At 44.3% G+C, this 144,179-nt stretch overlaps 2 protein-coding genes and 1 long non-coding RNA gene across 3 annotated transcripts; all 3 read right to left on the bottom strand.

Moving 5' to 3' along the window:
• Nucleotides 1–16,577: 16,577 nt before the first annotated feature.
• LOC122943211 (40-kDa huntingtin-associated protein-like) lies at nucleotides 16,578–76,315 on the bottom strand. Its single transcript, XM_044300781.1, has 12 exons — nucleotides 76,203–76,315; nucleotides 72,739–72,785; nucleotides 66,517–66,589; nucleotides 65,802–65,961; nucleotides 43,271–43,339; nucleotides 35,165–35,285; nucleotides 32,719–32,811; nucleotides 30,710–30,774; nucleotides 25,933–26,014; nucleotides 24,523–24,569; nucleotides 19,515–19,570; nucleotides 16,578–17,080 (listed from the first exon to the last, which is right to left on the bottom strand). The coding sequence occupies exons 1-12, from the start codon at nucleotides 76,262–76,264 to the stop codon at nucleotides 16,999–17,001; spliced, it is 957 nt and encodes a 318-aa protein (XP_044156716.1). The 5' UTR covers nucleotides 76,265–76,315; the 3' UTR covers nucleotides 16,578–16,998.
• LOC122943212 lies at nucleotides 47,187–51,612 on the bottom strand. Its single transcript, XR_006390843.1, has 2 exons — nucleotides 49,398–51,612; nucleotides 47,187–49,308 (listed from the first exon to the last, which is right to left on the bottom strand). It is a non-coding gene; the product is annotated as an uncharacterized LOC122943212 (long non-coding RNA).
• Nucleotides 76,316–98,368: 22,053 nt separating the features above from the next.
• On the bottom strand, nucleotides 98,369–132,339 carry FAM234B (family with sequence similarity 234 member B). The gene is made up of 13 exons (XM_044302064.1): nucleotides 132,211–132,339; nucleotides 120,195–120,590; nucleotides 117,075–117,170; nucleotides 116,635–116,823; nucleotides 112,548–112,678; nucleotides 111,246–111,393; nucleotides 109,448–109,589; nucleotides 106,011–106,154; nucleotides 100,674–100,755; nucleotides 99,607–99,765; nucleotides 99,368–99,488; nucleotides 99,048–99,277; nucleotides 98,369–98,549 (listed from the first exon to the last, which is right to left on the bottom strand). The coding sequence occupies exons 1-13, from the start codon at nucleotides 132,245–132,247 to the stop codon at nucleotides 98,541–98,543; spliced, it is 1,884 nt and encodes a 627-aa protein (XP_044157999.1). The 5' UTR covers nucleotides 132,248–132,339; the 3' UTR covers nucleotides 98,369–98,540.
• Between the last annotated feature and the right edge of the window lie 11,840 nt (nucleotides 132,340–144,179).

Genomic DNA, 144,179 nt, shown 5'->3' on the forward strand with positions numbered 1-144,179 from the left:
CAAGTGAAGTCGCGGAGTAATCTCTGTCATCAAATCGGAAGAGACCGCAGCCACAATGATACCTGCCAGCAAAATAGGTTCTGGTGGAGTATCAGAAGTCTGAATGGCACAAAAAGCTTTGATATTTTTACTTCCTGGCCTGAAAGTAATGCAAAAGTTAACGTGAGTAAAGAGCAATGCCCACCTAGCCTGTCTGGGATTCACACATTTAACAGATTCCAAAAACATTAAGTTCTTATGATCAGTAAGCACCATCACACAATATTGAGCCCCCTCCAAAAAATGACGCCATTCCTCAAAGGCCCGTTTAATACCAAGTATCTCTCGATAACCAATATCATAATTTCTCTCAGTAGAAGAAAACTTACAAGAAAAAAAAAAGCACAAGGCCTCAGGTTCGTGAGAGTTGTTGACCCTTGGGATAGTAATGCCCCTACCCCATCCACAGAGGCATCAATCTCAAGCACAAAAGGCCTCTTTTGATCTGGTTGAACCAACACTGGGGCGTTAACGAAACACCTCTTGAATGTTTCAAACGCTTCTATGGCCTCAGGCAACCAATTGACTAGATCTGCCCCCTTCTTGGTTAGGTCAGTGAGAGGCTTTGCAATAATATAATTTTTTAAAATAAACTTCCGGTAATAATTAGAAAAACCCAGAAAGTGTTGTAACACTTTAAGAGAGGAGGGTCTCACCCATTCCAAAATAGCCTGCATCTTCTCCGGATCCATTTTAAATGATTGGGGTGTGAGAATATATCCCAAAAATGACATTTCCTGTGCTCCAAATATACACTTCTCACCTTTCACGAATAATCGGTTCTCTCAAAGAACCTCCAGTACATGTCTAGTGTGAATAACGTGAGAATCCCAGTCAGATGAATAAATCAGAATATCATCTAAATAAACAATCATGAATTTTCCAATAAATTGCCTAAAAATGTCATTGGCAAAATTTGGGAAAACACCGGAGCATTACTTAAATACAAACTGCATCACCAAATATTCATAATGACTCTTAGGGGTATTAAAGGCAGTTTTCCACTCATTCCCCTCCTTAATTCGAATAAGATTATAGGCCCCCCTGAGATCAAGTTTAGTGAACCAGTGAGCTCCAAGAACTTGATTAAACAGGTCTGGGATTAGAGGCAAAGAGTACTGGTTCTTAACAGTAATCTTATTTAACGCTCTATAATCAATACATGGTCTCAGTCCATCATCCTTTTTTCCAACAAAGAAAAACCCTGCCCCATAGGAGACACAGAGGGTCTAATATGTCCTTTTTGTAAGCTCTCCTTCAAGTAATCCCTCATAGACTTCCGTTCCGGACCGGACAAATTATAAATACGACCCCTAGAGTACTTAGACCCCGGAACAAGATTGATGGCACAATCATATGGTCTATGAGGGGGAAGGGAATCAGCATCGGACATGGAAAAAACATCAGCAAAGATATTGATATACCTGGGAAGGGTTTTCGACTCCGTAGTGACTCCTGCTTCGATAATAGGTAGACAGCATGAATTACATTTTAACCCCCATTTCTCTAATTCACCCGTGGACCAGTTGATGACTGGGTTATGAGCCTGGAGCCAAGGCATGCCAAGAACGATCTCCACGGATAAATTCTTTAAAATCAAAAAAAGAACAACACTCCATATGAAGGGCCCCCACAGTCAAGGTCACCTCAGGGGTACACTACTCTACTGTTCCACCCACCAAGGGAGTGGAGGCAATAGCAATAATATCAATGGGGTTAGCAAGAGACAAAATGGGCACACCAAGGGACAGAGCAAAATTGTGGTCAATAAAATTAGAGGCGGACCCAGAATCAATAAATGCCTTCCCAGAACCCTTACAAGTGCAAAAATAAATAACCACAGGTAACAATACTTTCTCTTTAACCACCTTGGGGAGTACCTTAGTCTTCTGGACATCAGGACACGGAGATCTCCTGGAGGGAGGGATTTTAGGACATTGCCGTAACCATTGATCCGATTCGCCTCACTAAAAGCAGGCACCCCTATGACGTCTTTGATGCTTTGCAGCGTCCCACATATGTGTGTAAAGGGGACACGTCAAACATCTGTAATTGAATTGTATGGTATTCTTCATTATCTGTCTGGCAATGTAATTTACATCCATTCGCCCCCAGGTATATATATAATGGGGTGTGTCAAGCTTAGAGCAGAAGAGATTAGAATGCAGTGTGAGCAAGGAGAAGCAAGTACATGGAGGAGAGAGACAGACCTAAGCCACCATGTAGCTGCTGTACTTCACTCTGGGCCCTGATCAAGGCTGGAGAAGACCAGCACCAGACAGTGAGTCTATACACTGAGATGCAAGGAGACTAGTGAGGGTAACAGCTAAGGGTCCATTCACACATCCATGTGTGTTTTGCGGATCCACAGATTCGCAAAACACAGACAGCGGCAATGCGTGTTCCGCGAGAATATGCCTATTCTTGTCCGCTGTTGCGGACAAAAATAGGACATGTTCTATTTTTTCACATCGTGTGGCCTCATAGAAATGAATGGGTCCGCAATTTTGTTCCGCAAAATGCGGATCGGAATTGCGGATGTGTGAATGGGGCCTAAGGCTTATGGACCTCATTAGCACCATGTGACCAAGAGTAGCTTTCAGAGTGCCTGAACACAACCAAATAATTTAGGCCAAATTGTCATTATCACTAACTTAACCTTCCGGGTGGTAGTGAAAAAACATAAAATCTGTTTCTAGATAAGTTTCCTGCCATATAATGAAGCAGATGTGTTTGCCTGCCGTGAGGGGGACGCCCTTAAAGGAAAACTCCTAGATAAATAATTATTATCATCTTTAGTGCCAGTGTGCTGTGAAGTTAACATAAGATTTCTACCAGGATCCTTTCCTGCCAAGAGACTACTCCAAAAAGGACCATTCCTCATAGACATTTGCCACTACCAAATAAGATTACCAGTGAACTTATTACTTTTACCATATAAAACGCTTCTTATTGATGAACTGTACCAACTGTCCAGAAACTATTGATCTTCAGTAAATGTTCAACTGGTTTACAATTACTGACTCCTCATTCTTACAACTACTACTCTCAACATTTGCACCTAACAGTGCTGGCGTCACGGACACAGGGGCCCAACCACAAGCACAAAAAACATCACCACCATCAACGGCACCTCAACCAACATCTGGCTGGTGTTCCCTGCAACAGAGAGTGCCCCAGAAGATCTCGTGCTGCCTTCCCATCCACTGTACGCCGGCGCAGGGAGGCATCTGCTAACCGTGAGTACATAAACTATTGCACCCATCAGCCCACCGTGAGCCTTGTATGTTTTCCCCTGTGTTTGGTAGTGTTACACCCTCATGGTCATTCTGAGCTGCATGGGCTCTCCTAGATGATCCTCCAATTTGACTCTCAAGGGTGAGGAGTCTGGTTTAGCTACCACCTGTGGAAACGTCAGTTGTTCTCTTTGTCTTTCCCTTATTCGTTGGTCCAGTCTAACAGCTAAAATCATAGTCTGTTCTAAGGTGTCGGGGACGGGATAACTGATCAATATATCCTTCAAGTCTTCAGAGAGCCCTACCCTGACATTTAAGCGCTGGATCGTTCCAGCCAGAGGAAACGCAAGGACTCACATAGGGCCCATGGTTTAGGTAAGGTCTGTGATTCTGTCACGAAAAGGTAGGGATAAGTGCAGCCCTAAACTCCACCCACTCTTCTATCCCTACCTACTTGCACGGTCCGTCCTAACCAACGAGATTTAACCGGACGGCAGTCCCTAGCTTACGTATGTGCAGGGGCCTAAAGGAAGGGAATAAAGAGGGAAGAAAACAAAACACAAAGACAGAAAAAACAGAAGCGCAAAGTTTCCTAGGCTAAGAAAGTAGCACAACAGGAACAACTGGAAGCCGAGGTCAAGAGCCAGGAGGTAACAAAGGCACAAAGGGTTAATACAAAATTGAAGTCAATACAAGCCGAGGTAAGGAGCCAAGAGATCGAGTCAGTACAAGGGATAACACCAGGTCAAGGTCAAATACAAGCCAAAGTCAAACAAAAGAAGTCACACATGCAGAGAACGCTAGTGAGGTAATAAGACCAATCACAGGCTACCTGTGGCCAGCAGGTTGCCTGTTTAAATAGGTCTAATTGATGGGTCACGTGACGTGGCCAGTGTCACGTGACCCATGTCCATCATATTTAAACACCTGAGCGCCGACTCATTGCGGCGCTCAGTTCCCCCCCTGCTCGTTGTCTAGGGGATGAAGGATGCCGGCCACACCGAGGTGGCGTGGCTCCCAGCCCTCTTGTTACTATGAAGACGAGGATGCCGGCCGCGTCCTCGCTCATCCTCAGGGATAGGATGCCGGCAGCGCTGCAGGAAGCGAGGGAGTCGCTGACTCCCCATTACACTCTGCTAATTTATTGCAAAGGAAAAACTTAAATCTTGCATTGACAGAAGTATTCATACTTTTACTCAAGACGTAGTTGAAGCAACCTTGGCAGTGATTACAGCATCCATACTTCTTGGGTATGATGCCACACGGTTTGCACACATGGATTTGTGGATTTACTGCCATTCTTCTTTGGAGAGCCTCTCAAGCTTAGTCTGGTTGGATAGGTGGACAGCTATTTTCAGATCTCTCCAGAGATGTTTGTTTGGATTTAGGTCAGGGATCTGACTGTGCACACAGAGTTGTCTCTAAAAGCCCCTTTACATGGGCCAATTTTCCAGGCGATAGAAGCATTCCTTCCTGACGAGTGTCTGCTCGCCAGCAGAAGAGACCGCTGCATTTACATTTAGCGATCTCCTCCACAGTATAGGGAGGCGCAAACACTAATGCCATCACTCGTCCCCATATAGACTCGTTGTTTGCTGGCAGCAGAAACTGTTTACACAGAATTATCTCCTGCCAGCAAACGATGATTTTTGTGACCACCTGAATAATGTAGTTACCAGATGAACAAGCATTTCACTCATTCATCGGGTAATTAGTGGCACTTTTATACTGCCAGATAATCACTAACGAGCGTTCCTATGAACGCTCGTTAGCGATCATCTGACTGAGAATTGGCCCATCCAAAGGGCCCTTAAGCCACTCCTTTTATTGAAAGGTGAAACTTTGGCGCAGTCTGAGGTCCAGATCACTCTGGATCAGGTTTTAGTTAAGAATATCTCTGTTCTTTGCTCCATTCAGCTTTTTCTTAACACTGACCAGTCTCCCTGTCCCAGCCGCTGAAAAACACCCTCACAGCATGATACTGCCACAACCATACTTCACTATAGGCATGGTACTGGGCAGGTAATGAGCAGTGCCTGGTTTCCTCCAAACATGAGGCTTAGAATTGAGACCAAAAAGTTCAATCTTAGGTTCATTAGATCAGAGAATCCCTTTAGGTGCTTTCTTTGCAAACTCCAAGTGGGCTTTCATGCGTCTTTTACTGAGTAAAGGCCATAAATGCCAGATTAGTGGAGTGCTGCAGTGATAGTTGACCTTCTGGAAGTTTCTCCCATCTGCACACAGGATCTTTGGAGCTCACAAAAGCCCTTCTCCCCTAATTAATTAGTTTGCTGGGGCGGCCAGTTCTAGGAAGAGTCCTGGTTGTTCCTAACATATTCCATTTAAGAATTATGGAGACCACTGTGCTCTTGGGAGCTAAATGTCAAGTGTAATAGCAAATTTCAAGTGTCAATACATTTTAGAAATGTCTTAAATTCTGTTTTCACTTAGGGAAATTGAGTACAGGTTGATGAGGAAAAATGTGAATTTTTTCAAGCTTGAAAAAGGCTCCAGATGGGAGCTGAAACATTGCATTTTTATGGATACAGAGGACTAAATCTACTATATTTTTCACATCCCTGGAGTGCTGTGATCCCTTCTATCTGTTATTTGTGACTATTTGATAAAGGTTTGGATTGCGTCTACCCCATACTTTGAATACTTTGCCAAGTGCTGTGTCTCCTTCTTTTATATTATTATTTAAAAACGCCATTAATTCCATGGAGCTGTACATCCGGATGGTGTTATACAAAAAATTATATACAGTATCTCATAACTGTATATAAAAATAAATAAAAATCACTGGTACATAAAATCACCACAATATATATAGCCACAATGTCAATCAAAGCAATTAAAAGCAAAAATGAGGGGGATGGTCAGGACCCTGCACTAATGTTATATGTCAATTAAACAGATAACATGCTGGTGTAAGAAGATAAGATGAATTAATACCCATCTAGTAACAAAGTTTAAATACGTACAGTAGGAGAAATTACAATGCATGCCAGGCAGACAAAAAAATACATATTACCAACGCTGTTTCTGCACCAAGGAAAATAACCTCTACCTTAAAGCCTGCAGACGTTGTATTGCAAAAGTCACATGAAGGTTTGGTGGTCATTTTAGTTTTTTTTTCGTTTTTATTTACAGTATAATATACATATTATTATTTACATATATAATAAAATAAAAATTATATATATATATATATATATATATATATATATATATATATAATGGTAACCCAGATGAGTATGGTAGAGTGTTCAGTATATATAAAAGCAGTATTCTGATTTCAGCTAATACATGTATAATGAATTAGGTATTCAATTTGTCCATGCATATGTGAAGGATATAATCTCCGAGAACTACAGTACCTCAATTCTCAAACAAGCCGAACATCCGTGTGTCCATCCTATCAGTGGATCAGAATATTCCACTTCCGAACAGGATTCTGCACCAGATGTGAACTTTGGAACTGGAATAGCTTTGAATCAGGTTGCATAATATATAAAAGATGCCTTACTCAAATGACTACGCTCTATGCTCTTTCTAGACATAATGATTAGTTAATATACGCAAATGCAATGTAAAGTATGTCACCATAGTGTAATATTAAGCACTCACAGATGTAGTCTTCTGCAGAAATCTTGCAGACGATGCCACTTCTGACGAAAGGTGCATGGCGCAGATGTATGAGGACACATGCAACAGTTTTTATGGACTGCAAAGAAAAGATAAAACAAGCTGTGCACAAAGCCTTGAAAACAAGAAACTGCTGGTAATACTCTTCTGTTCCCATCTAATCGCAATACCCAGAGACCAACCCGAATCATTGCTGTGAAATCATCAACATCTGCTGCACAGAAATGGAGGTTCCTAATCCACAAAACAATCAAGCCCCAGCTGTTCCATGTAAACCCTTCTCATTCCTTCTGATCTCAGATGCTGTTCATAGTGATAACTGAACTACTCGTATTTTGCTATAATAACTCGAGGAAATGGTAATGGTGTCTGCAATTAGTGTCAGCATCTGAGCTAAGGAAGCTAGAGAGAAAATTATTTAGATTATTTTCATGTTCAAGCAATGTTCTAATATCAGGAACAAAACAACAATTGCCTGAAATAAAAAGTACCTGAATTGCCTTCTTCTGTCTAGCCATTGTCTACTTACAGTCTAGCTTTCTGAGAACGCTATGAGAAGACTACTACTCTACTTCCTTCAGACATTCTTTTCTGTCTTTTAAAAACGTGGAAATGTAAAAAAAAAAGATTTGAAAAAATTACAGGCATTTTCTGGCCATGATTTTTAAAATCCTATAGAAAAGACTTATCTACAGCAGTAATGGCTAACCTCTGGCACTCCAGCTGTGGTAAAACTACAACTCCCAGCATTCGCCATTATTTCTATGGGGTTCTGAGAACAGCCAAGCTACTGTACAACTTGGGAGTCGTAGTTTTACCACAGCTGGGGTGCCAGAGGTTAGCCATGACAGATCTAGAGCATATTGGTTAATAAAAACACTACAAATATGCCAAAAACAAAACTTGTGTGTGTGAAATTGTCCTCACAGCTATCACGGGGATTCACATATATAACAAATACTATAAGATGTCATATCTGAAGTCATAAATCACTGACATAGTGGTGGGCATTTATTAAAGCTTGTCTTGCGCACAAATAGTCGCAAAAAGGGAATTTTTGCGATTATGTTAACACTCTTGTGTTCTCAGAACCCCATAGAAATAAATGGAGCATGCTGGGAGTCATAGTTTTACCTGGAGTGCCAGAGGTTAGCCATTACTGCTGTACATAGTCTTTTCTATAGGATTTTAAAAATCACCGCCAGAAAACACAGAAAAGAATGAGGAGTCTGAAGGAAGTAGTAGTTGTCTTATGGGTGGACGACAGATGGACGGAATAGGGGCAGCGCGGGGTCATGCTGGGCCACAACTCCGGCCTCGGCAAATTGCTACTTTTTCGCCTGGAAACAGGTAAAAAAAAAATTGAGTAGATGAAATATCACCTGGTGTAGTTTTTCAGACAGACGCACGGACTGTCACATACAGTACAGACCAAAGTTTGGACACACACCTCATTCAAAGAGTTTTCTTTATTTTCATGACTATGAAGGCATCAAAACTATGAATTAACACATGTGGAATTATATACATAACAAAAAAGTGTGAAACAACTGAAAATATGTCACATTCTTAGTTCTTCAAAGTAGCCACCTTTTGCTTTGATTACTGCTTTGCACACTCTAGGCATTCTCTTGATGAGCTTCAAGAGGTAGTCACCTGAAATGGTCTTCCAAAAGTCTTGAAGGAGTTCCCAGAGATGCTTAGCACTTGTTGGCCCTTTTGCCTTCACTCTGCGGTCCACCTCACCCCAAACCATCTCGATTGGGTTCAGGTCCGGTGACTGTGGAGGCCAGGTCATCTGGCGCAGCACCCCATCACTCTCCTTCATGGTCAAATAGCCCTTACATAGCCTGGAGGTGTGTTTGGGTTCATTGTCCTGTTGAAAAATAAATGATGGTCCAACTAAACGCAAACGAGATGGAATAGCATGCCTCTGCAAGATGCTGTGGTAGCCATGCTGGTTCAGTATGCCTTCAATTTTGAATAAATCCCCAACAGTGTCACCAGCAAAGCACCCCCACACCATCACACCTCCTCCTCCATGCTTCACGGTGGGAACCAGGCATGTAGAGTCCATCCGTTCACCTTTTCTGCGTCGCACAAAGATCTCAAATTTGGACTCATCAGACCAAAGCACAGATTTCCACTGGTCTAATGTCCATTCCTTGTGTTCTTTAGCCCAAACAAGTCTCTTCTGCTTGTTGCCTGTCCTTAGCAGTGGTTTCCTAGCAGACATTCTACCATGAAGGCCTGATTCACACAGTCTCCTCTTAACAGTTGTTCTAGAGATGTGTCTGCTGCTAGAACTCTGTGTGGCATTGACCTGGTCTCTAATCTGAGCTGCTGTTAACCTGCGATTTCTGAGGCTGGTGACTCATATGAACTTATCCTCCACAGCAGAGGTGACTCTTGGTCTTCCTTTACTGGGGCGGTCCGCATGTGAGCCAGTTTCTTTGTAGCGCTTGATGGTTTTTGTGACTGCACTTGGGAACACTTTCAAAGTTTTTCTAATTTTTCGGACTGACTGCCCTTCATTTCTTAAAGTAATGATGGCCACTCATTTTTCTTTACTTAGCTGCTTTTTTCTTGCAATAATACAAATTCTAACAGTCTATTCAGTAGGACTATCAGCTGTGTATCCACCTGACTTCTGCTCAATGCAACTGATGGTCCCAACCCCATTTATAAGGCAAGAAATCTCACTTATTAAACCTGACAGGGCACACCTGTGAAGTGAAAACCATTTCAGGTGACTACCTCTTGAAGCTCATCAAGAGAATGCCAAGAGTGTGCAAAGCAGTAATCAAAGCAAAAGGTGGCTACTTTGGAGAACCTAGAATATGACATATTTTCAGTTGTTTCACACTTTTTTGTTATGTATATGATTCCACATGTGTTAATTCATAGTTTTGATGCCTTCAGTGTGAATTTACAATTTTCATAGTCATGAAAATAAAGAAAACTCTTTGAATGAGAAGGTGTGTCCAAACTTTTGGTCTGTACTGTATGTGCACAAGGCTACTTTCACACCAGTGTATTTGCTGGATCGGTCATGGATCAGCAAAAACGCTTCCATCATGATATAACCATTTGCATCCGTTATGAACGGATCCGGGTGTACTATCTTCGGATCCATCATGAACTCCATTGAAAGTCAATGGGGGACGGATCTGTTTTCTATTGAGATCCATCTTGTTCCACATTCCAGGACGCACTCAAAAAAGCTGCTTGCTGCGCTTTTGTGTGCGTCATGGGAACGCAACCAAATGGAACGGAATGCATTCTGATGTATTCTGTTTTGTTTAGTTCAGTTATGTCCCCATTGACAATGAATAGGGACAAAACTGACATATGTCAATAGCAGAATAAAAGTGACGGATGTCAATAGTGGAAATTGAAAACGCTGGTGTGAAAGTAACCTAATGCGTGTGCCTCAACATAAATTAGCCGTATACTACTGCAGAGTAGGGGGACAACTAAGACCGGAGTAAAAAGCCCCCTCAGTTAATGTCCTGCAGTGGGCTATCTGCAACATTGACAGTCTAAAAAACAGAATGTAGGTAAGCCTACTGTGCGATTTACGGTTCCTTCACACACACTTTCTTGAGCGTTTTTAAATGCTTGTATCCAGGGGTACTATTTCCTCTTGCACATAGCGAATAGTAGGTGTAAGGATAGGTCTCAAGGCCAATTTTAATCCCTTAACAACACACCGATTTTCTGCCTTCCTAGGGCCATAACTATGGTGGACCTCGGTGCCATCAGAAGTCCTGAGGTTGCCATTGCAAGCAAACGGCTCTCTTGATCTCGGTGCGGGCACAGGACAGAGCAGCGCTCCCGGGATTTGAATGCTCAGATGCCGTGGTAACAATTGATTGCGCCATTGGAGGCATTAGAAGTCTGTGATCACAGTCATCACCAGGTGTCTGCTGTGAAAAACAGAAGGCGCCCAGAGCTACATCGCCCACTCCGCTCCAGAGTGGGCGACATATATGTACTGAGTAAGTCATGAACATTGACTTATAGGATATCTACCTTTCAACTGGTGAAACAGCTTTTTTCCTGGTATTTTTCAAGTCCTATAGAAGAGCTTATGCTGTGTTTTAAAAGGAAAAGACATGAACTACTGAAATATTACAAGAACACTGAATAGAGAGACAGATTTGGCATTCCAAAGTTATGTCTGGGGTCCCTGTCACACCATTAAGTTCCACTCTCAGCTTAGCAGAACAGCCTGGGCACTAAGCTCAACAGGATGCACAGGCGATATTGTCCACCCCTTTAGGAGCTGACTGCTTGTGGCCTGTAGGGGGCTTTCTGATCTTTGGGGCCCTAAGCATTTGATTGGTTTGTCTTGGGTAAAGTCTGCTTCTGCGTGTATGTAGAGGTTTCAATGAATCCAGCTATGGTCAAACGACTTGCTGCGCGTATCTTTTCCACCAACACATAGTAAACATACACCGATCAATCATAATGTTAAACTCACAGAAGGTGATGTGAATAAAACTGAATATGTTGCTTCTTCTCATGAAGGGGTCAGATACATTAGTCAACAAGTTAACAATAAGTTCTAGATGTGTTAGGCCGAATGCACACGGCCGTTGTTCACGGGCCGTGGAACCGCGGCCTGGATTCCTCCTGAGAGCAGGAGCGCACGGCGTCATTGGTTGCTATGACATGACGCCGTGCGCTCCCTGCTGCCGCCACAGTACAGTAACACACTGGTATAGATCATACCAGTGTGTTACTGTATTGCGGCGGCAGCAGGGAGCGCACGGCGTCATAGCAACCCATGACGCCGTGCGCTCCTGCTCTCAGGAGGAATCCAGGCCGCGGTTCCATGGACAGCTCACGGCCGTGAACAACGGCCGTGTGCATTCGGCCTTAGAGGCATGAAAAATAGTCAAGTCAAAGGATCTGAGCAACCTTCACCCCCACTTCGCCAATGCCGAGCCCCAACACATGACAATGAGATAAAAACACCAGGAAAAAAAACACCACAGCCAGAGCATGCAAAGATTTCAAAAAACACATTATTTACCCAAAAATGCCACTGAAAAAATGCATGCTTAACCTGTGTTTAATATTGTTTCCATGCAATATCTGGAGATGGTGTTGCCAGCAAAAAAAAAAAAAAAAAAAAAAACCCACTTTCAATAGATAATAATGGGCAGGTGCTCAAAACAAATATTTATAAATATATTTTTAATGTAAAATAAAATAATGTTGTTACCATTATATTTTACATTAAAAATATATTTACAAATATTTGTTTTGAGCACCTGCCCATTATTATCTATTGAAAGTTTTCTCTGTATTTGTAGGCACCAGATAGGTGCAGGAGCTCAACAATACTGTGTTGGTATGTTAAATATGTATATATATATATATATATATATATATATATATATATATATATCTATATCTATATATACACACACTCACACACAGTACAGACCAAAAGTTTGGACACACCTTCTCATTCAAAGAGTTTTCTTTATTTTCATGACTATGAAAATTGTAGATTCACACTGAAGGCATCAAAACTATGAATTAACACATGTGGAATTATATACATAACAAAAAAGTGTGAAACAACTGAAAATATTTCACATTCTAGGTTCTTCAAAGTAGCCACCTTTTGCTTTGATTACTGCTTTGCACACTCTTGGCATTCTCTTGATGAGCTTCAAGAGGTAGTCACCTGAAATGGTTTTCACTTCACAGGTGTGCCCTGTCAGGTTTAATAAGTGGGATTTCTTGCCTTATAAATGGGGTTGGGACCATCAGTTGCGTTGTGGAGAAGTCAGGTGGATACACAGCTGATAGTCCTACTGAATAGACTGTTAGAATTTGTATTATGGCAAGAAAAAAACAGCTAAATAAAGAAAAACGAGTGACCATCATTACTTTAAGAAATGAAGGTCAGTCAGTCCAAAAAATTGGGAAAACTTTGAAAGTGTCCTTGAGTGCAGTCACAAAAACCATCAAGCGCTACAAAGAAACTGGATCACATGCAAACCGCCCCAAGAAAGGAAGACCAAGAGTCACCTCTGCTGCGGAGGTTCTACTTTGAAGAACCTAGAATGTGACATATTTTCAGTTGTTTCACACTTTTTTGTTATGTATATAATTCCACATGTGTTAATTCATAGTTTTGATGCCTTCAGTGTGAATCTACAATTTTCATAGTCATGAAAATAAAGAAAACTCTTTGAATGAGAAGGTGTGTCCAAACTTTTGGTCTGTACTGTATGTGCACAAGGCTACTTTCACACCAGTGTATTTGCAGGATCGGTCATGGATCAGCAAAAACGCTTCCATCATGATATAACCGTCTGCATCCGTTATGAACGCATCCGGGTGTACTATCTTCGGATCCATCATGAACTCCATTGAAAGTCAATGGGGGACGGATCTGTTTTCTATTGAGATCCATCTTGTTCCACATTCCAGGACGCACTCAAAAAAGCTGCTTGCTGCGCTTTTGTGTGCGTCATGGGAACGCAACCAAATGGAACGGAATGCATTCTGATGTATTCTGTTTTGTTTAGTTCAGTTATGTCCCCATTGACAATGAATAGGGACAAAACTGACATATGTCAATAGCAGAACAAAACTGACATATGTCAATAGTGGAAATTGAAAACTCTGGTGTGAAAGTAACCTAATGCGTGTGCCTCATCATAAATTAGCCGTATACTTCTGCCAAGAGTGTGCAAAGCAGTAATCAAAGCAAATGGTGGCTACTTTGAAGAACCTAGAATATGACATATTTTCAGTTGTTTCACACTTTTTTTTATGTATATAATTTTATGTGTTAATTCATAGTTTTGATGCCTTCAGTGTGAATCTACAATTTTCAGTCATGAAAATAAAGAAAACTCTTTGAATGAGAACACACATGCACTTTGTTTATTTTGTAGCACACATATATATATATATATATTATCTTTATCTCTTTTTTTATTTTATTTAGGTGAGCCATCTATATCTCTTTTCCTTTAAAAAAAAACAAAAAAAAAATCCACACACACCCAAAACTGCAAAACCTACCCCAGCCTCAACATGGTATAAATTATACATATTATTGTGCGGCATGGTGTTCACCAGTATTACTGAATATGCCAATGCTGTTAATCCTAATTATTACAATTCGCTAAACTTTCAATTTAGAGCCAGTAAAAACCTTTAAGCCCTTCCCAACATCCACCGAAGTCAGGACTTTAAAGAGGACACCTACTCAGGAGCTGAGTGGACACAATAGCAAAACAGCAGGCCCCTGGTAGCTAAGTCTGTTAACGGCAATAAGGCCGACCACAGACGTTTAACTCCTCAGATGCTGTGGTCAATTATAAGATCACAGGAGCTGTTCAGGATCAGGGGAGATGTTTCACCTAGAAATAAGTGTAAAAAAATAAATAAAAAAGTTTATAAAAAATGTAAATATATAAAAATTAAAATCACCTTTCCTTATTTTACAAAAATAAACAATAGAAATATTGAGAATGATTGGTGCCTCAGAAAATGGCAAAGTATTTTTATCGTACGGTGAGCGGCTTAAAGGGGAAAAAATGGCCAATTTGCTGTTTTTTTGGGCAGTTTCACCAGGTAATATGGCATGGTCACACTTAATTGGCTGCTCTGATGATGTTGCTAAGATTTCTCTTTGGAGAACATACTGGGTAGCCGCCCTTTCGCAAACCATCAGACCATTTACACACTAGGTGACAGAACTTGTAGGTCCCAGATACCAGGAACGGGTGGGGCCCAGAAACAAAAGACAAGGACTAGAATACTCAGGGGAGCAGCAATAATTAAGGCAAGTAAGTAGTTTTACATAATTGAAGCAACAAAATCTCCTGATCCACTATCTCCACCTAATCCGGCAGATGTAAAAGACTCATCAGCACACAAAGGTATTCAGTTTCCCAATATGACTAAACTTGAATCCACTCTGAATGCAGCATTTAGCTGAGCTTTAGGTCTATTAGTTACAAAATGCCTCAGCTGTGTCAGTCATCGATGAATAAACTACAGCCATTTTCTTCCTACATTCAGAGTTCTCCAAGTCCACCATTGCTGCATCTGTGGAATGCTTGGCCTCAACCTGAAAGCTAACATTTAGTGTTCAGGTTCATCCATATAGAAGGGACACACTGTGGCAAATCTCCAGCATTTCACAGTACCGGCAAAGTGGATAAGATTTACCTAAGGGCAATGCCACATGGTGTGGATTATCAAATGAAGAATTTCCACTGAGGATTTTGTTGCAATTCTGCATCAGACATTCTGGTGGATTTTCAGCAGATTTCACCATATTTATACCAAAGGGTGAAACTTGTTGTTGATATCTGCAGAATAAATCCCCATGCTGCAGCTTTACAATCTACTCTGAATGTCAATGTTTGCTGTTATTTTTTGTTTGCAGCATTTATGGACCGGGCTCATTTTCACCTTAAGGACCAGGCCATTTTTTTTAATTTGACCAGTGTCACTTTATGTGTGAATAACTTTAAAACACTTTTACTTATCCAAGCCATTCAGAGACTGTTTTTTCGTCACATATTGTACTTCATGACACTAGTAAAATGGAGTAAAAAAAAAAAAAAAAAATAGCATTTTTATTTATAAAAAAAATACCAAATTTACCAAAAATGTGGAAAAATCAGCAAATTTACAAGTTTCAATTTCTCTACTTCTATAACACATAGTAATACCTCCAAAAATAGTTATTATTTTACATTCCCCATATGTCTACTTCATACTTGGATCATTTTGGGAATGCCATATTTTTTTTTTTTTTTTGGGGTGTTACAAGGAAATCTTGAAATGTTTCCGAAATTTTCCAAAACTCACTTTTTAAGGACCAGTTCAGGTCTGAAGTCACTTTGTGAGACTTACATAATAGAAACCACCCAAAAATGACCCCATTTTATCTCATTAAATCATTTGACAACTTCTTTAACCATTGAGAGAAGCTTATCAGCCTGAAAGCTACAAATAAACCGACCCGTTTCATAAGACTTCTCCTGTGCTTTGGGCAGTAAGACACCACCTACGGGGAGATTTATCAAAGACCATCATTTGACGCCGCTTATTGAAATCTCCTGCACTTCTGGAGGATGCAACAAATTTATGATGTGGAGCAGGCCTCGTCATAAATTAGGTGCATCCTCTGGCTGTCCAAACGCCAGAATGCAATCTATGGCAGCCCAGAGCGGCCGTAGATTTCAGTCTTCATTTGTGGCAGAAAACTAGCGCAAATGAAGAGAAATGTGGCAGACCCGCAGGTGCTACCCTCGCCATGTCATCTTTTCAGAAAGTGGCAAAGGTGGCGCAGAAACTCCACTTGCATCAAATTTTGTCGCAAGTGACATTTAATAAGTCGCAAGCACGAGGTTTATGTTTTTTCCCCACCATAAAAGAGGCGCATGTGTTCAGTTTACAAGCACACACTAAGGTTGTATATACCTGTGCTGCCTTCATGGGCATAGCTTGGGAGCCATATAACTGGCCCATTCACCGATACCTCAAGTACTCTGTGTTCAGAATATCTGCTTGATTTTTTTAAACTTATTAAACATGTGGAAGGCTGTCTACACGTTCGTGTAAATGACCAGTTTTTATTTCTTTAAAAAAAATCAAATTGGATACTACTGAAAAAAGACCATTTTATTGACAGGCTGAATTTATCCTCATAGCACTCACTATTGTCAGAAATAAATTACTATGACATTTTAGAACTTTAGATAGAGCTGAAAACAAAATGGAAAGTGTCCTTTAAAAAGATCATATAATACAGAGACATTTTAAAAGGAACATGCAACCAGGACAGGCCTCTCGAGCAACAATCCATAGGTGTGACAATGAGTGCTGCAGTGACAGCACAGGGATGACACACAATTCTAAATGGGGCCCATCACAGAAACCACAAAATGCATAACACAACATACATAACAGCCATTAAAATAAAATACAAATCTGCAGCCACCAGAATAATGGATAGCTTCTTTACGTATGTTTTGGATACCCAAGGTTGTACGGTTCCAGTAATTCTTATATATGTCATGGTTCATACGCCTTGACCTGAAGGAGAAATCATTTCTTGAAGGACCAGATGTAATAAGTGGTTCTGTTCTGCAGTCAAAAGTGGCCTGTAAACATGAAGGTTAATGTGTTAAGTGCATACATGTGGTCATTCATCTGCATAGACCAGGAATGCTCAACCTCTGGCCCTCCAGCTGTTGTAAAACTACAACTCCCACCATGCCCTGGTGTAGGCTGTCCGGGCATGCTGGGAGTTGTAGTTTTGCAACAGGTTGGGCATGTCTGGCATAGACTACATGCTCCTATTTCAGAAGCTTACACACACACAGAGTTTTGCAGTACATGGTGTATTTTGTATATTTCTCTAGGAACAATCAAAATGATATGTTAAATGTAATTCACAAGTCGTATTGATTGTAAAGAGTAACTACACTTTTTGGGAAATGTCATAGGGACATATCAGAAGTGTTGATCGGCGGGGGTTCCAGCTCTGAGACCCCCGCCGATCGCTAGAACGAGGGGCCAGAAGAGCTCAGTAGAGCGCAGCTTCTCCTTGCTGAGGAGCGCAAGACTGTAGACTAACTCAATAGACTTTCTATTGCGTTCTTCTGTAGTCTCACACTTCGCAGCGAGGAGAAGCTGTGCTCAGCTGAGCGCTTCTGACCCCTCGTTCTAGCGGGTCTCAGAGCTGGCACCCCCGTTGTTTAACACTTCTGATATGTCCCTATGACATATAAAAAAAAACAATGTTAAGAAGTGTAGTTACTCTTTAAGGTGATACCTAATATCTGTCACACCCTGACCCCTAAAGGCCCTATTACACTGGATGATTTCGGGCCAATTATCAGAAATACGAATGCTCGTTCCCGATAATCGGCTCGTATAAGCCAGCAACTGATCAGCGGATTAACAAGCAAATGGTTGTTTGTTCCTGATGAAAGATGCTCGGGTATCGGCAGCACATCTTCCCAAGTAATCAGGTATGTGCTGCTGATAATGAATAAGACGGACTGAGGAAGGAACAACGTCTCTCCTACATCAATATGCATTTGGCCTGTATAATTGGGCCGATGCAAACGTGCACCAATGGATGTGTTATCTTCCATAGGTGCTGGCACTGCCCGAAGATCAGTGTAATATCGCCCTAACTCCAATAACAGTAGGGATTTAAATGAATAAATTACAAGTTTTACTGAATCCTTTACCACAAAACCATACATCAATCTGCTCAGCTCCTCCTGCCCTATAACATGCTGCCTGAAGGTTGCACTGCATTTTCAAGGTGACAGGTTCCCTTTAAGGGTACTTTCACACTAGCGTTATTCTTTTCCAGCACCGAGTTCCGTCCTAGGGGCTCAATACCGGAAAAGAACTGATCAGTTTTTATTCTAATGCCTTCTGAATGGCGAGCAATCCGTTCAGGATGCATCAGGATGTCTAAAGACTCCGTCCAAAAAGACTGAACACTTGCCAGAATGCCAGATCCGGCATTAATTTACATTGAAGTGCATTATTGCCCGATCCGTCATTAAGTGTTCTGGCAAAACAGATCTGGCATTCCGGTCTGAGCATGCATAGACCGAAAAAAATTCAAAAAAAATAATTATACCGGATCCGTTTTTCTGGATGACACCGGAAAGACAACATTTCAATGCATTTGTCAATGCAACCGGATCCGTCTGACAAATGCCATCAGTTTGCATACATTTTGCTGGATCCGGTAGGCAGTTACAGGGACGCAAGTGTGAGAGTACCCTGAGATATGCAGTTTGCAAAAAAGACTGCATTTTAACAGTGCGCTTCAAGAAACTAAAATCTGCTCAAATCTGTGAATGAAAGATCCAGCAACAAATGTCACATTAACACCCCAATAATAACTGATATCACAGCAATCTGACAAACTCCCTACAGCTACACCGAAACATGGAAACAAATATATCCTTTATGCTGAGGATGAGACTGACAATTGCGTAACATCAATAATGGTAAACATGGTGTATCGGGATTCCTTCAAGGATTAAAGAAAGATTAAATGAAGATTAGACATGTCTAGAAAGAACAGAAGTCTTACAGTGTATCTGTATTACGTAAGAAATAAGTACAGCAAACACAAAAGTCAACTAACAAAATGAAGAGAATAGTTGACTCTGTGATGCTGAACACACTAGCTGAACCCTGACCAGGGGATGTTTATTAGTAAGGCATTTTTCAGACTGGGCTGTAGCGGTGTGGCAAAGCGCTGCGCCACTAGCACATGCAAAACGGTAGCAGCAACATTGCAAGGAAATGTTCTTAGAGCTGCTTTAATGGAAACGGCAGTGCATGCCCTAATTCAGATCTGTATTCTGGATGCACATGTACCCACTGAGCCGAGCCCTATGACACACGAAGTCTGGTCCAGTAGGACCGGGTATAATACACCACACAATACTGAATATGGCTGTCATGCTGTGATTTTCAACAAAAAGTCAAAACGGTGAATACAAAAAAATATTGGTTACAGAATATAGTGTAAAACGATCACTCCGCCGCAGGACATACCAAAGCTCCACCTGCAAGATTTTTAGTGATTCCACGTCGTTTTCCTGGCATGCCATCTGTAGAAAAGAAATAAAACCGTCAATGAAAAAATGAGGCAGTAAATTCATACAAAAAAACTATAACATACAGCTTTTTTTTTGCACTTTCGTTGTGCAATTTCTATGCGGATTCCACAGTCGAACAACCATTAAACGAATTTTCTGGTGCAAGTATCTACAGTGCCTTGCAAAAGTATTCACCCCCCCCCCCCCCTCCCCCGACTTTTTTCGTATTTTGGTGCCTCACAACCTGGAATTAACATGGATTGTTTGAGGATTTGCATCATCTAATTTACAGAACATGTCCACAACTCTGAAGATTTTTTTTTTTTTTTTATCGTGGAGCAATAAACAACAAATAGGCTAAAATAACAGAAAAAGTCAATGTGCATAACTATTTATCCCCCTAAAGTAAATACTTTGTAGAGCCACCTTTTGTGGCAAACACAGCTCCAAGTCACTTTGTATGAGTCTCTATGAGCAGTCCACAGCCACATCTTACCACTGGGATTTTTGCCCATTCCTCCTTGCAAAACAGCTCCAGCTCCTTCAAGTTGGATGGTGAGATCTGAGCTTTGACTATGCCATTCCCCTTAAACCACTTGTGTGGCTTTAGCAGTGTGTTCAGGGTCATTGTCCTACTGGAAGGTGAACCTCCGTCCTAGCCTCAAATCACGCACATAGTGGTACAGGTTTTGCTCAAGAATCTCTCTGTATTTAGCACCATCCATCTTTCCTAACTCTGACCAGTTTCTCAGTCCCATCCCTCCGCATGATGCTGCCACCACCATGTTTCACTGTAGGGATGGTGTTCTTTGGGTGATGTGATGTGTTTGCACCAAACAGCGTTTTCTTTAATGGCTGAAAAGTTCAATTTTAGTCTCATCATACCAGAGCACCTTCCTCCATACATTTTGGAAGTCTCCCACATGCCTTTTCACAAACTCACAATGTGCCTTTTTGTTTTTAGCTGAAAGTAATGGCTTTCTTCTGACCACTCTGCCATAAAGCCCAACTCTATGGAGCGTACAGCTTATTGTAGTCCTATGTACAGATACTCCAGTCTCTGCTGTGGAACTCTGCAGCTCCTCCAGGGTTACCTTAGGTCTCTGTGCTGCCTCTCTGATTAATGCCCTCCTTGCCAGGTCCGTGAGTTTTGGTGGGCGGCCATCTCTTGGCAGGCTTGCTGTTGTGCCATGTTCTTTCCATTTGGTTATGATAGATTTGACGATGCTCCTGGGGATCATCAACGATTTGGATATTTTTTTATAACCTAACCCTGACTTGTACTTCTCAACAACATTGTCCCTTACTTGTTTGGAGAGTTCCTTGGTCTTCATGGCAGTGTTTGGTTAGTGATGCCTCTTGCTTAGGTGTTGCAGCCTCTGGGGCCTTTCAAAAAAGGTGTGTATATGTAATGACAGATCATGTGACACTTAGATTGCACACAGGTGGACATCATTTCACTAATTATGTGACTTCTGAAGGTGATTGGTTGCACCAGAGCTTTTTATGGGCTAACAAAGGGGGCGAATACATACGCACATGGCAATTTTCTGTTTTCTATTTCTAAACAATAGTTTTAGTTATATATTTTTTCTCATTTCACTTCACCAACTTAGGGTACTTTCACACTTGCGGCAGGACGGATCCGACAGGCTGTTCACCCTGTCGGATCCGTCCTTCCGCTATTTCGCTGTGCCGCCGCTCCGTCCACACTGACCATAATGGGTACGGGGCAGAGCTCTGGCATAGTAAGTCAGTTCGCGGTGAGAGGCCGCCAGACTAAAAAGTCGGACATGCAGGACTTTTAGTCCGGCGGCCTTTCGCCGTGTACTGCCGTGCTGCGCTGGAGCTCCGTCTCCGTCCCCATTATAGTCAATAAGGATGGAGCGGCGGTCTGGCGAAATAGCGGAAGGACGGATCCAACAGGCTGTTCACCCTGCCGCAAGTATGAAAGTACCCTTAGACTATTGTGTTCTGATGTTCTGATCCATCACATAAAATTCAGATTAACAAAACAATGAATTTAAGGCTGTAATGTAACAAAATACGAAAAAAGTCAAGGGGGGGTGAATACTTTTGCAAGGCACTGTAAATATATAAAAAAAGGACTTATGTATGTATGTGTTTGTGTGTGTGTGTATGTTCTGCAAAAACTCAACCATCCATTTCAACAAAACGTTGTATACACTTCCCTTGCTACCTGGAAAGAAATCTTGCGGGGGTCTCAGCTCTCTAGGATGTACCATTCCCGAGATATTCCCAAAAATTACCTGCATTATCCAATACGCCAGCCTAACTGCCATCCATACGGTCACATGTCCCTTATCAGCCAATAGAAGCTTGCAGGTCCTACTCCAGGTTGCCATAACAAATGATCACAGATTTTAGCAGTTCGCAGGTCCTGAAATATTCAGTCATATGACGTATGACGGCACAACTACACTGCTACATGCCCAGGGGGGCAGGGGCCACTATTAAATGGAAGGGGCGCTGTGGAGTTCACTGTTAAAGGGGCAGGCACCGTGGAGGTCACTGTTAAAGGGGCGGTCACCGCGAAAGGGGTGGCCACTGTAAAAGTAACTGTTAAAGGGGCGGCCACTGTGAAAGTCACTGTTAAAGGGGTGGTCACTGTTAACTCCTTAAGGAAACAGACTTATTTCACCTTAAGGTCCAGGCCATTTTTTGCTAATCTGACCAGCGTCACTTTAAGTGGTAATAACTTTAAAACGCTTTCACTTATCCAAGCCATTCTGAGACACATATTGTACTTCGTGACAGTGGTAAAATGAAGTATAAAAAAATCTTTTTTATTTATAAAAAAACAAATTTACCAAAAATGTTGAAAAAAATTGCACAATTTCCAAGTTTCAATTTCTCTGCTTCTATAATACATAGTTATACCTACAAAAATAGTTATTACTTTACATTCCCCATATGTCTACTTTATGTTTGGATCATTTTGGGAATTACATTTTATTTTTTGCGGATGTTATAAGGCTTAGAAGTTTAGAAGCAAATCTTGACATTTTTCAGAAATTTTCAAAAACACAATTTTTTGTGACCAGTTCAGGTCTGAAGTCACTTTGTGAGGCTTATATAATAGAAACCACCCCAAATGACCCCATTCTAGAAACTACACCCCTCAAGGTATCCAAAACTGATTTTACAAAGGTTGTTAACCCTTTAGGTGGTGCACAAGAGTTATTGGCAAATGGAGATGGAATTTGAGAATTATATTTTTTGGGGAAAGTTTCCATTTTAATTATTTTATATCCAGTAACAAATCAATGGTTAACAGCCAAACAAAATGCTATATTTTTTGCCCCGATTCTGTAGTCTGGAGAAACACCCCATACGTGGCCGTAAACTATTGTACTGGCACACGGTAGGGCGTAGAGGGAAAGGTGTGCTGTGTGGTTTTTGGAAGGCAGATTTTGCTGGACTGGTTTATTTACACTATGTCCAATTTGAAGCCCCCCGATGCACCCCTAGAGTAGAAACTCCATAAAAGTGACCCCATTTTGGAAAATTTGGGATAAGGTGGCAGTTTTGCTGGGACTATTTTTAGGGTACATATGATTTTTGGTTTATCTATATTACATTGTTGTGAGGCAAGGTTAACAGAAATAGAAATTCTGAAATGTAATCTCCATTTGCCAATAACTCTTGTGGAAAACCTAAAGGGTTAACAACGTTTGTAAAATCAGTTTTGGATACCTTGAGGGGTGTAGTTTCTTAGATGGGGTCGCTTTTATGAAGTTTCTACTTTAGGGGTGCATCAGGGGGCTTCAAATGTGACATGGTGCCCCAAAAAAAAAAAAGGCAATCAAAATCTGCCTTCCAGAAACCATACGGCGTTCCTTTCCTTCTGTGTCCTGCCGTTTGGTCATACAGCAGTTTATGACCACATATGGGATGTTTCTGTAAACTGCGGTATGAGGGTAATAAATATTACGTTTTGTCTGGCTGTTAACCCTTACTTTGTTATTGGAAAAAAAAAAATATTAAAATTGAAAATATAAATAAAAATGGTGCCCAAAAAGCTATTTTTGGGCACCATTTTTATTTATATTTTTTTACCGTGTTCTTACGGACCCGGTGATACCCAATATGTCTACTTTTTTTTTTTATGTTTTACACTATATTATCTTTTTATAAACAAAAAAAACAACATTTTAGTATCTCCATAGTCAGTAATTTTTGTTTTTGCTTTTAGCCGATTATCTTAGGTAGGGGCTAATTTTTTGCGGGATGAGAGGACGGTTTTATTTGCACTATTTTGGGGGGCATATGACTTTTTGATCGCTTGCTATTACAATTTTTGTGATGTAAGGTGACAAAAAAAAGTTTTTAAATATTTATATTTATAAATATTTTTTGACCGTGTTCATCTGAGGGGTTGGGGTGGTATTTTTATAGAGCAGATTATTACGGACGCGGCAATACCTAATATGTCTACTTTTTTATTTTATTTTAGTTTTACTAATATTTTAGAAAAAAATCTGAGAACCATTTTTTATCCGATTGTCAGTGGCTAAATTGGGATATAAATTTAGTACTCCATGAAGCAATCGTCAATGCAGAGGCCCAGATGATCGGGGCACGTGTCAAACTGAGTAGTGGTGTCCTTCCGTATCACCCTCCTGCGACACACTCTGTACTTTTTTGGGGTCTGTCCGTATGGGGGAGCACACCTGGAAAGTGTTGGCCAGAGACGATCCGGGCGTCTCCAGTTCCCGAGGTACTCCGGCCTGCTCTTCCCCGATCTGAAAAGATCAGGTCCTTGAGGACTGCCTCATAGAAGGAATTTCCCTGTGTTGCCAGCGCTCCAGGCCAGTACAAAAGAGTTGTACAACATTATTATTACATACTATAAGTTACTTTAGTTGCCCACCTCAAACTCTACTATGTCTTTAATGATGCACAAAATATAATTTGGAGGTAGTGTATAAGGTGATACTTGCCACAACAGACTGCAACAGTAAGAACACCTCCTCCGTCAAATAATTCACTGTGGGAAACAAAGAGAAGAAAAAACACAAGTGATATCCCATTCTGCCAATGGAGAGAATTAGTTATACATTATCACAATATGAGACAATTTCATTACTTGTGATTCACAAGTGCAATAAAGTCCTTAAGTATTTAGCATGATAAACCAATACTTCAAATAATAAACTACATCCCAAAAACCACAAGAACTACTGTACTAAAATCTTCTGTCCTTCCATAACTTACTGATGACATAATGGCTGCTAGTGCCAACGCCATAATTACAAGAGCGCTGACCGCTAAGGAGGAAGCCACTATATGACTTGTCTTACAGAAGTAATTCCCCACAAGCTAAGAAACAAATGACTAAAGTTGCATCCACTGGTGGTGAATTCAGACCCACACTAATAGACTATATAATAGCATACTGTACGCATTTCAGATATTCCACCAGTTAGGAAGAATAATTGTGAAATGCTTTACTTGCAGTAATGAGCTATTGTAGGGACTCCCAACCTCTCCTACTTCCCAATCTGCAGTAACACACCACCAGAGATCTCAAAGAAAAGGGCCACAGTGTGGCTCCGTTCATTCCAGAGGATTTTACATGTATTTTCTCACATTACTGTCTCTATAACCGTTAAATTCAGTTGATATAATCTCATGGGGGCATACCAGTAAGGTGACCAGTGAGCGCCCAGTGTACTCCAATGCTGCTGCGTTCTTGCTGAAATGAGCCTATGCTGCTACCGTATATATTTGTCTGTGACCTAGGACTCTTGATGATGTGTAACTACTTGGAGAATCCTGTAACACCAATGATGATAGTGTGGTGTGCAGTGTGGACAATGGCTTCACCATGATGTCTTTATCAGTTCTTAGCAGATTCACTCTGTGATGGTGGCTCCCACCAATCTTTTCCCATAGTAAGACTGCTGCAGCCAATCACTGGCCTCAATGATCATGCTATCATGTATGGCATGTGGCTGGCTGCAGTAGTCAAGTGGATGTACAGCATGTCTACCATCAAGGAGACCAATGATTGGCTACAGCAGTAAAATGGATGTACAGCATGTCTACCTTCAAGGAGACCAGTGATTGGCTGTAGCAGTGAAGTGGATGTTCGGCAAGGAAATAACCAAAGACTGGCGGGGGATTGAACAGGTGAATAATTTCTTCAACTCCCAGACAACAATACCACCATATGAACTCAACCACATTAGTAGATTATATAACTATTAACAGTACAATAGGCCATTGGAACACATCATTAAAGGGGGTTAATGCATTATTTTTACCATGGATTTGTCTCTGCATAATATCAGTGAATCAACCATCATATTGATATTTGCAAGTGAAAAATTGAATGCAAGATTTTATACCGTGGCTGTGGCTGTCAAAAGCTTCCCAGTCATACTTCTCTAGAGTCTGTGCATGTTCAGGCAATAGCTTTTGAGGGGGAGGCTGAAACAAGATACGGCAATATATCAGCACATACTGCTATTGAGACTGGTCAACCTACCATCATACATGGGCTTACTGCACAATACAGGAACACTTTTCATGAGCAAAGTTCACTGGTAGACTTGCATGATTGCCTTAACCAGGAGGCCATTTCCTAAGGGAACCCAAATTAGTATCATTCAAACTAATAATCAAAGCTCTGCTCTGCCCCCGACCCATTTTCTGCATCCTAATAATGTGCTCAGTCTTTTATAAGCTCTGCTATGTGTACTCCAGAAGGAGCCTTATTAGCTCTTAGGCCTCTTTCACACGTGCGTCATGATTTTTGCACGGATAAGATTCGGGTGCGTTGCGGGAAAATGCGCGATTTTTCCGCGCAAGTGCAAAACATTGTAATGCGTTTTGCACGCGCGTGAGAAAAATCGGCATGTTTGGTACCCAAACCCGAACTTCTTCACAGAAGTTTAGGTTTGGGTTAGGTGCTCTGTAGATTGTATTATTTTCCCTTATAACATGGTTATAAGGGAAAATAATAGCATTCCTAATACAGAATGCATAGTACAATAAGGCTGGAGGGGTTAAAAAAATAAAATAAAATTTAACTCACCTTAATCCACTTGATCGCGCAGCCCGGCTTCTCTTCTGTCTTCTTTGCTGTGCACAGGAATAGGACCTTTGATGACGTCACTGTGCTCATCACATGGTCCAATCACATGGTGCATCACCATGGTGAGGGACCATGTGACTGGACCATGTGGTGTGACGTCACCACAGGTCCTTAGCCAGCAGCTCAACATTACAGAATAAGACAGAGATCCGCAACTACGAATCAAGTGGACTCGGTGAGTTAATTTTTATTTTATTTTTAACTCCTCCATCACTATTTTACTTTGCATTATGTATTCAGAATGCTATTATTTTCCCTTATAACCATGTTATAAAGGGAAAACAATACAGATCGGGTCCCCAGCAAAAATCACAGCTCATGTGCACAGCCCCATAGAAATGAATGGGTCCGGATTCAGTGCGGGTGCAACGCGTTCACTTCACGCATTACACCCGCGCAGAATACTTGCCCGTGTGAAAGGGGCCTTAGAGTTGCTTTTTAAGCCAACAGATCAAGCAGGGAGTCTTGTGGTAACAATGGCCAAACATTCATTTCTCCAATAAAGGTGTATTCACATTCAGTGAGAAACATGTATCACTAGTGGATGAGTGATAAATAGCAGATCTGGTAGATGATGGCTCCCATAGAGTTTGCATCAAGTAGCAAGGTGAATATGTACATGAAAAAGTAGATGCAGAAAGAAGCAAGGTAAAACATGGACTTCAGGGAAGAGTAGCTGGCTTGTACTTGGGTTTCCATATATACCAATCTAGCTGGAAGCCCGAGAACCAACTGCATCACAGGATATGAAATATTTAGCAAACAAGTGCAGCACATGAGGAGATCTATAAAGTCTTCCTGCAGGCCACTCACATATTCTTACTGCAAACAAAGGACCAGCTCTTTCGGACATTAAAGAGGTTTTCCTGGAATGTAATATTGATGGCCTATCTACAGGACAGGCCATAAATATCTGGTGGGCAGGGGTCCAATACCCCCCATACCTGCCGCTCAGCTATTCTGCACTACAAAATAGACAGAGATGTGTAGTTCTGGTGCCGGAGCTACATCAGAACAGCTGACTGGCAGGGGTGTCAGATCCCTTCCAATTAGATTCGGAGAGATTAGCATCAGGATATCAATATTAAAATCCCATAAAAAAATCCTTACGGAAGCAGTGGATTTTTAATTTGTTTTCCTATGTTTGCATTCTGAAAGCCTTAATCTGTAGAATCCCAGCACCGTACATGTACACTGCTCTGATCAGGCAGGAGTTGCGCCCGCTCGATCAGTGGCGGGGTTCTAACTATTCCCGACAGCAGAGCCAGCATCGGTCAATGCTACCTGCCGCATGCATGGGGTTTGTGGAGGGTACTGGCTCCCTCCCCCACCCCATCAGGGCCCCAAGCACACAGGCATCGGGGCTTGCCTCCTACGGAAGCCTATGAGGCTGGGTCTCATAGGCAGGCTGTCAGTGTATTACTGACAGTCAATGCATTACAATACAGAAGGGGGGGGGGGGGGGGGAGTAAAAACAAAAAAGGGTTTTTCATTAAAAAAAAGTTTCAAATAAAAAAGAAAAAACAACCCTTTGCCATACTACATACATATAAAATAGAAAGAAAAAAAAAGAAGACACATAGTCTATACCCTAGGGTGAATGTCATACACAAATTATATAAAAACTGCCAAAACAGATATTTTTGGTCACCTTGCCCCAAAAAGTGTAATACTAAAACAGTCAAAAAAATCATATGTGCCCAAAAATATGGCTTTCAGAAAATACACAAAAACATGATTTCTTTTTCAAAAATGCTTTTATTGTGTAAAACTGAAATAAATCTAAAAAAGTAGACATATTAGGTATTGTTGCATCCATTACGACCTGCTCTAGAAAAATGCTACATGATCTACCCCTCACGTGAATGCCATAAAAAAAGTGTCAAAACAGACATTTTTTTCGTCATCTTGCCCCAAAAAGTGTAATATTAAACAATCAAAAAATCATATGTACCACAAAATAGTACCAATAAAACTGGCACCTTATCCTATGGTTTCCAAAATGGGGTTCACTTTTTGGGAGTTTCTACGGTAAGGGTGCATGAGGGGGGGGGGTCATCAAATGCGACATGGCAACTTAAACTGATCCCAGTGAAATCTGTCCTCCAAAAACCATATGGTGCGCTCTCTCCCTATTGAGCCCTGCGTTGCACACACACAGAAGTTTGTGACCACATGTGGGGTGTTTATGTGAACTGCAGAATCGGGGTAATAAATATTGAGTTTTGTTTGGCTCTTAAACCTTGCTGTGTTACAGGAAAATGAAAAATTGACAGAAAAATGTGAAATTTTCAAATTTAGCTATTGATGACCTATCCTTACCAATATGTGATAGGTGGGCATCTGATTCCCCCACTGATCAGCTATTTGAAGGGGAGGTGGAGCTCAGACAAACGTTGCGCAAAGCTAATGTGTCCATTAATAAGAAACTGAACAACACTGGTGAAAAGGCTGCAATAAAGGCCTCAGCAGTACTGACCTAGCACATCTGGTGCTGCTGCTATGGTTCTCCGGGCTAGGCTCTGTTTAGCTGACTGCAGAAGTGTCATCAAGTCAACTGCTGTAGCCAAGGACTGGCCTCAGTAGCGTACCAAAGAGGTCAGTGGAAAAATAAGGACGTATGCATAAACACACTAAAATCTACAGATGTGCGCTGTCCACAGAGAACATGGACAGCAGTGCAGCACACATCCATGATTTATAGACGTATGAACACATCCCAAGATAAATATTGTTTGTTTGCTTTTTTCAATTATTCCTTAGAATTATTCTTCTGTAAGGCTTCGTTCACATCACTGTTCAGACTTTCTGTTCTCCTGCTTCGTTTAGGAGCAGGAGAACGGAAAGGACGGATTCGGCATATAACTGAGCCAAACAGAACCTAAGGACCCCACAAACTATAATGGGGTCTGTTAGGTTTCCACTCAGAACATGAGACAAATGTTGTGCATGCAGGACTTTTGTATCCGCTTCAAAAATCTTCCTCTGAGCGGAACGGACCCTATTTTAGTCTATGGGGTCCTTAGGTTCCATTCGGCTCAGTTTTGTGCTGAATCCGTCCTTTCCGTTCTCCTGCTCCTAAATGAAGCAGGAGAACGGAAAGGCTGAACGGTGATGTGAACGCAGCCTAAAGTGTGTTTCCTTTACCGGCATGAATAATGCACTGTAATACTTTAGGATGGCAGTGTAACATTGCCAGTCAGTGTTTCACTGAACAATAATCTATCAGACTCTGACTCCTGCTGTGACAACCTGTCCATGGACTTAGGGAGGGACCCCCTCTATAAAACCACACATATTACCCATAGCATCCGTGGGGTTTAAAGGCCGGAATTTGAATGCAGAAATTAGTGTAATAAAACAAATTTCACGAGCGCAAGACTTTCGGATCAACTATTAAAGAGGTTCTTCTAGCTACAAATATTGAGGACCTATACTCGCAACAGGTCACAAATATCAGACTGGTGGGGGTCCAACACCCTCACAATCAACTGAAGCCAACAGTACATAGAGTGGAAGCAAAAGGCTCGGTATACTGTGCAGTTTCCAGTGCTGGCATACTGTCGCTCAGCGGCCACTACCCAGTCTTCACAGCTGTCTGGTATCTGATGCTGCAGCAGCCCAAAACAGCTGAAATGTGGGGGTCCTGGGGATCAGACCCCCAAGAAATGCAATATCTAGAGAATAAGACATCAATATCTGTAGCTCAGAGAATATATGCTATTATTGACCTGTCATAATTTACTTGTTAGGTGGAGGCGTTTGAGGAAGATGGCCCAAAGTAAAATGCTAATTCATTTTTTTCCTTAGGGGAGTATCAAGAATTTTTCTTTATTGAGTCTTGCCGTTCTGATCTTGTGAAGTTCAAGATCATCATGAAGAGAAGTGCAAGTGTTTTAGATTTACAGATGTCAGACATATGTATGTGATGCATAAAGTGAAATGGGCCACATGAACGGCCTTGCTCAATATGTACAGGATGGTGACAGATTCAACAATCTTCAGATATTTGATATGAGGGAGCTCACCTGCAGCAGCATGAGGAGAAGCACCCGGGAGACTTCACACTTTACAATTATGTCCAAAAATGCTCCTGGAACAAACAGAAAAAAGGCTTTTATCATTAAATTGGAAAATCTGAGATGCAGCCAGTAGGTACAGATCTGCTGACAGGTGACCTTTAATGATCTTGAAGGCTGCACTTACACTGCGCGGGCGAGCACACAATTATCAAGATGGAAGTGTTCCCGCCTGGTAACTGCCTGGTCCTCAGTGGAAGTTAAGAGCTGCATTTACATGCATCGCTCACCTCCATGCTATGAGGACGAGTGGTGGCTTCTGCTCATACAAATTCATGGTTTCTGGGCAGCAGAGGGCTGTTCACAACATTTCACCTGATAAATGAGCATTTTGCTTGTTCACCAGTTGATCTGCGGCACCTTTACACTGCACCGTCACACAAGCCTCTTATCTGGAACGAGAATCGGTTCCCAATAATGTGACAGAATACTGGACCATGTAAACCCATCTTTAGGTAAAGGAACAGTAGCTGACAACATAGAGTCCATATAGGCCAAACCTGGATACTGCAGGGATAATGCCACAAAGGAGGATGAGTTGTCATGTTAGAAATAGAGAATTAAACGGTAACGACTTGTGTATCTGGAGAGTCTGCTTTAAACAATTGTTAATTTATTACAAATAATTCATATAGCATAACAATAGTTCATAATTGATAAAAATTCATGAATACTAATGTAAATTCCATCCATAAAAAACATACAATAAAATAAAATATTACACCGCTAAAATGGTGGCGTCCCACCTGTTTGAAGCTGTACTATTCCCTTACCTCCGAATCGATGGGCGGCTTACTCCTCTGACCTCCGCTGCTTCAGCATCCCTCTTGCTCCAGTCCTGGCTCGCTCCAGTCAAGTGGGAGTAAAGCGGACAGACTCCAAGTGGTTTATGAAACAGTTGTTCGTGAGAGGACAGATCGGTCTCCCAATAGGCAGGCGACACGTAAAAACAATGGTGTTGCAAAGTCCAGATTTCTCCCAGTGGGGAAGAAGTCAGTTACCTATAGGACTTCGAAACACGTCTGGAGCACGAGGGACGCTGAAGCAGTGGAGGTCAGAGGAGTAAGCCGCCCATCGATTCGGAGGTAAGGGAATAATACAGCTCCAAACAGGTGGGACCCCACTGCTAAGCATCGCAGTTGATCCGTGAATATAGAACTACATCATACACAGAGACGATAATGACATTATGAACAACAATACGCATGGTGCGGCTACATCCATCACTCATTATTAAAACGGACTATTTGAACTTAACCCTATGAGAAGCTGGCCATTTGATAGAGATGCAATATTCACCATTGAAAAACCCTGTATACTGAAGATATTCGTGGTGGGTACTAGTTAGTGTTGATAGCCTTATGACATTTTAATTATATATTGGATTCCAAATTACATCATTTTAGCGGTGTAATATTTTATTTTATTGTATGTTTTTTATGGATGGAATTTATATTAGTATTCATGAATTGTTATCATTTATGAACTATTGTTATGATATGAATTATTTGTAATAAATTAACAATTGTTTAAAGCAGACTCCAGATACATAAGGGCCATATCACAAGTTGTTATCATTTTAAATCATTTGTTTGGAGTTAACACCTTCTGAATATTGAGCACCATTCCAACCTACCTGAAGGTAGAGCCACCTCATTTAACTACTGATCTAGAGAATTAAACGGGTCTTCCAGGGTCCCGATACTGATGATCTATCCTCAGGATACAGACCACAGTTTTCAGTAGAATTGTAACTTGTTAATCTAATGTAAATCTTTTCTTCTATACAATGAACAGCCCTACTAAGTGACAACTATAGCTGCATGCACACTTATGCAGGAAAAACGGCCCACCATGAACTCGAGGTCTTATTGCTGGATGCCCCAGAGGCCATTCTGTAAAGTCAGCCTAACTTGTTGGTTCTCTGTATTCTAGCAGGGTTCTTGTGACATCCTTACCTACTGGTACATTGTTTCCTGGTGTGTGAAGACCCTTCTCTTGCGCTAGAAGTTGCATCTCTGTGAACACAGCCAGAGCGCCATCATAATCTCCTGCACAAAAGATGGGTGACATACAGCACAATTTAGTAGAGGAAAATAAGCTGACTAATCAATGTAAAGAAACCTCAGTACATACAGTTATAGAGCGTGGGACGTATGCTTTTTTAGTCAGGATTGTTCACCAATGGCTTGAGGAATCATCAAGTGTCAACAATCACTGGTTTATAAGATATCATGATCCTTACTGCTGGATCAGAAGCTCACCGTTGCCTAGTGGTGGTTCTCACAAGAGGGATGCACTGGACAGAAATAGCTACAAGTAACATTTACCGATCATTCCACCAGTGACAACCATTTTTATGGCAGAACCATCAAAGTCAGTAAGCAACATTTCATTGTCCCTGCATTCACATTGGGAAATTATCTGTGTGATTCATTTTTATTCGCTGATTGAAATACAAGTGGTTTCATTTATTGAGAATATGCAAAGATCTTGAAAATATTAAGAAAATGAAACAATGTACACCTGAAAGCATTACCTTCATTATACAAGACTAGGATTAAATGGGCCATCTGGAGGACTTTGGGTCCATTCACTCGTCCGTATGAATGAGTCCGCATCCGTTACGCAATTTCCACAAAAAAGATAGAGCATGTCCTATTCTTGTCCGCAGCCACGGACAAGAATAGGCATTTCTATCACAGGGCCAGGCATGTGCAGGGCGCAAAATGTGGAACACACATGGCCAGTGTCTGTGTCTTGCAGACCACAAAACACTTGCGGACGTGTGAATGGACCCTTAAGGAGCCGTTGTATTACATGAATGGTCATTCATCCGAAGACCAGTGTTGGAGAAATGCCAGGCTACAGGTTCCTACAACATATCGGCCATTTGCTGGGGTGCCAAGAGACATCCCCTTATTTTTGTCTTTATTCCTCATTGTATTGCAAAAGCCATAACTTCTCTTTAAATTTTCCATCAATGTTGTAGTATAAAGGGCTTGTTTTTTTTCATGAAAGAAGTTGTATTTTTCACAGGCACCAGGCACAGATGGACATTGATGAACCTCACACAAACCAACCAATATTGCACCATTACAGTCACCACATAAGACTGATGACAAGATACCCAACAGTGGAAATCCGTAGCTGAAGTGGCCACCCCCGCACTCTCCTATACGTGTGGTCAGACACACTGAGTCTACAAGACTTGGTGAGCTGGACTGGTTTCCTTTTCTTATTTTACTATTGCACTGATGACTAGTAACATCCAATCCGTAACACTAGGAGGAAAAGCTAAAATAAGCCACATGCTGATGAGCTTGTCCAATTTCGTCCCCTTTCAAGTGGGTAGCCCATTCTGATCTGAGTATGGGGTGAAGTCAAAATCATCAACAGACAACCACTAAGAGTCAGATGATATCAGCCAAGCCCAACAGCAGTAGATTAAAGGAGTTGTCTCATCTTGCTGTTACCAAGGCGAGAGGAGACACAGTCCCAACTACAGAAACAGCGTAACGCAGCAAGCTATGCCGTTTCTGAACTTGCTGTGCTACGCCGTTTCTGTAGCTCTCATGCACTGTATTTTGGGAGCTACTGAAACAGAGAGCACCAGAGTGCTCGGCTATTTCCCGGTTGGCTTCTCTTAGTGAGATGAGACAACCCTTTTAACTTAGCTTTTCCTGCTGGTGGTACAGATTGGCATTTTCGTCATCAGTGTATGTGGTTATTAATACCCATGACCCATGAAGCTGGAGGGGGAGCCACCCCCAATGACTCTCCATTCCATTACAGCCTCTCCTCTTAGAGGACCTGTCACCACTTCTGACAGGCCTTTTTAGTAGACAATTGTATCCCCCGTGAAAGTACAATTCTAAGGCATCTACTCTTTTGACTGTGTTGTGTTATTCCTCTGTTATACTTATTAGAAGTGTAAAAAGAAGTGATGACTCAGCTTTACCAGTTGGGGGGGGGGTGTCCTTGCAATGACTGACACTGTCCAATCGTTGCTGGTAGTGGCAGACTGTGCAAGGACACACCTTATTCACAAGGGGAAGGGTAGCACCCAGCTCTTAAATGTCTAACAGGTAATAGGGGGTGATGGTAGCCACTTAGATGTGGCTTTTAAAGAAAAAACTGGGACAAATAATGACTGCACATGCCTGTGGATCAGCTATGCTCTTATCTTCACCTTTGACAAGAAGGCTAAGGCATTAACCGAACAATTAAGATATGTAATACAAATAATGCAGAGTTAATAAAAAAGAAAGATGTACAGCTAAACAAGCAACCATTCTCCCAGGATGTTACATTATACTAATTAATATGGATCATAAAGAATAAGACAAATGTCATGAATTGGACTGTGGTCGTTGATTTCATACAGCTAAGAAAGGTACTCACGCGTCATGATCTTACAAGACGCAACGTATCCGAGAGACAGGAGACATTCAATTGGAACCTGTGTTTGTAACTCTGCTGCACGCTGGAAGTAAACCAAAGCTTCACCAAGCTTGTTCATGTCCTGGTTCAGAAGAAACACAGGGAACTTCACTTTTAGAAAATCAGAATAAGAATGTATTACTTCTAAAGACATTTTCATATACAATATATGAATATAAGTGCACAGATCCTAACAGTAGCATTAGGCCTTACTCATACAAGTGTTCATTAATGCAGCTATTCATACAGTTGTGTTAGTTACCTCTAGACCTCGAATGTCCAGTTGCAAGGAGATGACAAAAAAAGGTTTTGCTCTCCAATAATCTGACCCCAAATGATTATCGAAAAAAACAAAAACAAAACAAACACAAGTCAAACATAAAACAAAAACCATAAATAGAATTCACATGTCATTTGCACAGTAGGACTGGGCCGACTAATCAAATACATTTGATTCATTTGCCCTTTTATTGCCCCCAATTTTTTATTTTTTTTAACCACCTCAGCTCCCCTAGCTTAAACACCCTTAATGACCAGACCACTTTTTACAATTCTGCACTACACTACTTTCACCGTTTATTGCTCGGTCATGCAACTTACCACCCAAATGAATTTTACCTCCTTTTCTTCTCACTAATAGAGCTTTCATTTGGTGGTATTTCATTGCTGCTGACATTTTTACTTTTTTTGTTATTAATCGAAATTTAACGAAATACCCCACATGTTACCCCATTTTGGAAAGAAGAAACCCCAAGGTATTCAATAAGGGGCATGGCGTGTTCATAGAATTTTTTTATTTTTTTGGCACAAGTTAGCAGAAATTGAATTTTTTGGTTTTTTCTCACAAAGTCTCCCTTTCCGCTAACTTGGGACAAAAATTTTAATCTTTCATGGACTCAATATGCTCCTAACGGAATACCTTGGGGTGTCTTCTTTCCGAAATGGGGTCACATGTGGGGTATTTATACTGCCCTGGCATTTTAGGGGCCCTAAAGCGTGAGAAGAAGTCTCGAATATAAATGTCTAAAAAAATTTACGCATTTGGATTCCGTGAGGGGTATGGTGAGTTCATGTGAGATTTTATTTTTTGACACAAGTTAGTGGAATATGAGACTTTGTAAGGAAAAAAATAATAATAAAAAAAAACCCAAAAATTCCGCTAACTTGTGCCCAAAAAATGTCCGAATGGAGCCTTACAGGGGGGTGATCAATGAAAGGGAAGTGATCAGGGAGTCTATATGGGGTGACCACCACCCTGTCTTTGATCACCCCCCTGTAAGGCTCCATTCAGACGTCCGTATGTGTTTTGCGGATCTGATCTATGGATGCGTGGATCCGTAAAACACATACGGATGTCTGAAGGGAGCCTTACAGGGGGGTGATCATCCCATATAGACTCACTGATCACCCCCCTGTAAGGCTCCATTCAGACGTCCGTATGTGTTTTGAGGATCTGATCCATGGATGTGTGGATCCGTAAAACACATACGGGCGTCTGAATGGAGCATTACAGGGGGGTGATCAATGACAGGGGGGTGATCAGGGAGTCTATATGGGGTGATCAGGGGTTCATAAAGGGGTTAATGAGTGACAGGGGGGGTGTAGTGTAGTGTAGTGGTGGTTGGTGCTACTTTACAGAGCTACCTGTGTCCTCTGGTGGTCGATCCAAGCAAAAGGGACCACCAGAGGACCAGGTAGCAGGTATATTAGACACTGTTATCAAAACAGCATCTAATATACCTGTTAGGGGTTAAAAAATTTTTAAAAAAAATCGAATCTACAGCCTGCCAACGAACGATCGCCGATGGCAGGCTGTAGATCCAGTCTCTTACCGGCCGATCCTGTGAACGTGCGCCTGTGTGCGCGCATTCACAGGAAGTCTCGCGAGATGACGCACAGATGCGTCCAGGAGGAATGAATCAACCGCCTCCAGGACGCATTTGTGCGTTATGCGGTCCTGGAGCGGTTAAAGGGATTCTGTCACCAAGTTTTGGGCTATAGAGCTGCGGACATGCACGGCTAGATCGCCGCTAGCATTTTCGCAATATATCTGTCCTATAGGGCTGTGTGCTTTTAATTTCATTAAAAAAGGATTTTTATAGATATGTAAATTAGTCCTGTATGTGTCAAAGGGGCTGTACTAACCTTCCTGGAGTCCAGCCGTGCCCAGCCAAGCCCCCCTGTGAAAGAGCCCAGCACCGCCTATGTCCTCCTTTCATCAACTATAGATTGCCGTAATCTCGCGATGCAGTTCTTTCCCTAAAGCTGATGCCAGCACAGGGAAGGAACACTATACCGGCACTGCGCATCGCGAGATTACGGCAATCTATAGTTGATGAAAGGAGGAGATTCGGAGGACATAGGCAGTGCTGGGCTCCTTCACTGGCGGGCGTGACTGGGCTCCAAGAAGGTTAGTACAGGCCCTTGAACACATACAAGTGATTGTCATACAGAATTTTTTTCAACCGATGGACTGTATCAGCGTAGCCTTTGCTGTCTTTTCAGTCCCTACAGCCTATGCCAATAATCCCATGTAAAAAAAAGTTGGGGTCTGCACTACTCAATCACATTTGTGTTGGTGCTAGTGAAATCAAGGCTGTATTCATGAAAGAGCATATACAGTTGCAAGAAAAAGTATGTGAACCTTTGGAATGATATGGATTTCTGCACAAATTGGTCATAAAATGTGATCTGATCTTCATCTAGGTCACAATAGACAATCACAGTCTGCTTAAACTAATAACACACAAAGAATTAAATGTTACCATGTTTTTATTGAACACACCATGTAAACATTCACAGTGCAGGTGGAAAAAGTATGTGAACCCTTGGATTTAATAACTGGTTGAACCTCCTTTGGCAGCAAAAACTTCAACCAAACGTTTCCTGTAGTTGCAGATCAGACGTGCACAACGGTCAGGAGTAATTCTTGACCATTCCTCTTTACAGAACTGTTTCAGTTCAGCAATATTCTTGGGATGTCTGGTGTGAATCGCTTTTCTTGAGGTCATGCCACAGCATCTCAATCGGGTTGAGGTCAGGACTCTGACTGGGCCACTCCAGAAGCGTATTTTCTTCTGTTTAAGCCATTCTGTTGTTGATTTACTTCTATGCTGTGGGCCGTTGTCCTGTTGCAACACCCATCTTCTGTTGTGCTTTAGCTGGTGGACAGATGGCCTTAAGTTCTCCTGCAAAATGTCTTGATAAACTTGTGAATTCATTTTTCCTTCGATGATAGCAATCCGTCCAGGCCCTGATGCAGCAAAGCAGCCCCAAACCAAAATATCCTCAATTTTTTTTTGAAAATGGCATTGACCTGGTCTCTAATCTGAGCTGCTGTTAATCTGCGATTTCCGAGGCTGGTAACTCGGATGAACCTATCCTCCGCAGCAGAGGTGACTCTTGGTCTTCTTTTCCTGGGGCGGTCCGCATGTGAGCCAGTTTCTTTGCAGCGCTTGATGGTTTTTGTGACTGCACTTAGGGACACTTTCAAAGTTTTCCCAATTTTTCAGACTGACTGACCTTCATTTCTTAAAGTAATGATGGCCACTCATTTTTTCTTTACTTAGAATTTGTATTATGGCAAGAAAAAAGCAACTAACAGTCTATTCAGTAGGACTATCAGCTGTGTATCCACCTGACTTCTCCACAACACAACTGATGGTCCCAACCCCATTTATAAGGCAAGAAATCCCACCTATTAAACCTGACAGGGAACACCTGTGAAGTGAAAACCATTTCAGGAGACTACCTCTTGAAGCTTATCAAGAGAATGCCAAGAGTGTGCAAAGCAGTAATCAAAGCAAAAGGTGGCTACTTTGAAGAACCTAGAATATCACATATTTTCAGTTGTTTCACACTTTTTTGTTATGTATATAATTCCACATGTGTTAATTCATAGTTTTGATGCCTTCAGTGTGAATCTACAATTTTCATAGTCATGAAAATAAAAAAAAACTCTTTTGAATGAGAAGGTGTGTCCAAACTTTTGGTCTGTACTGTATATCTGCATAAACACTTACACAGAGAATGCTATCAGTCACTATTAAAGACAGCCCCCATGTACAACTGAAGTTAAAAAAAACAACAGATTTAAAAGTATAAAATACAAGTTTTACTGAATCTTTTACCCCCAAAATTATATATAACACTGCTCAGCTCCTCCTGCTCTATAATATGTTGCAAGGCATTTCGTGGAGACAGGTCCTCTTTAAAGGGTCTATCCTCAGGATAGGTCATCAGAATCAGATCTGCAGGGGTGCGACACCTGGGAACCCCTCCGATTAGCTGTTAGAGGAGGCCTTGAGTGCTGCAGCCTCTTCCTAGGCCAGTGACATCACTGTACATTGGTCATGTGGCCTAGTTGCATCTAACCCTAATTCAAGCCAATGGGGCTGAGCTACAATACCAATCACTGACACTATACAATGTGCAGCGCGGTCCTTGGAAAGCTGCCGTAAGCCTGCCTCCCTGAAACAAAATTGTCTGGGCTGCTGGGACTTGGACCCCCACTGATGTGATAATGATGACCTGAGGTCATTTAAGTCCATATTTTTAACACATTTGATCAGTATTTTCTGCTGGAGCATAGGAAAAGCATAGCATTTGTCCATACCACAGACATTTTGCATTCACACGACCGTATTTATTATGCGGTCCGCAAAAAATATAGTTGACGTCTGTGTTGCATCCATTTTTTGCGGATCCGTTAAATCAATGCCATATAGGACATGATTTATGTTTTTTGCGGGGCTATAAACAGTGTGCTGTCCGCATATTTTGCGGAACAACTCAAAAGAATCCGCATCCTATTGAATACGGACCAAAAATACCATCATGTGAATGGAGCCTTTTTCTTTCACTTTTCCCCGTGCACTAGTTAAAAAATAAAATAAAATCTCCCTCAATGTTTAAAAATCTGCATGAAAACAATACATACTGTGTATTGTCTATTTCAACCACAGTTCACTAGACTTACTAGAAAAGGACCTGAATTAGCTTTGATACAACATGAGATACAGCTTCAGGAGACCCTATGAGAGGACTGCATCAGTTGTACCCATGTGAATCTAGCCACTGTCTACCAGAGATTATACTTTGGAGAGATTATTAAACTGTGTGGATCACAAATATAAGATAACATATTGTGTAAATGGCACCTGTTAACTTTAGGGGGTTTTAAACAGATTTATAGGCTTTTGTGGGACATCTTCATGACTTCATGGTTTTAAAACGTATACTAGATTAAATTTACGGCAGAAATTACGAATGACTTACATATATTAGGTGTCCTCCTCCCCCAAGAAGGCAAAAGGGGCAATAGTTATATATATATATATATATATATATATATATATATATATATTTTTTTTTTTTTAATTAAATTATTTTTATTATTTTTACAGAGTAACATTACAAGATTGAACATACAAATCCAAATTAGAACATTAGCGATGATCAGTTGGTAAATTTATACAAACAATACCATGGCGAGTTCTAAATCTTCAAGGTCATCACGATGTAGCCAAATCTCTCTTTAATATCTCATCCCCCACCTCCACCCCAGTATGCCCAGGTTTTTTCCCATTTTATTTTCTGCTGATTTCCTTGAGTGGCAAATCTCTTGTAGTTCTTAACCTTACTAATTAGGTGTTTCCACTCTTCTATGTCGGGGTGTCTATTAGATTCCCAATTTCTACCCATTATTACTCCGGCTAGTAGCAATGCCTTCATCCAAAAGAGATCCTCTTGACCTTGAATATTGAGGGGAAGGGGGACACCCAGGATAGCTACAGAGATGTCGGCTTAGATGCAGTCCTACTGCAAGACTTTACCCCAATAAATCTGAAAAATGGGACAGGACCATACTAAATGAAGAAAATCTGCCTGGTCGCTTTTGCACTTCAGGCATCTATTAACCGATTTTTGGGAAATCCTAGATAACATTTTAGGAGTACAGTATAAGCGATGGAGAATATTAAACTGGATTAGCCTGTGATTACTAGATAATGAGGCCGTTTGGATGTTTTTGTATATGATCTCCCAATTAAGTGTATTGTGGGTCCCAATCTCTAGTCCCCATTTAAGCTCACTTTTAAACTTTATAATTACACCTAGTCCTTTCCTTATTGTTCTATAGAGTTGTGCGATTGACACCTTATTATTTTTATTATAACAAAAATCTGTGAATTTGTGTGGATTTACAGTAGGTGATTTTTATTCCTAGTGGTTATGAAAGCGTGTTTTAATTGTGCGTATCTAAAATTAAGCAGTGGACTGACTGCTTTGTCCCCAAATAAAGCCTCAATATTTCTAATGTACCCTAAATAAACGATATGAGCAACCCGGGTGATTCCCAACACCTAACGACTTCAATCAGCATAAATTCCCTTAGGCTGAAATTGTGCCATAAAGGAGTGAAATTAAGTTAACGGGAGATCCCTAATATCAGTTTAACTTTATTCCAAACCAGATGGATAGCTAGACTAATAGCACATTGTTTTCCTCGTATTCCCATATAGCCCGTTTCCAGAATACTACATAGCTCTCGTTGTGGTCCTGGAAATTGCCTTATAAGAAGATGAGATATGTTATTAGAGCTACAGATGAACCGCTGGATCTGGGCCGCCAAATAATAGCCTTGAAGAAAAGGGAGGGACAGACCCCCATCTTCATCTGCAAGCCAGATATATTTCTGTTTTATTCAAACTCTCTTCCTGCCCCAAATTAACTAGTTAAATAGGCGTCCAAGAGTTTAAAAAAGGTTTGTGGGAGCCATACAGCGCAGGCTGTTGTTTTGTATAATATTTGGGGGAGTAGGATCATTTTAATTAGAGCGATTCTATCTGATTTACTAAGGGTAAGCTTTTGCCAGACCCAAACTTTATCTTTTATTTTATCAATCAATGGTAAAATGTTTAGTTTATTATAATCCAGAATAGAAGAGCTGATCCTAATTCCTGAGTATTCTAATGAGTCTGTTGGAGAAAGGATCCTAACCTCAGCTTCTTTAATATGGGGCGATCTATTTAGGGGGGCGAAAAAGACCTAGACCAATTCGCCCCATAACCTGAGATTGAACCAAATTCATCAATTGCTTTCATAACACGGGGGAGTGCTAAATGATTAGTACATCGTCTGCATATGAGCTTATTTTGTCTTATACGTCCCAACCAACAAACTCCCAGATGTTTTCATCCGATCTTATTCTACATGCCAGGGGCTCCCAAAAAAACTGCAAACAGAAGAGGAGATAAAGGGCAACCTTGTCTAGTCCCCCGATATAAATAAAAGGGATCCGACCATGAGCCATTAAGGTTTATTCTAGCTGAAGAGAGATTGTATAGAAGCTAAAAACTGCATCCTATATTCATTTTTTCCATTGTCTGCCACAGGAAGTTCCATTCCACCCTGTCGGATGCGTCCTGCCGCTAGTGTGAAAATAGTCTTAGCAGCGTCTAATGACAGATGGAACGGCCCTCCCCATTCCCCAGATGGATATTCACTATAGCACTGAATCCAGTTTGAGCTGGATGGATAATTTTAGCAGCTACCCTTTTGAGTCTATTTGCCAAGACTCTGGCGCAAATTTTGTAGTCAGTATTTATTAAGAAGATGGGTCGATAAGATCCTATCTCCTGCTCATTCTTGCCCTTCTTTAAGATCAGGGTAATTATAGCCTCAGAGAGAGATGGGGGAGTCTACCCGCATCCCAAGATTCATTAAGAACCTGTAATAGACAGGGAAGCAGGCGTTCTAGTATCTAATTTTATTTAAGCAATTAAATAATTTCTTCAAAATATATTTACAGTTATGGCTCTGTATAGCCGTGACATGTCATATGGATCCAAACCGTGCCCAACATAACCCACTGACTTACAACCAGGGCCTGCTGAGGTTCGTGTCATTGTGACAGCACACGGCACAGTTCTTACCATCAAAAGTGACAACCCCAGCAAAATAAACCTACATATTTTAACTCAGCCATAAAATATGAAAAACAAAAAGTCATAAAAGGACAAAACATTCAACCAATGTTAGAAAAATAATTACTCCACTATGAAATACCTTTAGTGAATTCCCCAGTTCCAAGCATAAACTGGCCGCCATGACAGGCTGATTAAGTTCAATGTAAACCTAGAAAACAGGAGGAACCAATGAGTTTATTGTATTCATTTCCCAATGCACAAAGAATGACGGCGCAACCTAAAAGGCACAAGACAAAGCCCTATTTATTTTCATGGGCTGGTCCTGACATAGTACATGAGGGACGGGTTCCTTTGGATGGTAAATGAATGCTTCAGATGAATGGCTAAATGCTATTATTCACCTTTCATACTACAATTACAAAGAATGCATCAGTTTGGCTCCGTTCAGCCTGCATTCCGCTCTGGAGGCGGACACCAAAACACAGCTTGCAGCGTTTTGGTGTCCGCCTGACGATGCAGAGCCAAACGGATCCGTCCTGACTTACAATGTAAGTCAATGGGGACGGATCCGTTTTCACTGACACAATATGGTGCAATTGAAAACGGATCCGCCCCCCATTGACTTTCAGTGTAAGTCAAAGCAGATCTGTTTGCATTATCATGAACAAAATAACTGTCCATGCTAATGCAAACGGATCCGTTCTGAACGGATACAAGCGTTTGCATTACAGGTGCGGATCCGTCTGTGCAGATACCAGACAGATCCGCACCGAACACAGGGGTGAAAGTAGCCTTACCCAAAGGAACAAGAGTCAATTAAGAAAATCAGCAGAAATGTAAATGTAAGCATCAGGTCGGGTTCAAAAAAGGTTCCCTCTAATGTACAAACTGTACAGATAAGAGGAGCAAATGACTACCATATTTTTCGCCCTATAAGACGCACCTAGGTTTTTGAGGAGGAAAATAAGAAGAAAAAAATATTTTGAACCAAAAGGTGTGCTTTTGGTGGGTTTTGAACTAATTGTGGTCGGTGGATGGCGCACTGTTACGGGGGGGATCCGTGGGTGACACTCTGTTACGGGGGGGGGGGGGGGGATCCGTGGGTGACACTCTGTTACGGGGGGGATCCGTGGGTGACACTCTGTTACGGGGGGGGGGGGGGATCCGTGGGTGACACTTATGGGGGATCAGTGGGTGACACTTATGGGGGATCTGTGGGTGACACTTATGGGGGATCCGTGGGTGACACTTATGGGGGATCTGTGGGTGACACTTATGGGGGATCTGTGGGTGACACTTATGGGGGATCTGTGGGTGACACTTATGGGGGATCTGTGGGTGACACTTATGGGGGATCTGTGGGTGACACTTATGGGGGATCTGTGGGTGACACTTATGGGGGATCTGTGGGTGACACTTATGGGGGATCTGTGGGTGACACTTATGGGGGATCTGTGGGTGACACTTATGGGGGATCTGTGGGTGACACTTATGGGGGATCTGTGGGTGACACTTATGGGGGATCTGTGGGTGACACTTATGGGGGATCTGTGGGTGACACTTATGGGGGATCTGTGGGTGACACTTATGGGGGATCTGTGGGTGACACTTATGGGGGATCTGTGGGTGACACTTATGGGGGATCTGTGGGTGACACTTATGGGGGATCTGTGGGTGACACTTATGGGGGATCTGTGGGTGACACTTATGGGGGATCTGTGGGTGACACTTATGGGGGATCTGTGGGTGACACTTATGGGGGATCTGTGGGTGACACTTATGGGGGATCTGTGGGTGACACTTATGGGGGATCTGTGGGTGACACTTATGGGGGATCTGTGGGTGACACTTATGGGGGATCTGTGGGTGACACTTATGGGGGATCTGTGGGTGACACTCTGTTATGGGGGGGATCTGTGGGTGACACTGTTATGAGGATCTGTGTATGACAGTTATGGGGGGGATCTGTGTATGACACATATATAGCATCTTATGCTATGTGTCATCCACAGATCTCCTCCATAAGTGTCCCTGTAGTGAATGACCCTCAATACACGGGCTGGGGGTCGCATCTGGTTTTATAATGACAGCCGGGCCCGTGCAGTGACTGTATTCTACTACACGGGCCCCGCTCACTGTATAATTGTATCTCTAATAGTAAATTGTTATGCATATAATCGCATAATGAGCGCTGTGTATTACTTACAGCTACAAGCGCTCGCTGCTCGGTAGATAGCAGAGAGGAGGGAGGAGGCAGGCCGGGAGGACAGGCGCTGGCAGCGTGAGTCATACGTCATGCGCCCACGCCGCCTGCTTCATTCATAAAGTGGGCGGCGCAGGCGTGTGACGTATGACTCACACTGCCAGCGCCCATCCTGCCAGCCTGCCTCCTCCCTCCTCTCTGCTACCTAGTACCTACCGAGCGGCGAGCGCTTGTAGTTGTAAGTAATACACAGCGCTCATTATGCGATTATATGCATAACAATTTACTATTAGAGATACGAATACACAGTGAGCGGGGCCCGTGTAGTAGAATACAGTCACTGCACGTGCCCCGCTGTCATTATAAAAGCCGATGCCGGCCCCCAGCCCCTCCTCCCTCACAGCTGATACACCCGCCGCGCGGCATTGCGGCGGGTGTATCATTGAAAACTCTGGAAAATCAGCAGCATTCGCCGTATAAGACGCACTGCTATTTCCCCCCACTTTTGGGAGGGGGGAAAGTGCGTCTTATACGGCGAAAAATACGGTATTTCCAGTAACCTAAATGACAGCATGTGAATAGTTCCACTGGGCATTGTACCAGGATTAGCTGAAGACTGGCGTTATGTAAGAGATGTGCTCTCAAGCTTCTCAATATGTTCTATGTGAAAGTGGCACTTGGGGGGGGGGGGGTGGCACTTGGGGCGGGGCGGATGGCACTGGAGGGTGGCAGAAGGCACTTGCTTATCCCATCTTGTAATCATCTGCCTCTCCTCAGCTGACTTGCAACACTTTTTTTTAGCCGTTCCTCTCATCCGCCAACATGTCTCACATCTCTCGCTCGTTGTTGCTCACATCCACACCAATTTTATTTAGAACTCCTACAACATGACCATGGCATATTTTTCCATTATTTTTTTCAGTATTTTCGTGAATTTTTATTTATTTATTAATATTTAAAGAAAATTCTGAGGTGGGCAGAAAACAATTTATATTTAATACTTGTTATATCTCTGTCAATGGTCCTTTAAACATCAATGTGCATTCAAAGGGAATGTGATAAGTAAACCAATATATATTTTTAACACATTCATATTGTTATTAACTTACAGCATGCTTAATTATTTATTTTCACAGTTAAAAAGGTTACCACTCGGTGGCGATCGATCAGGGACCGCTTCAAGAGGGAGTACAACCTTAAGGTTCAGGCCCCGAGTGGCTCTGGAGCAACCTTAAGGCCTCCATATATGTACACTGAGGCCTTGGGATTCCTACGACGGACGCTAATGATGAGAAGGTACATTTTTTTAAATTATTTTTATTTAAAATAATGGAAATAGCGTTTGATTTCCTCTCCCTCTGAGTGTAAGGGGCTGTCTGAGACAGAAGAGTGTTTGGCTCCCCAGTTTTGTGCAGCCCCCTATAGTCACAGGGACAACTGTTCTGTCCCTCAGAGTGTAAGGGGCTGTCTCAGAGTTTTGCCCCTCTGTTTCGGACATTCTCCATAAGGCAGAATGTAGCCATAGCATAGAACCTGGATGCTGTATTTGAAGGACAATTATTTACGCTCCTTTTTTTCCCCCAAGAGAACTGCCAGCAGCACTCGGGCGCCTGAGCCACCTCTTGAGGTGGAACCAGAAAGGATCGCCTCCTACTCCTCAGTTTCTGAACAAATCTGAGAGCCCTGTTGAGTAGGCACAGGTAAGAGAAGTCGAAGTGATTATGTGGACCTGACCGAGGTAGTTTCCGACGCTCTTGAAGGTTTTGCCGAACATCAGAAGGTAGTTAGTGATGACTTCATGCGCCGCTGGCAGGGAGCGTAGTCGGCGATTCAACTAAGTCCTAACTACCATTATATATGCACCTCCCCCAATCTCAATCCCCAACCTATCCCACATCCCTGTCAACTAATCGCCCCCGAACCCCCCCCCCCCCCGCGCATGTGTTCCCTTTTGTTTAGTTTTTCACTTCTCCTCCCCACTATTTTCCTCCAACTTAGTTTCAAACTCCCTCCTCCACCTCAGAACCTTCCACTCTCCACACCCCAAAAATTCGCCCTGCATCTTTTCCTGGGGCCCGTAATGTTTGTTTATGCCTATCCAGAGGACAGGGGGCTAGCCTTGCCAGCCCTAGACATTCCACCCGCAATAGTCCACCTCCCCTTCAAGATATCATCAGTTATAGTTTATTTTATTTTACTGTTATTATTTATATATATATATATATATATATTGTTTCTGCAAATAAAAAAATATATAGTTTACTTGACTGTGTGTGTTTTCATTGTCTGTAACAGGGGATTAGCACCCTTTGGCACTACAGTTGCAGTAAAATTAAATCTACCATTGGCTAACCACTTTGCATTTATTATAACGCCCTTGATAGTTTTGATTTCAAAACGGCCGTATTGCCAAAGGTGGCTGAACCATTAACATGTCATGTAGCACCGTTAATAATGAGCTATCTTTTGCCTCCTTATTGATCGTATTCCCTCCGATTGGTATATGAACAAGCATTTGCTTGATCATAGGTCAATCTTGTGCCCGTTCACATGAGCCCTTGTGGGAGTCACGGTCCATGCGAATCAGCATCACAGTGAATTCATTACCTAAAGAGCACTACATTGTAATTTTAGTGTTTAGTTCGCGATTTCCAGATGACGCTCTCACATGACTAGCTTGATTATCACAAGGGACATAATGCAGTTAATGCCTCTTGCACACAATCGATACCCCCCCGACATGCTGGACATATGTCCCGGAGCCGCATTGATCTTGCGCACATGAGTACACAGCATCATAGACTACAAAGATGCTGTGCACGTCCGGCTGCCTGCGGGGCTGTAGTCCCGCACTCATAAGATCATATGAGTGCGGGGAAATTGCCCAGTGTGCAGCACAACATGCACAGCATAATGATGCCATGTACTGCATAATGCTGCATAATGCCACCACCGAGTATCTGGACCTTGCTGCAGTGATGCTATAATATAATCACCATTTTAGAAGCATTCTTGGTGCTGAGCAAAAAATAAATAAAAAAAAAGACACAAGGTGTATACCCCATTTTTTTTTTTATAGAAGACCAAACATTTTAAACAACAATTAAACAAAATTATTCTGCCAACTCACTCTGCCAGCTTCAGAAGCTTCATAATCAGTAAAACTGTCCCTCATTCAGGCCACGGCAAGGGTTGAACGATACCCCAGATGTTGCAGCTTGGTAAGTGTGCAATCAACCTCCTGCAGGTCCAGGTGCAGTGGTTCCTCTGATAAAAAGATAGTTATGTAGAACTACACAGGCTTTAACTACATAGTCTAGGTTTCAACCTTAAGATTGATGGCTTTGGTGAGAATACGCCATTTCGCAACTAAAATGCCAAAAGCGCACTCAGCAAGTTGTCTAACTCATGACAGTCTGTAGTTAAAAACACGCTTTGCAGGGTTCAAGTCGCAGCTAGAGTATGGCTTGATGAGGTTCTCGCACATTTGGAAGGCCTTGTCCCCTACTACCACAAATGGCATTGGAGGTCCATCAGTTCCTGGCAAAGGTCTCGGTGCTGGCAATCCAAAGTCCTTTGAATACAGGAGGCGTCCCATTGCAGATTTTTTTTAAAGCCATCAAGTCATTTGTCTGCCCATAAGCTCCAATGTCAACGGCGGTATTCAGCATCCGCAAAGGCCATCAAGATAATTGAAAAATATATTAGTTGTAGTTATAGAATTCAGAGCCACTTCCTGAAGGTTTCACAATCCGTATAGGTTTCCCCATCCACACCTCCGACACAGTCAGGTTTGCAGAAACTTGTTGTCTACGATCTGACGTCACTGTTCTGTTGTAGGATGTGGGATGTAATCCTCGTGCAATACCTCCCACAAGGCACAACGAGTATCGCAGACTATACCAGAGATTGTTGAAATTCCCATCCGATACTGGTAATGCAGCGATGAAAGACTTTCTCCGGTAGCAAAAAACCTGTGACAAAATAAAAAAAATGTACATAAATGTTTAAAAAGAAATGATAGAGCTGTAAAAAATAAAAGAAAAATTAGGACAATCCTTACCTTATTGTCACCGTTAGTCGCTCTGCAGGAGTAATTGCCCTTCTGTAGCGGGTATCGTGTCTTTCAAGGCTTGTCGAAATGCGCTGCAGTAGCTGGTCATAACCCTTGACAGTCATGCGCATATAATTGAAAACTGATTTAGGATTACGACGAAGCTCCAAATACAGGACTGAAAATACACCTCTGGTGATGTGTTTGGAAGTTATCGGGTGCACCCAATACCGGCATCTTCTTCTTTCCTGGGCACGTCTTCTCCATCTCGCTTACAGGATAAGTAACGCCAATCGCAGGCGTATGTGTGCAGGCAACATGTTACCAATACACAAAGAGCCTAAATGGATTAATCCCTACTTTAATACACTGTAAAAGTGGGTGGACACTTTTTAAACACACCTTCTTATTACAAAACGGATCCGCTAAATGGAAGCCAAAACTGAAACAAATGTGACCAACGGATCCGCTTTACAGACTGATCCGTTTAAATTGTTTTCTTTCGTCTCAGTTTTGTCAGTTGTGTGACGGATCCGTTTCAAATGGATCCGTGAAACGCGAGTGTGAAAGTAGCCTTAGACATAAAATATACATTCTTATGTACCAGTAGAGCTAGCAATAATGACTTTATGAGGGTAGAACAACATGGCTGCATGAAGAGGGATTTGTTTAGGGATTCAGGACTTGCTCTATGTTTGGGCTGAAATAGGGCGCAGGTATTTTTGCTTTGCTGAATGACAATTTTGGTTTGGAATATAAGGGACATGAATGACGACTTCAAGCGACTCGCAGTGTTACAAACAATTAGGGCCCGTTCACACGCTGTGAATTTAAAGCTGATTTTACACTAAAATCCTATTAGAACCCACCCCAATGCATGGGAATGGGGTAATAGTGACCCCCTTTACATGCTCTGGAAAATAAACCGCTCAGTGTCAGCCCCACTGAATGTGGATCTGTGGCATATTAAACTGCACATCAGTGGAAGAAATCCGAGTGTCAGCTTTGGATTTCTGCTACATACCCTCTTGTAAATATGTGTCAGAAAATCAACACCATCTGCAGGGAACATGCTATAGAGCAGAACGACCTGAGCAGATTGATATATCATTTATTTGAAAAGCTTGAGAAAAAAAATCTAAAAATATATATTCATTTACATCTCTGCTCTTTCTGAGTTCCAAGTGACAGTAATCTATGTATACAAGGAAGGCTGTCAACCACAGATTAGGACTTTCCACATGGCTACTTAGGTGGCTAAGATGTGTTCAATCCCTGGCCCTAACAGCAGCTAGAACCCTTCCTGTAACATTCATCTTCCCTCTCAGATCCTTCTTATACAAGATTAAGAAGACTTAAGACCTGCAGCCTAGCGAGATTGCACACATGGCTCATCCTTGGTATTTATCAAACTGCTATTATGAAGGTCATCTAAGCCCTCCTGACCATCTGAAACCCTCACCTTCCGCATCAGGACTGTTCCAGCGTACTGGGCAGAGACTACTGGCAAGCTGACGTTGTAGGCCACAACTTTTCCTGCCCTGTATTACCGCCCAGAAGCACATTGCTCACATCTAGCAATACTCTGTCCACTCAGACCTCTCATAAGGACATTTGGTGCTGATGAGGTCACCGGCATCTGACTAGCCAGAACATTTTGGTTCTCCACAACTGCTGCACCAGGACCCAGTCAAGATTTCTCATCATTCTTCTCCAGAGGTCACAAAAACACTTGTACAAGCCTCATAGATGCCTGTACAGGCAAAGTCTAATGCGTATGAATATGCACAATAATTTCAGTGCCATTCATCAGCGCTGTGAGCGGCACAGGCAGTACAGCAATACTGCTGTTGCCTGAAAGCTCCAATAACAGAGCTCCGTACAGAGCTGTTATTAGGGAGGAGGCTGCTGATTTCCAGTATCAGCGGGTGGCCATGCCATTGGCTGCTCCTCTCACACCCCCATTCTCCCGCGCGCTGTACACAGTTATTATGAAAATGGGGGGCGCCCGCCACCCCCGGCTGCGGATGAAGCACTGCTGATGAAGGGAAAGCATGGCAAAAACGAAGCCTTGGCTGAGCAAAGACCATGTGCCCAGGTGATGTCACACCAGAAGTCCCAGCATGCGCTGCAGGCTTCTATCTGCTTCTGGGAGCTCAATGTGGAGGTTTATGAATGGAAAAACTAATAACCAAGAGGCTATACAAAACCCTGGTTCTGACCCCTATGTTGAAACATAACTTTCATTTGCCTTCTCTAATACCTAAACACCTACAGGATTTATTTTTTATAAACCTCTAGATGACCTTATATTGATAGTAGTGTTAATAGAGTCTCAAAGGTCTATAAAAAGTAGGATGCCTACTCTATTAACACTACTATCAACATAAGGTCATCTAGAGAAACAGCAGGTTTTTCTAATTCTTTTTTCCTGTAGGTGTCTAAGTATTAGAGCAATCAAATGAAAGTTATGTTTTAACGTAAGGGTCAGAAAAGGGGTTTTGTTAGCCTATTGGCTATTAGTTTTTCTATGTAAGTACCCTAGACCACTGAGAGGTCTATTTTCCTGTATGGTTTATGTATGGAGCGCACTGCGCACTGATCCCAGGACTATACGGTACACTATAATGTGCAACAACCCGATATATTGTGAACAAGACTGTTCTGTAATTGCCTCCTGTGCATTCATCCCAGAACCCACCCACTGCCACTATGACACCCACCGCTCCCTGCCATAACGACCAGACGTCCCTGTTCAATTCTTATTGCATTGAGTTTTGTACAATCTCCCGCTCCGATTCCTACGTGACAGTTTTGGCGTTTCAAGAAAGGTAGGGATTCAGTGTTCTGAGAGATAAATTTAAAATGGTCAAAATTTGCTATTTCTGCAAGGAAGATATTATAGACGAGACTGGTAATCGTTTCCCATAAATAGCAACCCCCTAAGGTAATGTAGCACTATGTTATATATATATGAATAACTGCAATTTTTGCACTCCTCCTGAGCTAAAAATACTACTCAAAAAGAGGTGTATTTTTACTTTTTCGGAAAAAAATGTAGTGCAACCTCTGTTCTTCTCCATAAACTGCGACCACATGAGTCTGTGGCCCTACACTCATGTCTTTTAAGAGCCTGGCTATAATGTTTTAGGACTAACTGGGTGAAATACTCAAGTTCCAATTTTTCTAAATGAAACTATATTGCTTATAATAGTCCCTGGGATCTAACAGTAGTCAGAAATCAACAGACTTCTGTGGAGACATGGAGAAATATATGGAAAAAATATCTAAAACTGAGATACTAATGCAAATCAAATGACTCCTCCACGTAAAGACACAGGGCCAGATATATCATTAGGCAAAGTCACTTTTGTGGAGTGGAAAAGTCGCAAAAAAAGTCCCAAAAGCTAAAACTGCGCACAAATTTGCGACTTTTTTCTGCTCTGCACTATGCTCGCCAGTTTTCTGAAAGTGGGCGTGTTTTCGTATGTAAATGAATCTCTAGACAGATTTACTATTGGGACTTTTTAAAAAAGTCACAAAAAAGTCGCAACTTCACTCCAGTGAGGACCATGCTTATCTTATGAGACTTTTTAATAGAACATGCGACTTTTTCATAAAAACGTGCGACTTTTGTAAAGCTGCTTACTGATGGATAAACTGCTACCGTCAAACCACATTTATTACAGTCTTAAAGGGGCGATCATAAATCTGACTTGGCTAAAACTGACTTTAGCCATATGTGAAAGTGGAGTGAGCGGTCAGAGTCATGATAAATCTGGCCCACAGTTTCTACTATAACGCCAAAATCTGGAGAACATACAGATAGTGATGTGGAGGCTTTTCTCTCACTGGATTCTGTTCCAGCCTCTTGCTCTTGGATCCAAAAAGCATTTACAAGCCCTGGACCTGGTGACAAAGGACTTACGAGACATGAGGCAAATCAGATCCAGGGTGGAAGCTCTCCAAACCACAAAATCTGTTCCATGTAGTTATACTAATGCAGCAAATGAGAACTTTTCAATTTGTCAGCAGTATCTTAACATGGCCATTGAGTCCTTGGAAGACCTGTAAAAAAGAGGCTGTCAAAACAACCTGAGGATTCGTCGCCTCCTCGGGTCTACCCCCCAAGAATCCCTCCAAGCTACAGTAAAGCAACTGTTTACCGTCATATTGGGCAAATCCTACTGAGAAGAATGCAATATAGGGCAAGTACACAGGGCTCTTTAACCCCTTAGTGACCAAGCCTGTTTGGGCCTTTATGACCAAGCGTTTTTCTTCCTTTTTTCATGGTCTCGTTCCAAGAGCTATAACTTTTTTATTTTTTCGTCTATATAGCTTTATGAGGGCTTGTTTTTTATGGGACAAGTTGTAGTTTTTAATGGAACCATTTTGGGGTACACATAACTTTCTGATTAACTTTTATTAACTCTTTCTGGGAGGGAGATGGGGGAAAATAGCAATACTGCCACTGCGTTTTTACATTATAAATTTTACGGCATTCATTTTTCGGTACAAATAACATAATATCTTTATTCTCTGGGTCAGTACGATTACAGTGATACTAAATACTTATAATTTTTTTTATGTTTTACTACTTTTTTTTTCCAATAAAACCCCTTTTATTAACCAAAAAAATGATTTTGCATTGCCACTTCACAAGACCCATAACTTTTTTTTTCTTTTTCTATGGAGTTGTGTGAGGGCTTGATTTTTGAGGGACAACTTGTATTTTTCATTGGTATCATTTTGGAGTAAATGGCGCTTTTTGATCGCTTGTTATTATGTTTTTTTCGGTGGAAACTAAGAATAAATTTGAAATTCTGTCTTTTTTTTATTTTTATTTTTTACGGCGTTCACCATAGGGGATAATTTATGTAATATTTATGTAGTCCGGGTCGTTACGGACGCGGCAATACCAAACATATGGGAGATTTTTTCTTTTTGCAATTTTTTTCATTGAAAAGCGTATTTTCAATGAAAAAAAAAGCATATTTTTTTATTTTATGGAATTTTTTTTATTTAATAAATGTGTATTTATTTATTTTTTTACTACTTAAAAGTCCCACAAGGGGACTATAATATACAGTATTTTGATTGCTTTTAAAATGTAATGCATTATCTCTATAAGGCATTACATTTAAATAGCATTTCAATAGCAATGCTATTCAAACCTTTACCAGCAGGTGGCGCCAGAGAGGCACAGCCTGCTGGAAATAACTGAAGACAGGCTCGGGGCCCTGAACGGAAGCAAGGTAAGCTTCCGAACACATCAGCACCCCGCGATCTTATTTTCGGGGTGCTGATGGGAGACAGAGGGAGTCCGCTCCCTCTGTCACCACTTTACATGCAGCGGGCGCCAGTGCGCCCGGCATGTAAAGGGTTAAACAGCCCGGATCGGCACTCCTGTCGGTCCGGGCTGTTAGAGCAGGGTCCCGGCTCTCATGTGAGAGCCGGGCCCGTGCTCCCCGCTGCACGGGGGAGCCGTGCAGCGCTTAGACCGGGCCGCCGTAAAAACGCGGCGGCCCAGCCTAAGGCCCCTTAGTGACCGCCGTAAAAACACGTATGGGTGGTCACTAAGGGGTTAAAGTTGTCCTAAAGATATTGTGAGGCAGTGACAGGCCTCATATCCATTAAAGAGAATGTACGGTATAATTTGCCATGTTTTCCTCATACATATACATACACACACTTGTCGAAGGACTAAAGCGGGGGCTCGATCTACAAAAAATAATTTTAAATCAAAAACATATTTCAATGCACCGCCACGCTTCCTTATGCAGGGAGGTGACTGGCTTGAGTTCCAGTCTTTGTGGTGTGAAATGACTTGTTTAGTCCTTGTTCACACCAGGCGATTCTGTCCAGAATGCACTACAGCGGCCGGCTCAATGTTGTGGGGCAGGAGGGGGCGTGACTATCCATTGAAGTGAATGGCACCGTAGCCACAGCCAATCGGATGCACGGGATCGCAAGGCACAATTATGCCTGAGATCTGGTCAAAATGCTGCTTGCAGCATTCTAGTTGGACTGGACTGCAGGCATAATGTGCCTTGCGATCCTGTGCAGCCGATCGCATTGCAGCCGTTGGGCATGGTTATGGTGCCAATCACTTCAACAGACCACTATGCCCCCTCCTGCCCCACAATATAGTTAGCCGGCCGCAATGCGGTGCAGTGCATGCTGGACAGAATCAGGCTGGAACGCACTGCCTGGTGTGAACGAGGCCTTAATGTGATCACAGCTCTCTGTCAGAGGTCGGGTGGCGGGAATGTTTCTACAATGTTTGCAGTGGTGGGCAGTGGGCAGTGGGCAGTGGGCAGTGGGCCCCCCCCCCCCCCCCCCAATACTAAAATCATTGGAGGAGGGCAGTGCACCCCCCCAGTATTAAAATCATTGGTGGGCAGTGTGCTTGCATTTTGAAGATTTTGCTGAGAAATAAAAGATGAGGTCAAAGGAGCTCTCCAAGCAGGTGAAAGTAGCCATCCTTCATCAGCGAAAACAGAAAAACCCATCCGAGAAATTGCTACACTATTAGGAGTGGCAAAATCGACTGTTTGGTACATCCTCAGAAAAAAAGAAAGCACTGGTGACCTCAACAATGCAAACAGAACTGGACGCCCACGGAAGACAACAGCGGTGGATGATCGCAGAATAATTACCATGGTGAAGAGAAACCCCTTCACTACAGCCAACCAAGTGAACACCACTCTCCAGGATATAGTGCAAGCCACTCATAAGCTTCAATAATAAGAAGGCGAGATTGGACCTTGTTAAAAAAAAATATCTTAAAAAAAACAGCACACTTCTAGAAGAACATTCTTTGGACAGATGATACAAAGATCAACCTCTACCAGAATGATGGAAAGAATCAGTCCCCTGATCTGAACCCAATAGAGCATTTCACTAGTTAAAGACTAAACTTCAGACAGAAAGACCACAAACAAACAGCAACTGAAAACCGCTGCAGTAAAGGCCTGGCAGAGCATTAAAAAGGAGGAAACAGCGTCTGGGGGTGTCCATCAGTTCAAGACTTCAGGCAGTCATTGCCAACAAAGGGTTTTCAACCAAGTATTAGAAGTGAACATTTTATTTACACTTATTTAAATTTGTCCAATTACTTTTGAGCCCCTGAAATGAAGGGATTGAGTTTAAAAATGCTTTAGTTCTTCACATTTTATGCATTTTTTTTTATTCAACTTACTGAATTAAAGCTGAAAGTCTGAACTTCATCTGAATTGTTTTGTTCAAAATCCATTGTGGAAATGTACAGAACAAAAATTAGAAAAATTGTGTCTCTGTCCAAATATATATATATATATGGACCTATATGTTAAAATCCGAAGGACTGATGTTCACTGGAATTGAAAAAGTCAAATCACATTGGAGTGGAGGAGATCCTGTCGCGAAAATTAAATCGCTGTGAGGTGGAATGGATCTACAGACACATTACAGCCACAGGGACTAAATGTGGAGTTTGACCTGTTTGATGTGATGGAATTGCTCCAAATCTTTACTGATTTCAAGCTGCGATCCCTTAAAAAAATGTAATAAAATAAAATTCTGATGCTGGGGAAAGTGCAGTTTTAGTTTTGGTTGTACTGACTATGTGTATAGCACCCAGAGGCTAGAAAGGATAGGGTGTGGTATTTAATGTTGGGAGGATTAGCTTGTAGGTGAGGAGGGTGCGGTCCCTGGTTTCTGGAGTATATCATGTGAACAGATCTCTGTGAGTGATTACGAGAGGGAGGGATAGTAACATAGTACATAAGGCCGAAAAAAGACATCTGTCCATCCAGTTCGGCCTGTCATCCTGCAAGTTGATCCAGAGGAAGGCAAATATAAAAAAAAACTGTGGGGTACCAGCCAATTTTCCCCACCTAAGGGGGGAATAAAAAATTCCTTTCCGACTCCAATCAGACTAAGGGCTGTTTCACGCGAGCAGATGCCGTGCGTGACATCTGCTCCATGAATGACAGTCTAGACCCGATGCAGACTGCAGAAGCACGGAGCATGAACATGATTGATAATGCTCTGTGCCTCTCTGTGATCTCTTTACTACGAAATCACGGTGACAACTTTATCTCACTGTGATTTCGTAGTAAAGAGATCACAGAGAGGCACGGAGCATTATCAGTCATGTTAATGCTCCGTGCTTCTGCAGTCCGCATCGGGTCTTGGCTGTCATTCACGCAGCAGATGTCACGCACGGCATCCGCTTGTGTGAAACAGCCCTAACTCCCTGGATCAACGACCCCTCTCTAGTAGCTATAGCCTGTAATATTATTACGCTCCAGAAATACATCCAGGCCCCTCTTGAATTCCTTTATTGTACTCCCCATCACCACCTCCTCAGGCAGAGAGTGCCATAGTCTCACTGCTCTTACCGTAAAGAATCCTCTTCTATGTTTGTGTACAAACCTTCTTTCCTCCAGACGCAGAGGATGTCCCCTCGTCACAGTCACAGTCCTGGGGATAAACAGATGATGGGATAGATCTCTGTACTGTCCCCTGATTTATACATAGTAATTAGATCTCCTCTCTCTTATGATTGAAAGAAGTGTAAATTTCTATTGGTCAGAGTGATGAGAAATAGGAGTTTGTAGTTTTATGAACGGGAAAACAATTAACTCTTTAGTTTTTAGAACTTTGATAGACAAAGTATGTGCATGGAGTGTAAATATGAAATGTAATAATTGTTTCATATGGATGCTGGATGGGGGGAGGTGGGAACATGCTTTTGAAGATATAAAAAGACAGCCCCTACAGAAGATAGAGTATTCGCCCCTGACGAAGCGCAAGCGAAACCCGGGTCGGGCAGGAATCCGAGGGTGATTTTATTGATGATATGCTTTTAACCTTACCACATTTGTGAGTATAAATAAAGCCCTTAATATGTGATTCTGTCGATAGTGAAGCACCATCTATGCGACCTTCTGATACTTCACAGAGCGAGTTACCCAGAGGGACAGTGTCTCGTGTGGAGATTGATGTTCTTTTCCCTGGGTCTGCAATACGCCTATGACCTGAACATAGGAGGAACCTTTCTTGAAAATTGAGAAGCAGCGCGGTCCTATATAATGTATATAATACCATCCATTTAGGACACTGATCAAGTAGGTTTTATACCCCAGAGAGAAGGGAAAGACAAGATCTATAGAGTCCTACAATTAATCGTCCATTTAACTGACAAGGTCGACTGCCTTTTATTAGGTAGACCTTACAAGCCTTCCATATTCCCTCATTGTGAGCCATTGTAATTTCACTAAGTAAATCGGACCTACTGCAAAAGTCCTTGTTGACAATATTTTGTCATTCATTATAAGAAATGGCACTTGTCAAGGTTCCTCCCTATCACCGCTCCTATTTGTCCTCACCCTGTAAACCCTACTACTTAGGATAAGAATTGATCCCCATTTAAAAGGGATTTCATGTGGCGGGACAGAACATAAAGCGGCAGCATATGAAGATCACCTGCTAATATTTTTATTAGGGATGAGCAAAGTCGATTCGCATAAAACTTTGTTTTATTAAGTGGGATCCTGGAAGCGAACCAGAGTTCTGTATCATGTTTTTTTTACAGTAAAAATTAATTCCCAAAGTTATTACATGAAGTCTCTCGAGACTTTGCAAAGTTATAATTTCAGCTCATAGGAGCCAATACATTCTAATACAGTACAGTAAGTGGATTAGCTCATCCCGAATTCTTATCCAACCTCGATGAATCCCTTTTTATCATATAGCAATGGATAAAGGACTTCTGTAATATTTCCAACTTCATGGTTTAGGGTTTAGGCTACTTTCACACTTGCGGCAGTGTGATCCGGCGGGCAGTTCCGTCGTCGGAACTGGCCGCCAGATCCGCCGATCTGCTGCTGCCTGAAAGCATTTGTGAGACGGATCCGGATGCGGATCCGTCTCACAAATGCATTGCAAGGACGGATCCGTCTCTCCGCTTGTCATGCGGACCGACGGATCCGTCTTGTACATTTTTCTCATTTTTACCGATCTGAGCATGCGCATGCCGGAACGACGGATCCGGCATTCCGGTATTCTGAATGCCGGATCCGGCGCTAATACATTCCTATGGGGAAAAATGCCGGATCCGGCGTTCAGGCATGTCTTCAGTTTTTTTGGCCGGAGAGAAAACCGTAGCATGCTGCGGTTTTCTCTTTTGCCTGATCAGTCAAAACGACTGAACTGAAGACATCCTGATGCAAACTGAATGGATTACTCTCCATTCAGAATGCATGGGGATATACCTGATCAGTTATTTTCCGGTATAGAGCCCCTAGGACGGAACTCTATGCCGGAAAAGAAAAACGCAAGTGTGAAAGTACCCTAATACGGGAAAGTCACAGCTTCTAAACATCTCCATACCCTTTGATTTGACCCAACCTACAATTAAATTCTTAGGAATTAATATCTCATCGGATCTTACACAATTATATAAAAAAAAGCCTTCTACCATTATTAAATAATTCATCAGATTTTATCATCCTGGACAATACCACATGTTTCATGGCTTGGACTGAAAAACATAGCAAAAAGCCTCATCTGGCCGACATTAACTTACCTGCTACAAGCAGCTCCCTCAGAAGAGTGGAGGCATTGACCTACCAGCCCCAAAACAATTCCAATCATCTCTCTATAATAGCTGACTGGGTTAGGAAACCAACACACAAGCTTTGGGTATCCGTAAAAGACATTCTAGGCTCCCTTTTACGACAATTAGCGTTCTCTGACATTAGCCCCACAACATCTCTGAAACTCACCCAATAATCTGAAGACATCTGAAACATGGGGAATCTGGGGTCTAAGTGATGTCTGACAGTCAAGTGCTCTATTTCCATCTCCTCTTTTACAGATGTATTTTTGAGTCTTGATCCTGTCACTTTACTAGAATCACACCTACATTGGATGACTTATTCAACGCATTGCAACATCACCCTCTTACCTCTTCTATAATGATAGGTTTATTCTGCAATTCCAATATGCCCTACGAAGCCGAGAGACTCCTAAGTCACTGACATGGTTTGAAAACTTCCTCTCAGACAAACGCACCAAAAAAAGTTCTGACAAAGTGCTAACTAGATGGCACCTCAGTCCTGAGACACTCCAGAATAATAAATCCAATTATGACCCTAACTGTTGGAGATGTGATGCCACGGTATGTACTTACTCTTACTAGTGGTGGAAATGTCCCTTGATTAAACCCCTTAAAGGGAACCTGTCACCAAGATTTTGTGTATAGAGCTGAGGACATGGGTTGCTAGATTGCCACTAGCACATCCGCAATACCCAGTCCCCATAGCTCTGTGTGCTTTTATTGTGTAAAAAAAACGATTTGATACATATGCAAATGAACCTGAGATGAGTCCTGTCCCTGACTCATCTCACATACAGGACTCATCTCAGGTTCATTTGCATATGTATCAAATCGTTTTTTTTTACACAATAAAAGCACACAGAGCTATGGGGACTGGATATTGCGGATGTGCTAGCGGCCATCTAGCAACCTATGTCCTCAGCTCTATACACAAAATCCCGGTGACAGGTTCCCTTTAAGGCAGGGGTGGCCAACCTTACAGACACAAAGAGCCAGAAAAAAAAATCGTATGACTGCCAGGAGCCACAAGCGATCCGTTTACACAAATATGCGTGCACACGACAGTATTACTGCATTTGAGTTATCAAACATTTAAAAGTGCATTTAAACCACCTTTCCTACCTGTAATGTAGACCAGTTTAGTGAGGATTCTGGCAATCTTTGTTTTTCACAATGTGTTTCAAGATTTCTCAGATGACCGCCCCATGCTCAGGTGACCGCCCCATGCTCAGGTGACCGCCCCATGCTCAGGTGACCGCCCCATGCTCAGGTGACCGCCCCATGCTCAGGTGACCGCCCCATGCTCAGGTGACCGCCCCATGCTCAGGTGACCGCCCCATGCTCAGGTGACCGCCCCATGCTTAGACGAAAAAAAAGGAAAAAGGCAGAGCAGCAGTGACAGAGAGACTGGGGCCAGCAGCAGCCATTTCAGTCAGATTAGAGCCAAAGCTGCAGAGTGGCTGTAATCGGACTAAAATGGCTGCTGCTGGCCTCAGTGAGTCTCTCTGCCACTGCTGCTCTGAGTGCCCACTGCCCTGCTGTCCACCATTAACATTCATTAAAAGTTACTATGGAGCTGGAAGCAGGTCCTACTTGCTTGCTGCACCACTTCTTGCCGCCCCCATAGACCCAGCCTGCGGTCTGATGAATCTGGCTGCTTGGCCTGGCACTGAGAAGACTGGGGGCGGGCATTAGGTCACACACAAGCACACTCACAGATGGGGGTGTGGGGCCGTGGGCGGGCACATCGGCGGCTGGTGGCGGGGATAAGCACTGCAGCTTCGCCTTCTCTGCCGGAGGAGGAGTCACGTGCCCGCTCTCGGCGCTCTGAGTCCTCTCCACTCTTCCACCTCGTTCCAGCCTTCCAGCGCTTCACTTACGCGCTGCAGAGAGGAGAGTAATCCATGGCCGCACCGCTCCCCTGCGAGCCGCAAATGAAGGCTCAAGGAGCCGCATGCGGCTCGCGAGCCGCGGGTTGGCCACCCCTGCTTTAAGGACTCAGCCCTATTTCACCTTAAGAACTTGGCCATTTTTTGCAAATCTGACCAGTGTCACTTTAAGTGCTGATAACTCAAACGCTTTGACTTATCCAGGCCATTCTGAGACAGTTTTTTCGCCACTTATTGTACTTCATGACACTGGTAAAATGAAGTAAAAAAAAATTAATTTTTATTTATAAAAAAATACCAAATTTACCAAAATGTTTTAAAAAATTGCAAATTTCCAAGTTTCAATTTCTCCACTTCTATAATACATAGTAATACCTCCAAAAATAGTTATTATTTTACATTCCCCATATGTATACTTCATGTTTGGATAATTTTGGGAATGATATTTTTTTTTTTTTTGGGGAAGTTACAAGGCTTAGAAGCAAATCTTGAAATTTTTCAGAAATTCAGAAAAAAACAATTTTTAGGGACCAGTTCAGGTCTGAAGTCACTTTGCGAGGCTTACATAATAGAAACCACCCAAAAATGACCCATTCTATAAACTACACCCCTCAAGGTATTCAAAACCGATTTTACAAACTTTGTTAACCCTTTAGGTATTCCACAAGAATTAATGGAAAATGAAATGAAAAAAATGTGACATTTTATTTCATTTTCCATTTTAATAATTTACAAAGCAAGGGTTAACAGCCAAACAAAACTCAATATTTATGGCCCTGATTCTGTAGTTTACAGAAACACCCCATATGTGGTTGTAAACCGCTGTACAGGCATAAGGCAGGGCGCAGAAGGAAAGGAATGCCATACGGTTTTTGGAAGGCAGGTTTTGCTGGACTGTTTTTTTTTGATACTATGTCCCATTTGAAGCCCCCCTGATGCACCCCTAGAGTAGAAACTCCAAAAAAGTGACTGCATTTTAGAAACTACGGGATATGGTAGCAGTATTGTTGGCACTAGTTTAGGGTACATATGATTTTTGGTTGCTCTATATTACACTTTTTGTGAGGCAAGGTAACAAGAAATAGCTGTTTTGGCACCGTTTTTATTTTTTGTTATTTACAACATTCGTCTGAGAGCCATAGTTTTTTAAATTTTTGGGCGATTATCTTAGGTAGGGGCTCAATTTTTGCGGGATGAGATGACGGTTTGATTGGCACTATTTTGGGGGGCATATGACTTTTTGATCGCTTGCTATTACACTTTTTGAGATGCAAGGTGACAAAAAAATTGTTTATTTAGCACAGTTTTTACAGTGTTCATCTCAGGGGTTAGGTCATGTGATATTTTTATAGAGCCGTCAATACGAATGCGGCGATACCTAATATGTATACTTTTTTTTTTATTTATGTAAGTTTTACACAATAATAGCTTTTTTAAAACAAAAAAAAATGATGTTTTAGTGTCTCCATATTCTGAGCCATAGTTTTTTTATTTTTGGGGCGATTGTCTCAGGTAGGGGCTCATTTTTTGACAGCTAGATTGGTACTATTTTGGTGGGCAAGCGCCTTTTTGATCGCTTGCTGTTGTACTTTTTGTGATGTAAGGTGACGTCCTGGGTCCTTAAGGACTTGGCAAACATGGCGTACTGGTACGTCCTAAGTCCTTAAGAGGTTAAGCCATTCTGGTCCTCTATAATAGAAAAGGTTGCACACATCTCTGGAATACGGCTCCCCTCCACCGCTTGCTACATATATTTCCAGACAAAACTCCAAAATATAAATTAATGTTGATCAGGCACTTAATGGCAGCAGCGAGAATTCTTATTTCGCATACTGAAAGTCCAAATCCCCTCCAACAAATAATCAATGGATAGAAAAGGTTGATCATCTTTTTAGACTTGAAGAATTGGCAAAGTGGTAAACTGGCAGCCATAAAGTTTTTCAAACAGTATGGTCTCCCTGGGCACTTCTCCGACACTTCACTATTTAAAAGGGAACCTGTCACCTGGATTTTGTGAATAGAGCTGAGTACATGGGTTGCTAGATTGCCGCTAGCACGTCTGCAATACCCAGTCCCCATAGCTCTCTGTGCTTTTATGGTCTAAAAAAAAAACTATTTGATAGATATGCAAATTAACCAAAGAGGAGTCCAGAGTGAAGGAGCCCAGCACCGCCCCGCATCCTCCGAATCTCCTCCTTGCTCCCCGACATCAGTAAGCTAGAGCGCCGTAATCTCGTGATGCACAAGCTAGCGCATGCGCAGTTCGCTCCCTGAGGCTGATGCCAGCACAGGGAAGGGACACTATGCCGACACTGCGCATGCGCTAGCTTGCGCATCACAAGATTACGTCTCTCTAGCTTTGTGATGTCGGGGAGCAAGGAGGAGATTCGGAGGATGCGGGGCGGTGCTGGGCTACTTCACGCTGGACTTATCTCAGGGACAGGACTCATCTCAGGTTAATTTGTATATGTATCAAATTGTTGTTTTTACACAATAAAAGCACACAGAGCTATGGGGACTTGGTATTGCGGATGTGCTAGCGGCCATCTAGCAGCCCATGTCCTTAGCTCTATTCACAAAATCCAGGGACAGGTTCCCTTTAACCACAGGTCCTTAACTTCAGGTCTCTCCTCCACCCTCTCTCATGTTCTATGGCAACACCCCAATTAAACAATCCTTGCTGACTATGATCCTTTAATCCTCTTACTTCCAACTTTCATAGGCTTTTACCAGGTTATTTATAATTTCCTCTCGAGAGACACAAAAGAGCAGAGGGTTAAATTAATAAATATAACGTTTGGCTGAATCTTTTCCCAAACTTCGGCATTAATCTGCTCAGCTCCTCCTGCTCTATAAGATGATTACCCTGCGTTTTCATGTTGACAGGTCCCCTTTAAAGGGATATTCCAGGATTTTAACATTGCTAGTCATTGGCTGAAGCAGCACAGGGGACCCAGAATAGAGTGGCGGGAACAGATGGGTATGATTTTTTCAATAGGTACAGCAGGCTGTAAAGAAAAGTCCAAAAAGCTGGACAATGCGTTTAAAACTGAACCTGTAATGGTGGAGGGGGAGGATGAGGGAAAGGCCAATCTATTAATGCTTTCTTTTCTACTTTACAGATGACATTCTAACGACTAGATGACATGATTAGTTATCTTCTAAACTCTCCATTGAATATCATCGGCTTAACCCAAGAAAAAGTCCAGTGGAGCTTTAGAAAACACTAAAATAGACAAATGAGTCCAGACAGCACCCCCACCCCACCCCACCCCCACAAGTTCTGCAAGAATTAAGTGAGTGTGTAGGTATTTCTAATACTCAGCAATGGCAGGATCTGTTTTACATGATTGTTACATAGCAAACAGCCACACACCTACACGTCACTGTGCTCATATCAGTGACTGTACTATGCGGGTGTGCGGCAAGGGTCCACCACTGCCTGGCAACATGAGGCTAATGTGTCAGTATTTTCTGTATTTTTCTTTTGTGTGGTATTAAATGGCATCTAGTATTGCAATACTTTTTTGGGGTATCAAAATCCAAACAAAATTCTGGTATCAAGACACTTCGAATTGGTACAAAATGAAACAAAAACATCATAGCATGTACCATAAAATAATCATGCAAAAAATTAATAAATAAAATAAAACAATCCACAAGAGTAGTTCTGTTCCTTGTGAGAAAGATGAGCTCCTGGCTTGAAGAATGGCTCTCCCAGTCTTGGAGCTTTAAGGCAAACTCTGCGGACATCCTACATGCATAAGTAGGCAATACCTCCACACAGTACTGTTTCCCGAACCATCAAATCAAGGAAAACGTACAAATTTAAAACATAAAAAAAAAAACACTTTAATTTCAAACAAGCTCAGCATGTGTGCACCATGTGAGCTCCGGTAAAAGCCCAGTACAGCTAACCTTGATGGCGAAGCTGTAGCAGTTGATGGCAGCCTGCAAGTGTTCCTCAAATCCTGGGCACTTCAAATGCTGAGTCTCCTTCTCTTCCTGTAAAAAGAGACGGGCAGCCTCAGTCAGCGCCATGGCCTCTCCGGGGGCATTGAATAGCGTCTGTTCACACCTACAGAAGAAAGCACAAGTGAAATGTGTCCAGGTAAACGGGATTCACAACCGTTCTGCTGGAGTAATGAGATTACTGAAAGTGAACCCTGGACCCCTGGACACTTCTTGTAGAGACATTCACAAGCAAGCAAAGCAAGTCTTCCAAAGATAACAGGATGGGCTGAAGAAACGCCTATACTTTATATGTTTTCTGATTTTACTTGTTCTCTACTTTAATTAAAAGTGCTTTGGGAGATTCAGACGAGGCTTGGAAGAAAAGACTGCTAAAACTCTGGAGATCAGTGGTTACTAAGGTGGCCACAAAACGTTCCTGCAGTTCAAACGCAATCCAGAGCGAGAGCCACTTACTCTAATGGCTCGCTGAATAAAAGTGGGGAGCTCCCTAACACGGCCAGTCTACAACCATACGCCCTAATACGAGAAATGGAAAAAGAGTGTTCCTGTACTTGCAGCTAATGTATAAGCACAGTAACACAAAGTAGCTCTCGAAAAGAAGACTATCCCAAAAAAACTTGCATTAACAAAGGCAGGATTTAACAGACTTAAGACTTACCGTGCCATGGCCAGGTTACAGAAGCCGGCATACTGAAGGCAGTCCTGCTGTTTCAGCTCTTTCGCCAACTGACCTAAGAGGGATGGATAAATGCAAAGAAACTAACAGTATAATGTACACCTATGAGCAGGATGACAAATAAATCCATTCACATGGGCCTTAAAGGGGTTGATCTACTACACTACTCATGGGACAGGTTATAGTTTTTGACCACTGGGACCCCTGCCGTTCAGGAACACAGGGGTCCCAAATCCCACATTTAAAAAGAGCAACAGCCTGTCCATTCTATCTCTATGGAACTGATGGAGCTGTACATGGCTATCCCCAGCAGTCTCATAGAGAATGTGTGGAGTGGTATCATGCTCCACACAAGAGGGCGACTCATGCCCCCATTCTTGTGATCCCAGAGGGTGCCAGTGATCTGACACTCTGCGGATAGTTAATAGAAGGTTGTGTCCCACCATAACTTAACTTAGAGAACTGCACATTTTACATGTTGTTATAAAAACTGTGAAATGTAAGGAATATTAGGAACTGCACAGCACTTCCTTGAGAAGACCTGCTTTTCACTACAATTTTGGGTCCTGGCTAAAAACGGATTCACTTTTCTTTTGGCAAACACTTATTATGGAGAGTGCTCTGGATATTTGAAGTGTACCTAAACTTTATTAAATCCTAAATGTGCTAAAACATTTTTTAATGGCAGCTGACCCCAGGGGACCACACCATGCAGGATGATGGACACGAGAGCTCAGGCCGCACAAAATTCAGCACAAATACAAAGTAACATAGGGGGAGATTTATCAAATTGGTGTAAAGTGCAACTGGCTTAGTTGCCCATAGCCACCAATCAGATTCCACCTTTCATTTTTCTTAGCTCCTTGAAACTAATCCAGTTCTACTTTACACCAGTTTGATAAATGACCCCATAAGTTTATAAGGCTGAAAACAAGACATCTGTCCATCCAGTTCAGCCTGTTATTCTGCAAATTGATCCACATGAAGGCAAAAAAACAAGATTTTTGTGAACTCACCTGTAAAATCTCTTTCTCGCTTAGTTCATTGGGGGACACAGGACTGTGGGTATAGCTGCTGCTGCCACTAGGAGGCGACACTAGACTGAAAAGTGTTAGCTCCTCTGCCGGCTATACTCCCTCCAGCCTGAAAAGAGCATATCGGTTTGTGACCAAGCAGTAAGAGAAAAACATACATGAAAGGAACCATAACACAACCAAGGTCAGTAGGACCGAACCAGAACGGAGGACCCTACCGGCAAACCAACCGCCATCACCTGCAGCAAAAATAGAACAATAATGGGTGGGAGCTGTGTCCCTCAATGAACTAAGCGAGAAAGAGATTTTACAGGCGAGTTCACAAAAATCTTGTTTTCTCACTCGCATCATTGGGGGACACAGGACCGTGGGACGTTCCAAAGCAGGGGCGGGAAGAACACACCCCCACGGAAACTGCCTCGCGGAAGCTCAGGACACAGCTGCCTGCAAGACATTGCGGCCCAGCGAGGCGTCCGCTATACAAAAGTATGCACCTGGAAAAACTTGGTTAACGTGTGCAAGGATGACCACGTCGCTGCCTTGCACAGCTGTGAAGCTGAAGCTTGGTGGAAGCGAGCCGAAGACGCGCCCACCGCCCTGGTCAGGGGGGCAGTATGCCTCGGCAATTGCCAAACGAATCCACCTGGCAATCGTCACCTTGGAGGCCGCCAAACCTTTGCTTGGACCTTCCGTATGGCGGAAAGATCTCGAGACAGATAAGTAAATCCTGACAGCTCTAACCACGTCCAACTGATGGGGAGCACGCTCCCTAGGATGCAAAGGAGAGGGGCAGAATGACGGAAGAACGATGTCTCCATTGACATGGAAGGCAGAGACTACCTTCGGCTGAAAAGAAGGTATAGGTCGGAACACTGCCTTGTCTTGGTGCAGAATAAGGAAGGGTTCCTTACAGAAAAGCGCTGCCAACTCCGAAACGCGCCTGATGGAAGTAATAGCCACCAGGAATGCAACCTTCCAGGAGAGAATACAGAGAGGAACTTTGTCTATAGGCTCAAATGGAGCCGCTTGGAAGAAACCCAGAACCAGTTTCAAGTCCCAAGAAGGCAAGGGGGGACGATAAGGAGGTACGGTGTGGGCCACCCCTTGCAGGAAGGTCTTAACCAGAGCCTGTAGTGTCAGAGGACACGGGAAGAAAATTGACAGTGCCAACACCTGCCCCATCAAGGAACTCAGGGCAAGGCCCAAATCCAGACCAGATTGCAGAAATTAAAGGATAGCGGGAAGAGAGAAGCGTAGCAGGGGGAGGCTACATTCCTCACAGAGACGCAAAAAGAACTTCCAAGTCCTGTAATAAATCCTGAACGACACCGGTTTCCTAGATTTAATCATGGTGCAGATGACTCTGTCCGAGAAACCTCGTTGCTTCAGAATGGCGGTTTCAACAGCCACTCCGTCAAACGTAGTGACTCTAAATGCTGGTGGAAGATAGGACCCTGAGAGAGAAGATCGGGCCATAGCGGAAGGAGCCAAGGTGTGTCTCCTAGGAGACAAATGATGTCTGTGTACCACGCGCGACGAGGCCAATCCGGAGCTATTAGGATCGTTTGGATGCCCACCATCTTGATTCTGCATAAGACTCGGGGCGGGAGAGGCGGAAACACATACACCAGGGAGAACCCGTCCCATGGTGCCACCAGCGCGTCTACTGCACGTGCCCTGGGATCTCTTGTTTGAGAGAAGAAGGCGGGGAGCCTGTGGTCGATTTTGGATGCCATCAGGTCCACCTCTGGTTGGCCCCACCGGAGACAGATCGCTTGGAACACCTCCGGGTGCAGAGACCACTCCCACGGGTCCACCGTCGTCCGACTGAGGAAATCCGCCATCCAGTTCTCCATTCCTGGAATGTAGACTGCCGAAAGAGCTGACACATGGGTCTCCGCCCTCTGTAGGATCTAGGCTGACTCCGCCATCACTGCTTGACTGCGGGTTCCTCCTTGAAGATTAATATAAGCTACTGCCATGGCGTTGTCCGACTGTACCCGGATCGGCCGGCCCAGAGTTCCAGTATGTTGATGGGCAGTTTGGACTCCGACTGAGACTATACACCTTGGACAGTCCGGGGCGGAAGACTTCGCCCCAACCTTGGAGACTGGCGTCGGTGGTGATGACCGTCCATGAGATCGGGAGAAAACATTTCCCTGATTCCAAGGTTGGGGTCGAAAGCCACCACCTGAGTGCCGAACGCACCCCTGGGGCTAGGACGATGTGACGGTCCAGGGAATCCGGTGACTTGTCCCACGACATCAAGATTGTCCGCTGAAGTGAACGAGTGTGAAATTGTGCAAACGGAACCGCCTCGAAAGAAGCGACCATTGCACCCAATACCTTCATGCAAAACCGAATTGAAGGGTACCTGTGCCGGAGGAGAAGGCGGATTGACCGACAAAGGGCCAGCCGCTTGTCCAGAGGCGCACCAATTCCGCAGCCGTATCAAGGATCATGCCTAGAAAAGTGATCCATCTGGTAGGACGCAGGGAAGACTTCTGGAAGTTCATCAACCACCCAAACCTTGCCAGGGTATCCAGAGTGATACGCAGGCTGTCCTTGTTCTGACCGAAGGTCGCCGCTTTGACCAGAATGTTGTCCAGATAGGGAATGAGGGTGATGCCCCTGATACGAAGAAGTGCCAGGAGAGGAGCGAGTACTTTTGTAAAGACTTGCGGTGCCGTCGCCAGGCCAAAGGGAAGGGCGACGAATTGATAGTGGTGGAGCCCCACTGCAAAGTGGAGGAAACGCTGATGTGCCGAGGCAATGGGGACGTGCAAGTATGCGTCCCGAATGTCTATAGAAGAGAGAAATTTGCCTACGTCCAGTGAAGCAATCATGGAGCGAAGGGATTCCATTCTGAAGTGTTGAACGCGGAGGAACCGGTTCAGCAATATGAGGTACAGAAACGGGCGCACTGACTGATCTTTCTTGGGGACGACAAACAGGTTTGAATAAAACCCCGAGAATTGCTCCGTCCGAGGAACCGAGGAGATCAACCCCCGTGCAAGTAGGGATTGAATTGCCTGGAAAAGTGACCGCCAGACCTGGATATCTGGGTGGTTGGGAGAGAAAGAAACGTTGTGGAGGAGGGCACGCAAACTCGAACTTGTAACCCGAGGTTATTATTTAGAGTGCCCACACATCTGAGATGTGGGCGCGCCACACTTCCTGAAAAAGGAGTAGGCGACCCCACCCGATCTTCATGCGGAGGACTGCTTGCCATGCTGGTTGAGGGCTGAAGAATAGGTTCTTACACTGGTCCTGCGTGGAGGATCTGGGAGGGGCTGCTACAGGACATGTGCCAGAGAAGCGATGAAAGAACTAGGCCCAGGCACTTGTGTGCTTAGCACGAAACATGCACCTGTATTTGCCCTGAGGGAGGTGGGTACTTTTACCGCCCGTAGCCTCGTGATAAATTTAATCTAGCCAGGCCCCGAACAACCGGGAGCTGGCAAAAGAAAGGCTGGCAAGGGAACACTTTAAAGAGGAGTCCGCTGTCCAAACCTTAAGCCAGAGTTCGCACCTCAAGGTTACCGCGAGAGCCGATGAGCAGGCAACAAGTGTACCCGCGTCCAAGGACGCCTCACAGAGGTACTTCCCAGCCAGTGAGATCTGCAGAGCCAATGACTGGAGCTCGGCGAGAGGGAGATCCGCTGCCAAGTCCTGGTTTAACTGGAGTGCCCACTCCGAGACCGCCTTAGCCACCCAAGCGGATGCGAAAATGGGCCGAAGTGCTGAGCCACTTGCCGAGAAAATGGACTTTGCCCAAGACTCCATGCGGCGATCCACAGGATCCTGAAGGGCTGAGCCATCGGCCGCGAGAATGGCAGTGTTTTTGGCCAGGCGTACTACCGGAGGGTCCACCTTGGGAGGAGAGTACCACTTAGTCACCCAATCGGCCGGAAAGGGATAAAGCAGATCAAGTTGATTTGACGTGCTAAAGCGACGATCTGGAAGGTTCCATGCTTTGGCAATGACAACAGAAAAGTCGTCATGTAAGGGGAAGGCTTTAGGAGTTTGCCTGGCCTGGAGAAAATATACTCCCTGGTGACTCATGGAGGGGGGAGTCCTCCTGCACCTGGAAGGTGTCACGGACAGCAGAAACTAAGCTGTGCACCATGGAAGCGACCTTGGAAGATTGTTCTGGATCCATATCCGAGTCTGAGTCACCAATTTCCCCATCTGACACAACTTGCCCTGGGAGGGAGGATGCGTCCGAGCATGTCCCATGGGAGAGAGGAGATTCAGAGGAGGAATGATGACCTGCTCTGGCTTTGTGCGAAGGTCTGCCCCTAGGGCGCTCTCCAGAGGAAGGCGCGGACTGCTCAGGTGGAGATTTATCAACCAATCGACCCATGAGAGAGAGGGTGGATTTGGATATCTTAGAGAGGTCCTCCACTGCCCAAGATAAGGCACGGGCCCAGTCCGGTTCCACCCGGTCAGGGTGGTTATGCGGCTGCGTGGGCAAAACCTGCGTTAAGCCGCCCATACATAATAAGTGGCAGCTGTTGGAATGCTGGGGTCACTAGTGGATTCGGACATGGCTGCCCACTACTGTTATCAAGGCTAGAGAGAGAAGAATTCGTCCTACCAGCATGCAGGGGACCCCAGGCCCCGTGGTCCCTGAAGAATCGTGCTGCCGGCTGAAGCAGAGTCCACACGGATAGCTACAAAGGGAAAAATATAAAACAAAAAAGAAAAAATAACAAAAGGAAGCCGCCCTGCAAGCAGGGAGGTCGGCCTCCTACGACACCAAGTTAAAAACTGATATGCTCTCTCCTGGCTGGAGGGGGTATAGTTGGCAGAGGAGGAGCTAACACTTTTCAGCCTAGTTTCGCCTCCTAGTGGCAGCAGCAGCTATACCCACAGTCCTTTGTCCCCCAATGATACGAGCGTGAAAACCCCTGTGAGGTAGAAACCAATTTTCCCCACTTTAGGGGGAAAAAAGATCCTTCCCGATTCCAATCAGAATAACTCCCTGGATTAACGACCCATCTCTAGTAGCTATAGCCTGTAATATTATTACACTCCAGAAATACATCCAGGCCCCTCTCTTTTAGTGACCTCACCATCACCACCTCCTCAGGCAGAGTGTTCCATGCTCTTACTGTAAAGAATCCTCTTCTATAAAATAAAATCCAATAAGCCCAGGAAGACTTACCAAACTGTTCACTGGCTTCTGCAACATTGGGTTTCCGCAGAAATCGTCTACAAGATAAAATTTACAAACCATAAATTATTGACATTAATATAAAAAAAAAAAGCAATAGTGCACTATGGAGCGCACATACATGAAAAAAGAAAAAAAAAAAAAAAAAGACAATACTGGCAATGGCCGTTAAGAGAAGTTGGTCCAGCACTTACTAATCACATTCAGTCTGCGGTAGGATAGCTATAAGGGTATAACCACACGTATGAGGTCTGCTGTGCAATACCCACATCTGCAGCAGATCTCACCCTCTGAAATCCGCCCCACAACACACATGCAGCAGAAACTGTCTACAGCATGAGAATGGCATTTGTGACAATCTCTTACACTTTGATGCTACTGTAAACGCTGCAAATGTTGCAGCAAACAGATCTGCTGCATTTACGTCACACGCCGAAGTAGCCAAAGAAGGCTGCATGGGATCCTGATGGTATCCAAATCACAGCCATGGGAATGCTGCCTCCTCAACCATATGCTAGATAAGAAAGACGGGCGGGACGCATACTGCTTACATGTATCCTTTGGCCTGCCCATAAAAGCTGATCACTGGGGTCATCTGCTCAACATCAGGACATCTGGATGAAAACCAAAAGGGATTATCTGATGGAAAACCGGAGCCAATGGAGGTGTCTCCTAGTAAGTCACCGCTGGAAGCCCTCAAGAAGCCAGCACCGGTGTCCACTGAAATCAATGGACATCTCTGAAGGACAGAGAGTCGCTGGTCTCTCTGCACTGGGTAATGGAGGTCTCCTAAATTAATGCACTAATATAATATTCCAAAAGAGCTTCTATTGTACAAATGTCTGCAACAGAGATCCTGTTCAGTGCATCTGAATGGAGCTGTTTCTACAGTAGGCAATCATGGGAATGTAGGGGTCATCTCTACAGCATGTCTGCTGCCCGTGAACTTAGCCTGGCTTCACATGCTAAAGCCACAGAAAACTGCATCAAAAACATGTGAACCCAACCTAAAGAAGCAAGCAAGCCCTAGAAACAAGCACTTAAAGGGGTTGTCCACTCCTTTTATATTGATGGCCTATTCTAAAGATCTGATTGTCAGGGGTCCATGGACTGCTCTCTGCGGTAATCAGCGGAGTCCACCACACGATGGACGGATTTGTGCAGTTCCAGCTCTGGAGCTACTACAGGACTGCTGATCAGCGGGGGCGGGGGGTGTCAGACCCCACTGATCAGCTCTTGACGGCCTATCCGGAGAACAGCCCATTAGTACAAAGTGAGTGGACAACCCCTTTAAGGGCCCCTACTGTACAAGCACACATTTTCTATGGTGTTTCTTGCACACTGAAAAACATAGAAACCACGGGGGTCATTTATTAAACAGAAAGACGCCTAAATTAGGAGTATTTATGGTGCAGATTGTGGCACAAAGGTCCTTTGCGCCACTGTCTGTGACTTCTCCATCCTCACGCTGGGTCTAAAAAAGTGGGCATGTCTTGAGCGGGGAAGGGGTGGGGGCCGGCAGTGGTGGAGGATCCGCCAAAGTTATGTAGAGGCCGCCGCCAGTGCAGGGCTTTATTAAGATTGGCGTCAGAGAGACACAAGATGCTTGTACTCTGTGTCTCATACTTCCCATAGACTTCCAGCTAAAAAACACTTGTACATAAAATGCCACTAAAACTGTAAAAGTGCTAAAAAGGACAGAAAATACCTGTGTTTTAAAGGGGTTCTTTGGGTTTACAGAAAAACCTAGAGTGTTCTGACCGTTTGGGGGAAAGACAGTTTTGTCAGTACGTAGGGCTGCCGATGCTGCGCTCTCCTCAGGTCGGGTCCTGACAAAATGTATACACAGTACATGTGGATGAACAGGAAGACTTAGCCCGCGGGCGGGCCGAGCGCAGCGGAGACAGCAGCCCTATGGAGGGGTAAGTACTGTTTCTCCCCAACCCTCCAGGTTTTTCTGTACAGCCTGGAGAAGCCCTCTAGTCCTGAGGGGGGATTCACACACCGCAGATGGGCGGCAGAAACCTTCGTGACTGAAACATCGGTAGCTTTTTTGTGGAAAGCACATGGGTTTCTAGAAACTCTATTTAGTCACATAAATGGCTGGAACGAATCTGCCACATGTGACCTCACCCTCTCGCTTTAGGAGATACTTGTAGTCTTAGGCTAGGTTCACATGGAGTATTTCGGGCAGGGAAAAAACCTGGTGTGGAATTCGAATCAGGTTTTCTTCCTGACATGTTACTCGCTCTTCTGAAAGCGGCCTGTCATGCTCCAGACTCGCAGCGCCCATCCTGAACTTCCAGCAGGCCAGGGTCGCAGGTTAAGCAATGGAGACGTTTTCCATGCAATTCTGGTGATTTGTGGCACTGAATCCGCAACCGAATCGTTGCCTAAAATACTGTGTGAATAAGCTCTTTCACATAAGCATATTGAAATCCATCTGAATTGCGGCTCTGATGAGATTGACCATCCGTACTGTCATCAGTATTAGGCCTCTTGCACACAAACGTACTTTCTTTCCGTGTCTGTTCCGTTTTTTTCATATTTGTATATGGAACCATTAATTTCAATGGGTCCGCAAAAAAAAAAAAAAAGGAGGGTATTCTGCTTGCATTCCGTATTTCCATTCCGCAAAAACAGAACATGTCCTATTATTGTCCGCATAACGGACAAGGATAGTACTGTTGTATTAGGGACCAGATGTTCTGTTCCACAAAATACGGAATGCACACAGAGGCCATCCATATTTTTTGCGGATCCGTTTTTTGGCAGACTGCAAATACATACGGTCGTGTGCAAGAGGCCTAAGGCTACTTTCACATCTGCTTTTTTCTGTCCGGTTTTGGGAGCCGGCATGAGATCTCAAAACCTCAGAACAACGCATCCGACTGAATAATACAACCGACTGCACTTGTTCAGAATGGAGCCGGTTGTATTATATTGAAAATGAAGAAACCGGGTCCGAAAAAAACATTGGCTTACATGGTTTTTGTTGCCAGATCCGGCTTGTTCAGTTTCCCATTTCACAGAACGCACATTCTGGTTCACTGCGTTCCGGTTTGTTCAGTTTTGTCCTCAATGAAAACGAATGGGGGACAAAGCGTTTCCTCCGGTTTTGAGGTTGAGGTCCCCTGCCGGATCTCAAAACCGGACCGCACAACGCAGATGTGGAAGTAGCCTTAATTCATCCGGATTTCCATGTGTATTCCTTCATCCCGGTATACTTCACTGGTCCCAGTATAAGACCACTTCTCCTAACATAACACATAGAATACAATGACACCAGAAGACACGCAATCAATGTTAGCACATAAATATCCCAGCATAGCAAGTGAAACATAAACCACCACAGCTAAAGTAGAGCAAGTGCAGCCCACCAACGACTGACACAAACGTGTGGCGGGACCACCAGTGTCCGCCTATGTAAGATATAGATATATAACGTGTCTCACTTCTTCAGCTTGTTAGAAACGGCTCTGTAACGCAGCAGAAAGTCCCCGTCGGCCGCCATCATTACCCGGTGACAGCTGGCTAACTTCCGGGAAGTGTCAGACTGTACGCCGCCATATTTTGATTGGCGAACGTGTGATCGGAAGCACTTCTTCCTGACGCCACAGTCATTATACGTCCGTGCTGCCACCTTGTGGCCGCTGAGAGAACAGCTACTTGACAGAAAACTATCCGGAAGAGATGCGAGTCTGCTGCAGTGCGATGGTTACAACCAGTCATCGTGCAGCTGTGGTAATGTCCATAATTCACACAAGCCGACCTGTGATGAGGTTTGGAGGATCAGCCAGTCTGACTGATTCCTCTACTGTAATCATAGAAGGTATCTGACAACTTTTGAGAAGGGACATCAGAGAAATCTCAAAGGTGGAAACAAAACGTCCTGTGTGTGAACCACAAAACTTTAATTCTGTGCCCCATTCCTGTACAATTTGCCCCCAATCTATGCAATATGAATCAGCACACCCCAAAATGAATACAGAGGGAGATTTCTCTCTTCCTAACCCAGTAGTGAGATGCCCATAAAGCCTCATTCACAAGGCAGTGGTTCACGGACATGTTTGGTTTGTGTTCTCCGCGGACAGCACGCGTCCCCATTCATTTTAATGTGTGTATTCAGACATTAGTGTTTTAGCACGGTCCGTGTTTTTAGCACAGATGCAAGCTCTATTTTGTCTGTGTTCACGGATCCATCACGTCCATTATAGTCTATGGGTCCGTGAAAACCACAGATGCAACACGGACCACATGTGGTCCGCGATCCGTCTGTTCCGCAAAAAAGATAGAACAAGCTCTATCTTTTTGTGGAACAGAAGCACTCCGTAGTGCTTCTGTTCCGTGCTTCCGCACCGCATCTCTGGATTTGCAGACCCATTCAAGTGAATGGGTCAGCATCCGTTAAGCGAAATGCACACGGCCGGTGCCCCGTGTATTGCAGGCCGCAATACGGCCACAGGGGATGGTCGTGTGAAAGAGGCCTAAATGAGATGCATCTCTAGCCCTCTGTGCACCAGAAATCCAGATCTACATCAGTTGGGGACAGGCGTAGACTTGAAGCCCCCCACCCCCCTTTTCTCACCACTTTACAATAGCGGCAAGAAGTGCATCCCTGCCGTAATAAATGTTATAATGATATATAAATAATGTTCCTGTTTAAAAAAAATAACATTTCATGCAGTTTCAATGTAGGGTTCCTGGTGCCACCAGAGAAAATTAGACCCAACCCTTATATTATCAATAAAGTCTAATAGGTTTTGAATTAAGGAAACTAACCCTAGTGGCAAGTGATTGGCTCCAAAGGGATTGTTTCTTCTGGATCTTTGAGGTCCACAATGGAATTAGAGCTTGGGCCCACCAGAGGATCTTCTAGTACTCCCACCAGGCATGGGATGCAGCCAGTTCTCTCCGGTTCTGCCGAACAGTTTGTTAAAATTACAGTAGGTTTGCAAGACCGGTGAGAACCAGGAATCCCGACCCGGTCCTGCAGCACATAACATAATTATTTGCAAAACCTGCCGCTCACTCAAATCTTCCGTACGCAGCAACGTGCACCCTGCGCAGGGCCAAAAAGGTGAGTGCTGCCGCCGTAAGCCCGCCCCCCAGCCTGCGTGTGCTGCTCTGAGTCATGGCAACATGCGGTCACATGGGTTCAGGCCACAGGGGCGTGACTGGTGAGTGAGCGGCGCCGCGGCAGCGGGGAGCAGCCAGAGCAGAGGGACTGTCTAGTGCTGACTGTGTTGTGTGTTGTGTCTGACTCACACAGTCCAGACACAGCCATCAGCGAGATTGAAGAGTCGCAGCCAGCAGGAGTCAGGACAGGTCAGGTCGTGTTAGGGTAGTGAGTGTGACAACATGGATGGAGGGGGCCGGGAGGGGGGGGGGAATGCGACAACATGGATTTGGGAGGAGGAATGTGGCAACATGAAGCATGGAGGGGGCCAGGGGGGGGAGAAATGTGACAGCATGGAGGATGGAGGGGGCCGAGGGTGGGGAATGTGACAGCATGGATGGAGGGGGCCAGGGGGGGGGAATGTGACACTATGGATCATGGAGGGGGCCAGGCGGGAGAAATGTGACAGCATGGATGGAGGGGACGGGGGGGGGGGAATGTGACAGCATGGATGGAGGGGGCCGGGGGGGGGGGGAATGTGACACTATGGATCATGGAGGGGGCCAGGCGGGAGAAATGTGACAGCATGGAGGATGGAGGGGGCCGGGGGGGGGGGGGGGGAATGTGACAGCATGGATGGGGGGGGGGGGTGGAATGTGACACTATGGATCATGGAGGGGGCCAGGCGGGAGAAATGTGACAGCATGGATGGAGGGGACCGGGTGGAATGTGACAATATGGATCATGGAGGGGGCCGGGGGAGGGAGAAATGTGACAGCATGGGTGGGGAGAAATGTAACAATATGGATCGTGGAGGGGGCCAGGGGGGGAGAAATGTGACAACATGGATGGGGGGGGAGAAATGTGACAAGATGGATGGAGGGGGGGGGAGAAATTTTACAACATGGATGGAGGGTGAGAAATGTGACAACATGGATGGAGGGGGAGAAATGTGAGGGCTGATGTGACACAGGTGATTTGACAGGGAGGGGTGAGAAATGTGACATTGAGGGGGTGAAATGTGACATGGGGGGCATGATCGCTGACATGGGGGCTCATGGCTGACATAGGGGTCTGATCTGAGGTCTGATTGCTGGTCTGACCTGAGGTGTAATGGAAAATATTTTTTTCTTATTGTTCTTCTCTAAAACCTAGGTGTGTCTTATAGGGTGAAAAATACGGTCCTCAAGCCAGCGATTGTCTGAGGCAGAGCGAAGATACCAGGACCACACAGAGGAGAAGCCAGATGCTGCAGACGGGACCAATGTATATGGTGTATTTATGTGTGTTGCATATATATGGTGTATGTATATGTAAACATGTGTCGTGACGCTGCGTGTCCACCGCTGAGTTGGGAACCTGTTGTTAAAAATTTGAATCCCACCCCTGACTCCCACCCTGTCTTTATGGAATCATGGAGTCATTTACATTGGTCAGCAATTTCCAGGTAAGCAGAATTGATGTATATTCATCATTAGTGTGGACAGGAAGAAGATAGAAATGAGCATGGGGATCGGACTCCACAAGGCTTGTATGTTGTCTGGTACCCTGGTGTCAGATGTGCAGGTGCTAAATGCACAACACTGGAGGAAATTTTTAATCAAGAGTATCAAGCGTGATTATTTTTTTCAAAATTCACCCACATTTCAGAAAATCCCAGTGTGGTTGGTTGTTACTGCACTGATACAGGGGTGCACCTAGCCTTTCTGCTGCCTGAGCCGAAAACTGAAATGCCCGGCTCAGGCAGCACGATAATGATGACACACTGATAGGAACTAGGACTAAAACCTATAGCCTATTAGAGGAAACGGTGGGCCATTGAGATATCACTGCCATCGCAGCATTCAACTGTATTTCTGTCCCGAGTACAGCGATGCAGCTCAATATGTAGAGATGAGCGTTTCCACAATGAAAGCGCTCATTGCCCATATTGCCCCTACCTAGTCCTGCATGAGGCGATCACCTCACCTGGCCTCATTGGTGGTGCACCCCTGCACTGGTAACCCCCAAAAAAGGGGCCCTTTCATTGCTTATTAAAGCACAGAAGTTAGTCAGGGTACGCTATTGTTTAATATTACCAGAAAGCCCCTTTAAATCACTAGAATGTGATAAAAATTTAAAATTGAAGGACTTGGGTCTATATACAGTGGTGCCTGACAGTTTGTGAACCCTTCAGAATTTTCTATATTTCTGCATAAATTAAAATAAGATCAGATTTTCACACAAGTCCTAAAAGCAGATACAGATAACCAAATCCAAAAAATGAGTGACAAATACTTAACTTTGTCATCTATTTATTGAGTAAAATGATCCAATATCACATTATATGAGTTGTAAAAGTATGTGAACCTTTCGGATTAGCATATAATTTGAAGGCAAAATTAGGGTCAGGTGTTTTCAATCTATGGGATGACAATCGGGTGTAATTGTGCAACCTGTTTAATTTAAAGAACAGGGATCTATCAAAGTCTGATCTTCATAACATATGTCTGTGGAAGTGTATCATGGCAAGATCAAAGGAGACCTCAGGAGGAGAGTTGTTGATGCCCAGCAGGCTGGAAAAGCTTACAAAACCATCTCTAAAGAGCTTGGACTCCACCGATCCACAGTCAGATAGATCATGTACAAAGACCATTATTACCCTCCGCAGGAGTGTTCAATCAGCAAAGATGATGCTAGGAAGGTGTGTGATTACAAAGAAACCTAAATAACCTTTAAGCAAGTAAAGGTCTTGGGGGCAAATGACACACTCTCATACTGACTTATTCCTAAATAAATAAATGACATCAACAACATAGTGGAGGAAATGGCCGCTGTGCTTTATTAAGGGTCACTTAAAAATATTTTACAACCATACGTTAAATAAATAAATAACTTTTTAAAATACCAACATAACCGATACCATAAGACCAATAATAAATTAACCATATAAAGACCAAGATCCACTCAGCATGAGCTGAGCGACACTACCCCTCTAATAAAGCCCAGCGACAGATGACAGAGTGATAAATTAAGGGAAGGGGGGGTGGGACGCTGGTCAGCTTCTCCAGGCACTACTGAGCCAGCTCTGCTTGAACCTGGAAATATAAAGGGGAACAGATTCCCGCCGATAGTACAGCAACAAATCAGGGAGCTGGAAATCTCCCCCAGCAACAGGCAGCAACCAATCAGCTGCTCCTTGACACACAGCAGCTGGAAACTTCTGGAATGCAGGTAAGACATTTCTGAGGTGATTTACCTGAAATAGAAAAAAGGGCGGGAAAAGAGATACAGGGAAAGAAACAAGGCCCTTAAACCTATATCTTTTCTGCCTAATAATGGTGTCATTGCCCCCATGTCTCCCCCCAAGCTAGACGCTCTGGTGGGGTCACTTCATGGGGGCAAATGACACACTCTCATACTGACTTATTCCTAAATAAATAAATGACATCAACAACATAGTGGAGGAAATGGCCGCTGTGCTTTATTAAGGGTCACTTAAAAATATTTTACAACCATACGTTAAATAAATAAATAACTTTTTAAAATACCAACATAACCGATACCATAAGACCAATAATAAATTAACCATATAAAGACCAAGATCCACTCAGCATGAGCTGAGCGACACTACCCCACAAGCCACGCCTAACAAAGGCGAGGCCCCCCACAACACCGCAGCCATTTCTCCACTATATTTTGAAAGCCCAGATTGAAAATATCAATCCCTACCTCTGAAAGATGAACACTATCGGATCTAAAAAGGCCAGGCAAAAACCCCTCCAGATCTGAATGCCTATAACTAAACCCCCCTATCAAGGGAAGAAATTTCTCAAGGGCCCTATTCACTCTTTTGCGAATTTTTTCCAAAAATTTACCCTCCTTACCTGACCAGACTAAGCGAGGGACAATTTCTGAAAAAACTAAACCAGTACCGGGAAGGCTGTGATGTAACAAGGCCAGATCCCTCTTCATATCCCATAATAATTCACAGGTTCTTAATCTACCTAAATCGTTCCCTCCGAGGTGGATAACAATCAAATGTGGAACAGGCCATTTTTTCCTAAGCTTATTAATTTCTTCCATTAACCCCTTCCAGCACATTCCTCTAATTCCCTGCCACAAAATAAGAATTTCGGATGCATTAAACGATAAATTCTCAGAATATATTCTTTTTTCAGCTCGCTTCTGAGCCCAAAAAACAAATGAATGGCCCACAATCCAAATCACAAACTGACTCCCTGTAAGATAAAGAAGGCATTCAGGCTGGTAACATTAACTCTGGTCTAACATAAATTCTAAATCTGTTAGATTCCCATCTCCCGATTCTTTTAACTACTGCATCATCTAGACCAAACCTAGATGCCTCAGTCGCAGCGCCTATCCTAAATGAATGCGATGTGAACTTTACAGAGCTAAGTCCCAACTTCCCCAAACATTTCTTTAAAATTGCACTAAACTGAAATTTAGTGAGAGGGGAGACATCCTGATGCATTAAAAATGAGCCAGACTTGGCAGGATGAATTTCAAGCAAACACCTTACCAATTTAACTGGACAAAAATCCGAACCAACCCAAGAATATAATCTAACTACCTGACCCCTGCCATACTGATCAGTTTTAGACCTTCTAATAACAATCTCAACTTTATCATTTATAACAACAACATCCGAAAACTCCAAACCTGATACGCTATTACGGCTCGCAGCCACTAACTCACTAACCCTAAAGGCCCCGAAAAAGGCTAACACGAAGGCTGTTCGAAAAAGCAACACTTCATATTGATCCTTACATACGTCACCCAAAACCTTGCAAAGGTCACCCAACAAAGAAATAGAAATTGGCCTCCTAGAATCCAACTTACCAACACTTTTCCTGTAACCCTTTAGCGACTGTTTAATCTGAAAAAAGGAAGATAACGGCCTCACACCTTGCAGTTTCTGGAAAAAAGAAACACCTGCCACCATCCTAGCAATAGAAGAAGCCGCCAACTTTTTATTAAACAAACTAGTAACAAATAATAAACCGCAACTTAAAACATTCCCTTTAATATCTTCAGAACATGCATTTATGAAATACAACCAATCCCTCCATGCGGCAGAGTAAGCTGCCCATGTTCTTGGGGCCAAAGACCTCTCAATAGCTGCAGACATCAGTCCCAAATCAAACCCCACAGATGTTGAGGACACGGGCTCCCATCCAGATCTGCCTCTGGAGCTAACTCCCGGAATCTCAGGAACTGTGAACGAGACAAAGAATCAGCCAGCACATTAGAAGGCCCTACAATATATTTCGCTTTGATCCATATATTAAACTTCATACAGAATAAAACTAAATGCCTTAATAATTTTACCACTACATCACATTTGGAAGAGAGAGTATTGACCGCAAAACAAACCCCTTTGTTATCTGTGTGTAATAAGATTCTCCTATCCTTAAACTCATAACCCCAAAGAACAACTGCAACAATAACCGGGAAAAGCTCTAATAAAACAATATTCCTTGTGAGTCCATTATCCACCCAGGAAGCTGGCCACTTCTCAGCTGACCATTTTCCATTCCAGAATGCTCCATAACCACAACTACCAGCCGCATCCGTAAATAGCCCTAAAGCGTCTGAACTCAGAAATTCCTCCTGCCAGCAACTAGAACCATTAAATTCCTGAAGGAACTCTAACCAAACACCCATATCTTCTTTCAAACATTTAGTCAACCGAATATGTGAGTTAGGTGACCTGATACCCCTAGTTGCAAAATACAATCGACTAGAAAAAACCCTACCTATGGGAATAACCCTACAAGCAAAGTTAAGGGATCCAAGAAGAGATTGCATCTCTTTCAGCGTACATTTCTTTTTACCCAACAAAGACCAGAGCAACATCCGGATTTTTTCCAATTTGGCTTCTGACAAGCGGAATTCCATGCGACTCGAGTCAATAATTATCCCGAGAAACTCTAAACAAACACAAGGGGCAACAGTCTTCTCTTCGGCTACTGGAATACCAAAACAAGAACAAATATCTAAAAACCTAGCTAACAGATCTGAACAAGCACTAGAATGAGAAGGACCAACAAACAAAAAATCATCTAAATAATGAAGAACACCACTAAACTTTAAATCATACTCAATAACCCACTGAATAAATGAAGAAAATGCTTCAAAATAATAACATGACAATGAAAAACCCATCGGCAGGCATTTATCAAAATAAAAACAACTGTCAAACTGAAAACCTAAAGAGTTAAAACCATCTGGGCAAACAGGTAGTAAACGAAACGCAGATTTAATGTCTGCCTTAGCTAACAGGGCATCTTTACCAAAAGACCTAACTAATGCTAAAGCACTATCAAAAGAGGCATACGACACAGAAGCCCTAGATTTATCTACCATATCGTTCAAAGAGCCTTTCTCTGGGAACGACAGGTGATGAATCAGCCTAAACTCACCAGGCTCCTTCTTTGGCACAACGCCCAAAGGAGAAAGCCTAAAATTGGTAAACGGCGGCTCTGCAAAGGGGCCCTCAATCCTCCCCAAGTCCAGCTCCTTCTGAATTTTTTACGGACTACCTCATTATGTAAATTTACAGATTTTAAATTCTCAACCCAGCAACAGCCAACACCAGAAAAATGTGGCACTTCAAAACCATACAGAAAACCGTTATAAATTAAATCAGCTTTCTGATGGTCTGGATAAAGAGCGAGCCATGGTTGCATTTCTGCCAACTTCACTGGACTCAATGCTTTTTGCCACCTGTTCCCTAACGCTTGGCTGCTGCTGGCCTGACTGGGAGTTCCTTTTAAAACAACGGGACATAGGATGGGTCCCCCCACAAAAGGAACATTCATGCTTAAAACGACAGTTATGCAGCCATTTACAAGAAGCCTCGTTATAAGCAAAACAAACACCTTTCCTCATGACTGTCTGAGTCGCCACCGGCGGCTTCACTGGTATAACTTTTTGTGGCAGCATTAAATTTACACAGAGCCCAATGTCCTTCACACCCCATTTAAGGGATGGATGGACAGCTAACTTTTGGCGGAATGTCTCATCATATTGAAACCAAGCCATCCCGCCAAAATTCCTGTAGGCCTCAATAACGATATCCAAATGCTGGAACAATCCCGAACATAGCTCAGAATGCTTCTCCCCCAAAACCGCAGCATAAACACAAAAAGCCTGAAGCCAATTGTTAAATGATCTAGGGGGAAAGCGTTTCTTTTCATCCTCTAATTTCTCATCCTTTTTAAAAGCACTATCTTTGGCGGATGGTAATAACGACATTAATTCAACGTACTCCATCCGCCAAATACGTTCCTTCATTATAGCACTAAGGTGATAACCCAACGGAGACACTTCACAGACTAGAGCCTCCTTCAAACAAGTCTCTTTAACCCCTGAACCTTTTTCCAACACAGGCACCACATTGCCAACACTATTAACACCAGACGGAGTAACCACTGTACTTTGACCACTGCTCCAGACATCTGAAGCGGCATGAACCGTTTGCCTGCTAGAAAACTCAGCTAGCAGCTTAACCAAATTATTTAAAACAGATGATTCAGACAAAGGGACAACATTGACGTTCTCACCCATTAGCTGACCCTCCTGGCGTGGACCAGAGGCTGAAGATGATAGGTGTGGTAGTCTTCCCAGGGGGCCCGGAGATGGCTCAACCAACAGAGGTGGGAGCCTCTCAACAGGCAGCCCCTGTGGCTCATTCAGGCTGCATCCCTGCTCCTCTTCATGCTGCAGCACCATACTGGCAGCATCCTGATGACGTTCCCCACCAGTAATAGCACCAGCTGTACATCCTGGCTGGCCGCTCTGCCCTCCTGACTCGATGCTCCTGGAGGACCGCCGGCTTCTGTGAACAGCTGCTCCTCGCTGACTGCTGCTGCGCCGACGCCCCGCCCCCGGGGGAGGAGTATAAGCGCTTCTTGCCCTTCTAGCTCTTTTGCCGGGCAGCGCTGCTGACTCCTCCTCCCGGAAACTGCACAGGGCTTCTCCGGCTGAGCGCAGCTCCGGAGCTCTTCTTCCCAGTGGAACCGGCCTCTCTCTTTCTGGATGTGGCGGCGGCGGCTCCAGGGATGGCGGCGGCGGCGGCAACATCGGGGTCCCCAGCGGAGGTCCGGACGAACTTGGCGGCGGCGACGTCACATGGGGTAAGCTTGATGGTAGTGGCGCCGGCATCTTCAGGCAGCTCCTCAGCCAGTCTTCTCCTCCGGCGGCTCCCGCTCTCTCCAACAGCTGCTGTAGAAGTTCCTCCATCTCACACGCTGGTCAGCTTCTCCAGGCACTACTGAGCCAGCTCTGCTTGAACCTGGAAATATAAAGGGGAACAGATTCCCGCCGATAGTACAGCAACAAATCAGGGAGCTGGAAATCTCCCCCAGCAACAGGCAGCAACCAATCAGCTGCTCCTTGACACACAGCAGCTGGAAACTTCTGGAATGCAGGTAAGACATTTCTGAGGTGATTTACCTGAAATAGAAAAAAGGGCGGGAAAAGAGATACAGGGAAAGAAACAAGGCCCTTAAACCTATATCTTTTCTGCCTAATAATGGTGTCATTGCCCCCATGTCTCCCCCCAAGCTAGACGCTCTGGTGGGGTCACTTCATTCTCACATTAACTAATGTTCAGGAGTCCACTATTAGAAACAGGGCCACTTTTACACAAAATGTGTCCCTGAGCAAAATTAAAAGTGGGGACCCAAATTCTTGTATTGTACCAACAGTCACATTCAGTCATGCCATATGTAGTATAACATCCCCAGCCATACACAGTATATACTATAACACCTCAAGCCAGGCCATATTTACTGTAGAGTTCATGCTGCCATAGGCACTTTAGTGTCACCCCTCCACGTTGATGTCCATACCATTGAGCTAGCTGACAAACGTTCCCTAGGCCATCAGCTATCCCTCACTGTGCACATGAAATCTTGAAAATCCATGTGTAATACGCTCCTTGTGCATACACCATTAGGCCACCACGTGTCAGTGTCCATGACAAGATGGCCAGTGTTTCATCTGTGAAAGTCTGTTGGTCCATGTGTTTGTTTCTTGTCCTCCGTGTGTCATCCATATTCCACGTGCACTGCTAGGCTGAAAAAAAGACTTCAGGATAATCTCCTACCAACGGTCAGGGAAGGCCATTGCCTGAACAAGGATGCCATAAACTTCAGTTGGCATGTTTGGTCAGCATCACAGACCGGAGTGAAAAATCTCTGTTGTTTTTCCACTGACCTACAGTCCATGAAAAATAAGGATGTGTGAATAAATACGTTACAATCAATAGATACATGTCCTATCTGTGGAGAACAGTGACCGCCCATGTCAGCAATTTACTGATGTGTGAAAGAAGCCTTATTTTTTTGGCACTGGAATCTCTTTCCCAGTGTCACGAGGGTGTCAAGAGCCACGTCTGACTCCGTTATACCCGGGGTCAGGAAGTCGCAGCGGGTGGCTGCGTGCTCTATGTCTAAAGATCTCGTTGTTTCTTAGTAATTATTTTCTGTTTGCCTTGCAATCCTTTTTGTCTCACTCAGGGATCCGTAGCTTCTCCTCCTCAGCTGTTTCTTGTCTGCCACTCCCAACCTCCTTATATTCTCCTCTCACACTTCTCTAGTTGCCAGTTATAGAGCTTCCTGCCTGGACTTCTATACTGACCCACTGGAGCTGTGAATCCTGGTTGTTGTTCCAGAGTGCTACCCTCCGGATCCCTGTTGGGCTTTTTGTTGTCTCCTGTTGTCGCCCACCTGGGATTATATGTTGAGTCTGTATTGTCTGTCCTCCCCTTGGTGTTTTCCTTTAGAGCTAGTGGTGCGGACTAGTGTTCCCACCGCCCTGTTCACTATCTAGTGCTCATCTTAGGGAAAGCAAGGGTTTTAGGCACGTGATCGGCGTACGGGTGAGGAACCCGTCTAGGGACGTCAGGGCAGCCAGGTGCCAGCCGCAAGGTGAGTCAGGGGTCACCACCTTCCCTCTCACTTGGGCAGGGCCTTCCTCTTTCCCTCCCTCTGTGTCACGTATGTGATAGTCACGCCGATCGTAATACCCAGGTGGGAATTATAGAGTACCTGATCTGCTACCTACAAGAGCTTGTTGGGTCCAGGGTGTAGATTTCTGCCCTTATCTTCCAATAGATGATTATCATGCATGAAAAAACTGATCTTTGCATCACCGATGAGGCCAGGGGAGGTGATTGTCTCAGGCAGCACCAGGTAGGGGTTAGGTTAAGAAATTGGCATTGGGAAAGGGGGTGCAGTTTCAGTTTTCTTCTTATAGGGAATCTGTCACCTAGTTTTACCCTATAGAGCTGCGGACATGCACGGATAGATCTCCGCTAGCAATATACCTGCCCCATAGGACTGTTTGGTTTTATTTTGTTTAAAAAAAGATTTTATTGATCTGTAAATTAGCCAAGTAAGGTGCCCAAGGCGTGGTTACTTACGGTTAAGCCCAGCACCACCTGTATCCAGGAATCTCCTCCTTGCTCACGAAGTTACAGTGCCGTAATCTCACAATTCGCGAGCTAGCGCATGTGCAGTTCACTGAAGATGATGCCAGCAAAGGGAACGAACACTTTGCCGGCACTGCGCAAAAACTTCATTTTTTGTGCATTTAGGTGCCGTGATCTCAGTTGAATTCACCTAAACCCTTTTTAAAACTGTCCACAGTTCCTTCTATGACCATGTCCTGAGGAAGTCTGCCCCCTTGTCTTTTGAGGGCATTTTATATAGAACAGTTTTTCTCCGTTTTTTTTTTTGTCTTGCCTATTTATACATTTGTATAGGTTAATCATGTCCCCCCCTTAGATGTCTCTTCTCAATACTAAATAAATTGAATTCTTTTAATCTTTCTTCATAACTAAGACCCTCCATGCTCCTCATCAGTATAGTCGCTCTCCTCTGTACTTTTTCCAGCTGCAGAGTGTCCTTTCTATGGACTGGTACCCAGAACTGAACTGCAGATGAGGCCGCACCAACGCTTTGTACAGTGGTAGTATCACAACCCTGCCCCGCGAGTCAATGCCTCGTTTAATGCATGACAATATCCTGGTGACCTTAGAATCAGCTGATTGACATTGTATGCTGTTATTTAATCTACCATCCACAAGGACACCCAAATCCTTCTCTATAAGTGACTCCACGAGTGTTACATCCCATAGGACAGTGGTGGCAAACCTATGGCACGGGTGCCAGAGGCGGCACTCTCTGTGGCCACTCACGCCCTGGAGAAAGTCCATGGTGTACCAATATGCCTTAGATGTTTCCTGCCCTTCATCAATGCAGGGGGCGCACTGTGAACGGCACTGAATGTGCTCGGCTATTATAGCTAGTGATAAAGTACGTGGAGGATTTACTATAATGGACTGTAGTATTCTAGTTAAATTGCTGTGTTGGCACTTTGCAATAAATAAGTGGGTTTTGGGTTTCAGTCTGGGCACCCAGTCTCTAAAAGGTTCGCCACCACTGCCCTAGGACATATGACGCACAGAGATTATTACTACTAAGACGCATAACTTTACATTTATCCACATTGAACCTCATTTGCCAAGTTGATGTCCACAAACTCCACTCTGAGTGATTGGGCATCTTCCATAGACGGTAAAGTTCTACACAGCTTAGTGTCATCTGCATTTTCCGGTTTCAGCAAAGCAAAAAAGGGCCATGGTGGGAAATGCCATAACATAATAAAACCAGCATTACTCATGGGTTAGATCCAGCACCACCATTCCGGTTCTTCCTTTGACATGTAACCCGAGGCCAATGACTGACTGCAGTAATAACACCTGTTGAAACAAAGTCTTCACTGTAGCCAGGTAAACAAGGGGAGGCACTGGAGTGGCACATTGGAGCTAATAGGCAATTAATGCCACTTTTATTACATTGTGGCATTTCCCACCATTTCTCAGTCAACCCCTTTTAAAGGGCAATGAGGTACTCAGACTCTCAGTATTAGGGTTCATGCATATGAACGTTGTTTGGGTCCGCATCCAAGCTGAATTTTTTCTCGGTGGCGGACACATTCGCTTTAATAGGGCTGTAAAAGATGCAGACAGCAGTCCGTGTGCTGTCCGCATCCGTTGCTCCTATTTTTGTACGTTTTGAAGACTATTATGGGCCCGTTCCGTTCCACAAATTGCGGAACGCACAAAGGCAGCATCTGTGTTTTGCAATCTGCGGTCGTGTACATGAGCCCTAACCCTGAAAACATCTCAGCGTAATAGAGGCTGCTGTCTTACATATAGCTTAAATGGATTCTGTTACCAGGATTAACGCTATAGCGATATTTATATGTGCCCATCAGTCTCCTTGCTGTGTTTAAAATGATCTCACTGTAACTGCTCTGTGTGTGTTAGATTCTTATAAAAAAAATCGATCTTATTGATATGTAAATTGCCTTGGTCAGGAGTCCAAGGGGTTGTCCCACATCTGTTGGAGCCCAGCGGCGCCCATCGATCCGGAGCCCAGCACCGCCTACCACTTAATTTATTCACTCCACTTGCCCTCACGCAATTTCTTCTCAGTGCAGAATCTCGCACATGCCCAGTGGACACTGTAGTCTCGCCGCTGTGGACTACTGACACCGGCAAAGGGAGCTGGCAAATCTAACACACAGAGCAGTAACAGTGGGATCATTTTAAACACAGCAAGGAGACTGATGGGCACATATAAATATCGCTATAGCGTTAATCCTGGTGGCAGAATCCCTTTAAGTCATATGAGAAATCTGTAAAGGCCCCAATACACATTAGTGTACTGTCAGCCAAACCTGCCAAGAGCAACAGGTTCAGCAGACAACCTAAGGACCGTTTCACAAGAGCGAGTCCATTGCAGGAATCATGCTCCGTGTGTGAGTGTGATCCTCCGTTCTGGACTTGCAGGAGCGCAGGGCATTATCATAATTTATAATGCTATGTGCCTCTGCTTGACCGCACTGCTACAGGATCATAGTGACAGCTTTATGTCAGTATAATTCTGTATCGGTAAGGTCAAGCCAAAACACACAGCTAAAAACACCCAAGAAGAGCAAAGCTCAGAGTCAGGAGACATGCACTGGTGCTTTACAGTTTGTGAACCCCACACACTTTTGTATATTTCTGCATACATTTTACCTAAAACGACATTATTCGCAGCGAATTCCGTTAAAAAAATTGCCATTTCCTGGCTGCTGAGAGCCTTTATAGTGGTGTAGAACACTGTGCCTTGCAGTAACACGGAAGGGAGTCTGCTGTGGTAGTGAAATAATACTGTAAGTCCGTATGACATGCACATAACAGGCGTCGCTCTTAGAATCACTGCACACCTCACTTATTAGGGCAGTCATGGGGCCAAAACTGACCAAATAACTCAAGTATGAACTCAGCCTAACAGGTCGATGTCAGTGCCAAGAAGAAACGCACTCCTTTTACACAGTCGCCAGCTGATTCCACATAGATGTCTACAGAACCTGTTCTATTAAACGTGTATACAAGTAGAGCCCCCATGACAGAGTAGAGATGGTGTCAGCAGTAAGTTTGTGCTGAATACACTGATTATTTTCTCTTCCTCTGATCCGTCAGAACAATAAACCCCCCCCCCCCCCCCCAAAAAAAAAAAAGAAAGATCCTGTCTGGGGAGCATACGCCTCCAATCAGTCAGCATTTGCTCAATAATCCATCAGCATTGCTAATCCCCCAAAAAACAGGAATATTTGCATTTCATCTGTGTTTTGAACCCACCCCTGCTTTTGGCTACCAAATCATAAGCCAATTCTGATGGGACCATACAGGCCTTACAGCTGCTACACAGACATGATCCATTGTGCATCAAATTTTTCCTTCCTTCTGACAGATAACAAGAAAGGTCAAATAAATCATGATGTCAGCCAGGCCGAAAGGCAAAATAGTGGCCCTGTCATGAAGTGGGGAGGGTGGGAAAAGCATGAGAAGTCCACAAAGTGGACCTCTGACATAGTGGTGAGGTGGAAGCAGCATGAGGAGACCATAGAGTGGCCCAATGACAGTCTGGAGGTGGCTGCCGCATCAGGAGGCCACAGAGTGCCACGAGGATGAAAGATTGTGGAGGTGGCAGCTGCATGAGAAGGCCACAGAGTAGCACGACGACAAGAGATTGTGGAGGTGGCAGCAGCATGAGGAGGCCACAGAGTGGCGCGAAGACAAATTGTGAAGGTGTCAGCAGCATGAGGAGGCCAGACTAGCACGACGACGAGAGATTGTGGAGGTGGCAGCAGCAGGAGGAGGCCACAGAGTGGCATCACGACAAAGTGTGGCGGTGTCAGCAGTAGGAGGAGGCCACTGAGTGGCACAATGACCGAGTCTGGAGTTGGCAGCAGCATGAGGAGACCACAGAGTGGCCCAATGACAGAGTGTGGAGGTGGCAGCAGCATCAGGAGGATACCACAGAGTGGCAAGGTGACATAGTGTGGAGATGGCAGTAGTAGCAGCAGCATCAGGACACCACAGAGTGGCAAGGTGACAGTGTGGAGATGGCAGTAGTAGCAGCAGCATCAAGATACCACAGAGTGGCAAGGTGACATAGTGTGGAAATAGCAGTAGTAGCAGCATCAGGATACCACATATGGTGACGCTGCATATGTTGACGCAGGGCTGTGGTGCCAACATGTGGCACCCTGGCCACGCTTCACCTTCTGCCCACATATGGCCATGTTAACCTCCTCCGGTGGCTTAACAAAAAAACGCCACACTGCTGAATAGGTGATTTTTCCCCCCAACAGTCCGCACTGACTGACTGCTACCGCCGCTCCTTCCGTAAACCCCTGCACCACTACTTCCCGGACAGGTAGGCTGCTGCGAAGCAGGTGGTCTAACCCAGGCAGGTTTGGCTCCCGACCTCCCACTGCTGCCACCCTGCTGACTCCCAGTCATGCTTTCAACACATATAACCACCAATGTGAACTGAGAATATATTTTTCTTTTTGAACTGAAATAGGCCATTAAATGCTTTTAACACATATAACGGCCGACGTGAACTGAGAATATATTTTTCTTTTTGTACTGAAATAGGCCACTAAACGCTTTCAGCACATATATTCTCAGTTCATGTCGGCGGTTATATGTGTTGAAAACGTTTAGTGGCCTATTTCAGTACAAAAATAAAAATATATTCTCAGTTCACGTCGGCGCTTATAATTTTTCTTTTTGTAATGAAATAGGCTACTAAACGCTTTTGCCACAAATAACTGCAACAGTGAAGTGCGTATCTTTTTTCCTTTTGGTAATGAAATAGGACACTGAACGTTTTCAACACATAACTGCAGAAGTGAAATGTGTATATATATTTCGTTTTGTACTGAAATAGGCCACTAAAGTCTTTCACCACAAATAAATGCAACAGTGAAGTGCGTATATTTTTTTCATTTTTGTATTGAAATAGGACATTGAACGCTTTCACCACATAACTGCAGAAGTGAAATGCGTATATTATGCGCTACTTACCTACACAAATAGCTTCCATAGCATTTCCTCTGCACTAGGAGCATAACTCCTAGTGGAATAAATAAGGGAATCAGAGGTCCTGAACACAGTGCGTGGGCAGGTTTAGAATGCCAATCCTGAGGGATCTCCATATTCACTCCTACATCCAAGTAATACCTGCTAAACCAGGTTACATCACTGTATACAGGAGAATCTGCACCATGTCTTGAAGAACATGATTATGTCTCAGAGAACAGTGATGTAATCCTCGACTCACAAGGCAGAATGATCATCCAAGACCGAGCTGTGTAGGTGCGTTATCCTTTATTCCATACAAATGACATTCACATCCCCACAAACATCTCCGTTCCAGTTCAGGTTTTTCCGCTCATATGTAAGGGCAGAGCACATAGAATAACGATCTACATGGTCATGTAGATATCAATTATTATTTCACACAAAACATGAAATCAAAAGAATTACTTCCAAGCATTCATCCTCTCATCCTGACGTACTATGCTGAATAAATGAAAATCAAGTATTAATTTCATTTTAGAGAATGACTAAACATCTATATACAGCATTCTAATTACAGCAGAAAAACAATAAATTAACACCCAAATAGCTTAATAAAATTCTGTATATTATACACCTCCTATTTTCTTCATTTATACTGACACTTTATACAGTTCCTGCTGATCTACACAAGAAAGGTTATGGGGGACATTTATCAAACTGGTGTAAAGCAGGACTGGCTTAGTTGCCCATAGCAACCAATCAGATTCCACCTTTCATTTTTCATAGCTCCTTTGGAAAATGAAAGGTGGACTCTGATTGGTTGCTGTGGGAAACTAAGCCAGTTCTGCTTTACACCAGTTTGATAAATCTCCCCCTATATTTGTATATCTGTCCTACATGTATATAATGACCTATTCCATGACCATGTGGTATAAAGCAATGTAAAGGGCAGAAGTACTAATACTAATGGCCATCAGACAGTGCACCGCATATATCAGTGTCTCAGACTGTATGATACATTTGGTGCATCTTCGCACATTAGACACTTTTCTTTAACTTTTCACCATCTTTTGGTTGGCTTACTTTGCTCCCGCACGTTCACCATGGTGTCTGAGCAGATTAATATATAGTTTATGGGAAAATATTGTAGTGATAAATGAGTACAATTATCCATACAGTGCTGGAGTATACAGTCTGGCTATCTACAGCCATGCCTACACACAATGGCGTCCTGTTTTGTTTTTGGAGTATATCCTTTTAATCAAGCCTTAATGCTGTCCAGTCTGGCTGCCCACCGCCGTATTTACACCACATAGCCTTACAATCAATTTCTTGCTTTTGCCCTAAATTGCAGCTATTCTGGTTACGCTGTAGTTCTCTATATAGGTGGAGACATGCATTCATATGCACCTGCAGCCATTTCTTCACACTGGTAGCCACTTTGGTTACACCGTAGCTTCACGCTTGCTAACATGCGGGGCGGTGTACTTGCTTTCGAGATTTCGTGTCATCCAATTGTATCTAGTAAATTTTCCCCCACACACAATTATGCAAAATATTATTTCTGTATACTTATGTTTTTTTTTTCTCCACAATTTCTTTTAGTGACTCTGTGACCAAGGTCAGAACCAAAGTCACGCGTTTGAGCTAATGCTATTCTGTCACTGGATTAAATGGAGGACTTGCAATAAAAGATCTTTTACTTGCATCAGACTAAAGGGTGTGCAGTGGTTCTACAATATCACTGACTGTGGAGCATATCCATTCCACTTTGCACCTCACAGCGTGGGACATCCAGCGCAACCCAAAAATGTTCTCTAAGAAATACTAATTATACTAAAGCTTTTCCCACAAAACATCACATCAATCTGCTCAGCTCCTCCTGCTCTATAACGTGTTGCCTGCAGTTCACTTCACATTATCAGGGTTCCCTTTCAGATATGCCTCCTCACCAAACGTGGCACAAGGAGTGTCTAAACACATGAGAAATGTGGTGCAAGGCATTTTAGCCAGTTTTTTTATGCAAACTCAAGCCAGAAATCTGGCGTACCAAGCTTAGTGAATGCCTCCCTCTGTGTTCACAGTGGTAAGCTTTTCAAAAGAGAGTTTATAATTTCACAGGTATATATCAAATCTCTCATACATGCATATACCCACCATGGGGCATATTATGTAGTAAACATTATTTCTGTACCTCTAGGACTTTGCATGTGTGTGGGTATATAATAACCTATATTTATATAGCTCCAACATATTCCACAGAGCTTGGATTCAATAAAAACTGGGGCAGACCCTGTATATACGCTAAAATAACATAAGAAGGGACACTAACCCCTTTTTTTCACCTGCTTCTTCCTCGCTGCTGACGTTATCTTCCTGTCTGCAGCTGTCAGGTTCTGTGTACACAATTACTGGCCCCAGTAGTACACAGGATCTCACTGCTGAGACCACTAGTTGGCTGCTGCGGTGAACTGAGTGCAGGGAACGTCACTGCTGCGAAAAGCTCACAGGAGCGCCAGTGCCTTCTCAAACAGCTGCGCGGTGGGGTTTCCCTACCGATCAGATACTAATGACCTATCCTGAGGATAGGTTATCAATTAAAAAATCTCAGAAAACTTTTAACCTAGGTAATATAGGTAATCGTTTTTAGAGGCATTGTTTTTCCAAAGACTAGTTTTTCGGTTAAATCTGCGGCAGTGTAGTGTTACTTAGACATTCCCATTTACAGTAACAGGATACATTACATATCAAATATTCACAGCCTGCATGTACACAACCATGTACAGTCCAGGAAACACAACCCTTGTGGCTGCATCTCCTGGACTGGCGGCTCTGACCTGAACTCACTGCAGCATAGTTCTTATCTGACGGGGTGTCTATTGTACTGTGCTCACATGATCAGGTCAGTACCAGGGGTCGAGTCGAGGGGGAACGGCGTTCCTGCACTTTTTTCACAGCAGGAACGCTGTTCCCGTTCTGGGCCGGTGTTCTGCCGAAAGTCTATAGCTTTCCCTCTGCGGTCCCCGCTCTGAAGCGCTGCGCTGAACAGTGCCCTGTGCATGCGCCGGATCTTGTTAAGTCGGGGACAGTAAGCGCCGCCCAGCGAAGTGAATATTGATGAGCTGGGCGGCGTTTACTGTACCGGACTTCACAAGATCCAGCGCATGCGCCGGGCACTGTTAAGCGCAGCGCTTCAGAGTGGGGACCGCAGAAGCCGCCCAGCAAACTGAATATTCATGAGCTGGGCGGCGCTTCAAGGCGGCAGTTGGGGGAGGCTGGCTGGGCGCAAGAGAGGTGAAACGCCGCCCCTTGGGCAGATTGAAGACTGTTGGAGCGGGTTATAAAACTTAAGTTTACTGTATGTATAATGTGGACGGGGGGGATACTTATATGATTGTAATACCCATTATAAGACCTGTACTGCCATATATATACCTCAATATGCTTATTGGCCCTGTCAGTGTCCCTTTAAGTCTGCGCACGCGCGGTGTGCGAACTACTGCAGTGGAGGCTGCAGGAATGCTTCGCTGAAGTACGCTTGTGCGCTTGCGCAGCGCACCACGTCACTTCCGCTATAGACTTTCGGCAAGCTATAGAAATCTGGCAGAACACCGGTGTTCTGAGAAAAAACCTTACCCTGAAAGAAAACCTTACCCCACGTGACTTCCGGGGGTGTGTCGGGGGGTGTGCGCCTCCGCGCTTGCGCAGTAGAACGGGCGACCAGGAACTTAGTGTAGTCAAGATACAGTGCGCGCCGATTCCTGGGTGCGCGCGAGAATACCGCGCGTGCACCCAGCTACGCATGCGCCGTTCGGGTTAAGGAGATTTCACAGTCTGTTTCGACATGTAAAAAATCTCCTTACCCTGACACTGCGCACGCGCGGATTTTCCACAGTACACAGCGCTCATTAGATTATATTAATTGCTGGCTGGCTTCTAGCAGGGGGGGTGGTTGCAGCATATTTGGGGGGCATTGTGTACTCCACCAGGTGTGCGCAGCATATTGGGGGGCATTTCACCAACTAGGCGGTGTGTGCAGCATATTGGGGGGCATTTCTCCATCCAGGCGGTGTGCGCAGCATATTGGGGGGGCATTTCTCCATCCAGGCGGTGTGTGCAGCGTATTGGGGGGCATTTCTACAGGCGGTGTGTGCAGCGTATTGGGGGGCATTTCTACAGGCGGTGTGTGCAGCGTATTGGGGGGCATTTCTACAGGCGGTGTGTGCAGCATATTGGGGGGCATTTCTACAGGCGGTGTGTGCAGCATATTGGGGGGCATTTCTACAGGCGGTGTGTGCAGCATATTGGAGGGGCATTTCTACAGGCAAAAATATTGTTTCCTATTATCCTCCTCTAAAACCTAGGTGCGTCTTATGGGCCGGTGCATCTTATAGGGCGTAAAATACGGTACTTGCTTGCTCCTCCTCCCAACCTCCCCTGCCCTTTGCGTACGCCGCGCCGTGACGTCACGCGGAGGCATTTGGGTGAGTTCCCACACTTTTTTTTCCCAGGACTTGACCCCTGGTCAGTACAGTTCAATTAGGAACTCACTGCATCATAGTTCTTATCTGACCGTGCGTCTATTGTACTGTGCTCACATGATCAGGTCAGTACAGTTCAAATAGGACCTCACTGCAGCATAAATCACTATAATGCAGCGAGTTCAGATCGGAGCCGCCAGTGGTCCAGGAGATGCAGCCACCACATGGGACCCGTTTCTTGGACTGCACATGGCCGTGCAGTCCAATCTAGTTTTAATCTATTCATTGGCATGCTGATTCATAGTTTAAAAAAAAAAAGGTATCAGAAAGTAAAATGTTTAAGTTTCTATTGGGGAAATCTTCAGCGGCATCTAACAATTCACAATTCCACAATTTGTGTGTAGAAAAATGTCATTGTGTATGGATAAAATTTGTTCTAATCTCATACACATGCCTGGTACTGTAATCTGCTGTGGATTTTCATGAGCAAATCCACAGCATTTCCAGGATGTACTTATATACTGGAGTACTTAGTAGTGGTAATGTGTAAGTGTGAAGGCGAAGGACCACATAATACTGAAACACTGCAACACAGCACAGGTATACTGATACACAAGAAAACAAGTGACAGTATGATCACTCCCGATTTCCAGGTCTTTCTTGTGACTTGTGCTTCTAGGATTCTAGGCACTGTCTGCAGTAAGATATAGAAACCACTTCCTTACACTTCTGGAGGAGTCTTGACCTTTCACGATTACAATACCTGGAAAAAAGCAGTAGACGGTCATGTTTAGGAATAAGTTCCGGAAGTCCCCATCCCCCTTCCCCCTCGAGGCAACAAGAAATATTGGAAAAATCTTGAATATGAGGTTAGGCTGACTTTTTTCTGATCTTCAGACTATCCATGACTCCGGCCAGTTTGGAATTACTAGAAGATGCCACAGAAGAAGCTTAAGGATCTAATATTTGATCGTTGGTTACGGTTAAGCGATCACTGGAGTAGTTCACACCCATAGCATATCCCAGTCAGTTGAGTGTACATTTTATCTTTATTTCCTAAACGGTTTTGGTTTGTGTTTAGCTACATTTAGCGTGAGCTCGTATTTTCTCTGGCACTATGTGAATGTATAGGCAAAATAACCAGATACCTTACAGCACAGTACCTTTCTCCACCTATTATCTGATCAATTACACTATTACACTATTAAGGTATACGTTTGTACTTTGTTTTTTTAATAAAGAATAAACATTGAAAACTTACCCATTGAGGAAGTGAAGTGAACTTCAACCTACTAAGAATTTTTTTTATATCTTCTACTTTGGGCCTTACATTTGCACCTCTCAGAGACCGAGCTCGGCTGCTGGACAGAGCCCACCTCATGCCCACTTTGCTTATAGTCAGATTTCGGGACATGTTGCCTGATGTGCTCTGCTCCTGCTCTGCAGTCACGATAGCAAGGAGGGCATCCTTCTCCAACTCTCTGATCCCCGCTGACAACAAAGAAACAGAGCGATGCATTTTTACTTAATTGCTTTGGTCAGCAATGACTCAGTAGTTGTCATTTATCCATTAAAGCTTACCTGCAAAAGCAACAATACTTGAAGATACATTGAAGAGGTCCAGGACAACTCCTGGATAGGTAGGAGACAGCAAATAAAGATGTCTCATCCATGGGCTGTCTGATTTTCTATAAGCCATGTGCTGTGTGTAAGAGAAGACTACAACAGTAAAGTGAAGACAAGATACAGGAAGAGCCACAACAAATGATCTACAAACTAACAAAACTCTGGAGGGTAAGAACATATAAACCAGAACTTACAGAGCTGTTACCCGGAACCATGTCTTCACCCCAAAACAGGAACACTGATTTTCCATCAGCAGTAAGAAGGGAGATCGCCTCCGTTTCTTTTTCATCTTCATGCCACGGAATCTCGCACTCCCACAGTGATTGACTCGAGGGTCCATCAACAATAATCATCTGAAACAAAAAGCAGCAGATAAAAAACACAAAGCAAACACTTAAGCCACTGAATTTCTCTGTTCAAGTGAATGGACAAAACAGCAAAAACAAGCATCGCTACTACTAGGTAGATGGCATGCAGGTAGACGTCCGAGATAAGCACTGAAGAGGCTGATTGAATGCCCCCCCCCCCCCCACCCCGATATAATATTGATGGCCTAACACTAGGGCATCAATATACTGGTCCAAATATGCTGATAACATAAAAACCTGCCCCTCCCAAAAATATTATAAAGTTAAACCAAAAATAAGAAGGGTTTTTTGCTCATCCAAAACACGTAGTATTTTTATGCCTACTTTTTTAACTGTTGGATGGTTTTATTGAGCTAACAATAAAAACTAAGTTTTAAACGAAGGCCAGAGAATTACTCCAGATTCACCTGCACAGTGACAAAGCTCCTCCATGTCATGTCCCTCACTCCCCCAGTGCCATCAGATATCATCAGCCCCTCCATGCCACTGCCAATTTGTCATCCATGTCCCCCAGTGCCATCACTTCAAATCATGGGTGAACCCTTCAAATCTGCCAAAAAGCTACATTTCCAAATGTGTAACTGGATGAGTGTGTAGACCATTATTTCTTTCCCAGAACATCTAGGACAGTGATGGCTAACCTTGGCTCTCCAGCTGTGGTGAAACTACGACTCCCAGCATGCTCCATTTATTTCAATAGAGTTCTGAGAGCAACCAAGCAAGGGGGGCATCTTGGGAGTTGTAGTTTTACCACAGCTGGAGTGCCAAGGTTAGCCATCACTGATCGAGGATATCTGCACGTAGGGCCGATCTTGCAACAGATCTTTGCTGTGTAGGGTAAGAGCAATGACTGAGGAACATGGCAGTGTAATTTCTAGGATTCACACACATACCTTTTTTTCAGTGGCATTGCTCTGAATCTGTATGAAGAAATCCAAGTGTCCATCACTGTTAAAGTAACCAGGCTGTGGGTGGCTGAAGGAAGACATAAGAGTGTTACACTCTATAATATCATATATAATGTTATACACATTACTCGGGATCTAGATTTTGTCAAAACATTTCCATTAACTACCCAGTTGAGTCACATTATTATGACCACCAGCTAATATTCAGAGCAACTGCTGTGTGCAGCATGGACAGCAGCTAGACGGGCTGGGAGGGACTCAATAAGGTCCTGGTAGGTTATCACAGGTATCTGGAGCCATGCTGATGGCAGTGCATCCTACAGCTGCTGGACAGTGCATGGGGGAGTATGGTCCCAGAGATGTTCAATTGGGTTCAAGTCTGGGGAATTAGGGGGCCAAGGTAGTACTTTGAAGTCTTGGTAATGCTCTTCCAACCAATATCGGACAATTCGAGCAGTGTGACATGTCGCATTGTCTAGCTGGAAGATGCCATCTGCCCCAGGGAAGACAATCAGCATGTATGGGCGTATGTGATCTGCAAGGATGGATTCATACCCAAGTCGGCGAAGAGTGCCCTCCACATGGATGAGCGGGCCCAGAGAATGCCATGAAAGCATTTCCCAGACCAGCTTGCGTTCTTCCAGCAATGGTTGCAGGGTATTTGTTCTCTGATGTTTCTCTGCTCATATATAGAAACATAGAATGTGTTATATTTAATTATATTCTGCTCTTGAGTTTTTACGCCCCAGGTGCATTATCTTGCACTTATTAACATTACATTTTAGTCGCCAGATTTTTGGCCATTCCTCTAATTTTCCTGAATCCTTTTCCATTTGGTGTATCCCTCCAGGAACATCAACCCTGTTACAAATCTTTATGTCATCGGCAAAAAGACACACCTTACCATCGAGGCCTTCTGCAATTTAGCTGATAAAGATATTAAACAATATGGGTCCCAGAACAGATCTCTGAGGTACCCCACTGGTAACAAGACCATGGTCTGAATATACTCCATTGACTACAACCCTCTGTTGCCTGTCCCTCAGCCACTGCCCAATCCATTCAACAATATGGGAGTCCAAGCACAAAGACTGCAATTTATTGATAAGCCTTCTATGTGTGACAGTATCATTCAAAAGCCTTACTAAAGTCTAGATAAGTGATGTCTACTGCACCTCCTCCATCTATTATTTTAGTAACCCAATCAAAAAAAAAAATATAACATTAGTTTGACGTGACCTCCCTGAAGTAAACCAATGCTGTTTTTCATCTTTCAATCCATGGGATTTTAGATGGTCCACAATCCTCTCCTTAAGTATGGTTTCCATTAATTTCCCCACTATTGATGTCAGGCTTACTGGCCTATTGTTGCCCGATTCCTCCCTACTGTCTTTCTTGTGAATGGGCAAACATTTGCTAATTTCCAATCTTTTGGGACGACTCCTGTTACCAGTAATTGGTTAAATAAATCTGTTAATGGTTTTGCTAGTTCACCGCTAAGCTTAAGCTCTTTTAATAGCTTTGGGTGTATCCCATCAGGCCCCTGTGACTTATTTGTATTAATTTTAGACAGCTGACTTAGAACCTCTTCCTCTGTAAAGACACATGCATCAAAAGATGCATTAGTCTTCCTTCTTAACTGAGGTCTTTTTCCTTAATTTTCCTTTGTAAAAACTGAACAGAAGTATTCATTGAGGCAGTCAGAGAGTTCTTTATCTTCTTCCATATACCTTCCTTCTTTTGTTTTTAAATTTGCAATTCATTGTTTTAGTTTCCTTTTTTCATTTATGTATCTGAAGAATGTCTTATCTCCTTTTTTCCCTGACTGAGCTAATTTCTCTTCTGCCTGTGCTTTAGAAGCTCTTATAACTTGCCTGGCCTCTCTCTGCCTAATCTTATAAATTTGCCTGTCATCCTGTTTTTATTTTTTATAATTACTAAATGCTATCTTTTTGTTTTTAATGATTTTGGCCACTTCTGCTGAGTACCACAGTGGTCTCTTCCTTTTTTTGCTTTTACTGACAAGCCTAATGCAATTTTCTGTTGCCTTCAATAGTGCCACTTTTAAGTAGTCCCATTTCTTCTGGACTCCATTGAAACTGTTTCAATCTGATAGTATACCTCTAATCTAATTTTAGAAGAGTCCGTTTTTCTAAAATCTAAAACTTTTGTTTTTGTGTGGTGTGACTCAGTCACTGTACTTATAGTAAACCACACTGACTGGTGATCACTAGATCCCAACCTTTCCCCTACAGTAATATCAGATACCAAATTCCCATTTGTGAACACTAAATCTAAAATGGCCTCCTTCCGGGTTGGCTCCTCCACGACTTGCTGTAGAGATAATCCCTGTAGGGAATTTAGAATATCTGTACTCCTGGCAGAACTAGCTATTTTGGTTTTCCAGTTTACATCAGGAAGATTAAAGTCTCCCATAATGATAACTTTCCCTTTCAATGTCATTTTAGCTATTTCCTCAACTAGAAGATCATCTAATTCTTTGACTTGGCTAGGTGGTCTATATATCACACCTACACGAGTTACCTTATAATTATCAAGCTGCAACATAACCCAAACTGACTCTAAATTGGTCTCGCTAACTTGTATTAAATTAGATTTTATGCCATTTTTCACATACAGGGCCACCCCCTCCCCTTTCTTGCCTTCTCTGTCTTTCCTATATCAACATCTACCATTAGATGAAGCAGAAAACGTGACTCACTGCAGAAGGAAACCCTTTGCGAATCAGCAGAGGTCTATGTCCGATACTGCTGCGAAATTTTAAGATTTTTCTGCTAATGCTTTTTTTTTAGCAGAGGTGCAGTGACATCTGTCTGCCTAGAAAAGCCAATAATGATCCCTTTTTGCAATTCTTACCCATGGTAGCAACAAGGCGTATGTGTGCAAACAGCCTATCACACACCTTATATCCCCAACAACCTAGCTCACGACATGTGACTTCCTTCATGAGCTATTCGATGCCGAAAGTAGGAAGTGATCATGGTAATGTGACTCGACTGTATATATACACTATGTTAGATAGTTTAATCCATGAATGTCTTGTTTTCACTCATTCTGACTTGCTTAAAGGGATTGGCCACTTTCTGGCTACTGTTGACCAATGTGTTTGTAACATGATTATATGGCACGTACTAATATAGTCTTTATGAAAAATAGAAAACGGTGAACAATTTCAACAAGGTATTCCCCCCTTGTTTACAGAGTTTTTTCTAGTGTCCAGACATCCTGTACATAAGATGGCTGCTGATGGAGGGTCATGTGACCAGGCAGATCACCTCCATGTGATGTTTCCTCCGTTCAGACACACTGCACCGCCATCTGCACTTGTTCTGTTGGAAATTTGGTGCAGGTGCAGTGTGTTTGAATGAAAGAGGCATCACATAGAGGTGACCATCACATGACCCTGAATCAGCAGCCATCTTATGGACAGGAGCTCTATGTGGACAGCACAAAAGACTTTGTAAATAAGGGAGTATACCTTATAAAATATAGAAAATGGTGCAGAATATCAACAAAGGTTATATTAGTAAGTACCATTTAGTCATCTCACAAACACATTGGTCAACAATAACTGGAAAGTGGCCACCCCTTTAAGTGTTCCATGAGAGTTTAAAAGGGTATTCCCTTCTGCGACATTTATGACATATTGAAAGAATATGCCATAAATGTCTAATCGGTGAAGGTACCACTTCTAGGACCCACCCCTACCTAAGCAAACAGAAAGCAAGCCTCTCATGCGCAGCCTCCCTCCATTCAACACCATGGGACTACAGAAAATAGCCGCACAATGGCTCAGCCATTTCTGAAGTCTCATAGCACTGAATGGAGAGGAAGCTGCACATTCATGTAGTGACCACTGAGTCTTCATAATGGGCACTTGATTGCTATCTACCTGTTTAAAATAGGTCAACATTATTCTGTGATGTGTGTAAAGCCTCCTGCACACGACCGTATGGCTTTTTGAGTATTTTGCAGTCCGTTTTAGTAGTGTTTCTACTTCCGTTCCGTTTGGTTAAACTATTTAATAGATGGTTCCGCAAAAACGGAACGGACATATAGATGCATTCTGTATGCATTCAGTTTTTTTTTTTTTTGCGGAGCGATTAACTTGAAGGGAGCCACGGAATGTTATTGCGGGCAATAATAGGACATGTTCTATGTTTGAACGGAAATATGGACCGTATGCAGATCCATTGAAGTGAATGGTTCCGTATATAGAACGCAAAACACAGAACGGAAAAAAAAAACAAAAAAAAAAACACACACGTTCGTGTGCAGGAGGCCTAAGATGTAGTCCAATATGAAAGTTCTCTCCTTTCCACAATATAGGGGACTCCCACCACTGACTGGTGGTGGTCCAACCTCTGGGACCTTCATCGATCCTGTCCTGATGAAGCGGCAGGCTGAGCATGCTCCCTGCCGATCCATTCACTCTCTATGTGACTGCTGGAAACAGCAGAGCGTTGTACTTGGATCTTTAAGGGTGGGTTCACTTCTTGTTTTATGCCTTCATTTGTCAAACACGTTACAAAAAAAGGATACAAAATATTTTTTTTTTCCAATGGAACTTTATGGTGAACGGATGCCACTTTATAGCATCAGTCTGAGGCATCTGTTTAAAGTATACGTTTTTTGCATATGTTAAAAGGATGAGAAAAACGTGACGTAAACCCACCCTTAGTTACATACTCTAATTGCTAAGACACTAAATGAAAATCTTGAAGGGGTTGTCGCATCTTGCAGTTTCCACAGCGAGATGAAACTAAGTGCTGACCTCAGGTGGCCGGGCCCACAGCCCCTCTGCATCCATTAGTTTTATTTTCATATAAATTATACCTCTGTACACCACTGTATACATAGTTTTACAAGCTCCTTTTTCTAGTATCTATATTCTAAAGACAAGAAATTCCAATGAATAATACCGACGGACATCGAGCTTCATTTTTTTAACCGCTATCCTGACATCGTTATGTTTATTGGTCTATTCAATGACAGATTTGTCTCCATTGTTACTGTATATGTCTGGTCCCATTGGTCTGTTCCAGTCACATTACCAAAACAATTTAGGGCTATGGTTTCCTAGTTACTACAGACGCCTGTGCTAATTGGTCCACTATAATCACATGACTACAATCGGCCTCATTATCGGTATATTCCCAGTTGGTTCCCTCGACATCTCTAGACGGTATGTTAAAGTCTTCAGTCACTTCACTGAAATTCACAGACACCATCACCGAGGGAAGATTTAACCCAGGGAATAAACAGGCCGTCACACTGCGATAACTGCTAATTAATACAGACCTGTAGACATTGTTCAGATTGATGCTCCATCTCTGCTCCAGGTCTTGTCCCTTCACAAGAGTCACAGCCTCCTTACTTGTGACCAGTAAATCACTGAAGTTACTGAGATAGACGGGAACGGTTTGCAGAAACTCCACTCCAGAGCTGTAAAATAGCAAGAAGAGGTTATTCACAAGCACATTTATTGTTTTACCTTAATGTGTACCTAAACGATAAAACTTTTTTTTTTTTTTTTAACTAATCTAAATAAAATTTATTTTTGTAACTTTTTTTTTTTTTTTTACATTTTACATGTGAAATAGAGACCTGAACTTCAAGTATCTCTTGTGCTTTAGAATCTGTACACTGTCAGCAGTATACAGGTGTATGGATTCCACTGTCAGTGATGTACCTGCAATAGCACACGTCTGCTAGACCCAGGCTTTAGCAGAGCGGAGCGAGCAGGTGCGGGCAGGATCTGTGCATAGCACATTACTGCTCCTGCTGGAGACCGGCCCTCTAAAGCCTAGCATAGCATACCTATACCAGGCTTTAGCAGAGCTGAGCGCCAGGTGCGGGCAGGAGCTGTGCATAGCACATTACTGCTCCTGCCAGAGACTGGCCCTCTAAAGCCTAGCAAAGCACATCTATACTAGGCTTTAGTAGAGCAGAGCAAGAGGGTACAGGCAGGATCTGTGCATAGCACATTACTGCTCCTGCCAGAGACTGGCCCTCTAAAGCCTAGCAAAGCACATCTATACCAGGCTTTAGTAGAGCAGAGCAAGAGGGTACAGGCAGGATCTGTGCATAGCACAATACTGCTCCTGCCAGAGACTGGCCCTCTAAAGCCTAGCAAAGCACATCTATACCAGGCTTTAGTAGAGCAGAGCAAGAGGGTACAGGCAGGATCTGTGAATAGCACATCTCTGCATGATGGTGCCCGCTCCTCTAAAGCCTAGCATAGCATACCTATACCAGGCTTTAGCAGAGCTGAGCGCCAGGTGCGGGCAGGAGCTGTGCATAGCACATTACTGCTCCTGCCGGAGACCGGCCCTCTAAAGCCTAGCAAAGCACATCTATACTAGGCTTTAGTACAGCAGAGCAAGCAGGTACATGCAGGATCTGTGCATAGCATATCTCTGCATGATGGTGCCCGCTCCTCTAAAGCCTTGCATAGCATACCTATACCAGGCTTTAGCAGAGGGGAGCGAGCAGGTGCGGGCAGGAGCTGTGCATAGAACATTGCTGCTCTTGCTGGAGACCGGCCCTCTAAAGCCTAGCAAAGCAAATCTATACCAGGCTTTAGCAGAGTGGAGCAAGCGGATACAGGCAGGAGCTGTGTATAGCACAACGCTGTTCGCCGATGTCTACTCTGCAAATCTATACTAGGCTTTAGTATAGCAGAGCAAGCAGGTACATGCAGGATCTGTGCATAGCACATCTCTGCATGATGGTGCCCGCTCCTCTAAAGCCTTGCATAGCATACCTATACCAGGCTTTAGCAGAGCTTAGCAAGCGGGTGCAGGCAGGAGCTGTGCATAGCACATTTCTGCTCCTGCCAGAGACTGGCACTCTAAAGCCTAGCAAAGCACATCTATACCAGGCTTTAGTAGAGCAGAGCAAGAGGGTACAGGCAGGATCTGTGCATAGCACTGCGCTGATCGCTGGTGCCCGCTCCTCTAAAGCCTAGCATAGCATATCTATGCCAGGCTTTAGCAGAGCAGAGCAAGCAGGTCCGGACAGGATCTGTGCATAGCACATCTCTGCATGATGGTACAAGCTCCTCTAAAGCCTAGCATACCTATACCAGGCTTTAGCAGAGCGGAGCGAGCAGGTGCGGACAGGAGCTGTGCATAGCACATTACTGCTCCTGCTGGAGACCAGCCCTCTAAAGCCTAGCAAAGCACATCTATACCAGGCTTTAGTAGAGCGGAGCAAGAGGGTACATGCAGGATCTGTGCATAGCACATCTCTGCATGATGGTGCCCGCTCCTCTAAAGCCTAGCAAAGCACATATATACCAGGCTTTAGTAGAGTGGAGCAAGAGGGTACAGGCAGGATCTGTGCATAGCACTTTGTTGATCGCTGGTGCCCGCTCCTCTAAAGCCTAGCATAGCATATCTATACCAGGCTTTAGCAGAGCGGAGCAAGCGGGTACAGGCAGGAGCTGTGCATAGCACTTTGCTGCTCGCTGGTGCCCGCTCCTCTAAAGCCTAGCATAGCATATCTATACCGGGCTTTAGTAGAGTGGAGCAAGCGGGTACAGGCAGGAGCTGTGCATAGCACTTTGCTGCTCGCTGGTGCCCGCTCCTCTAAAGCCTAGCATAGCATATCTATACCGGGCTTTAGTAGAGTGGAGCAAGCGGGTACAGGCAGGATCTGTGCATAGCACAACGCTGCTCGCCGATGCCTACTCTGCAAATCTATACCAGGCTTTTTCAACAATTTTTACACTTTAACCTACACCTTGCCCGATAGGAGATCAATGTCAGATCGCTGGAGGTGTGACCGCTGCAGCCCATAGCAGTCCCCAAAACGGAGGGTCCCTAAGTCACTGAATGGAACAGTAGTGCATGTTAATCAATCGCCTAAAGTCCCAAAGATACAACATTTATTATTCATCTTGTGGATAGGTGAAGAATACTTTTTGTGGATAACCCCTTTAAAACTAGTGGCCCATACCGTCCTGCAATATTATTCCAAGTATACTTGTTCAGAACATACAACAGAATGGCTGCAGTACTACTCAAGTATTTGTACCAGTGCAGGTAAAGGCTACCACTCTCCTGTCCAGGCCTGTGCTCTTGCTGCGTTTAGCTGTGTGACAACTGCATAAACCGACGCATTGTAACAAACTCAGCTGTGGAAACTACATCAGGTTAGGATGGTTTTCCCACAAAGAACACTCACGCCCTATTCACAGGATAGGAGATAAGGTCCATGCGTGACCACTGCTCTATTCACTTCTATGAGACTAATGAAGAGAATGCTTGGTTTCAGTCCTGCAGGCCCATTACTGCTACATTCACAAGGGGACTCATGGACCTCTTTTTGTGGCCCCAGCGGTCGGACCCCCACCAATCACACACTTAGGCGTCATGCACACGGCTGTTGCTGGCTGTGGCCCGTATTAGGGCCCTCAAACAGCAGGTCCGCAATATGCGGGCACCGGCCATGTGTTCCACGCATCCCTCGACCAATCCGGAGCTGCGGTGCCGAGCCTCCGCACAGCAAAAAAATACAACTTGTTCTATTTTTTTGCAGTGCGGATGGATCACGGACCCATTCAAGTTGAATGGGCCTGGAAACATTGCGGAAGCTGCACGGCGGTGCCCGTGCATGGGGCGCCGCAAGCAACCGCGTGCAAGAGGCCTTATGAGTGTTCTCTGCTAGGAAACCCCTTTAACGTATCTGTTACAATGTAGCACTTTTTAGTAATAATTGTTTTCAGTAGATACCTGTACACATTGATCAGTTTCGAGTGATTGACAGATCTCCTCTTTTCCCAATCTGGATCAATTCTCTGAAGGGCGCCTGGAAAATTGCCTCCACTTTTAGCCTGGGCATATATATCCCTCAAAGCAACAGCCTGGATGTTCCCTGAGGAGAGAATCAACTGTTATTAATGGCTTTCAGGACATCACTGAAATCTCCCCAAGACATGGAGATTAAAGTTGGTTTTCCGGGCGATGCAGTCAGAGGGTGCGGATATAACGCTCTGTTGGCAATGACGTGTAAGTGTACTACAGTGCATGCATTGTGAGATGTAAGTGAAAGACTCCCGTTAAGCATACATTAACGTGGCCCTAGGGCAGCATGTGGCTCCGCACAAGGAGCGACCGTCACAATGCCATTAGGGCTCTAATTGTGCTGTATGTTTGTCACAATTTCACAGTGGTTCCTTAACCCCTTCCTGACAGTTACACATCAGTATTGATCAGCGGTGCATAAGGGATGTATGGAGCAGCCTCCACAGGTGGTGGGGACCGACTGTGTAATACAGCTGACAACCGGCCTCAGTGCCCGGGATCAGTGATAACTCCAATCCCCATTGTTTGACTCCCCATGCTGCGACCATGGCATCTGAGTGGTTAGTCAGAGGGATGGTGCTCCCTCTGACCTCTGATTGCCACCCCTGCAATTAAATCATGGGGGTGCCAATTTGTTGCTATGGCAACCTGGGGTCTTGTGAAGGCTTTCACGTGGCAGGCCTTAGTAGGAGGCCAGCAAAAACCCAAATATATCCCATAGACTTTAATAGTATAGCCTTGTAGTCTATGGTATGAGCCACTAAATGATTACCTGCATGTTCAAGTCTACTAAGGGAAAAAGAAAAAAAGAACCCCCCCCCCCCCCCAAAAAAAAAAAAAAGAAATAAAAATTAAAATCACTCCCTATCCGTTTTAAAAATAAAAGTAAACAATAAAAATAAAAAAATTCGCCCTATTTTGTGTAAGTTGTATTATGTTTTAATAAAAAAAATATATATAAATTTAGTATTGCTGTAATTATAATCACCGGCAGATGTCACTTAACACACAGTGAACACTGTAAAAACAAAACCCAAAACAATAACAGAATTGACTTTTTTCAGTTTCACCCCACAAACATCCCCCCCCCCCCCCCATTTTTTTTAATACATGATATGGTAAATTAAATGGTGCCATTAAAAAAATACAATGTGTCTTACAAAAAAATAAGCCCTCGTACAGCTATGTGAATGTAAAAGTGAAAGGTTATGTCTCTTGGATGGCAAGTTGGAAAAAAAAAGGGAAAATTGTCCTGTTCCTGGAGAGGTTAAAGTACTATAATACTCCAATGTGGCCTTAAGACTTAAGAAAAAGGGTCTGCACACAGTTGTGTAACACAGGTTCACATCTGGTCAGATTTAAAGTAGTCTGTCCTAGAATATGAGTAGGACTGGTTGCCTTCACCTCGGGGGCCTCGCTGCTCTGCTCTACAATAGGTGGTAATTATGTGATCCTGCCTACGATATGCCATCATGGCTGAGCAGCCTGACAGAAACACTCATAAGTATGTAGTATATACAAGTGCTGGAGTGTAGTGTATAGTAAGGCCCCCCTCACCCCCTATACCACTTGCAAGTGAAGGCAATTGGTCCTACTCACAGTCTAGGACAGGTTGCTGGTAGCCATTTTAAATCAATCACCTTTAACTTGTACTAAAACATTAAAACCTTTATAAGATGGGATTCACTAGCAGATTCTATTCACATAAAAAGAGAAAGAAGCTTACCAAAGCCAAAAAGAATATAAATGGCTCCCTGGCTTGTGTAGTAGGCCTGTGGTCCTAAAAGTTTCCCTTCTCCCATGATGCTGTACTTGACTATTTCACCCATAGGTTTCCCAGTGCGGCCCGACACCAAAAGGAATCCGAGATCTGGCTGCGTAAGAAATCAGACATTCGTGTATTGAGACCATCTGTCCTCATACATTGTGGTTGTTCAGTGCAATTGTTATGAAGCTGAGAAATGAAGGAAATTCAGCACAATTTCGTGAAAACATGTGAAACAATCCTTACAATAATGGTGCTTCTGGGAGTTTGTCACAATTGCTGTAGATCTGCTCTAAGTAAATGGAACTAGAGATCCCAGCACACCCTCACCTACTAACTACTTCCTCAACAGGTTTGCCTGTTAATCCAACTGAGAAGATTGAGACTTAGGCTACTTTCACACTAGCGCTTGATCGGATCCGTTCTGAACGGATCCGATCATATTAATGCAGACGGAGGCTCCGTTCAGTACGGATCCGTCTGCATTAATAACTTAGAAAATTTTCTAAGTGCGCAAGATGCCTGAGCGGATCCGTTCAGACTTTCAATGTAAAGTCAATGGGGGACGGATCCGCTTGAAGATTGAGCCATATGGTGACCTCTTCAAGCGGATCCGTTCCCATTGACTTACATTGTAAGTCTGAACGGATCCGCTCGCCTCCGCACGGCCAGGCGGACAGCTGAACGCTGCAAGCAGCGTTCAGCTGTCCGCCTGTCGGTGCGGAGGCGAGGGGAGCGGAGGCTGAACGCCGCCAGACTGATGCAGTCTGAGCGGATCCGCTCCATTCAGACTGAATCAGGGCTGGACGGAGGCGTTCGGGTCCGCTCGTGAGCTCCTTCAAACGGAGCTCACGAGCAGACCGACGAACGCTAGTATGAAGCTAGCCTTAACTATAGAAACACGTAGAGGGAGATTTATCATCTCCCTTTTACTGCAAAGTGGCGCTAAAACGTTGCAAACTTTCTTCACTTCCGCCAGTTCTCTGGTACAAATGAGGCCAGAAGTCTACAGCGACTCTGCACAGACTGCCTGGAGGCTGCACCTAATTTATGACAAGCCGTGCACCCGGTCATAAATTAGGTGCATCCTCCGGCGGTAGAAAGTACCAGTCCTGATAAATCTCCCCCATAGTAACAATGTGTTCCAAAATGACTTAATTTCACTTCTGTGCACTGAAGAAGTTGGGCGAAATGTAGATACACTTTTAGAAGTCAGTTTTGGAAATGACTGAAGCACAAATGCCCCCGAGTTCATGCACTTACCTGACTTTCCCCAATGGTAAGAACCAGCACGTCATTTGTAAAGTCATCATCCAGATCTGGCAGAATTACAGCAGGAGCCGCTACTGTTCCGCTTGACACATGGTTTAGGCTCATGGTCCATAAAGATTCCCCTTGAGAACAGACACCAAAAAGAAAGCATTATTTCTGTGCAGAAGTCATTTCTGCTCATGCAGAGGACGGAGGTGACGTCATCTATGTGTCATACTGCATACCGCTATGAGGTGTCCCATATGAGGGTCTGATGATGGTCTTAGGATTGAAAACATTCACCTAGTGGTTGGACATAAAAACTGAAGACTGGAAAACGCTGAGTGTTCTTCTAGGTGTTTAACATGTACACCTGGCATGTATGTTAAAGGGGTATTCCCATCTCAGACAATGGGGACATATTGCAAGGATATGAGACCCGGACCTATCTCTAAAATGAAACCTAACACGGAGGCCGGCAAAGAGGTGGGCAGCTGTGCTGGGTCCGGCCACCACCAAGCACCTATTGGCCCGCTGAAAATAGTCAAGCAGTGCACTCTGCTATTTTTTAAGGGTAGTACAATGTGCTTCTGTGGCCACCCCTCCCAATCACTTCTATGGGGCTGACGGAAATAGCCGAGCCAGTGCTCCATAGAAATCAATGGACGGAGGCCGGCCGTGCATGCGCAATCGGCCCTCCGGGACTTTGCCTGCTCTGTTTACAAGATAGGTGTGGGAGCCAGAAGTAGGACCCGCACCAATCAGACAATGGGGGCGTGTCCTAGCGATATGCCCCCATTGTCTGAGATGGCACCACCCCTTTAAATGTATCCATAGCACCTCCATAATAGTGCTGTGAGAACATTGTTATGAGGCCCAATGGGTGATGGATGCTGCAAACCAGTGTGAACGCACCCTTACAGGTGAAATCCAGACTTCCAAGTCCAACAACTGTTCATTTGCAGCATCTCTATTTCGGACAGCACATAATGACGAACTGCTGATGTGTATCTAAGACTAGGCCTACGCCAAGGTTTTCTGTCTGCAAAACCTTTTTACTGAGTAATTAAAGCTGTAACAAGCAATTTAAGAGATTTCTGTTTTTTGTAATTTTTGAAATCTCAGAGATAAAAAAATAAAAATAAAAAAAAATTCATGTTGGTTCAGCTGCAGCCCAAAGATAAATGTTGAGCAGCATGCAATGTGTGACCTGTAGCTGTAAAGGCGCCTTCAAATGTGGCAGATTTTATTGCAAAATGTCTGCGGCAAGAACATGGGTCTCTGGAAGCCCTATTTGGGTGAATGGAGTTGATTTTCAGTCACCCAATCTGCCTTGTGTGAATTGGCAGTGCTACAGAAAGTAGCCAGTACTTACATCCACATAGGCTTGACCTACAGACTCGGGGCTGCCAACTGATTTCATGGAGTGACAGCTGCGGTCCCAAGATTGCATACAACTCAGCAGGGGAGATTCGCGGTAAATGCACACAATGCGGATCACGCAAGTTTTTTCTGTGTGGATTTTCGGGTGGAAAAAACAAAGCGGAATACAGTACCTTCCAAGTGAGTGACATCTGACAAACCTCATGTACACTTTGCTTTTTTCTTCCATGTGGAAATTGAACCTGGTATTTGGATTTAGAAATCCGCAGCATGTCAATGGTTTGTGCGATTCTGCATGTTATGTAGCGTGATTTCTCCCACAGACGTCAATGGAGTTTTTAACCAACAGAAAATGTGCACCAAAAACATGCACAAAAACAGCACCAAAACCACAATAAAGGGAGCGGGTTTATGTGCTTTTTACGGGGTTTTGGTGCAGATTTCATGCATACAAATCTGCACCATATGCAGATAACCTGTACAAAGACCGCTGCTTCATACACTAGTCTTAAAGGGTCTATGACTTTCTATGGAGTCTGTCCTGCAGCGAGAAGGGAGAGCAGGATATGCGTTCTAGCAGTCAGTGGGGGTCTCAGCATTTGGAACCCCACCGATCAAAAGTACTACTTCATCAAGAGGTGAGAAAAGTCCAGTTTTGGAATAAATATGATGTGTGCTCGTTCATAACTGCTAGCAGGAATAATAAAGGAATGGTACAACATTAAGTCATAAGAATAGATGCTTCAGAATTAGTATTACATGGGGAATAGACGTAACTAAAACATGTCAGGTGAGGGTCCTGTCAGTCACACTGTCTACAGGGTGTATTAGACACCCGGATGCCGCAGACGATTGTCTTGAGGGAAGCGTCAGATAGCTAGCGGGGGATACCACTGCTATTACATGCAGCAATGTCCTCCGTGGCATGGGGAGGAGAAATCGCTATGCCATCGCTCATCCCCTTGCTGTCATTTATAAGCTTGCTCATTCATCTGGCATTTTGTGGCAGTATTAGACTGCCAGATGATGCTAATGAGCATTCACAGGAGCGCTCATTAGTGATCATCTTCCAGAAAATCGGGCAGTCTAAGGCCTCTTTCAGACAAGCGAGTTCCACGCATTGGACTCACAAGTGTGCGTCAGGGAGAGCTCCCACCCTGACCTCCCAGCATTGACTGGGTGGCATAGCATTATGCTGATTTATGAGGCTATATAACCCTTAGGCTGAGTTCACATGAGCGTGTCCGGATAAGGTCCGGGTGCATTGCGGCAAACCTGCGCGAGTAGGTATCCAATTGCAGTCAGTTTTGACTGTGATTGCGTTACGTTGTTCAGTTTTTATTGCGCGGGTGCGTTTTGCACACGCATGATAAAAAACGGACTGTTGTACCAAGACCCGAACTTCTTCACAGAAGTTCAGGTTTGGGTTAGGTGTTGTGTAGATGTTATTATTTTCCCTTATAACATGGTTATAAGGGAAAATAATAGCATTCTTTAATACAGAATGCTTAGTAGGTGGTCAATTGAGGGTTAAAAAATACCTTCTCCTCTTGATCGCGTAGCTGCCGGTCTCTTCTTACTTCTTTAATCATGAGCTGCCGGCTAAAGGACCTGTAGTGACGTCATATCACATGGTCCATCACCGTAGTGAGAAGAGACCGGCAGCTAAGCGATCAAGAGGAGAAGGGGAGTTAATTATTTTTTAACCCTCAATTGACCACCTACTAAGCATTCTGTATTAAAGAATGCTATTATTGTCCCTTATAACCATGTTATAAGGGAAAATAATACAGTGAATAGACTGTCACCTAGCAACCATGTGTGAAAATCGCAATTTTCAGGCAACGCATAAGTGATGCGTGAAAATCACAGCTCATGTGCACAGCCCCATAGAAATTAATGGGTCCAGATTCAGTGCGGGTGCAATGCGTTCACCTCCCGCATTGCACCCGCGCGGGAAATCGCGCCCGTGTGAACTCAGCCTTACAGTTCTGGAATATTTTGGATAACAATGGCATCATGCTGTCAGTGTTATACAAAAAAAATGTCACACCTCTAAGGGTTACACAGCATCATAAATCAATAGAATGCTATGTCACCCCGGCAGTGCTCCGAATTCAGGAAGGTGCTCTCCCTGACACGCGCTGCAGTCCGATGCGTAAATTTGCCTCCTTCATTCACGTGGATAGGGACGCCTTCGCACGCGTCAGATTTTGTTGCAGCTATTTCTTAGACTGAAAATAAGTTCCATTCATCAGAATTGCAGGAATCCATGTGCTCGCCGCCAAAGCAACCCCATTCAGATGAAAGGAATTGGTTTTGGTTTTGGTTTTCAACTGATAATTGATTATAAAAATAATAAATTTGATGAACACATTATAACTACATTTTACAGTTTAAAGGGGTTGTCTGGGTATACACATATTGTATACACATGTATAGTACATTGCTAGGAAATGCCATCAACACTTGATCAGCAGGGGCCCAATCACTGTGACCACCGCTGATCACTAGAATAGTATGGCAGCAGCCATCGACTGTAAACCTGGTTATAAAACAATGTACATGTGATCTGCAGGGAAATGACCACACGGCCCGGGTTACGTGGCCACATCTGCTGAGTTCAGTGAAAACATGCCTTCATTTTTATTGGGTTCCAGTTAGCTGAAGTACTTCCATCGCCTTGTGAGACCAGCAGAAGGTCAGGAGAAGGTACCTGTAGATGCAGAGATCAGGCTCAACAGCTTGTACGTTCCAGTCAGGAGACACGTGTCGTTCAGCTCAGGCTTTATAAGCAGTCGTCCACACTGAATACTCCGGAGATACTCCTGGGTGTGCCGGCTCCACAAGACGCTCCCGCTATTACCAGAGAGAACGGAGAGAAAATGGGTCTGCTTCACGGCATCTGCAAAGTATAGATCGAAAAGAGCCATAGTGTTCCTTCTATTACATGACACATTCAAATACATTCAAACTAGTTGTCCCAACTAGAAAAATCCTGTCAGGGGTCCCCTACTGGGGGTCCTCACCCATCAGCCCCTACAAACAGCTGCCCGCACTCTAAGCAGATGTGGTGCATCCATCCATTACAATTGCCCGTTCACTCGAGGCATATTGCTTTAGAGAAGAGGTTGTGCAGATGGGACAGACCCTTACCCTGTGTAGCAGTGGCTCTGGAGGACAGGAATGTCAGCAGTATATCTGGTACACCATCCTTATTGACATCAAACAGCTCCAGAGGTGAAGAAAATTCTAGAAAACACAACATTAACAGGTAAACTACAGCAACAGTAAATGTATTTAACCCATTTAAGGGGTTGTCCACTTTTAGGGGGACTTTTGGCCATGGACCTGCAAAGAGAAGCATACTTTTCTGCGGCCGCGGCTGGGCTCCAGCTCCTGCGCTGCTGTGGCCACATGACCCTTGACAAACAAGACATTTAACAGTGGGAACTGGAGCTGCAGCCAGAGACCGAACGACCCGAAACCCAGCGGCGGGGGCAGGTAAGGCTAGTTTCATTCCAGCAGGCTGCCAGATGTCATGTCTGGCGGCCACATTAAGTACAATGGGATCCAGTGGACACTCTGTCCGCATCCGACTGGCAAGCTGAGGACCCACCGGACACAAATAGCTGCATGCTGCGGTTTGTGTCCGGCTGATTCTCCGCTTGCCTGCCGGAACTACAGCTGGTGTGAAGGTAGGCCAAGTATACTTCTCTCCACAGGTCCAGCGATGTGGGGGGCCTGGCTGAAAAGCAAACCAAAGGTGGACAGCCCCCGACCACCAATATGACTTTTCATTGTGGTCACTAAGGGGCTTTATTCTGCTGTCTACATCATTACAGCAGAAGTCGAGGACGGTATCCTGTGCTAGCTGCAGAGGGTGTTCGGCTGTTGAATGACAGCTGAGCTACTACTCCAACACAGTTTAACACTCTAAATGCTGTGGTCAATAGCAACCGCAGCTTCTAAGTGGTTCGGAAGATGGGGCTCCCTCTGTCACTGCATAACAACTTATATAAAATTATCATTATTTTACACAGTTACCGCACATAGGTAACACATCCCTCTTCCAGCCCAGCGGAGACAGGAGGGCGGTGCCAGACTCCGGTTGCTCATGAAAGGTGTTTGTTTTTTTCTCTCAATTTTTGTACCCATTACAAACATGTATTCCTATCATAGGATAGTGAAAAGTAAAAGAAAAATAGAGGGTGCTCCCTGGTGTAATACCTCAATGTGCAGAGTGAAGGATACGGGTTGCAGCACCTTACCAGATGGTGGTGTGCATCCTAGACAGAATGGCACCCATACGGGAGGGATCCCAGGCTGCTGCTCTTGTGTGCCAGGCAAGCCTCTCAGAACGCCGGAATAACCAAGGAGCAGGAAACAAAAGGCCTGCTGCACTAAGGGATTTTGGATTTATTGGATAAAACAAAAACATGTAGCTCTGCCCTCCTTGTTTTATAAATAAAAAAATAATAATTATAAAAAAAAAATAAACACATACACACACACACACACACACACAACATGAGAGAAGGGACAACCACAGGACATATATTTAGTTTTTTAGGAAATTTTAGAGGCGACCTGTCACTTTTCCCTTCTGACCAAGACAGAGCTGTATATAATATACAGTGAGGAACAGAAGTATTTGAACACCCTGCGATTTTACAAGTTCTCCCACTTAGAAATCATAGAGGGGTCTGACATTCACATTGTAAACAATTTATCTGTCTTGCACTGCTGAACATAAGTATTTGAACACCTGAGAAAATCAGTGTTAATATTTGGTACAGAAGCCTTTGTTTGCAATTACAGGGGTCAAACGGTTCCTGTAGTTCTTGACCAGGTTTGCACACACTGCAGGAGGGATTTTGGCCCACTCCTCCACACAGATCTCCACTAGATCTATCAGGTTTCGGGGCTGTCGCTGAGCAACACAGAGTTTCAGCTCCCTCCAAAGATATTCTATTGGATTTAGTTCTGGAGACTGGCTGGGCCACTCAAGAACCTTGATATGCTTCTTACGGAGCCACTCCTTGGTTATCCTGGTTGTGTGCTTCGGGTTGTTGTCATGTTGGAAGACCCACGACCCATCTTCAATTCTCTGACTGAGGGAAGGACGTTGTTGCTCAAAATCTCAAAATAAAGGGCCCCATTCATCCTCTCCTTAATACAGTGCAGTCATCCTGTCCCCTTCGCAGAAAAGCACTACCGAAGCATTCACAGTAGGGCTGGTGTTCTTGGGATGCAACTCATCCTTCTTTTTCCTCCAAACACGACAAGTGATGTTTAGACCAAAAGGTTCTACTTTGGTCTCATCTGACCACATGACTTTCTCCCATGCCTCCTCTGGATAATCCAGATGGTCATTGCCAAACTTCAGACGGGCCTGGACATGTGATGACTTGAGTAGGGGAAATTTCCGTGCAATGCATGATTTGAAACCATGACGGCGTAGTGTTCTACCGACAGTGACCTTTGAAACTGTGGTCCCAGCTCCCTTTATGTCATTGACCAGCTCCTCCCTTGTAGTTCTGGGCTGATTCCTCACCTTTCTTATCAGTGATAGCCCACGAGGTGAGATCTTGCATGGAGCCCCAGTCCGAGGGCGACTGACAGTCTTTAGCCTCTTCAATTTTCTAACAATTGCTCCAAAAGTTGATCTATTTTCACCAAGCTGCTTGGCAATTGCCCCGTATCCCTTTCCAGCCTTGTGGAGGTCCACAATTTTGTCTCTGGTGTCTTTTGACAGGTCTTTGGTCTTGCCCATGGTAGTAGTTGGCGTCTGACTGACTGTGGGGTTGACAGGTGTCTTTAAAGAGCTCAGACAGGTGCTACTATGTGAGATTAATGAGTGGAGTAGAGGTGGACTTTTTAAAGGCACAGTAACAGGTCTTTGAGAGCCAGAATTCTTGCTGTTTCTCAGGTGTTCAAATACTTATGTTCAGCAGTGCAAGACAAATAAATTCTTTAAAAATCATACATACATGTGATTTCCTGATTATTATTTTTTATTCTGTCTCTCAGAGTGGGAATGCACCTACAATGTGAATTTCAGACCCCTCCATGATTTCTAAGTGGGAGAACTGCAGGGTGTTCAAATACTTCTGTTCCTCACTGTACATAAAAATCGGTAGATACCTCAAAAATACATTGAAATTGCAGGACAGCATGTCCTCTTGGAAGAAAGCTTCAACTTTATAGATGAGAATAGTAAACCTAAATATAAGCTGATGAACAAAACCCATCAACCAGATTCACAATGCTTACCTGTGTCATAACCCACATGGAGTGTCCACATGTTGTGCTGACCATTCATAGGACAAGGGATGAGGAACGCACAAATAAGAACCATTACCATTGAGACGACAACTGTCAGAATAAATACTGTGGTTCGCACATAGGACAACAAAGAGGATGGTGGCTTTAGTCCTGGTTCCAGGGCTCCTGTGGCACATAGCCCATCCTGTTTATTATCTACTGGACGTTGCTGGACTCTCTTTGACCTTCGTTCAACGTCGGAGTCATGATCCTGAGATGCCCCACGAGTGCCCTTCCCGTTCTGAACTCCATTTTGCTGGATGTTAATAACAAGGTCATCTTCACTCTCATCACTGTCTGCCTGAGTAAGGGGGTCATATTCCCTGGGGTCATGAGACTTCTTCCCTGAAAAGATGCAGGCAATTCAGAGTAAGATGATATCACAAGCATTTTTTTTTTTTTACTCCTTTATTATGTATATTAAATATGACATATACCATTGAATAAAAAAACATCTTACATATCACCCTGTTCCCAACAGCCCCTCTGGCGAGGAGGAGAAAGAAAGAATAAAAAAAAAAATTATTATAGCCATGGATGTCAATATTTATTCAATTTGTGAAGCTGCCCCTTAAAAGGGGATGTCTCGATTCAGCAAATGGCATTCATCACGTAGAGAAAGTTAATACAAGGCACTTGCTAATGTATTGTGATTGTCCATATTGCCTCCTCACATATACACATTAATATACAAAAACGTCTTCTGATGACACCTCTTAAAGTGACAAATGTTTTGAACCCGTCTCCCTCATACAGATGATATGTGATCTCCAAGGTTCACTTTTGCCCCAACATAAATACGAGGTATACGGGAGTGTAAAATGTTCCTTTTGCTTTTTAATTACTGCTTCAGTCAAACCTATGAAATCTGAAGAGCCATCTTGAGGATTACAAGCTTCCCTAAGTATATTTAATGCACTACAAAGCTTTCCTTTAAAAGTGCTGAACAATGAACGGCGACAAAATAAAGCCTCCAGTGCCACGTCTCATCAATCTGCATACAAGATTTCCCAATTCTAGTTCACCCTTTTTCCACAGTAGTTCTCTCATCAGGGTGTCCATCATAGTAAATATGCTCTCCGGTATTACCCCCGGACAATTCCTAAACCGATACAGAGCCTGAAGCAGCCAAATCATATTATCCAGACTTATTCTTGCTGTTGACTATACTTTAACCTTAGCTCTCCAGGAATAGATCAAAAGGGACAATATTCAACTGAGGGACAACTTCAACTCCCGCTGATACAGCAATGCCTAAAAATCTAAACGAGGAGCTCAAATCAAAATCCTTGAGTTCTGGAACAACACTTTTTACGTCCTGTACACCAGGTTATTTGCCAAGACCAATTCAAGCCGAAACGCTGGGCTTGTGGGACCATGATAAGTCGTGGGATAGAAACACTCTTTCAAGATTTTGTACCCCAAACCCATATAGATAGTGTAAAAATGTTTGATATGTACTCTCTACTTTAGATAAGAAATGGGGAGACTTATCTCCTTGCTCCAGAAAAGTGGCTTTAAAAAGTCACACCCTTTTAAATGCAAAAGATGACATCCACGTGCTGTCCACATTTTTTGCTGCCCCATAGAAATAGCAGCGCAGCACCCATCCTGACCTCCCAGCACTGCACTGTGTGCCAGCACCAGTAGGGTTACATAGCATCATAAATCAATAGAATTAGGGAAGAGCGAATCAACTTCGGATGTTTCTCATAACATTTTGTTAGAATACTGTACGGAGCGAGGGCTCTGTACAGTATTAGAATGTATTGGCTCCTATGATCCAAAGTTATTACTAAATTGAGGCACTACAATGGTAGATGCAATTGACAATATATGGCTAAACCCTTAAACTGATATTATATCAAGAACATACAGTTGCCCGCGCACCCCGTCAAGGTCTCTCAAAATGGCACGGGACCTAACGCTAACCTATTTATGCTATATGGACAATTTATGATCGGTACATAAAGTCCTTAATTCTGATCTATGGGTAACATTCAGGTGCACCTGGGCAGGCTGTGTCAAATGACCCAGTTATAGGTGGGACTCACAGCCTCCTCTCATTGTATGTGCGATTTCACGCTGGAGGTAACTGGGAGCTGCTGGCTGTGTGTCAGACTTTATGCACCCATCATAAAATGTGCTGCTGATAAGATAAAACAATTCAGCTATGGGAGAAAATATTCCTCTATGTGGACTATTTGTTCATATTTTTGAGCAATCCAACAGAATTTTTGCAACTGTTTGTGAATGAAGTTAATGGAAACCTGAAACATTGAACAAGGTGTTTGAGCTGCAGGCACCAGGTTATAGAGCAGGAGGAGCTGAGCAGACCGATATAGCATGAGCATGAATGCAAATGAATGAAACACAAGTTTTACTAAATCTTTTCCCACAAGACTATATCTCAATCTTCTCAGCTCCTCCTGCTCTCTAGCATGGTGCCTGCAGCTCAAACACCATGTTCAATGTGACAGGTGCCCTTAAATGAAAACGGCAGGTATTCTGGTTTGTGACACAGTGGGGGAAATCAGTGTTCATGCCATTTCTTGGTATTCACGGTTTCTTTGGGACCATAACAAGGAGCCAAGATTTAGCATGGTGTCCTCTCTACACCATTCTCCTTCTACCCTGACTATCACAAGTTACACAGAAGACATGAGCTGACAAGGGCTGAGTAATCCGAACTAATCAGGTACAAACTCCCTGGGGTGGCGTTTCACACACCAATCAGGTTTTTCGAGCCTTAGAAGTATCATTTGGGAGATTGTAGGTTTGTTTTGCCTGCAGCACAGTAACATCAAGCCTTTTACTACTACTCTAAGTATACAATGTCAGTACCACCTCTCAACCTTATCAATATAATAACTATATGTGATGTCAGTGAGAGGAGCCACATCTTATCAGAACTTGAGGGTTCACAGGAATTGCCCAATGACGCATGTGCTAAATTTGAGCTGTATCCCCTTCATTCTCAGGATAGCTGGGGGTTCCCGAAAGTTGAACCCCAACTCAGAAGTCGCATCACATTTTTTCCGAAGAGTAAAAATACTCCTCTTACCATTTTTGAGGAGTACTTTTAGCCGAGTAGGAGTACATAAGTTGTTAAGGGCTTGTTGCAGATTCTCTAAAAAGACTGGACAACAAGGCCTCGCATGCAGGATCCCAAACAGAAACTGAATGGACTCCATTATAGTCGATGTCTGTTCAGCTCTGTTCATCTCAGTTATGTGACCGATCCAACATTTCCATTATTTTTGTTGTTCTCTTCATCTAACAGACCAGAACGACAGAAATAAATAGCGGTGGTGTGAGGTGAGTATTTCTGCAGGGGAACCATTACTAGTCTAAATACCATCTCTCTCCTCCAACATATAGTCCCATGTAAATAACCTCTCCCCTCCCGTCAGCTTCTGCAACACACAGTCCCATGTAAATAAAATCACTACCCTTCCTCCAGGCCCTCCAACATACAGTCCCATGTAAATAACATTGCTCCCCACTCTTTAGCATAGGGTTATAAGCCCCTGGGAGGATCTGGAGTGAATACACAGCAGGCTATTACAGCCAAGTGATAAATTACAGTCCAATATAGTGCATCTTCCCTGTACTTTATCACTTGGTTATAATATCCTGCATACATTCACTATAGACATCACACACTGCACCACAAACATCACACACACACACACACACACACTGCGCCACATACATCACACACACACTGCGCCACATACATCACACACACACACACACTGCGCCACATACATCACACACACACACACACTGCGCCACATACATCACACACACACACACACTGCGCCACATACATCACACACACACACTGCGCCACATACATCACACACACACACTGCGCCACATACATCACACACACACACACACACTGCGCCACATACATCACACACACACACACACTGCGCCACATACATCACACACACACACTGCGCCACATACATCACACACACACACTGCGCCACATACATCACACACACACACTGCGCCACATACATCACACACACACACTGCGCCACATACATCACACACACACACTGCGCCACATACATCGCACACACACACTGCGCCACATACATCGCACACACACACTGCGCCACATACATCGCACACACACACTGCGCCACATAGATCGCACACACACACTGCGCCACATACATCACACACAGACACACTGCGCCACATACATCACACACAGACACACTGCGCCACATACATCACACACAGACACACTGCGCCACATACATCACACACACACAATGCGCCACATACATCACACACACACACTGCGCCACATACATCACACACACACACTGCGCCACATACATCACACACACACACTGCGCCACATACATCACACACACACATCACACACTGCGCCACATACATCACACACTCACACACTGCGCCACATAACATCACACACAGACACACTGCGCCACATACATCACACACAGACACACTGCGCCACATACATCACACACAGACACACTGCGCCACATCACCACCAGACACACTGCGCCACATACATCACACACAGACACACTGCGCCACATACATCACACACACACACTGCGCCACATACATCACACACACACACTGCGCCACATACATCACACACACACACTGCGCCACATACATCAACACACACACACTGCGCCACATACATCACACACTACACACTGCGCCACATACATCACACACTCACACACTGCGCCACATACATCACACACAGACACACTGCGCCACATACATCACACACAGACACACTGCGCCACATACATCGCACACAGACACACTGCGCCACATACATCGCACACAGACACACTGCGCCACATACATCACACACAGACACACTGCGCCACATACATCGCACACAGACACACTGCGCCACATACATCACACACACACACTGCGCCACATACATCGCACACACACACTGCGCCACATACATCGCACACACACACTGCGCCACATACATCGCACACACACACTGCGCCACATACATCGCACACACACACTGCGCCACATACATCGCACACACACACTGCGCCACATACATCGCACACACACACTGCGCCACATACATCACACACACACACTGCGCCACATACATCACACACACACACTGCGCCACATACATCACACACAACACACTGCGCCACATACATCACACACACATCACACACTGCGCCACATACATCACACACTCACACACTGCGCCACATACATCACACACAGACACACTGCGCCACATACATCGCACACACACACTCGCCCACATACATCGCACACACACACTGCGCCACATACATCGCACACACACACACTGCGCCACATACATCGCCACACACACACTGCGCCACATACATCACACACAACACTGCGCCACATACATCACACACAATCACACACTGCGCCACATACATCACACACTCACACACTGCGCCACATACATCGCACACACACTGCGCCACATACATCGCACACACACTGCGCCACATACATCGCACACACACTGCGCCACATACATCGCACACACACTGCGCCACATACATCGCACACACACTGCGCCACATACATCACACACACTGCGCCACATACATCACACACACTGCGCCACATACATCACACACACTGCGCCACATACATCACACACACACTGCGCCACATACATCACACACACTGCGGTGTCACTTTGTACTGCACGTCAAACTCGATATTCAGGCTCATCTTGGTTTTCCACCACTCCAGATTCCTATTCAGCTCCACTACCGCCATTAAGGATGAGCAAATCGACTATGATGAAACATCCGAAGTCGAACTTTGTTAGAATACTGTACAGAGCGAGCACTCCGTACAGTATTAGAATGTATTGGCTCCTATGAGCCAAAGTTATTGCTTTGGGAAGTCTCACAAGACTTTGCGAAATAACTTCATAAAATGATTTCTACTGTAAAAAAAAAACTGTTCCCGAACTCGGGTTCAGTTCTAAGTTGATTCGCTCATCCCTAGCCGCCATGTTTGCCAGTGTCCTCAGACAGAGCGCACTGCTCCCCCCTACTCTCCCGAGTAAAGCAATGGCCCAAGTGCTAGCCCCTTCCTCTTTCAATTACAGCTATTACTCCTCTGCTGCAAGACACAATATGGCTTCCTATTCAGCAGCCGCCCAAACCGACCAATAAGCAGCTTTGTTATTGGCGATTTCGGGCACCAGCAGCACGGCCTTGCGCTGATGAATGGCAGGGAAAAGTCTAACACAAACTGGAACGCCTTAGACTTTTATAAATGAGTAAAATGGCCTGAACAGGCGTTATTGCGATCTCTGCCCCCACCGTTCATACAGACGTGGCATATCCTTACAATATGCCATCATTTTATAAGATGGGCATAACCTTTTAAGGCCCACATTAAGATGCCTCCCTAAAGGTTTAAAGGGAACCTGTGACCTCCTAAATGCATGTAAACCCGCCAGCAGTACCTCAGGGTAGCCCGCAGTGATACTAATCATACTTTTCATCCTGCAGTCCGATGCCGCATAAGGTCAGAAAGCTATCATGTCAGGGCATGGGATCGCGCAGTAAAATAGAGGGCACCGCGCAAGCCTTGGGAAAGCAAAGCCGAATTGCAGGCTGTCACTAATAGGCAAGAGGTGGCGTGGTTACCTTGACTTGAAGCAAGGAGGCCGCTGCTTCCTTGACTTCAAGCCGACATGCAAATTAGCGCGGACGGAGGATAAAAGATCATTTTCTGACCTTATGCAGCATCAGACCGCAGGATGAAAAGTATGATTAATATCACTGTGGGCTACCCGGAGGTACTGCTGGCGGGTTCCCTTTAGGTCCTGAACTGTACAGTGGGTGCATTGTTCCCGCACAGTGCCTAGCTTAGATAGGAGGATATTACCTTACCATATCACAGTAGCTGTATTATGTAGCCTAGTACATTGCCTGAGGCCACCTGACAAACCGAACACCTGTACAGGCAATATTACTCAGATTTCTACACATGAAACTTTTATTGTAGGAAGAACAGACCGGCACTCGCTTGTCCATGCAATTATGTATTCTTTATTGTCGCATTATTCTTTCTGTGACGCGTTTCGGCTTAAGAAAGCCTTCTTCAGACATGTTACAATCACCACATACAGTGTATCTCGTAGCATCAGACTAGTTCTGCTCAAGATACAAAATCTGGAATCAACCAAAATTGAGTAATTTGACAAGTACTTTACCACTATGCCGTACCTACCTGCTTTTCCCAGGACATCTTCACATAACCACAGCTCTTACTAAACCCAGCTCCCTGAAACCTCAAACATTAGTAGAGACATATTTTTTCCATTGAGGATTTTCCCAAAAACTGCAAGCTACAGGCAAATGGCCGCTCAACGTAGTCATCATGAAGGATAACAGGTGACCCTAAACACATGGAGGAACCACACGGACATTCAACCACAAGTAGGGAGACGTTTGGTAGCACGTATCTATTAATGTTACCCACTTAAGGTGGCATTCCAGTTATTTGTAATGTAGTGCAGGGACAGGGATGTTAAACATTTTTGTAATATACTTTATTAAGGAAAGTTGTTTCTTTGTTCTAGAAAACAGGGCGTAAAGAGTCGTTAAGGAGAGTGTCTTAAGTCGTACTGTGCACTGAAGACGCCTGTGTAATATCCAGAAGCTTGCAGCCGCCTCTTGTCACTATCCTAGTCCCTGACTATGGGCATATACCTGTCACTGTCCATCTGACTTGTCACACACAGATGTCTTCAGCGCTCAATACGACTGAAGACACTTTCCTTAAAAGAAACATCTTTCTCTAATAAAGTATATTCCAAAAATGTTTAAAAAGCCTCTTTCCACATGATCAATCTGATTAAACCAGGCATATTGCTGGGTAAAGCTGATTGTGCTGATTAAAACAATATATTTCTTTTTCTGTAGCCTTCAGGGCCGCTGAGTTATGTGGACATTTATCTTTATTCAAATTAGGTGGCTGGAGCACCGAGGGACAGGCTGTAGGGCTTCGAGCACCACTAGAGCTACATCCCTAGTGCTCACTACACTCCCCCTCCCCTTTGACTAACAGTGCTACACATCATGCCTAGCGCTATCTTCTGGTGCCTCTGCTGCTGTGCAGAAACTTGGCAGGCACCAATGACGTCATTCCACCCAGAAGAGGCGCTCGTGGTTTCAGAGACATAGGAGGAACGCTCCTGGATAGAAGGACATGGCCGGCCTACTGTGAATCTGAGCTGCTTGGCAAGTAGCAGAAGATGGAAGGCACCAAAGGTGCCAGATGTTCCAAACTTCCCAGATCTCATTCAGATCAAACATTCGTGGTATGTGCTGGAAGACAAGTGCAAGCCATGGAAGCCCCATCTCCCAACTTACAGGACCTACAGGATCTGCTGCCAACATCTCAGTGCCAGACACCACAGGACATCTTCAGAGGTCTTGTGGAGTCCATGCCATGATGGATCATTGCTATTTCGCCAGCACCAGGGGAACCTTTACAAGGCAGGTGGTTTTAATGTTCCAGTGCTTATCCAAGGGATAATTCTTTCTCCAGTTTACACAAAGCTGAGCAGACAGCTGCCATCGGAGCACATAAACCACCAACTGTGCACATCAAAAACATACCACCCTCTGTACACCGGAACATACTAAGCAGAGCAATCTGCTCCATAAATTACTGACAACACAAAGACCCTGCGCTGACCCTTCACAGGTATTACATCTACTACAAAGGGATCCATCTGGACGTGGATATTTTGTTGGTTCTGTTGGATCTATGGAATTTCTGAGTGGATACGGTCAGAACATCCCGTACATAGGTAATATTACAGGACATTCACCCTTCTCCATGCTGAGCACACAGCAGCATGCTGAAATCAGTAGTGCACATTTTAGCATTTCTGAAATTCCCTCAGTGGTGATCGTGAGGAAAGGCCGCGTTCCTACAGCCGCGGTGTCGCCAGGCCAGTGTTGTGGACTACAAGTGGTGGGTCGGGGCATGGACCCAGAGATCTGCATGACGCAGCAAGATATAGGACATGTTCTATCTTTTGTGGTGTAGTCATATAACTGAAAGCCCACAGAATCACACAGAAGCCCTTCTATACCACAGTTGTGTGAATGTAGCCTTAGGCCTCCTGCACACGACAGGTTTTTTTTCCCCGTTTACTGGCCATTTTTTGCATTCCGTATACGGTACCATTAATTTCAATGGTTCCGCAAAAAAAACTGAATGTACTCCGTATGCATTCCGTATTTCCGTTCCAAGATAGAACATGTCCTATTACTGCCCACAATTCACATTCCGTGGCTCCATTCAAGTCAATGGGTCCGCAAAAAAACGAAACACATACTGAAATGCATCCGTATGTCTTCCGTTTCCATTCCGTTTTTTGCGGAACAATCTATTGAAAATGTTATGCCCAACCCAATTTTTTCTATGCATCTGAAAACACTGAAAAAGCTATACGATCGTGTGCAGGAGGCCTTAAAGGGACACTGACAGGGCCGATAAGCATATTGAGGTATATATATGGCAGTACAGGTCTTATAATGGGTATTACAATCATCTAAGTATCCCCCCTGTCCACATTACACATACAGTAAACTTAAGTTTTATAACCTGCTCCAACGGTCTTCAATCTGCCCAAGGGGCGGCGTTTCACCTCTCTTGCGCCCAGCCAGCCTCCCCAACTGCCGCTTTGAAGCGCCGCCCAGCTCATGAATATTCAGTTTGCTGGGTGGCTTCTGCGGTCCCCGCTCTGAAGCGCTTCGCTTAACAGTGTCCTGCACATGTGCCGGATCTTGTGAAGTCCGGTACAGTAAGCTCCGCCCAGCTCATCAATATTCACTTCGCTGGGCGGCGCTTACTGTCCTCGACTTCACAAGATCCGGCGCATGCGCAGGGCACTGTTCAGCGCAGCGCTTCAGAGCGGGGACCGCAGAAGCCGCCCAGCAAACTGAATATTCATGAGCTGGGCGGCGCTTCAAAGCGGCAGTTGGGGAGGCTGGCTGGGCGCAAGAGAGGTGAAACGCCGCCCCTTGGGCAGATTGAAGACCGTTGGAGCAGGTTATAAAACTTAAGTTTACTGTATGTATAATGTGGACAGGGGGGATACTTAGATGATTGTAATACCCATTATAAGACCTGTACTGCCATATATATATACCTCAATATGCTTATTGGCCCTGTCAGTGTCCCTTTAATCTGTCAGTACACTGCTCTTGATCTGAGAGGAGGATAAACTGATGACGCCCACCCCGAGCAAAGCACTGGATCACTGTCTTGAACTGACCCAGTTGTTTTGGCTAAGATGAAGTGTAGTATCTGTTCTTAGATTCCTGGTGGACAGAGCCCTGGCAGGATGTAGAGCAGAGAACCACACGGTCATCCCTAGGGTGGATGGCTTGGTCCATTAGTGTCCTACGCTAGGTGACCAAGGGATCGCCGGATCGAAGCCAGGGGCTGAGATGTTTGAAAGCCCGAGGTGCAGAAGTGGTGACCCGGGGGTGCCTGAACTCACTGGGGGTGGGAGCCCACTGAGTGACGGCACATTTGCACGCACTTCACTTTCTCACATTTTGAGCGCACACACCTTTATTCTTTGATTGGCGTAAGGAGGAGGAATAATTTTATAATTCTGTCCGGACGTCCAGGCTGAGCTTCAGCACACATTCACTATTTATTTCATTTTTTTTTGTTCACTGTTCACTTTTCACGTTTGTTTGTCACAAGGATTTCTTGGGTTGCGGCGCTCTTACAGGTACCCCCAAGAAGCGGCGCCAATTATTAGGCATAGTGGCCAATGTGAAAACTACAGGAATTTATGTTTTTGGTTTAAATATAAAAAGGGACATGGAAAATAAAAAATAACCATAATTTTTTTTATTTAAAAATATTAAACCTAAAAACGTGATTTAAAGAGAGCAGTGACCACAAAGTGAACTGCTTCTGATCTGACAGCACCATGTTATAGAGCAGGAGAAGCTGAGCAGAGTGATATATACGTTGCTTTATGGGAAAAGATTCTGTAAAACCTTTTACATTTTCACAATTACACCCCTGCGAGGGGTTATCCTTGACTGACAGCTCTCTCTCAGGCTCGGTTCACATCACATTTTTTCCCAAGCTTTTAACGCATACAAAAAACGTATATGTTAAACGGATGCCTCAGACTGATGCCATACAGGGGCATCCAATCACTATAGAGTCCCAACGCAAAAACAAACTGTAGTTTCTTTTACCGGACTGTGCAGGATACCAGAACGCGGTGCGCTGCGTTTTTGTATGCCTATTTTTGCAACATATACAAAAACGGAGGCTTAAAACGTGATGTGCACACAATGCGGTCACCTCCCTCCTGTACCGATAGCTGTTCACAGGAAGAAGAACACAGAAGCTTTCTCCCCAAACTACCCATCAATCTGCTCTGCTCTTCCTGCTCTATAACACAGTGTGTCAGGTTGCATTGCACTTTTGGTGGCAGGTCCTCCTTAAACAATGGGTCGGTTTCTGATGAGGCATTCAGCCCTCATACCAGGCAGTGACAGGGTGAAGAAGACAGACCCATGTATCCTTGCCACCATCTGACTGGCAGAAATGTTATCTCTGCGTGTGGCAGAGGACTGGGCACATCAGCAGTTCTGGAACTCCACCTTCAGCTCTCAGGCCAGTGGTGCCTCTGTATAACCTACCTGGCCGGGTGACAGCTGGGGTGGCAGCTGATGGCCAGTCTCTGCCCCCCGGCGCCTCTAGACGTATCCCTGCCATCCCCCGCACTACATGGAAGGTAAAGGGCTACCTAACGGTCATGAACAGTAACGTGCCGCCTCCGCCCTGAGCAGCGCGATCCACTATACCGTGCGATCGCCTCCACACCGCGACCCAGCCCCATTATATCAGCGCTCACCTGGCAGCTTCAGGGCTCTGGACAGCACCGTAGCCATACTCAATGGGACGGAACTGCGCGTGCGTGCCGCAAGTGCCTCTGGGAGTTGTAGTTTTACTGGAGACAGGAAGTACACTGAGAATTCTGAGAGCGCAGACAACGCTGGGTTCAGAAGGGGCTTCTGCCAGATTCCTATACCGGAAGTGACGCGGCCGCACCGGCATCAGCTGGAGGAGGGGGGGGGGGGGGTGTGGATCAAGCGCAGATCAACTGGATTTGTAAAATTAAAGGGTTTCTACCACTTTGATTTCACATAATTAGGTGTCAGACACTTGCGATCCGCTAGAGTCTGCTCTGCCAAACTATCCTGCTATAATAGCTTTTGAGCGCTCCATCGGCGCAGGCGCAGTGGAGATGTCTGAGCAGGGAAGCGGTCGGACATTCACTGCGCATGCGCCGAATACAGCCGCGCACGGCGCATGCGCGTGAAGTCGTCCGTTTGATCGCATTCCGGAGGAGATGGGCGGGCTGGAGGGAGGTGCTGGGCGGCGGCATCTTGAGAAGGTAGACCGATCCTCTAGGTGCTAATGACGCCCCCATAGCACCTAGAGGGTCATTAACATATCAATATAAGTTCTTTTTTTAGGTAAACGGCTGCCCCAAAAGCTATTATAGCAGGATAGTTTGGCAGAGCAGACACTAGCGGATCGCTAGTGTCTGACACCTAATTATGTGAAATCAAAGTAGTAGAAACCCTTTAATTGCACCGCCGCGGGAGAAGCACCTACTTCATACCTCAGCTCTGCTATGTGGATGACCCCACCACCCCAATATCCTGCACTTAGCTCTGCTATGTGGATGACCCCACCACCCCAATATCCTGCACTCAGCTCTGCTATGTGGATGACTCCACCACCCCAATATCCTGCACTCAGCTCTGCTATGTGGATGACCCCACCACCCCAATATCCTGCACTCAGCTCTGCTATGTGTCACCCCAATATCCTGCACTCAGTTCTGCTATGTGGATGATCCCACCACCCCAATATCCTGCACTCAGCTCTGCTATGTCACTCCAATATCCTGCACTCAGCTCTGCTATGTGGATGATCCCACCACCCCAATATCCTGCACTCAGCTCTGCTATGTGGATGATCCCACCACCCCAATATCCTGCACTCAGCTCTGCTATGTCACCCCAATATCCTGCACTCAGCTCTGCTATGTGGATGATCCCACCACCCCAATATCCTGCACTCAGCTCTGCTATGTGGTGAGGCTGAACTGCTCCAGATGATGTGTCCGCGCGTGCGCACTCAGGGGTAGGGAGATCTGATGGAACATTTTGGACTAAAAAAATCTACCTAACCCTGAGTGCGCAGGCGCGGTGTACGGTTTTGCGCGTGCAAATGAAGTAGGTGCTTCTCCCGCGGTGGTGCAATTTTGCAAATCGAGTGGATCTGCGCTTGATCCACACACACCCTCCTCCAGCTGATTCCGGTGCGGCCGCGTCACTTCCGATATAGCATTCTGCCCAGGTATAGGAATCTATACCCCAATATCCTGCACTTAGCTCTGCTATGTGGATGACCCCACCACCCCAATATCCTGCACTCAGCTCTGCTATGTGGATGACTCCACCACCCCAATATCCTGCACTCAGCTCTGCTATGTGGATGACCCCACCACCCCAATATCCTGCACTCAGCTCTGCTATGTGTCACCCCAATATCCTGCACTCAGTTCTGCTATGTGGATGATCCCACCACCCCAATATCCTGCACTCAGCTCTGCTATGTCACTCCAATATCCTGCACTCAGCTCTGCTATGTGGATGATCCCACCACCCCAATATCCTGCACTCAGCTCTGCTATGTGGATGATCCCACCACCCCAATATCCTGCACTCAGCTCTGCTATGTCACCCCAATATCCTGCACTCAGCTCTGCTATGTGGATGATCCCACCACCCCAATATCCTGCACTCAGCTCTGCTATGTGGTGAGGCTGAACTGCTCCAGATGATGTGTCCGCGCGTGCGCACTCAGGGGTAGGGAGATCTGATGGAACATTTTGGACTAAAAAAATCTACCTAACCCTGAGTGCGCAGGCGCGGTGTACGGTTTTGCGCGTGCAAATGAAGTAGGTGCTTCTCCCACGGTGGTGCAATTTTGCAAATCGAGTGGATCTGCGCTTGATCCACACACACCCTCCTCCAGCTGATTCCGGTGCGGCCGCGTCACTTCCGATATAGCATTCTGCCCAGGTATAGGAATCTGGCAGAACACCGCTGTTCACACGTGTGCCTAGAATGCATTACAGTTCCGTCTTTCTTCTTATGTCTGTGCAAAACTGAACGCTCACAAGATGATTATTTTATTATTTACTTTTGCTACGCAGCTTGCCAGCTTCATTCACGGAGCTAATGGCGGCTTCTGTTTATTACTGGCCAGATATTAACCCCTTTCTGCCGTACCATTTTCATTTTTTGGTTTATTTTTTTCATGTTAACTTTTATTTTTCCATTCTGGAAGCCATAACTTTTTTTTTTTTTGCAGGACAAGCTGTAGTCTCTAACTGCACCCCTTAAAGGGCATCTGTCAGCAGTTTTGTACCTATGACACTGGCTGACTGTTACATGTGCACTTGGAAGATGAAGGCATCTATGTTGGTCTGATGTTTATATGTGCCGCATTGTTGAGGAAAATTAAGTTTTAATATATGCAAATGAGCCTCTAGGAGAAACGGGGGCGTTGCCTTTACACCTGGAGGCTCTGCTCTCTCTGCAACTGCCTCGCCCTCTGCAGTTTGACACAACCAGGTGTGATGATGTTTTCCCTCCCTGGCCATGTCAATCAAAGTGCAGAGGGTGCGGCAGTTAAAGTGTAATTGCTGTTTCATTTTTTATTCCCTAATGGTATAGTACACCCTGCTGTATAAGAGCTTTTGTGATTTAAAATGTGATCATTTTCAGTTTTACCTAATAACTCCCACAAATGCATGCTACTTTCCTATTCAGCAGCTCCCATCTCACAGCGTTGCCGTGTGCAGTCCGTCTTCTCAGTATTATAACAAGAGACGGATGAGCTCTGGGAGAAGGAGCTGGGCTGAGGCAGAAAGTGGAGGGGGGAGGCCTGCTTTAGATAGGGATATCTTCTAGAAATATGCAACTGGTCTTTGGTTAGCTGTATGTGAGAATACACACTGCTCTGGGTACTGTGGGAAGTTGTCTGCGTTCTGATTGGTCCTGCTAGTTCATGTGAGGAGAGGAAGGGCTTATGGGAAGTGAGGGAAAAACAGGATGGCTTCAAGGAAGGGCGAAGATCATCACAGGAAGAGCAGCGGAGGCCATCTTAGGAAGTTGCTGAAATAGAGGCACAGAGAAATATGGTTGCTAAGGGCTGAATTCAGACATCAGAATTAGCTGGAAAATGCAGCTTCATGAATATCTTCCCTTCAGCATCACATATGTTAGGAATTTCATTTTTGGTAGTGAAATGGCAGTTACACTTTAAGCCTCAGTCACATGTCCGTGTTTTCCCATCAGTGATTGAGCCAAAACCAGGATTGGAGCCTCCACAGACATAAGGGAAAGATCTGGCCCGTTCTTAGAGCCGCACCTGGTTTTGGCTGAAAATCACTGATGGAAATCTCTGATGTGTAAATGAGGCGTATCACAGGGGCTTTAGTTATTTACAGCCAAGGTATTCTCTTTAACACTGTCAGACCATTGGTCAGAAACACACAAAGCATGGCTACTGAGGTGTTGGTGCTTGACATCCACTAAAATATTCCCCCCAAAAAACATTCATTATTAAAGGGTTTCTGTCATCAGAAAAATCGTTATGTAGCTGGCTGCCATTAGCGATGTGCTGTCAGCAGAACATAACTGTATGACGTATATCCCGAGGCTTTGTCCTCTCACCGTTTGGCACGCCCTTGCAAAGGTGATTTACATCCTCGGTCTCCTCCGTGCCCCTCAAATCCCGCGCCTGTGCCGTCTATTTTAGTATTAGGCGCAGTGAGTGGAGGACGCTCGCCTGCTGCCGGCTTCACTCACTACACCTGCGCCTAATACTAAAATGGACGGTGCAGGCGCGGGATTTGAGGGGCACGGAGGAGACCGAGGATGTCAATCACCTTTACAAGGGCGTGCCAAACGGTGAGAGAATGGAGCCTCGAGGTGCTGCAGCAACGCCCCACTAGCACCTAGAGGCTCATTTGCATATCATAAGTCATTATTGAGCGCGAACGGCGGCAGGCAGGGAGATATACGTCATACAGTTCTGCTGACTCACATCGCTAATGTCAGCCAGCTACATAACGAATTTTCTGATGCCAGAAACCCTTTAAAGGTAAAATTGGTCATGAGATTGTAGACAGCAGATAAACGTTCTGATACAGTCAGGTGAATGTTGGTAAAGTAATGGATAAATAATTGTGCAGACACCGGCAGTAGCTTGAGGGCTATTGATTATATCTACGGCGTATACAGGGATAAAACAGAAACTAAGGGAGAATTTAGCGTTTGGTGTCAGTTTTAAAGGGAACCTGTCACCGGGATTTTGTGTATAGAGCTGAGGACATGGGCTGCTAAATGGCCGCTAGAACATCCGCAATACCCAGTCCCCATAGCTCTGTGTGCTTTTATTGTGTCAAAAAAACAATGTGATAGATATGCAAATTAACCACAGAGGACTCCAGCGTGAAGGAGCCCAGCAGCGCCCCGCACCCTCCGAATCTCCTCCTTGCTCCTTGACGTCACAAAGCTAGAGTGCCATAATCTCGCGATCCGCAATTCATTCCATGGCTGATGCCAGCACAGGGAAGGAACACTATGCCGACACTGCACATCGCGAGATTACGGCGCTCTAGCTTTGTGACGTTGGGGAGCAAGGAGGAGATTTTGAGGATGCGGAGCGGTGCTGGGCTCATCTCAGGGACAGGACTCATCTAAGGTTCATTTGCATATGTATCAAATCGGTTTCTTTTACACAATAAAAGCACACAGAGATATGGGGACTGGGTATTGCGGAAGTGCTAGCGGCCATCTAGCAACCAATGTCCTCAGCTCTATACCCAAAATCCCGGTGACAGGTTCCCTTTAAGTCTGTCTCAGCTTTGCAAGGCTGTGGCAAATTCATGAAATTGCGCACAGTAATAATATATTTGGTGCAAGAGCAATGTGGTGTACGTCTATGTCCGTAAAAGTACACCAGGGGGTTGCCTGGCATAGAGATGTGACTTTTGTGTGACTTTTTAAAATGTTGTACATCATAATAGAGCCTTAAAGACTACAGGGAGTGCAGAATTATTAGGCAAGTTGTATTTTTGAGGATTAATTTTATTACTGAACAACAACCATGTTCTCAATGAACCCAAAAAACTCATTAATATCAAAGCTGAATATTTAAGTAGTTTTTAGTTTGTTTTTAGTTTTAGCTATTTTAGGGGGATATCTGTGTGTGCAGGTGACTATTACTGTGCATAATTATTAGGCAACTTAACAAAAAACAAATATATACCCATTTCAATTATTTATTTTTACTAGTGAAACCAATATAACATTTCAACATTCACAAATATACATTTCTGACATTCAAAAACAAAACAAAAACAAATCAGTGACCAATATAGCCACCTTTCTTTGCAAGGACACTCAAAAGCCTGCCATCCATGGATTCTGTCAGTGTTTTGATCTGTTCACCATCAACATTGCGTGCAGCAGCAACCTCAGCCTCCCAGACACTGTTCAGAGAGGTGTACTGTTTTCCCTCCTTGTAAATCTCACATTTGATGATGGACCACAGGTTCTCAATGGGGTTCAGATCAGGTGAACAAGGAGGCCATGTCATTAGATTTTCTTCTTTCTTGCCAGCCACGCTGTGGAGTACTTGGACGCGTGTGATGGAGCATTGTCCTGCATGAAAATCATGTTTTTCTTACCTTGCAGACTTCTTCCTGTACCACTGCTTGAAGAAGGTGTCTTCCAGAAACTGGCAGTAGGACTGGGAGTTGAGCTTGACTCCATCCTCAACCCGAAAAGGCCCCACAAGCTCATCTTTGATGATACCAGCCCAAACCAGTACTCCACCTCCACCTTGCTGGCGTCTGAGTCGGACTGGAGCTCTCTGCCCTTTACCAATCCAGCCACGGGCCCATCCATCTGGCCCATCAAGACTCACTCTCATTTCATCAGTCCATAAAACGTTAGAAAAATCAGTCTTGAGATATTTCTTGGCCCGGTCTTGACGTTTCAGCTTGTGTGTCTTGTTCAGTGGTGGTCGTCTTTCAGCCTTTCTTACCTTGGCCATGTCTCTGAGTATTGCACACCTTGTGCTTTTGGGCACTCCAGTGATGTTGCAGCTCTGAAATATGGCCAAACTGGTGGCAAGTGGCATCTTGGCAGCTGCACACTTGACTTTTCTCAGTTCATGGGCAGTTATTTTGCGTCTTGGTTTTTCCACACGCTTCTTGCGACCCTGTTGACTATTTTGAATGAAACGCTTGATTGTTCGATGATCAAGCTTCAGAAGCTTTGCAATTTTAAGAGTGCTGCATCCCTCTGCAAGCTATCTCACTATTTTTGACTTTTCTGAGCCTGTCAAGTCCTTCTTTTGACCCATTTTACCAAAGGAAAGGAAGTTGCCTAATAATTATGCACACCTGATATAGGGTGTTGATGTCATTAGACCACACCCCTTCTCATTACAGAGATGCACATCACCTAATATGCTTAATTGGTAGTAGGCTTTCGAGCCTATACAGCTTGGAGTAAGACAACATGCATAAAGAGGATGATGTGGTCAAAATACTCATTTGCCTAATAATTCTGCACTCCCTGTATGTACTCCTTTTGGGGCAATTTGCATTGTACTCATTTTGCTCTAAAACTATTTTTTTAGGCTACTTTCATATCTGTCTTTTTAATTCAGATCTGGCAGAGGATGAAAAGGATCTGTTCCATTTTCCATCTTGATGGCTCAGTTTTGGCCAGATGCAGTTGTATTAAATCAAAACTGAACAAACTTGATCAAGCATGAAAGTCATTGTAAGTCTACTTTCACACTAGCGTTTCTATTTTCCAGTATTGATATCCTTCATAGGGTCTCAATACCGGAGAAAAACACTTCAGTGTCCCCATTCATTGTCAATATGGACAAAATGTAACTGAACAGAATGGAATGCTCCAAAATGCACTCCTTTCCGTTCTCATACCGGAGAGAAAACCGCAGCATGCTGCTGTTTTCTTTCTGTCCTGGGATGCAGAACAAAACGGATCCGATGTGACCCACAATGCAAGTCAATGGGGACGGATCCGCTTTCTCTGACACAATAGAAAACGGATCCGTTCCCAATTGACTTTCAATGGAGTTCATGACGGATCCGTCTTGGCAATGTTAAAGATAATACAACCGGATCCGTTCATAACTGATGCAGATGGTTGTATTATCAGTGACGGAAGCGTTTTTGCTGAGCACTGCTGGTTTTAGCAAAAACGCTAAAGTGAAAGTAGCCTAAGTCAATGGTGCCTGATCTGTTTTTTTCGTTACAGAAAAAAATGGATCAGGCACCATTGACAGGCTACTTTCAGACTAGCAGCAGCCTTCTCTGGATCCGTGCTAGTGCATGCGTGGCGCTGGAGGTCCGCTCCGGCCCCATTAACTATAACATGTCGTAGTTTTATTCCTGCCGCCTCTCGGCATGTCAATGGGGCCGGAGCGAACCACACGCTGCACGCATGCACTAGTAGCAGCATGGATCTGGCAGGCTGTTCACCCACCGAAACAGCCTGCCGCTAGTGTGAAAGTATCCTTAGGGTACTTCCACACTAGCGTTAAAGTTTTCCGGTATTGATTTCTGTCCTAGGGGCTCAATACTGGAAAAAAAGAACGCTTCAGTTTTATCCTAATGCATTCTGTATGCATCAGGATGTTTTCAGTTCATTCACTTTTACGGTATTTGGCCAGAGAAAATACTGCTGAATGCTGCGGTACTTTCTCCGGCCAAAATTCCAGAACACTTGCCAGAATACCGGAATTATTTTCCATTGAAATGTATTAATGCCGGATCCGATACCAAGTGTTCTGGAAAAATGGATCCAGTTTTCCGCAGACCTTTAAAAATGTAAAAAAAATTATAATACCGGATCCGTTTTTCCAGATCATACCTGAGAGACGGATCCGGTATATCAATGCATTTGTCAGACGGATCCGGAAACAAATGCTATCCGTTTGCACACAGATTTCTGGATCCGGCAGGCAGTTACAGCAATGGAATTGCTTGCTGGACTCCTCTAACGCAAGTGTGAAAGTACCTACATTGATTTTTATGCCTGATCAGGTTTGTTCAGTTCTTCAAAACGGACACAAAAACACTCCTTACAGCGGTTTTGTGTCCGGCCCCAAAACGCAACTGAACTGACACATACTGATGCATCCTGATCAGTTTTGTCCCTATTGACAATAAAGGCTACTTTCACATCTGTGTTGTGCTGTCCGGTTTTGACATCTGGCACAGGCTCTGAAAACTGCAGCAGAATGTTTCAGTTTTTTCCCGTAACGGAGTGCTCCAGAATGCATTGCGTTCAAGTATGTTGCGTCACTGCAAACAGATCTGGCACCAAAAACCATGTAAGTCATTAAAAACCAGATCCGGAGCCCATTGACTTATAATGGTTTTAGTGCCGGACCCGGTTTCTTCATTTTCAATGTAATACAACCGGATCCGTTCTGAACAGATGCAGCCGGTTGTATTATCATAAGGGTCCATTCAAACATCCGTAGTGTATTGCGGATCAGCAATACATCCGGCCGGCACCCCCATAGAACTACCTATTCTTGTCTGCAATTGCGGACAAGAATAGGACATGTTCTGTTTTTTTCTGTAGCCGCAGACCAGAAGATCAGGGGCGCGCTCCAGAAATGCGGACAGCATGCCCCATAGAGAATGACGAGGCCTAATTTTGCAAATCTGTCATCTCTCACTTTATGTGGTAATAACTTTGGAACGCTTTTACTTATCCAAGTCATTCAGAGATTGTTTTCTCGTGACACATTGTACTTCATGTTGATGGTAAATTTGAGTCAATATGTTTTACCTTTTATTTATTAAAAAAAATCAAAAAGTTAATAAACTTTTAAAAATTCACTGTTTTCAAACATATTTCACATGAAAACTTAGTTACTTGGCTTGGCCCTTGGGGATCTCGGACGCCACTTCCACACTTCCGGGGGCTCGGTGGAGCTGATGAGGGGTTTTATCCTAATGAGAAAGATTTCATAGTAAGTATTTGGAGAAGGGGCAGAGGGATAGCAGAGCAGGGAGAGGCTGGTGCTGCTACTAGGGGGTCATACCATGGGGGTGTAATAAAGCACACCATAATGCCCCCCCCCCCCCCAGTAGTAATAATTCTCTTTATAATGTGACAGTGCAATAAATACCCCCTTGTAATGCCCCCATTTGAGCTAATGTCCTCATAGTGCCCCCATAATGTGCCAGTATAAAATACCCCTATATAGTGCCCCTAGTAAATGACCCCATAGTGCTCCACACCCTCCTTCCTCCTAGTGCCCCCCATAATGTACCAGTATAAAATCCTCCAGTAGATGCCCTCAGTGTCCCCCATAATTTGCAAGTATAAAATACCCCTTCTTGGTGCCCCCCGTAGATGACCCCATAGTACTCCTCTCCCCCTTCCCCATAGTACCCACCATGTGTCCCAGTGTAAAATTGTACTGTACAGAGAGCCCATATAAAATACCCCTTCTTTGTGGCCTCAGTAGATGCCCCTATAGTGCCCCCAATCATGTTCCAGTATTAGCAGCCCACAGTAATAACAGCCCCCCTGTGCCAGTAATAACAGCCCCCAGTAATAACAGCCCCTCTGTGCCATTAAGAGCCCCTCTGTGCCAGTAATAACAGCCCCCAATAATAAGAGCCCCTCTGTGCCAGTAATAGCCCCCAGTAATGAGAGCCCCTCTGTGTCAGTAATAACAGCCCCAGTAATAAGAGCCCCTCTATGCCAGTAATAACAGCCCCCAGTAATGAGAGCCCCTCTGTGTCAGTAATAACAGCCCCCAGTAATAAGAGCCCCTCTGTGCCAGTAATAACAGCCCCCAGTAATAAGAGCCCCTCTGTGCCAGTAATAACAGCCCCAGTAATAAGAGCCCCTCTGTGTCAGTAATAACAGCCCCCAGTAATAAGAGCCCCTCTGTGTCAGTAATAACAGCCCCCAGTAATAAGAGCCCCTCTGTGCCAGTAATAACAGCCCCCAGTAATAAGAGCCCCTCTGTGCCAGTAATAGCCCCCAGTAATGAGAGCCCCTCTGTGCCAGTAATAACAGCCCCAGTAATAAGAGCCCCTCTGTGCCAGTAATAGCCCCCAGTAATGAGAGCCCCTCTGTGTCAGTAATAACAGCCCCAGTAATAAGAGCCCCTCTATGCCAGTAATAACAGCCCCCAGTAATGAGAGCCCCTCTGTGTCAGTAATAACAGCCCCAGTAATAAGAGCCCCTCTGTGTCAGTAATAACAGCCCCCAGTAATAAGAGCCCCTCTGTGTCAGTAATAACAGCCCCCAGTAATAAGAGCCCCTCTGTGTCAGTAATAACAGCCCCCAGTAATAAGAGCCCCTCTGTGCCAGTAATAACAGCCCCCAGTAATAAGAGCCCCTCTGTGCCAGTAATAACAGCCCCAGTAATAAGAGCCCCTCTGTGTCAGTAATAACAGCCCCTCTGTGCCAGTAATAACAGCCCCCGCCAGTAATAACAGCCCCCCCTTTGCCAGTAATAACAGCCCCCCCCCCCCCTTTGCCAGTAAAAACAGCCCCCCTTTGCTGAGGACGGCGATACAGATGACTGGAGATGAGCGCTTCCACAATGGAAGCGCTCATCTCCCTGTGCTCAGCCGCCGCCGCCAGCCCGCCCCGAGGGAGAACACAAGTGCCACCTCGCCTGCCGCATATTACACTGCGAGCTGTCGGCCGCCCGGCGCCCCTGTTGCTATGGCGCCCTGTGCGGCCGCACAGCCCGCACACCCCAAAGGCCGGCCCTGCAGCTGCCATCTCTGAATGGACGTTTTAGAATTTCCATTTAGAGATAAACAACCCCCCATAGGATGTTTATATCCTATGGGCGGTTGGGAAGTGGTTAAAGAGTAACTGCCTTTTATTTTTTTAACCAATGTGTAGGGACAGTGACAGGGAACATTTTTGTAATATACTTTATTTAGGGAAAACGTATATTTGTGGTAGAAAACTGGAGCTGAAATGTCCTCTTTCATATAAGCATTGCTAAAGGACATTGTCTTCTATCGGCATAGGAGAGACGGGCTGTGCGGGAGCTGCGGGCCTCTGCCTGCCCTGCTCCTTCACAGGCTCACAGCCTTCTGGAGAGAAGAGTCTTATGGGTTTATATAGTAAATACACATTCACCCTTTTTATAAAATATGGACTCACTGACAAGCGTGGCCAGAGCCTTACCCCTGCACTCCCGCCGGGAGCGATGCCTGTGTGAGCGGTAAGCGTCTCTCCTATGCTGCTAGAAAACGGATGTGCGTTAGCAAAACTGATTTGAAAGACTGTCGCTAAGGGACATTTCAGCCCAATTTTTCTACTAAAAATAAATGTTTTCCCTAAATAAAGTTTATTGCAAAAATGGTCACTAGAAAAAAATAATTAAATGGCTTTTCTCTTTAAATACATTTTTATGACCTTTCAGTAACTGCCACCGTTCGCGCTAAATAATGACTTTTGTAAGATGCAAATGAGCCTGTAGGTGCTAGTGGGGCGTTGCTGCAGCACCTCTAGGCTCCTGTCCTCTCACCGTTTGGCACGCCCTTGAAAGGTGATTGACATCCTTGGTCTTCTCTGTTCTCCGCAAATCCCGCGCCTACGCTGTCCATTTTAGTATTAGTCGCACGCGCAGTCATTGAAGCTGGCAGCAGGCGAGCGTCCTTTACTCATTGCGCCTAATACTAAAATGGACGGCGCA

Source organism: Bufo gargarizans, chromosome 7, assembly GCF_014858855.1.
Source record: "Bufo gargarizans isolate SCDJY-AF-19 chromosome 7, ASM1485885v1, whole genome shotgun sequence".
NCBI classification, from domain to species: Eukaryota; Metazoa; Chordata; class Amphibia; order Anura; family Bufonidae; genus Bufo; species Bufo gargarizans.

Bases quoted from the DNA above. Each gene is read 5' to 3' on its own strand.
- LOC122943211 (XM_044300781.1), bottom strand. From the start codon at position 76,264: ATGATGGCGGCCGACGGGGACTTTCTGCTGCGTTACAGAGCCGTTTCT. The intron at 72,786-76,202 runs GTGAGACACGTT...TTTATCTTGTAG, and splicing joins GTTTCTAACAAGCTGAAGAA to ACGATTTCTGCGGAAACCCA. The intron at 17,081-19,514 runs GTATGTCCTGCG...TCATGTTTACAG, and splicing joins ATCTTGCAGGTGGAGCTTTG to GCCACTTTTGACTGCAGAAC.
- FAM234B (XM_044302064.1), bottom strand. From the start codon at position 132,247: ATGGCTACGGTGCTGTCCAGAGCCCTGAAGCTGCCAG. The intron at 100,756-106,010 runs GTCTGTATTAAT...GTCTTCCTTCAG, and splicing joins AATCTGAACAATGTCTACAG to CCACCCACAGCCTGGTTACT. The intron at 99,766-100,673 runs GTATGTGTGTGA...TTTTTGTTTCAG, and splicing joins GCAATGCCACTGAAAAAAAG to ATGATTATTGTTGATGGACC.